This window comes from Triturus cristatus, chromosome 6 (genome assembly GCF_964204655.1).
Source record: "Triturus cristatus chromosome 6, aTriCri1.1, whole genome shotgun sequence".
Lineage (NCBI taxonomy): Eukaryota > Metazoa > Chordata > Amphibia > Caudata > Salamandridae > Triturus > Triturus cristatus.
This window is the reverse complement of record NC_140589.1, coordinates 1,850,041,750-1,850,185,928: the sequence shown is the minus strand read 5'-3', so window position 1 is coordinate 1,850,185,928 and position 144,179 is coordinate 1,850,041,750. Positions and strand designations below refer to the sequence as shown.

The 144,179-nt window shown below is 46.4% G+C and overlaps 1 protein-coding gene across 1 annotated transcript; it reads right to left on the bottom strand.

The window, feature by feature from the left end:
• Positions 1–35,603: 35,603 nt before the first annotated feature.
• Positions 35,604–143,298, bottom strand: GPN1 (GPN-loop GTPase 1). Its single transcript, XM_085613327.1, has 14 exons — positions 143,083–143,298; positions 116,256–116,349; positions 111,283–111,322; positions 108,654–108,720; positions 108,080–108,114; positions 107,264–107,342; positions 106,855–106,949; positions 105,182–105,227; positions 87,367–87,513; positions 64,186–64,268; positions 53,160–53,199; positions 50,049–50,139; positions 36,936–37,043; positions 35,604–36,569 (listed from the first exon to the last, which is right to left on the bottom strand). Exons 1-14 carry the CDS (start codon positions 143,212–143,214, stop codon positions 36,460–36,462), a joined length of 1,167 nt encoding a protein of 388 aa, XP_085469453.1. The 5' UTR covers positions 143,215–143,298; the 3' UTR covers positions 35,604–36,459.
• Between the last annotated feature and the right edge of the window lie 881 nt (positions 143,299–144,179).

Below are 144,179 nucleotides of genomic sequence, written 5' to 3'. Positions count from 1 at the left end.
GTCTCTTGTGTTCAAGCCGTATACCCATCAGGACCCTCAGCCTCTCTCGTCCGAGGCCAAGTTCATCCTTACCAGACCACTGATTATGTTTTGTGTCACCCTATGTAGTCCGCCGCGGCTATGACAAAACCTTTACAAACGTCACCAATCCCAGAAAAACCTTTACACCACTTATTCATCGGCGGGGCACATAACACCGAAAACACACATTCACTCAGTTTTTCTGGATAAGTGATATGCTGTCGAGCTGCAAGACATACGGGGTACCTTAATACTATTTTTCGCTAAATAATAACTAAATACATTATATACATTTAACTCTAGAATTTTCTGGTTTAAACATCATGGTACTCCGTTAATTTTGGGTCGATGGGCCAACCAGTAGGAATCAGTTGATGGTGATTAAGTCCAGCTCAATCACAATTAAAACCTTTAACTTTTATGGGTCATAACTGTAATTTTAGAAACCACAGACTCAGTTTGAGTTAGCATGACATTTTATCTAGATTCATTGAATACATTGAATGGGTAAAGTTTTATTAGACAAAATTATAGACATTAATTTCATAAGCTTTCAAGTAAAGATTGAAATAGAAAACGGAAAATACTCATTACCCTTGCCTTAGGGCGATGACGAGAATGGTTCACCAGAACATGAACCGCAGATCACAGGATAGGTTCCCAAACTGACTGACTGTCCCTCTAACCTCCACAGACGTATTCCCTCGCAGGATAGAATCCCGCGACGGTCTCGTTCCTTTTCCCCATCAAAGTTTGAAATTCAAATTTGTCAAAGTCTTTTCAGCATCAGGAGACAAATCGTCTCAACAGACGTGTTGAATAGAAGAATAAGCAAGTGCCACAACTTCATCATAAGCACCACTTTTTATACCCTTTCACTAACTTGCTATACCCAAAATTTAAACTTTTTAGGGGCTGTATTCATTCTCATTGGTCCGTTGGTGGGGTGGTGATGGTCACCTCATCGTTCTCCTTGCCTAGACCGGTTCTGTAAATAATAAGTTTTTTGCACCACTCTCGTGACTTGTCAAGTCCCAATCTTTAACTTTGTTAAAGTATTTGCAACAAGTTCCATAAATGATGAATAGGATCATCTTCTGCAGTTCGAGTCTCTCATCCGTTCCCATGCACTTACACAGGGATTGTTGGCACAGCTCTTGTCCTAGGTCATAGGCCACACACTCATGATTGAAATTTCCATTCTGCTCATGCGCGGGGGCCATCTTTGTTACACGTAATCACATCTCTAGGCAGCGGTCATTTTCTCAGCGAGGCCTAGCAGGCCTGAACGGAACTAATATGAAAACAACATAGCAGAAATTAGACATAGAAAATAAGCCCTTCTGTTTACCACCCACCGTTCTAATGACCCGTGTTAGGTGTTACCTAGCATAAGCGACATTTAAAGCCATTTCACTTATCATCTGCATTCTTTTTGCCACAATATTTTTACTACAACGAAATACATGCAATTTTACTTCTGTTTTTCTACACAAATCACAAACCTATGTTCATTTAATTTCACATTGGTAAATAAATTAGATTTTTTTTTGCAAATGCCAGTTAGTTTTCCCGCGTGTAGTGTCTAATTAAAGGTGCATAGATTGATCAGTACATTCATTCAAACAGTTAGTATTTTTAAGTTTATGAGGTCATTAACGTCGAAGGGGGTACAACCTTTTTTGTATTTTTCCCTGCTCCATCACCATCTTGGCCATCACTTTCGGCAGCTGTTCCTCCTCTGTGTCGTGTACCGACACTGTGCGTTCTGGACTACTGTTCCCCTCCTCCGGAATGATGGACCTCCATTTATTTGTGTTAAGAACTGCTGTGTGCTGCTGAAGTTCCTTGATTGTTTGCTCTTGCGCCACCTTAATTTGAGCCTTTTGGGGGGGGGGGGGGGATTGTCCTATTTGGTCCCTCCTTTGCACCTTTCCTCTGTTGGACACACCAGTCCAGCCTTTCTCTCTGTCCCCCCAAAAGATATCGTCCCAAACACAGGCCTTTGTTTTTAAGCCACGACCATGCTTCCCATGCAGTGAGGAAAAAATGAACGCTCCCTTTATGCTCCAGTCTCAGTTTTGCTGGGTATATAAGTGATTACCTGAGATCATGTTGTCGTAATATCTTCTTGATAGGAATAAAGGTACCTCGTTCATTCTGTACCTGGGTTGTTTTGTCTGGGTAGAGGTGCACCTCATGTCCTTCTATTTGCCATAGGTCGTGTTTTCTCGCTGCCTGGAGGAGTACATCCCTATTGTGTAAGTTCATTAGCCTTGCTATGATTGGGTGAGGATTCGCCCCGGTCGTGGTGGGTACAACAGGACCCTGTGTGCTCTTTCCACTGAGAAGAATCTAGATGGTTTTCCCAGGAGCACCGTTTTATCCAGCCATTCCTCCACATCATCAAGGAGTTCGCCCAACCCACCAGCGAGTCCCCCGACATCCCTCCCTCACAAGACCTCTGCGACAAACTCAGCACCTTTTTCCATCACAAAATCAAGAGCATCTATGACAACTTCGATGAAGACAACCAACACACTGAACCCTCACCAACCACCCCCAACACCCTGAAGCAAGCGATAGACAACTGGACAGCCCTCACCACCGAAGACACACTGAAGACAATGAAGTCAATCCACTCCGGGGACCCCACGGACCCCTGCCACCACCACATTTTCAACAGAGCCTCTGACACCATAGCACCCATGCTCTGCCACACCATCAACCGCTCCCTAGAAACTGCCTTGTTCCCTGACGACTGGAAACACGCAGAGATCAACCCCTTCCTGAAGAAACCCTCGGCGGACCCCACCGACCTCAAAAACTACAGACCCATCTCCCTGCTCCTTTCCCAGCGAAAGTCATTGAGAAAGCCATCAACAGCCAACTCGCCACATCGAAGAGCACAACATCCTCGACTCCTCCCAATCCGGCTTCAGAAAAAAACACAGTACGGAAACCACCCTCTTCGCCGCAACAGATGACATCCGTATCTTACTGGACAAAGGAGAAACAGCAGCACTCATCCTCCTCGACCTCTCAGCGGCGTTCAACACAGTCTCTCACCGCACCCTAATACGCAGACTCCAAGACACAGGAATCCAAGACAAGGCCCTCGACTGGATCCGCTCCTCCCTTTCCTCTCGGACCCTACATCTACCACCTGCGGAGTCCCCCAGGGGTCCTCCCTCAGCCCTACACTCTTCAACGTCTACATGGTTCCACTCGCCCCCATCGTCAGAACCTATGGACTCAACATTGTGTCATACGCAGATGACACCCAACTCATCCTCTCCCTATCCAACAATAAAGGTACCTCGTTCATTCTGTACCTGGTTTGTTTTGTCCGGGTAGAGGTGCACCTCATGTCCTTCTATTTGCCATAGGCCGTGTTTTCTCGCTGCCTGGAGGAGTACATCCCTATTGTGTAGGTTCATTAGCTTTGCAATGATTAGGTGAGGATTCGCCCCCGGTCGTGGTGGATACAACAGGACCCTGTGTGCTCTTTCCACTGAGAAGAATCTAGATGGTTTTCCCAGGAGCACCGTTTCATCCAGCCATTCCTCCACATCATCAAGGAGTTCGCCCAACCCACCAGCGAGTCCACCGACATCCCTCCCTCACAAGACCTCTGCGACAAACTCAGCACCTTTTTCCACCACAAAATCAAGAGCATCTACGACAACTTTGTTGAAGACAACCAACACACTGAACCCTCACCAACCACCCCCAACACCCTGAAGTCAGAGATTGACAACTGGACAGCCCTCACCACCGAAGACACACTGAAGACAATGAAGTCAATCCACTCCGGGGCCCCCACGGACCCCTGCCACCACCACATTTTCAACGGTGCCTCCGACACCATAGCACCCATGCTCTGCTACACCATCAACCGCTCCCTAGCAACTGCCTTGTTCCCTGACGACTGGAAACACGCTGAGATCAACCCCCTCCTGAAGAAACCCTTGGCGGACCCCACCAACCTCAAAAACTACAGACCCATCTCCCTGCTCCCGTTCCCAGCAAAAGTCATCGAGAAATCCATCAACAGCCAACTCGCCACATTCATCGAAGAGCGCAACATCCTCGACTCCTCCCAATTCGGCTTCAGAAAAAAACAGGGTACGGAAACCACCCTCCTCGCCGCAACAGATGACATTCGTATCTTACTGGACAAAGGAGAAACAGTAGCCCTCATCCTCCTCGACCTCTCAGCGGCATTCAACACAGTCTCTCACCGCACCCTAATACGCATACTCCACAACGCAGGCATCCAAGACAAGGCCCTTGACTGGATCCACTCCTCCCTTTCCTCTTGGACCCTACACCTACCACCTGCGGAGTCCCCCAGGGGTCCTCCCTCAGCCCTACACTCTTCAACGTCTACATAGTTCCACTCCCCCCATCGTCAGAACCTATGGACTCAACATTGTGTCATACGCAGATGACACCCAACTCATCCTCTCCCTATCCAACAAACCCAACACCACCAGACACAACTTTCGAGAAGGCTTGGAAGCTGTCGCCAAATGGATGAAAAACAGCTGCCTACAACTAAACACCAACAAAACGGAAGTACTCATCATGGGCCCAGACCCAGACGCCTGTAATGACACCTGGTGGCCACCCGCCCTCGGAAGCCCGCCAACCCCCACGGACCACGCACGCAACCTGGGAATCATCCTGGACTCAGAGCTCAAAATGGACCGCCAGATCAACTACGTCTCGTCCTCCTGCTTCCACACCCTCCGCCTCCTACATAAGACCTTCAAATGGATCCCCCTCGAACGCAGAAAGACCGTCACTCATGCCCTGGTCACCAGCAGGCTCGACTATGGCAACGCACTCTATGCCGGAATAAACAAAAACCTCACCCGCAAGCTACAGAACATCCAAAACGCCGCCGCAAGACTGGTCCTCAACATGCCAATACACTGCCACATCTCCCAGCACCTGAGCACACTCCACTGGCTCCCCATCGAAGCTAGAGTCACCTTCAAGATGCTAACCCACGCTCACAAGGCCCTCGACTAAACCAGACCAGCATACCTGAATAGCCGACTCAAATTCCACGCACCCCAAAGGACCCTACGATCAGCCCTGCTCTCCTACACCCTGGTCCCCCGCACCAGAAAGACCAGATCGGGAGGCCGCTCCTTCTACTTCCACGTGGCCAGAGCCTGGAACGACCTTCCGCTCCACCTCAGACAGATAATATCGCTCCCCATCTTCGCAAGAAACCTCAAAACCTGGCTCTTCGACAGACCCCCTCCTTGATGGACTGGAACCTGCAAAGCCCCCCCCCCCCCCGCAGTGCCTTGAGACCCTTACGGGTGAGTAGTCGCGCTTAACAAACACCGGATTTGATTTGATTTGACATACAATTTGATGGTTGGTCCATCCGTATTTTCAGGTATTCCTATTATTCTGGCATTGTGGTGGCGAGACCTGCATTAAGTGTCCTCCATTCTACGTGCCAGTTGTCGCAGCTCCTGTTCACTCTCTGCGTATTTCTTCATGAGGTTGCTCACCGCCGGCAAGGTGTTGCCTATTTGGTTTACTCTTTCCTTGACACGATCCAACAGTATCTTATGGTCGTTTCCTAGGAGCCCCACAACAGTCACTGCGGCTGCAATTTGCGTCTCATGGGACATTTTGGTGCCTTTAATTTTCCCCATGTGCTTAGCCAGATTCTTGCCCTCTTTCCCACTCTCATTGTTACCTGTTGCAGAGCCATTGTTCCCCCCTACGTGAGGAGTTTTCCTTCGATGATTTGGGGTGCCCCTTTGTTTTGTGGGGTACTCCTTCACAGTGCACTTTTCACCCCTCTGAGCTGGGCCAGGAGGGGGTCTCAATTTATGTGCTCTACCCTTCTTCAGGGACACTGCGCACCTCTGTATGGAATTTGGACAACAACGTTCATATTCAATATGTATCAGAAGCATAAAATTCCCGGGCTCCAATCCTTGTTTCTTCGATCAGGCACTATGACATCAGCACCACATTACCTTCCTATTATGCTTCAGACAACACCTCCTAAGTTTTCCCAGGCCATCTCTCTTTAGAGAGGCCTGATACTTTATTGTCATGTGACCTCTTACACTGCAGTGACTAGGTTGTCCACATTACATTACATGGGACAGCCGCGTTCCGTCACCGCTGTCCCAGTAGTAGACCGTACATGTAGTTCGACCCTGGCCCCAGAGAGGACCAACAGCAGCCAGAGAGAAGCGTGTGCTGCATGCTGCATGCGGGGGGGGGGGGGATTCCCTTTGCCCCCAAGGTTTTGCCCCGTCTGCAACTTGTCCTGCACAGCGGTGCGGCTGCGACCCTCCACCTCCTTCTCATCAACTGCTTTGTTGCCCACAGACCCCCAACTTGTGGGCTTTAAATGAAATATCAGGTGGCTCCCTCACAGCGTCCTGACCAGGGGGTCTCACAGTCACTTGCTATCGGTTCTGATAAGCGGGGCCCACAGAGAGTGGCCAGCCCCACTGCTGCATCCTCGCCCCTCCGCCGCTGATATCTCATGTCTACCCCTCCAGCTGATGGACTTCTTGCGCTCCCTGACAGCGCTTGCCCCTCACCTCGAGACCAGCTGGTCCATCCAATGCCGCTCGCTTGGGGACGCTGCAGCATCATAGTTACGAGCCCTCTCTTGCTGGTTCTGCACAGCTGCTCCTCTCCACACCCTTGAGGTGCTACAGACGGATGAGTGAGGCGGGAAGAGGACTGTTGTGTCGTCTATTCCAGCGGGCACATTCCCCATCTTCACTGGGTCATCGCTTCTGTCACTCGGCCCTCCAGAGCTCCGGATCTGATGCGGTGTCAGCGACGGGTACCAACTTGTCCTCCCAGGTGATCACCGAACATGGGCAGCTCTCCACCACCAAAGGCCTCGGGACGGGGCAGAGTGACCCACGACCCACTAACAGGCTCCGGGTGTAGTACCTGCTGCCTGCGAGGTCTGACTCCAGCACAGCAAACAGGATTATTAAGGCCTCAGAGCCCGACGGTCAGGGAGCTCCGAGTTTTGGGTCCTATTACATGGACGTCCAGCCGAATTGGCATCTTTGACTAATGGTAAGATTTCTGAGATTTTCAAAAAGGTAAATTTATCCACAACTATGTACTTATTCTAATGACGAAGGTCAATTCACAACCTAATTCCAATTTGCTACAACTACTGGAGGAATCCACTCAGAGGATTTGATAAGTTCTATGATGTCTGCAATTAACCAAATTTTTAATTCCTTTTCCACCTCCCCTCTGAGCAATATCGGAATGTTTCTCACTTTATGTACTTTAGGACAAGCATCAGATTTCAAAACAATATTATGATCAAAATCATTCAGTTTTCAAACTCCACCACTGAACACCCTATGGAATCGTATAAGCATTTTCGTTCCCATGGTATCAGTTTCATTTACAATCATTACCGGTTCAGGAATGTTAGGATTCAAAATTAAATCCAAATCACCCTGATCTCTCAAACCTAGGACTGGGGGACCTTTCACTGCAATGTTCAGCATTCCACAGGATTCCCTATTCTTAAATCTCAATACCAACAGCCTATCCTACCATATACATTTTGTCTCCTGAAAATCTTTCCAGATGTATGTTTGGCTCTAATAATTTGTACCCAAGTCTCCTTGCAAATTTGCTTTTCCATACTTCCTTAGAATTAACAATAGTATGAGGAGATCCAGCATCAACATACATTTGTACTGTTAAACCCCCAATAGTTATTAAACACAAGGGTTTCTTTGTGTCCCCATTATTTTTTCATTAATTTTTAAAACAAATAATTCCTTGGAATCAAAATCCTGATGCACATTCCCACAGTCATCATCGGAGATTTTCTTAATATTACTCTTGTCATCAAAGGAGCTTCCCTCATCTATACATTTCACCTTAAACTACTTTTTTTCTTTCACAAACATTTGCAAAATGTCCAATCCATGTAGGGTGCTGGGCCTTTGTTGCAGTTGTCCCGCCCCCTTGTGTCCCCTTATTTGCTACCAGATGCAGATTTATGACTCTGACAATGCACTGAGGCCTGCTAACCAGACCTCAGCGCCTTTGCGTCTTCCATAAACGAGGTAAAGTCTGATTGTGCTACAATTGGCTAAGGACTTTAGCACGCCTATCATTGGCTAAGGACTTTAGCACCCCTATAAGTCCCTAATAAACGGTACACCAGGTACCCAGGGCAGAGGTACTAAAGAGGGTCCCTAAGGGTTGCAGCATGTCTTATGCCACCCTAATGGACACACATACCAATTCCACACAGACTGCCAGTGCAGGCTGTGTGACATGGTGCAAACCATGAGTGGAAACACAACATGACACACTCCCGTGTTTCATGCCAAAGTCACTGCCTCTAATATATGCAAGTCACCCCTACAGCAAGCCTGTGAGCACTAAGGCAGGGTGCATTATATTTTAAGTGATGACATATCTGCATGAGCAGATGTGCCCTGTGATGTCTAGTTCTATTATAGGATATTGGAAGTGAACATGGAAGCAATCTTAGGGCATGCACCGGATACGAGTTCCACAGCTACATAATGGCTTCACTGAAACATACAGTGTTAGGTATCAAACACCTCGTGCTAATACACCCACACTGATTCCAGTGATGGATTTATTAACACATGCATCAAGAGGATACCTTAGAAGCACCCCTAAAACCTACCAGCCCATTAGTGTGCTGGCTGACTGGTCCAGCCACCACAGATGAGTTTCTGGCCCCCTAGGGGATGAGAGCCTTGCTCTCAGAGAGCAGAAACAATGCCTGCTCTGGAGATAGATGTTATCACCTCCTCTCTCAGGAAGATAGGTAAATTAGCATTCAAAAGCAGGGAGCTTCAAAGATCCTACTGCCTTTTCGTATGCAAATCTGGCTTCCCTTAGAGGTGAGGGCTGCCAAACCCACCTGTCCAGGACTCAGTTGGCCCCAACACAGGTGGGAAAACTAGCTATGCAGAAGGCGTGTTGCACTGCCAGGCTGGACACACCACTAGGGTGACCAAGCCTGAAGTGAAAACCAAATTTAGGATTCCACCTTCTTGTGTGTGCTGGAATTGGGAATTCTGGGACAGGGTGATGCCCACTCCACAAAGGAAGTGGTCATTTAGGGGGTGTAGTGCCCCCGGCATCAAGTAGCTCAATCGCTACTACCTCTCACTCCCCTTAATTTGAGTATTTAGTGGACTCCCTGATTCCGAGACTTCAGATTTAGAAGTAGTGGACAAAGTAGAGTTCTGTCAAGAGAACCGAGGAGCAACTACTGACTTGGCGCCAACCCTGCCAGCCTGACTGCTGCCACCAACAATCGTGGAAGAAGCAGACTCTTCCTGCCACTATGCAAACTCCAAAAAACCTGGAGGGCTGTTAGTGCTTCGCCAATTGCTTGAGAAAGTCGCTTGGAGTACAGGAGCTACTCCCCTGCAGCTGCAGGCACCAAAGATGTAAGGCGCGGTCCACTGAGTGGCTGTTCCCTGGCCAGCCGGATGCAGAAGCTCCCTAGGAAGTGGGCCCCGTACTCCTGAAGGTCTGCTCTGTCCTCCCACCGAGTGAGAGGACACCAGGACCAACTGGAGCCACACAGGACCAATACTCGGGGTACTGACCCTTTGCAGCAGCAAAGGCTGAATGTGTACAGTCCAGACATCAATGACGAGGAAGAACAACTTGCATGTTGAAGGACTCCAGGGACAATGAGATGCACACAGAGAGTGGTCCAGCTGTCCTGTTTGCCCCTCTTTCAGAAACAAAAGACAAACAGTGAGTCTTCAACAGCTGCCACCTGATGCCTCAAAGCACCCCAACACATGCACTCCTGAACCGGAGTCCGAGAGAGGTGATGGTGCCAACGGGGTCTCCAGACCCACAAGAGCGAAGCTTATCCTTGGGTTTGCCCGACTCGACTTCCAGTCACCACCTGTAGCCTCTTTCTGCAGGCCCACTCAAACCTTCGAGTGACTCCAGCACTGGTTCCAACGCGGAAAGACACCACTGCACCCAAGTGCCCCAGCCCAAAGAGAAGTGGACCAACAGTGTCTCTGCTTGCCTGAGGATGTCAAGGGTCAAGCCCTGCTGTGGGTTCCCCTGGACTGGTTTCACAGTACCAGCTTGCAGCCTCTTTCCAATCGGACCGTTCCCCTTAAAAGTGAATGGGGCAACCGACTCCTTAACACACCTCTCCACCCATATGCCCCAGAGCCTCATGGGGTGACTTGTTGGTGTGGTCTTGGACCTTGCCCCATTCTCACCTTAATTCCTGAAGAATAGTCCCGTAAGTGTCCACCTGAACAACCCCAGAGACACCAACTCCACCGACCTCCAGGGAAAGGATGAGCAACACCGGACTCAAGCAACTTGTAACAACCACACCCACATCACAGGACACACACTGAACCCCATCTTCACAAGCAATGACACCTAAAGCAACAGAGATACATCCACACCACACCAATCACCTGGTATGACCACCACAGCATACACTTCACCATCACAGGACCCAACTACACCAGCACCTGCCCCCTCAGATCCACAAGCAGAGACTGGAAAAAAGGTATCAGAAGACCAGTGGAATGACATGCTCCGCTCCTGCCTCCCAGACCCTACACATGACCCTGAACAATCAGCAAAGAACTTCGCCCAGTGGATCACTAAATGCACCAATGCCATCACCCCCACCAAGACAACCATGGCTCAAGAACAAAGTTAAAGAGTAAGCTGGTTCACCGAGGAACTGCACTCCACCAAATGCAATTGCCAACACTCAAGAGGAAGTGGCGCACCAGAAAAAAACCCAGAAGACTGCACCACATACATGACCACTCTCAACCACTACCACCACCTCCTCAAAGAAACCAAGAACACCCTAGCAGACTGCATCAAAGCCAGTGCAAGCCACAGCAAAGAACTCTTCACCATTGTGAAGGAGTTCACCAATCCCGCACTCCCTCCCAGGAAGTATGTGACAACCTCACAGACTTCTTCCACAACAAGATCTCGACTATCTATGCAGACTTCAAATGTCAACCCTCCACCACAGGTAGCATTGGCTCACATCCATGAACCCAAACGTTGAGCATCCGCTCACTCACTGGGAACCCCTCACCAAGCAAGACACTATCTCCATCATGAACTCCGTTCACTCTGAGGCACCTGTCAACCCATGCCTCTGCCACGTCTTCTACCTCGGAAGCAAGACAATGGTGACAAACTCAGGAAGGTCCTGAACACATCCATCACTGCAGCCTCCTTCTCCGAGGACTGGAAACACACTGATTTGAGTCCCCTCCTGAAAAAACATTCCCCGACCCTGCCGATCCGAAGAACTACCGGCCCATCTCACTACTCCCCTACCCAGCAAAAGTCCTCCAAAAAGCAATCAACCAGCAACTCACCCAGCAACTAGAATACCAAAACCTCCTGGACCCCTCCCAATCCATATTTATTTTATACTTACCACAGCAACAAGGCAGCCCTGATTGCAGCCACCAACGACATCAGAGCCCTCATGGACCACAGGAAAACAGCAGCCCTCATCCTCCTTGACCAATCTGCAGCGTTTGAAACCGTCTCCCACCACATTAGGATTAAAGGAAACGCCCTCAAATGGATTGCCTAGTACCTCACCAACAGAACCTAAAAGATCTGTCTCCTGCCGTTCACCTCAGAGCCAAAGAAGATCATCTGTTGGGTCCCCCAGGAGTCATCCATCAGCCCGACCTTATTCAACACCTACATGCCCCCCCTCGCCAACACTGTCAGATCTCACGGACTCAAAATCATCTCCTACACTGACACACAGCTCATCCTCTCTGTCCGCAGACCCTTACACCACAAAAGCTAACTTGCACAGATGCATGATGAACATTGGAGACTGGCTGAAGGATAACTGTCTTAAACTTAATTCAGAAAAAACAGAAGTCCTTATCTTTAGGAACAACAACTCGCCATGAAACGGCTCACGGTGGCCCTTTGAGCTCACCACTCCCTCGACCCATCAGACCACACCCGCAACCTTCAGAAGGGTCCAGGTAAACACCAGAAGAACTGTCACACAGGTCATCATCACCAGCAGAGTGGGCTACGGAAACACTCCCTTCGTAGGAACCAATGCATGCCTTCTGAAGAGACTCCAAACAATACAGATCTCGGCTGCAAGACTCATACTGTACCTCCTTAGAAAGACATCCATCACACCCCACCTCAAGAAACTGCACTGGCTCCTGATCCAGAAGAGATGCCAGTTCAAGATGCTGACCAACGCCTACAAGGCCCAGCACAACGAAGGACCAGCATACCCCAACAACCGCCTACCCTTCCACCAACCTTCCAGACACCTCAGTTCAGCCTCCCTCTCAGTTTAAATATGCTCTGAACCAGTCACCCGTATAAACAGCATGACTTTGCTCTGAACTTCTAACTTGTGAATAATATATCCATCAACTCCAAACACTGCGTTCGGCAATATCCACATGCCGCATTTATTCCTCCATGAATGCTTCTTCAATGTATTCCCCAAAATGGCAGCACATTATTAACGTTGTGTTAGCTTTAACAGGGCAGAATATGCTGCATTCCAATCACATTTCAGGAAGAAGATAGTCACTATACAACACCTCCCAGTACTTGTTACGTAGTCTGGACCTTACAAAAGCAGCATGTGAAAACGTGTGCCAACGTCAAGTTTCAAAGTTGTAGGTTGCCTGGAGACAAGATGTCAATGACACAAAGGAGCGCACAGTAGACTCCCGAGGCAGAAGTGCAGCGTAGAATTCTATGGCAGGACGGGAGGCTACCATAATGCTCTCAATCTTTACTACTCATAAAAAACAGCAGCCAATCAAACAAGCATTTGCAATACAAATTTGTCTCGCATTTGTGAGAGTTGGAGTTATTGGCTTTGTAAATGACAATGTCTTTTACCTACCAAAGGAGTGAAAGAGGAAAGAAAATGGCAACAGAAAGGATGCTAGAGAAAGTAGGAAAATGAAACGGAGATGGAACGAATCTGAGAAAAGGGGACAACTGGGATGAAAAGAAAATGTACGGGAAATGGAAACAGCAAAATAAAGATAGACTGATCAAAAAGAGACATAACGGGCCAGCTCTCTAAAATGTGGAAATACAGAGGTAATTAACTGTTGTACTTAAATAAAAGAAGAAATAGTTGAAATGAGTTATGGGATAACATCAAGGCTGGATAGATGCAACCACAAGACAACTGTGGTAAGACGTACATTTGTACATTTGATACTTGTATAGCGCACTACTCACCCGCAAGGGTCTCAAGGCGCTTGTACGAATACCGCTGTGGAACCCATCCTGGCTTTCCCTGTGAGGCGTCCACTCCTGGGCACCCCCAAGGTGGAGGCCAGGCATCCTTAGCGTTGTGGGGGCCGTTGTGGAGATTAAGCAAGCTATTGCCCAGAGTTGCAGAGTGGGACTCCATGATTGGAATAGGCACCGAGGCGAGAATTATCAGGTCCATGGAATTTTTGAGCCCAAGACCCGCCGAGGCGGGGAATTGAAACCTGGTCCCGGGCTAGACCTCTGCATCAGGGTCTGCCGCTCTAATCATTGAGCCACACTTTTCCACAAGATGGCAGTCTCCATCTTCTTTGCTTAAGTGCTTCTGAATAGTAACTTTGCAAACCATTTCTACGGGTGACACATTAATAACAATTCCCATCTTGACACTGCTGTCATCTATTGAGTAGCACTGGAAGTTTAAAGGAGCATTCATGTTCATTTGATTGGCAGCCGCTGAACAGTGGTTGGACGCCATATAGAAATACTTTAAGATATTTCACTAAATGCTGCACCTACTACATAGGGATGATAACCAGATACAATATAATATTAAACAGGAAAAGCTTTTGTATGCATTCAGTACTTTACTATAGTAATATGACATGTTTAAAGTATACAATTATAAAAGTCTCAGCCTAAATATTTAGGAAGAGATCAGGGCTGCATTAGTCCTCATTTTGAAACATTGTCAGCACAGCATTGCACCTTACACTTGCAGTTGAAAGTTGAAGAAAACATGGGCTTTGGCCACAGCCACCTCCAGTGCATTGCCAGGCAGCAGCAGGCACAGAACTCTCTCAGAGAAGATTGCGCCCACTGCTGGAGTCTTTTATTCACCCATGCCACTTCCCTGTCCCTGGAGGTTGTCTGAATAACTTTAACACTTGTGGCAAGGACCCATATGAAAATACAGCTGTGGATAAGGGAGCAGTTTTTCTCTACATAAAATAATATGGAAATAGTTGGCATATAACAACATTTGACATTTCAGTCTCATTGCTAAATCCATTGAAGGAAAACTGAGAAGTTTCTGAATGCTAACAAAAGCGCTCTGAAGCAAACCATGCCATACATGTAAACAGAGCAATAGGATTTGGCAACATCTGGTGCCAACACGGATGTTCCAGCTTCCATTTATGTTTTAGAACTGACATGTGATAATGTTGCAAGAGTCAAATGTAACAGCAGACATTCACTGTCAGAAAGAAAAGCTCGTATTTGCATGAAGGCTAATAGGCTACGACATAAACGTACTTTGAGAGACAGGATTTTTATAGCTATTTTTACAGAAACATGAAGCGGTGAATCGTGCTCTTCTGTGATGGTGCGTTCTCAGACTGTCCCGTATTGGAAAATGCCCTTATGCAAATTGTCGAATTATGGTACTGCCTTTTGTAAAGATGACACTTTCTTCACTACCAGAACTGTTCACAGTTATTTCCTGGGAGATGTTGTGGTAGGAGCTGCAGACAGGCACCTGTGAGCGGAGCGAGTGTTACCTCGACTTGGGCTTCCCTTCGGCCAGCCTGCCCCCTCAAAGCCCCCCCCCCCCCACCCGCTCCCCTGTCTTGATTTTTAGGTCTCGCCTGAGCCAGCGCGCATGTGCTGCTCTGGCAGAGGCTTCTAGTAAGGACATTTAACTCAGAGCACATGCTCATGCGTGTGCTTTTTTTTGTTGCTCACACCCTATTGGCCTTTGCGTGCGTCTTTCTAAGAAAGACAGCACGCAATTGGCCAAAGGCGGGTGCATGTCCCGCCTCTTCTCTCCCCTGGCCTAGGGTGCTCGGGAGCAAGCAGCAGCATCGCCGGGTGCCAGCTGCATACTTCACATCTGTTTGAATTGCGTACACCTGGCTTCACACGGCCTCTCGGGCCAGAAGGTTCTGCTTGAAAAGGCTGCAGCTCAGTTTAATGTGCAATAAAAGGCCTCTTGAAGCAGCGTCACTCGACCCACGACCTCTCTCTTCAGAGATGCGTTTATTGGGTGGCCCCATCGGCATGGAGTGGTCTCTCTGGGTGGTCTGCACCCTCTGCTGGCTTCCATATCACTGAGCTTGTTACACAATCTTTGAGACACAACATATGAGCACGTCGCTGTTTTCATGAACTCGGTAGGTTATTATTAGAATTGAAGGTCTTTCCGACAAAACTTAAAATGCTACAATGCTCATAAAATGTAATTTTCATGTGATTTTGCTTCGAGGCGCTATGGGTTCCCCTGTAACTCTTCATCATAGCGGTGACCTGACGTGTAAAGATGTGACTTACATTAAGACTGTCTGAAAACTGCGCCTCTTCACTGAAAGCAGTTTTATTTTAAGGATTTAAAGCGTCTTAACATGTTCTTAGACTATGTAGAAGTATTCTGAGACTGGGTCGTTTGTTGTGGCTAGGCCGCCTTACAGCCAGGAATCAGCTCGGCCCGTTGCACTGGGGTGTGGTCACAAGCAGTGGTGACTCTGCTCACCTGCCTCGCGCTGCCCTGTTGCTGGTGCACAAACCCTGCCTGCTGCCTCATTAACAGGCAGGATCACCTCCAAGAGAGGCCCAGGACCCACAGATTGCACTGACCGGCCTGTGATGGACAACAGGTCTCTGACTCTGCCTCCATGCTTGCTGAATGACAAGATAACCGTCGTCCTTCTGTTAATGGCACTAGGGGCTGGGTGGAGAAAATACTAGGCCTAAGTTATGGACCTGACAGACCTACGGCTGGCCAGAGGGCCTTTATCAAGGGGTATAAGGGCTTTAATGAGGCAGAAGGGCTATAATGCAATTAGAACATTGCACCCACAGAGGGCAGACGCTTCTAAATTAACAAGCATTGGCCTAGCCAATAGATCTCGCCTTTAGAACCTTATAAGTATTTAGTTATGCAGCACAATATCTTTGGTGCAACAACATCAACTGTTGCATGGCTAACCACTTATAAGGTTCCAAAGGCGAGACCTATTGGCTATGCCAATGCTTGTTACTGAGAGGCCAGCGGGCAAAGGAATTTACACTCGCAGGCCAAGAGCTCATATCCTTTAGAGATTATTAAAAGAAACAAACACTTTGTGTGGTAAGCAATTATCTGGCACAGTAAGGACTCCGGTTTGTGTGACACAGTCAGAGTCCCTGTGACTTTTGAGGTGTACTGCTTGCTTTACAGAATTACAGTGAATTCAGCATGCCAGTGCGTGGATACTTGATAAGCTTTTTTTTGCTTACTGAGTCGCTTGGTGCCGTGGTTGGCGGCTGCATCAAGGAGCCATCAGGACTGTCACTGATCCTCAGCGCCTGGTGGCCAGTGCAGGCCCAGTGAAACGCAGACACTGCTGGGCCCATAGGCAGGATGATTAGGAAACTGATTGCATCGGTGTCGCTTATTGGCAGCGTGTCATGAGTTAATCACAGCAAAAACAAACCGCCACATCCCCAAGAAAGATGTGCAGGCAGTGTGCAATTCTTTTTTAAAGACAGGATAAACAGTTTGTTTTTCAACTTTCGCAATGGTTGTTCTTGGAGTGGCTGTGAAAGCAAAGGGGGCGGAGCCCCGACGCCCTGGCACAGACGCTGGGGCTGTAAACAGATCCTCTATAAACAATATGCAAATGACACGTTCCTGATACTATTTCCCCTAAGGAAAAGAAAATGGTTTTAAGCATTGATTTGTGTAATTACCTGCATGGAGAATTTGCTCGGGTTCACCATATAAGGTGACCAATCGCCTGTTAATTACATGGGCCGTCCGTGAAGGCTTCATTTATCGTGCTGCGGGAAAAATGCACATCGACGACCATCAGCACTCATAGGATTTGACAATGTCATGTGACCGTGAGAATGTCCAGTGGGAGAGCGAGTAGGAGGGACAGGGGCATCACACAATCGCCTGTTACTTACATGGACCATTCGTAAATGCTGCATTTACCGTGCCGGGGGGGGGGGGGCACTTCAACGACCATCAGCACTCATAGGATTCGACAATGTCATGTGACCGTGAGGACTTCCAATGGGAGAGCGAGGGGCCATCACACCCTGTACAATGTGATGGCCAACAATAATGCTCTCTGAGTGAAATCGCCAGAAAGAGAGCTAAGCATACAAAGGAGGGACATTTACAGAAATGCACCAATAACAAGCCAGCATTTCTGAATGCCACATGAAACAACCAATGGCAATTGGTGGGTGTGCCAAACCCCACAGAACAGAGATAACAGGTCGATCAAAGCTCGACCTAAAACAGAAAAGCATATGCATACTACATTTTCCATGAGGCTTTAACCCATGCCTCTAATAAACCCAACAATCGTCTGGTAACATCCAATACAAAATAGAGAGGCACCATCTTCCTGCCTCTTTCTTTGCTGCTCCGCAGTCAAGCTAAGTGCCTCTGTATTTTGTCGATTTCATGCTTAATGCTATGACTTTCATATTATTGTATTTTATATGTGTGCCTGCGGCTTGTGATCCGCCTGCAAAACCCTTGTTAGCTGGTCCCGCCGGCGCTCTGCGTCTACTTGCATGGTAAGACATTGAATTTTCCTGTTTGGCGTTTCTACCTACGCCGCTCGATTCCTCCTTTCCTCTCTTACACAAGTGAATCGTGCAGACGCACTACAAGAGGAAGCCCCTCCCCATGCCAAGGTTGCGTGTGTAGTCCAACTGGGCTACACAAACGCACCTCTCTGGAAGCCTGCCTGAACTCTCCACATGCTCAGCAGCTTCCGACCGCATCGCAGGAGCCACCTCTCCCCAGGTTGAAATAACAGGGGATCCCTACAGCTCTCTGTTACTAGGGAATTAATTCCACAAATAAATGAAGTTTCAGGTACCTGGAGACTTCCAGTTCCCAGTACAAGTCCTGTTGAACACACAGTTGGTAACTTTGACAGTCTGCAGCCAGCTGAGAGCTCCCACTTGACACCCGGAATCGGAGCTGAGCAGGGCTGTAAAAATGTTACTTGTGGTCTTCAACTCCTATTGAAAGTATATATAGATATACAGATGTGTATACTTTTGATTCCCTCTGGGGATTTTGAGTGGGGTGTTGCTTCCCCTTGCGAGGATGTCGGATTATGAGGCCCATGACCAAGGTCTCGCAGCTTATAGCCCTGATGAGGACGAGGACTATTGTTATGACGACGGCATGGAGGCCATTATAGACAAGTCAGTTCAGAAATCTCTGGCTAAGGCCCTCTGCTCTGCACTCTTACCAATTTCTTAATGCTTAGATGAGCTGACAGAGTGCTCCTCCACCCCTCCCCTTCTTCACCATCTGCCCCCTCTTAGCCACATCTGAATGTGATTGGTAGAGTAAATGAAGGGATTTTACCCGATCACGCATACAGTGCAACCACACCTAACAACTTCACACAACCACTCCCTCTTTTCCTTCAGCTCCTCTTCCAGTCACTGACACTAATACTTCTTCCTCTCAGGGATCCCAAGTGCGCAAATGCTCAAAAAAAGCGCGAACACTCCATTTCTCCTTCCTTAGTTTCTCCCTTCACTTTAGACCCTTCTGACATTGTACACACCAGGTCCTCCGATTGGTCTGCTGCTCCTGTGGTGGCAGAATATATCTGCGCCAAAGTTTTGATAAGGAAGTGAGGTCCTGATTATGCTCTGAATGCCCTCGGCCAAATTTACCCCACAAAACTGCCCTTACTGTTGACATTGATACATCCATGCAGACCTTCCTTAAAAAGTACAATAAGGACCTCAAGAAGGGCATCAATCGAGCACTTTGTGCATACCAAGACAAACTCCTTGATGTTTCTGGCCCCTTGACCAAGATAATTAGCCCTCCAAGCTTGCGGGATGGAGTCAGAGAGCTATCTGCCTATTGGGCAATGCTAATTGTGTGCTTGCTTCAGAACGCCACAATCCTGTACTTCTTAGAATTGATCCTCAGCTAGTGGAGCTAGATACTGCAGAACCAGGTTCCCTGGCAGATGGCCAGTTGTTTGGTGACCACTTTGTTAAGGATATAGCCAAGTTCATCAACACATTCACCTCACTTGACAAACCCAAACCTTCATCAAATGGGTCTTCAACCCCCTTTGTGGCTGGGCCAGTCGTGGTAGAGGACGCACAAGCGGCCGCTTCAACCAGCAAGGTCCTCCTTGTGGATTCAACTACAGACATAGAGGTTACGCCCAAGACCCGGCCCAGGCAGGGTTCTACCCTACAACATCAAGAGGTTTCCGGGGCAGATTTAATTATGGAGTTAACAGAGGTTTCTGTAATTCCGACAACCAACCTACAGGTAATGGTCTCCACGACCTTTCCCCATTTTCCTCTAAGGGGCAGACTGAAATACTTTATTCACAACTGGGAAAATATTTCGTCTGATTCTTCTAGACACTGTCTAGGGTTATCAGATCCCTTTCAGGAATCCCCCCTCTCCTTTTTCGCCCCAACAAAACGAGTCTTTTAAAGATACAGAACTTCTGGAACTTTTGTCGAAACAGGCAATTGCATTAACGTCGCCTCCCGCCGAAGGTTTTTGCAGCAAAGTGTTTTTAGTACAAAAGAAAGGTGGGGGTCAAAGATTGGTTCTGAATCTCGGACTTTTCAATCCATTTGTGATTTATCATCACTTCAAGATGGAGGGCATCCATCTATTAAGGGATCTTCTGCGGGAAAGAGACTGGATGGTTCGTCTAGATCTCAAAGATGCTTATCTGCCAGTCCATATTTGCCCCTCATCATCATCGGTATCTACAATTCCGCTGGAAATACTTTTGGTACCTGTATAAATCTCTCCCATTCGGCCTCTCCTCCGCTCCCTGGGTGTTCACCAAACTTTTAAAGCCAGTGGTGGTTTGTTCAAGAGAGATGGGGGTTTGAATGATCATCAATCTAGATGAAATTCTCCTCTGGCACAAGATCGCTCCCTTCGGTTGACTCGCTTGACTTGGACTAGGTCTCTGGGGTTTTTGATAAACACCAAAAAGTCCATGATTGTCACTTCGCAACAAGTCGAGTTCCTGGGCTACCAAGTAAATTTAATCATGGCGCAATTATTTCTTCCACCGTTGAAAGTGAAGTTCATCAAGAGGGAATTGAGATCGACTGTCGAAACAGATGGTGTCTTTGAGATCCCTGGCCCGGATTGTGGGGTTGCTAGCGTCTTCAATACAAGCAATTTACCAGGGTCCGTTGCACTGCAGTGCTCTTCAACATCTGAAGTCACTACTTGCAGCATGGTTCCAGTCAGTTATGACCATCTGATCCAGTTAGCAGCCCCAGCCCAAGAAGAACTTCAGGGATGGCTCCTTCACATGGAGGCATGGAACGGCAAAGCCATTTTCGGTATCACCAGACGTAGCTGTCGGGGCAGACGCCAGTCATTGGGGCTGGGGTGCTCGAAGCAGACAATTTTCTACAGGCGGTCCGTGATCAGCCAAAGAATTATGACTTCATATCAATTGCCTGGAACTTCCGGAAGGCTCGTTTGCCATTCAATCACTCCCTTCAAAAGCAACTGCTGCATTCTATTGCGGATTGAAAATGTCTTGGCAGTCCAATACATCAACCCCTTGGGGGGAGGGGGGGCATCAGATTGCATTTGCTGGCCACATAGCCCGAGACTTCTGGCACTTCCACCTTTCTCAGAAGATTACAGTCCTCGCAGAGTACCGTCTGAGCAATGACAACCTGGTAGTGAATTGGAATTCCAGATTCCTGAGGGACTACAGCGACTGGAAACTCCATCCTCACATTTTCCAAGAGATTATGTTAGCGCAGGGTCCATGTCGGGTGGACCTGTTTGATTCCCGGCTCAACACCAAATTGAAATGGTTCTACAGTTGGAGACCGGCTCGGATGAACTTAGGGACGGATTCCTTCCTCCAGTCATACAGAGAGCCGGTGAATTACGCGTTCCCACCTTTTGCCATGATCCTGAGAGTGGCAGCACAAATCTGACACCAATTAGCGACTCTGGTTCTAGTTACCCCTCTGTGGAAGACACAGTCATGGTTTCTGACTCTGTTGGAATTAACTGTAGCTCTTCCCATTCTCCTTCCGGTTGTCTCTCATCTACTCCCGAATCCACTGGATGTGCCTCATCCTCTAAGACCAACTGACTCTCATGGTTTGGACAGTATCAGGCTACATGAGCAGATTGAAGGACTTTCAGATGCAGACTGTATACATTAAGCGTGGGCTCCTTCTAACCGCAAACTATATTCTTCGGCATGTAAACAATGGGTGGGTTGGTGTCGCCAATAGGAAGTGGATCCAGTCGGATCCGAATTGAAAGACATCCTGAATTTCCTTTCTAAATGTGCTGAATCGGGATTATGTTACAGGTCAGTAAATAATTTTCGGTAGGCACTGTCGGCTGGACATAATCCTATTGATGGTAAGCCCGTGGGTGTCCATCCTATGGTATGCAAACTACTGAAGGGCATTAGGGTGGCTTGTCCCTCAACACCGAAGTACACTCAGTTATGAGATGTTATGAATGTTTTGTCTTTATTGGAGTCATGGCCTGATCATAATTTTACCTTGAAACATATTTCTGCCATATTGACTATGCTTTTATGCTTGATTTTGTGCCGACGGGTGTCAGATGTAAGTGTTCTGGACCTGGCAGGTAGGTTGTTTTCTCCTGCTGGTGTTTCTTTTCTTATCTCAAAAAGGACAACGACCATGTTACGATTTATTGATTACCCTGCATTTTTGCACAATGCTAAATTATGTGTAGTAAAATGTTTAAAGGTTTATGAGGAATGTACTTTGGCTCATAAAATTGATCCCCTTGGTCCCTTGTAACTAGCTATAAAAAAGCCATTCCATCCAGTGACAGCCGCAACATTGGCCCGATGGGTTAGTTGGGTCATGTCGGAAGCTGGAATTGATGTTTTTGTGTATGGTGCTCATTTAGCGAGAGGGGCTATGGCTTCTAAATATTTTGCTTTAGGTTCATAAACTGTGAAGACTAGCGATCCGGCGGCTTCCAAGACACCAACATCTTTGTATTCTGAGGGGGTAGGTGGTCAGTATGGTTGCAAAGCTGAAACTTAAAAGAATTGACGGAAAGGCACCAACAGAAGTGGAGCCTGCAGTTTAATTTGACTCAGCATAGGAAACCTCATCCAGCCCGGACACAGAAAGGATTGATAGACTGGTAGCTCTTTCTCGATTCTGTGGGTGGTGGTGAATGGCTGTTCTTAGTTGGTGGAGTGATGTGTCTGGGAAATTCCAAAAATAGTGAATGAGATACCTCCATGCTAACTAGTTACAGGACCCCCACAGCCAGCATTCAACTTATTAAACGGACAAGTGGCATTCAGCTACACCAGTTTGTGCAATAAAAGGTCTGTGATGCCCTTGAATATGCCAGGCTGCACACGTTACACTGAACAGATGAGGCCATCCTTTGTCAACAGGTGCAGGTAACCTGTTGAACCTTGTTCATTGATAGGGATTGTGGAGAGCAATTATTTCCCATAGACAAAGAATTCCCAGTAGAGGGCCATAAACTTGCGTTGTTTAAGTCGCTGACCATTGTACACACAGCCCAATGCAACTGCCAATCGGATGGTTTAGTAAGGTCTTCGGATCAGCCCCACCAGGCTCAGCAATGGCCCTGGTGGAACACCGAGAAGACTATAAAAGTTGGCTATTTAGGGGAAGTAAAAGTTGTAACAAGGTTTCCGTAGGTGAACCTGCTAAAGGATCATTAACAGAGAAGCGGCCCAAGTTAACAGATGGTGCAAGCCAGAAACCACGCACATCACAAACAGAACACAAGGCACAGGGCAAGACCCTCTCCTTGTGTGCCGTGGCCGGCGGCGGAGTCCGCAGCCAGAGGGCGCTTAGGCGCGGACCATATATGAAGCAGGCTCTTCCACCTAGGAGGACCCAACTAATACACTAGGGACCAGGGCATTTGATGCCTATGGCCCCTCAGGGAGGGGCACAATGCAAGACACAGCCCTTCCAAGATGCAACCCATGCTCACTTAGCAGGGACCTTGGGGGAGAGTGGGCGAGGGAGGACCTCAGAGGGGTTCTGGCAGCTTGCAGTGCCTCCCCAGGCTGGGACCCACCCCCAAAGGCCTTGGCCCTCCCGAACCTGATCCTGTTCCGCTCAGGTTTCGAGTGAACGAGGAGTGGCCTGTTTTGGATGGCAGGGCAGCCTGGGTGAGAAGGAGCTGGGATCACAAGGGATCCATTTTGATGAAGATGCTATAATCCTCAAAGCCAGTGTGAACTGCTTCAAGGGGTGGGAGAAGAAGCTCACCCCAGCCCCTCAAGCTTCTACATGGGTACTGGAAGTGGGTAAGTCGCTTTGACAGTGTGGGGGAACTTGGATCGTCTCCTCTCTGTACCTTCCACAACTGTAAAGGAGGCCTTAGCCCGCTGGCTTAGCTGGGAGTTGCAGCCAAAGCTGGAGACACTTGATGCGCAGGAGTCGAGCCCTGGCTCACACTAGCTCCAGTGGATGTCAGATGGCTGATATGCAAGTGGGACAACCATCTCTTTTAGCCAGGTACCTGGTGGACCGGTCCCGTGTAGCAAAGCTGGGGTTGCAAGACTCATATGATATTGAGAAAAATAGAAAGAGCTTTACATTTGTTTTAAATGGTCTTATTGAACATATCACAGCTTCAGCCTTTGCAGATGACATAGCAGTACTCACTAATACATTAGAAGGCATGAGTACCAACTTGAAGATCACTGAAATATTCAGTAAAACAGCAGGCCTAAAGCCATATGTGAAAAAGAGACAGGGATTTTTCATAAATTTTCACAAAGACAAATCTGGCGAATAACTGCAAACCATGGCAATTTGAAAAACAATAACATACGTCCAGGTGAGAGGTACCTCAGACTGAACTCTGATCCCCCACAGGGCATACTGAAAACAGCAAAATAAATCAAGTACTAAGAGTGTGGGCTAAAAACCTGACAGTTTACTACTTAATCCCGACCAGAAGGTTGAAATAATATGTCAATACCTGGTTTTTAAGCGGTAATTAAAACTGGAAGTGGCAGGCACAGACTTTCAATAAAGAAATATGTCAAGAACGATCCCACACATGTGTTGGCCGTTGTACTCCAAAAAGTCAAATGGTGGCTTAGGTATACAAATCAGTATACATCCATAGGTATCAACAAAGTGAACAATCTGTTGTATCTCAGAGAAACACATCGCTCACTCTTACATGTATGCAGGAGATATAATAAACAATAACAGATCACATTATGAAAACTCACTATCTAAAACTATCAACTGTAAATTCCTAGACTACTCTTTGCAACCAGTAGCATCTTATAACTGATGAAAAAAAAAAGTAAATTGGAGAAAAATCTCCCCATGAAAAATAATTCAACCTCTTAGATTGCATAGCGCATGAAACTGAAGGAGAATCAATACATAGGGACACTTATGCTGAGAGCAAATGTCATGAACACTAGAGGAACAATATCCAGAGGAAGAAATTGATTATTCCATACTTGCAGATAATGCAAAGATGTATTTGAAACAATTGGGCACGTGCCCGATGCATGTCCTAAAACAAAGGACATAAGAATTAGAAGACTTAAGATTCTGGAGCTACTCCTTGATTGAGCTAAAAACTCGTAGTTGGCTGACATCTAGGGAACCGCATCAAAAGAATAGTCAAGGTGAACCAAGAAAACATGTTCACGAAAGATGGTACGGATGTGGTGATTGATGCTTCAATCTGTTACAAAAAAGTACAGAAATCCTTGAACAAGCACGTGAAAGTAAAATTATTACAGTGAACTATCTCAAGAAATCAAAACTTTCACAAACTGTTACACTGTGAAATGTCATGCTTTCATTCATAATGTTGATACTGCAGCAGAAAGCTACACTAAGTGGATTGACTCTGCAGTGTCATTGTTAGTTCCGGGAAAAAAACTATAATTACGCATAGTAAGAGTCTTGTCTGCCCCCTGGTATTCGCAGGATTTAAAAGAACTAAAACCGAAATGCAGATTTACAGAGCATAGGTGGAGGAAAGAATACCTCCCCAAAGAGAATACCAAGTATAAATTGATTCTCAATTAGTAGAAAATGTGCATCATTGAAGTAAAATCTAAATGCTTCACTGAAAAAAATCAGCTCAGCTAAAGTATCTACCAGAGAGTTATTTAAAACAGTTAACTCATTGTCTATCAATCAATCAGGGGTATGTAAGCGCACTACTCACTTGTGAGGATCTCAAGGGGCGGGGGGTGCGCAGATCTGCTTAGCCGAAGAGCCAGATCTTGAGGGTCTTTCTGAAGGTGCTCAGGGAGGGAGCGCATCCGATGTCTGCCGGGAGCTCGTTCCAGGTCTTGGCCGCAATGTGAGAGAAGGGTCTGCCCTGGCCCTGGCTCTGTGGATGCAAGGGGTTTCGGCTAGTGCGAGGTTGGAGGATCAGTGTTTTTTTTTTGGGTACATGAAAGTTGATTCTGCAGTTGAGGTATATGGGTCCGATGTTGTGTAAGCATTTGTAGGCGTGGGTGAGGATTGTGAAGGTGACTCTTTTCTCCACGGGGAGCCAGTGGAGCCTTCGTAAGTGTTTGCTGATGTGTTCGTACCGGGGGATGCCGAGGACGAGTCTGGCGGCAGTGTTTTGTATCATCTGGAGATTGCCGAGTAGAGATATGCTTATGCCGGCATGGAGTGCGTTTCCATAGTCCAGTCTGCTGGTGATTAGAGCGTGGGTGACCGTCTTTCTTGACTCTGGGGGTGGGGGGGCGATTTGAAGGTCTTGCGGAGGATGCTGAAGCAGCTGGATGTGACTGGGTTGACCTGTCACTTCATGGTGAGGGAGGAGTCTAGTACAATGCCGAGGTTTCTAAGGTGGTCCGAGGGGATCGGTGAGCTTCCGAGGGCGTTCGGCTACCAGATGATGTTAAATGCTGAAGGGTTGGTTCCGAGAACTAATGTCTTCTCGACCTTGAGCTTTAGGCAGCTGTTGGTCATCCAGACTGCGACGTCATCAGCGTAGGATACGAGGTCGAGGCCGTGTTGTCGGACGATGGCAACGAGGGGAGATACATAGATGTTGAAAAGGGACGGGATAAGTGATGACCCCTGTGGGACTCCGCAGGCGATTTCCATGGGATCAGAGATGAAGGGTGGCAGTCTGATTCTTTGGCTTCTTCCGGTGAGGAATGATCGGACCCAGTCTAGGGCTGTCCCTTGTATGCCGGCGTCAAGTAGTCTGGCGACGAGTGTGTGGTGGGACACTGTGTTGAAGGCTGCTGATAGGTTGAGTAGGATAAGGGCTGCGGAGTGGCCTTGGTCCAGGAGGGTGCAGATGATGTCTGTGGCGGCGAGCAAGGCGGTCTCGGTGCTGTGGCTGCTTCGGAATCCAGACTGGGACGGGTCTAGGACGGCATTATCTTCAATGAATCGTGTCAGTTCCCTGTTGACTGTTTTCTCTACGACTTTGGCTGCGAAGGGGTGGAGCAAGATGGGCCAGTAGTTCTTGAGGTCAGTAGGGTCAGCTGTGGGTTTCTTGAGCAGGGGCCTGTGAGAAAGTGGGTTTCTGTTGCAGTAACCCCCCCCTTTTTTGCCTAATAGCTGATGCACTTTTCCTTGTTGAGCCCTGGGCTCCTGCCAATCAGGTGCCCAGGGCCTGTGTTCCTTCCCTAAAATACAAACTCCAAATTGACAAACCCTGGCCACATGTCAGCCCCTAGTAAATGGTACCCTAGGTACCCAGGGCCTTGTGACCAGGGAAGGCCTCTAAGGGCTGCAGCACTCATTGTGCCACACTTAGAGGCCCTGTACCCTTACACACACACACTGCCTTTGCAGGCTGAGTGTCTGGGCACAGGACAAAACAAAGAGTCGACATGGCACACATCTCTGTGTGCCATGCCCATCACCTACACTGCCAAGGCATATGTCAGCCACCCCTCTGGCTGGGTGCCTTATGCCTATGGTGTGGGCACAGGAGCAGGAGCCCTGTGCCCCTACAGTACCCAGGTCCATTCCTGGGCACTGTAAGTACAGTGCTGCCATTTACAAGTACATGGTGCTGAGAGCTCGTCAAACACGAGCTCCACAGCACCATAATGGCAACCCTGAAGACTGGGAAGTTTGGTATCAAACTTCTCAGCACATTAAACCCACACTGATGCCAGTGTGGGATTTAATGTACTAAGCACCCCAGAGGGCATCTTAGAGATGCCCCCTTACAGCTAACATGCAATCCACGTCTGCTCTGAGGCTGCCCAGGCTGCCACACAGCAGACACGTTGCTGGACCCCTGGGTGGGAGAGCCCCTGCTCTCCCGGGCCTGCAACAATGCACGTCCTGGGTGAGGTGATAAATCTCCTCCCCCAGGATGAGCCAAGGGAAGCTTCAAAGGCATGCCGCCTCTTGGAGATTCCCCAGGCCTCTGCAACCCCCCACTCTGGAGGGAAGCTTGGCCGGAAACCCCATACAAGGACAGGGAATGTGCCAGCCTGCCCACCCCACCCCTCAGGTGGGGGAGGCGAGGTGAAGCACATCTCCGGGCTATCGCCATCTTGAGGATGGGGGGCCCTACCCTATCAGGATTAGGCTACTGCCCCCCTCCCACAGGAGAGAGGCAGGATAGGGGGTGTACCCACCCCAGGACAAGGACCCATTGGTCCCTGGCCTTCACCTACCTGTAACGCCCCTAAATCTAGTATTTAGGGGCACCCTGAACCTTCCTTCGACAGATTCCAGATAGAAAACTACAAGAAGAGCAAGAAGAACAAGGACCTGCCCTGCAGCTGCTAAAAAGAGAAGAAGACACCAACTGCTTTGGCCCCAGCCCTACCGGCCTGTCGACTCTCGAACCTGCACCAGCGCGGCATCTCTCGTGGCCAGCAACCTCACCAACCCCGGAGGACCTGGCTACCTGTTGGCTCTAAGCCCCTGGGTCTCCCATGAGTAGAGGCTCTACTGAAGAAACCTATTTTTAACCCTGGGCAGCAGCCCGGAACCGCGGACCCAACACACTCTGCACCAGCCAAGCCTGGCCAGTGCCGGAGTGGACAAAGACCCTGAGGACGACCCCACGGCGACTGTGACCCCGAGTCCGGCACCCAAGGACCCCCCTCGACATTCCGGAAGAAGCCTGCAGCCTCAGAGCAGAGTGCCACCCCAACCGCGATCAACCAGAGGGTAAGATTTCCGACATCAAAAGGCACCCCTGCACCCGGCGCCCTGCGGCCCCCTGTGCCCAATCCCGGGGTACCCACCTAACCTACAACTACCCAACTTACCTCTCGAAGTAGTGGTGGCACCTGAAGCATCCTCGTCCCCGAGCCTGCAGCCTTTTTCCAAACCGGAACATTCCCATTGATTTCCATTGAGCGCCCGAAGGCTCAAAAGCACCCTGCACCCAGCCGCCCGAGTGGCCCTGGCAGTGCCCTCTCTACACTAACCTACTTCCCCACTTGCCCTGAGTAAGTGACCAGGAGCCCAGCTCCCACAGCCGCGTGGCTTGCCAGACAGCAGCCACCAACCAAGGCCCCCCTATCCCTCATAGGATAACATTGGGCCTAACTCTCTCTGCACCCGGCCGTCCTGAAACCGCTGAGGGTGAACCAACTGTACCTACCCGACACCGGGGGACCCCTGAGTCCATGCCCGGAATTTCAACTCTGCCAGTCAAGTACTTACCCTTAAACCGCTAACTTCATTTTCCTCATAGGGTAACATTGACTGGCTTTTTCTTCAAAAATCTTCGAAGTGTGAACTTTTCAAAACTGCAAAAATTCACCAAAAATCAGCCAAGTGACAAAAACGAATTTACTCACCTGCTCCTAGGTGAGCCTCCAGTGCTGGATCTTGGTGCCCAGACCTGACCCTGAAAAGTGTTCACAACTATACTTACCTCTAACTCATTTTTCTCCCATAGGAAACCATTGTCTGCTTTTCTGTGAAATTTCTTCTAAGTGTCTATTTTTGCAAATTTGAAATATTCTTTTAAAATCGTACCATTTCTGCAAACGAAATTACTTACCTGTTTTTGATAAGGACCCCAGTCCTGGGTCTAGGCACCCAGTCCTGGATTACTAAAGTAACGATAAAGTACTCTACCTGCAATTTGAATTTCTTGCCATAGAGATCCATTGAATGTTTTCTTTGAAATATTTTCTAAGTGCTAACTTTTGAAATAGCTAAATATTATTTAAAAATCATTACAGTTATTAAGTCGACTTTCATCACTTGATTCTGAATACTGACCCAAGGCTGGATCTAGGAGCCAGACCTGGAATTCCAAAAGTAATCTGAAAAGTAATTAATTACAAATAACCTGAATTTACCATTGAGCTCAATGCATTGTTATGTTTAGGAAATAGGATTGTTTATTGCAACCAACTTTGACTGTTTATATAAATTTATTGCTTAAGACAAAAGTATTGATATTCAACCTCTCATTCTGAGAAAGTATATTTTTATCCCCTTTGTGGTTCTAAAAATAAAACAAGCATATATTTTATATATATAAACCATTGGCCTAGAGTTCAGTTATTGAGTGTGTGAAACCATTTGCTGACTGAGTGTGTACAATAAATGCTTTACACTGTCCTCTGGTACTGCCTTACTGCTCGACCAAGCTACCACTTTTGAGAGTAAGGTCATACCTGACTTTGACCTCTATCAGCCTCTGGGGGACTGTGGACTCTGTACACCCTGTACCTATTAGGGAACAGTATATACAGAGCCACTTTCTCACAGGGCCTGACTTCTGCGAGTATCCATTCGGCTAGGAAGGTGCCCGTTTCGAAGGTGGTGTTGATGATGCGATGTAGTTCGGGTGCGAATGCGGTGGCAGCTCTGTGGTAGATGTGTGGAGGGCAGAGGTCGGTGGGGGCCCCTGAGTGGATGCCTTTCATGGTCGAGGCGGTGTCCTTGGTTGCGACAGGCGTCCAGGAGGAGATGGTAGGCTGGCTGGTGTCTGGGCCAGCTGTGGCGTCCGGTGCATGGTCGAAGTTGTCATAGATATTTTTGATCTTGAGCTGGAAGTAGGTTGCGATCTTATCCCAGAAGTCTTGGGACGGGGTGATGTCTGTGGCTTGGCTGCGGGGGTTGGTGAAGTCCTGGATGATGCCGAAGAGTTCCTTGGAGTTGGCGAAGATTTTGTTGAGGATGAAAGTCCTCTTTGTGGTTCTGATTCGGTTGTGGAAGTCTGTCATGGCATCCTTGTAGGTGGCGTAGTTTTCGGGTGTCTTGGTGTTTCTCCAGTTCTTCTCCAGGCACCTGCAGGTGCGTCTGGCTTCTTGGAGATCGGTGGTGAACCAAGCGGCTTTCTTGGGGCATTGTTTGTCGGGGTTGCGTAGCAGGGCGAGCTCGTCTGCACAGTTGGAGATCCAGGTGTGTAGTTCCCTGGCTGCGAAGTTGGCGTCTGATGCCGAGGTGTGGTTGTCGCGGGTGAGGGATCTTGCTCCAGTTCCTTCGTGGTGACCGTGGGGCTGGTTTGTGTGCCTTGGGTTTGTAGACGGTGAAGTTACGCAGCAGTGGTCGGTTCACTGGGTTGCATTGTGTGGCTGGAGTGAATGCTGTTTCCTGCTGCGAAGACGGTTTCGAGGGTGTGTCTTGCTCTGTGGGGCGGCGTGGGGACTAGTTGTATGAGTCCGGTTGGCAAGGTTGTCGCGAAGTGTTGTGGATTTTGGGTCGCTGTGGTTGTTGAGGTGGAAGTTCAGGTCTCCGATGAGAATGTAATTCATTGAGGCGATGGCGTGGGGAGCAATGAGTTCAATGATGATGGCGGCGAAGGGGGCCCAGAGTTCTGTAGACGAGGGTTCCGCGGAGTGTGGAGTTGGGGCTGGTCTGTATCTGGAAGTGCAGGTGTTCGGCAGAGGGGAAGGTTTCGCTGGAGGTGGTGAGGCGGAGGGTGTTTTTATGGGCAATGGCAAGGCCCCCTCCCGGGTGGTTGGGGCAGTCCTTCCTCTGGATCTTGTATCTGTCCGGGGTGGCGGTGTTGATGTTGGGGGCGGAGGAGGCGTTGGTCCAGGTCTCCGTGAAGAAGGCGATGTCGGACAAGAGAGAGTCGAGTAGGTTCCAAATCTCTACAGCGTGTTTGTGCACAGAGCGCACACTGACGGATGCATCTAAGGGTGTCGCTGGTGTTTGCGGCAGTGGTGCTGGGGTGGTGGTGAAGGTCTGGCGGCATTGGAGGCAAGAGAACTGTCCATGGGTTGTGTTCGGCGTGGCCTGTTGGCAGTCTCTGAGTCTCCAGGGTTGAGTGTGTGGAGGGCGGCTGTGCTGTAGTGGTGGGGGTTCGAGATGCAGGGTCTCTGGCGCTGGTCGCGGTCGGGCACAGACGGGCTTGCCTTTGGCTCGTCCGCTGCACAACCACGCAGTGGCCGCCATTAAGTAGGGGAGGTGGGTGGGACGCGAGGCTGGGAGGCGGGAGAGGGGGCAGAGGCTGCAGGAGCTGCAGCGGCAGGAACAGGCAAGTAAGCTTAATAAGCTTACAAATAACTAATTTTAATTTTTATATTAAATGAGGCGGGAGAAGGGATGAAAAAGATGTAATTAAGCGAGGGCTGAGGGCTGTGGCGCGGGCAGGACGCCAGGCAGGCAGGATCAGCAGCGGAGCAGGCACCAGGCGTGAACCTCAACAGGAGGAGGTGGAGAGACAGCGGCAACAGCACAGCGGGGCTGCTGGGGAGAGAGTTTGACGCAGAGCAGTGGTTTGGGTCCAAGTTGAGTAATGGCAGTACTTAAACCCTGATCAACTTTTTTTGTACTAAATTGGCAGAGCATTTTCAAGAGAAGGTAAACCTCATTTTTCAGGAGTTCACCTCTAATCAGAAGTCCTTTGACACTGATAGCCATAATAATTTCACTCTTCTCTCCATGGAAAACGTAGCTAAGCTCATTATGTCTACCAAGTCCGATGCTCCTTGGGACCCCTGCCCCCCTCATGGTCTGCATGAGGTTTCTGGGACAGTGTCGATTTATTTAACTGATCTACTCAATAAAATTGATGGAAAAAAGCATCAATACTTCGGTTGGTTAAAAATCCTACATTAGATTTCCAGGATGTGAAAAACTATAGGCCTATTTCTTACCTCCTCTTGCCAGCCAAGATGCTGGAAAGGGCTATGAGTGAAGATATTCTTTCCTTTCTGGATTCTAATCATTTTCTGGACTCCTCACAGCTAATCACTGCACCGCGTCAGCCCTACTAGCATCCACTGAGGAAATGAGAATGATGGTTGACAAGGGTGGGAAGGCAGCGTTGATATTTTTTGATCTTTCCACCGCCTTCGAGACACTGTCAACCACTCTTCTTATTAATCAGCCTGAGAGGATTGGCATTAAGCACTCAGCATTAGCTTTGCTTAGTTCTTTCTTGTGAAATAGGGAGCAGAGGGTGGCCTATGGAGACTATCTCTCTGATTCTTTCTCCCTTCCATGTGGGGTGCCTCAAGGGCCCTGCCTAAGCCCCACGCCACGCTCTTCAACATCTATGTCACCCCCTCGGCCAATCTGATCAGTAGCTTTGGTTTTGCGATTATTTCCTATGGCGACGACACACAAATTGTGGTGTTGATTTCATCTGAGGTGGAAGAGTTGGCTAAAATGTTTGCAACAGAAATTGTCTGAAGTTGAACTCCGAAAAAGCGTAGTTACTCTGTTTTGGCAATGATTCCACTATTTGGGATGCTTCATGGTGGCCATGTGATCCTAGCTATGCTATGTCCACAATTCAAAAGCAAAAAAATCTGGGAGTGGTCTTTGGCACTCGGTTGTGTTTTTCCAGATTAGATTAATCAGATCACCTCCTCCGGCTTCTTGCTTAAAACTCTAAAGAAGATTTTTCCATTTAGTCCTATGGAACTACGTAAGATGGTCATTAAAGGTCTAGTCATCACTAGGATTGATTAGTTTAGAGCTTCATATCTGGGTGCTCAGAAGCATCTGGTAAAAAAACTTCAGTTTCTTCAGAAAGCAACCAATAGGCTGATTTAGAAAATTCCAAATTCGCCTCCATCTCTCAGTCCTAGCTGGACGTTCATTGGTTACCAGCAAAAGAGATGGTTAATTTCCAAGCACTGCGAGTGGTGCATAAAGCTCTTCACCTAACTGGACCTGAATTCTTTAAAAAAATCTTTCATGGGCACTCTCCTGGTCATGTGCTCACATTCAGCTCGGCCAGATTGGTGATGGTTTCCAACGTAAAGAAGGCAAGATGGTGCGGCAGAGATTGCTTCTTCTGTGCCAGCAAGCTTTGGAACTATGTCGTTAAATTTAAGACCTCAATCAAACCTACAGTTGTTTAGGAAAATGCTAAAAACTTGATTTTTCTCTCGATAGGTTGAATGATCCGGGCAATTTGTTAAGCTCTGTGGTTTTCTTCTGGAAAGTGAGCACCAAGACAACCTCTGGGTAATTGTGAGCTATACAAGTGTTTTTTACTTACTTAGTTCATCCTAAATTGGCAGAGAAGGTGGAATCAATGTAACAATGCAGCTCTAACTGATCTAGGGCGGCAAGTGTCATTCCCCTTCAATAAAAAACTTATGCCTAACTACCATGATGTGTGTGATTTCACCCAGATCTCTTGACTGGGGGGAATGTTTGATTCATTCAACATTCCGCCAGTCATTTGTTGTTGCAGCACTTTACTACCATGATGAACACTTTAAAAATGTTCTAATTTTTCATGGACAACCAATAGATTAGTAAAGCTTAATAATAGTTTACTGAATGATGTGCTTTGTTTCAACTGAAATTTAAAGTTAGAAATGTTGAAACATGTTTAGTATAACAAGTTAGTGTAAATTTAGATGTTCTATAGTATTAGGGGCACTTATGTATTATAGAAAGAGAAGTAGATGATTGTGCAACCCCTTCTGTAATAGCAGCGGCACTCTATTAAGAGGGCATTCCCTCATTTGCATTGTGGATGCAGCCACTCCACCTTTCACTAATGCGCAGCCCCCAAAGATGCACAAGTTTGCAGCCTGCCATGGGGGCATCGCATACAGTAATAAGTACTGTACTTGTTTGCACCAGCACCCCAATTTGAAAGAGCGCCATAGCACAAACAGGGACTGTGTGCCCTATTTGTAATATGCTTAATGGTTCATAACAATGGACATTAATAACCCACCATTACTAATGTCAATGAATTTTTTTGTCTGGTGGATCTCCAGCTATACTCCATAAGACTGAACACAATGGTGAGGAGTATAAACAAAGACAATGGTATTAGGCGCAAGATACTGCATGTGAAAGGAAAGCTGCTTTACAGACCAGAATGTGGTTGATGCCCAAAATAAAAATAAACTATAACAAACTTTAGATCCACCAGCTTCAAGAGGAAAAAAAAAGTCTTCTCCAAAGTCTCTCTCTACCTATACACTAGTTTATTACTCCTCATTTAACCATAAAGACGGTCAGTCTGCCACAATTTAGAGCCATGTCATTACCAGATAAAAATGTATAAAACACAAGCAGGTGTTATGAAGCTGGTGGATTTTAACACACCCACAATTAATTACCAAACTTGGGGCTGGAGAAATTAGGCTTGAAACCAGACATCTAAATGAATGAAGCCCCAGACCCTCCCACCAAGAACTTGAACAATCTCCTGATTTAAAGGTGTGGAATCAGTTCTGATGCCCGAGATGGTGGGCTCTGTGACCACAATGAAATAGTTTGAATGGTGTCCTAAGACGGATGAGCCATCTGCCTAAAAGATTTCCCTGAACCTTCAAAGTGTGTCTGGAAAAAGCTATTCACCTTTAAAAAAAAATAGGTCTACTCATCTTGGTCTTCTTAAAGACAAACTACTCAAATTCACTAGGAGTTGAGACGCAATAGTCAGTTCTTCAGGACCCTCCCTATGTGTGGGTGGGACAGAAGTGTGGCCAGGATGACAGGAATCCAAGCACAGGAAACTCTGCTTGTGGGATGGTGAAAGGAGGTGGAGGTAAGGGATTCTAAGTATCAGGGTACGAAAACCTGAAAGAGTGGTGAAGCTGCCCAGTTGCCAAATATTTCCTTACTGATAAAATAATTCATTTGCGTTAAGCTGCACTGTGTATTTGTTTGAAATGAGAGGCGCCCACTGGAAGACAGCAGGAACTCAGATACCACTTCAGTATAATACTGGGCACATTACTCCTACAGAAAGTGGTTGCACAAGTGACCGATTCACAAAACCTGTGGAAGGATCAGGAGCTTACGTCCAATGATTTTGCTCTGCACCTCTTACTTTCTTTTACTCCTCTCCATGCACCTCCCCGTCACAAATATAAAAATCAAGGGAAACCACCTTAAAGTATTAAAAAAATATTTTACTATAAATTACACAAAGGAAATCCAATATGCAACAGAAACAATGAATTCCACACAGAGTATGTAGATGAGGAAAGCGAGCATGATCACTGGATGGGTTCAGTCTATACACGCACTGTAAAACTGGAATGTGGGTGATCCAAGCTCTCCAGGTTAAGACAGCCTATGATACTTCTGAATCACACTTCAGTTATTGCCTTGCAGCCCCACACATTTCCTTGCGTACAAAAAGACTGGTGAACAGTGTTTAAGTTACTTCCATTAATGAAGTCCCATATCATTTAGCTTCACAGCTTGCTGAGAATGGTTGTTCACAAACGGCTGAAAAGGTGTTTAGGATCAGGTCTTGACAAACCTAAAGTCCCAGGAGTAGTAATAGTGACCGCAATCACCTGGTATGGGGCAGGTCCAAGAGAAGTCTGGGCTGAAGGCATTAATGGCATTTTTGTGAGGCTCCCTGGCAAAAACAGGGAGGAGGAGCCAGCCACTATTGCTATTAAAGGCAATGGCAAGAGAAGAAGGTGAAACCAAGAAATGCACGGGAAAGTCCAAATGACAGTCCTCACAGTTCCAGTTCTAGCTGCTCAAGGTAACATGAACTGCAAATAGCTGAAGCGTAATCAATGCGGACAGAACTACACTCTGGAAGAAGGGATGAGCCTTGCACACCTCACTGCAAGCGTTGTGGGCGTAGAAGAGAATTGTAGGTGGGAGGCAGAGTCCAGCCGCTGCGTTGAGCGCGAGGCAGTGGTCGCATACAGTGGTCTGCCCTCAGAATCCTTTCATCCCCCATCAATGGCCTAGGAAGAGGAAAAACGAAATCTGCCAGCAGCCTTATCCTTCCCCAGAGTGCTCCTCTTGTTTGCTGCTCCTGCTCTGGTACTTAGTGCGGATGTCCTGGAGGAAGTTCTTGAAGGCTGGTTCCTCTTGGATCTCTTCAGCAGCTAAAAAAAAAAAAAAACACGAGTAAAAACTTGGGGTTAAAAAAACAATTATGAGAAGTAAGAATTTTAACCGCTATCCCAGATCTGTGTCTAGCATATTTCAGGGAGCTAGGTTGGGGAAGGACTTTAGAAAATTGTCCCATTCCATCAAGGGCAATAAAAAGCAGAAGAACATAGAAACTCTTGATTCTGACAATAAATAATCAGAAGGTGAAGTTGTAAAGAGGGTGTTCACCAGTAAGACTCTTTCGAGGCACCTATGGCTGAGTTGGAAAGGAAGCCTGCATGGTGCACAGGTTAAAAGCTGCGTTAATGAGGACCGTGTAATGACTGCATAAAACAGTGAAGTGGTTGAGCGCCACTTACTCTCATGATCTATGTCATCTGTGTCGCTGTCTATCTCCTCTTCTTCAACATCCACACTTCCGCGTGTGATGATCAGGTCGGAGGGGCCCAATACAGCTTCATTTGAGCCTGGGGAGGGAATAGAAGCAGATTATACAGAGCATAGCTATCTCAATCAAAGCTATTATGCAATCAAGGCAAGGATCCCTACAGCTCTGAAGGTGGGATCACTTCATTATGCATGCTTACTATATATTTAGTAATAAATAAAACAAGCATTGGCATAGCCAATAGGTCTCGCTTTTGGGACCTTATAAGTATTTAGGTATGCAGCCCAATATCCTTGGTGCAACAACATTAACTGTTGCATGGGTAAACACCAGGGCCGGACTGGCTACCGGGCGTTTTGGCATGGTGCCGAGCTGGTGGCTGATGTCAATGCGATGGGGGCTAATTTCGTTGATGGCGACCTGAGTGTGCTTCGAAATAAACAAAGCAAAACGAATTTCGTTCAGCACACGCAGGTCCCCATCAACAAAATCAGCCCCCAGCTCGGCAGCATGCCAAAACGCCCGGTAGCCAGTCCGGCTCTGGCAAACACTTATAAGCTCCAAAAGGCGAGACCTATTGGCTATGCCAATGCCTGCTATAATTTCTCTTAGTGATCCAATGTGAGATTTGAGAAGCCAATAGCACACTTCCTTAAGAATGTCCAGCAGACGGAGAGTATGTGCAAATCCAATTCGTTGCTCTTTCTTGGGAAAAAGGCAGGGCCACCAATACTAAATAATCTCATAGTTCAGACAGTAGTCCTTCGCAACAGGATTAAGAGTCAGTGCTCAAATATTTCAGCTATATGTTAGGGAACATATTGAAATAAGAGAAAAGTTGCTACCCACACAAGCGAAAAATAAAAACTAGGACAAGTCAGTGAAGGAGTCTTTTTCTTCCCGAAAAGGAAGTAGAACAAAACTTTTGCCCAGTGTGGAACTGGGAAAAGACAAAGCCCGCCGCTCTTCAGCAGTCAAACGTGCATGGCTCACTTCTTCACATGCTACATATGAAACAAAAAGCCAACCAAATGAGTAACGTCAAAACTCAAATGTGTTCCACAAAACTCTTTTTCGCCCTCACCCTTCTGCAGCACTGCGCAGAACATACACAAGACAAGATATTGGCAAAAAACAATGAACAAAATGAAAGTCATGGAAGTCAAAAAGAAAATGGATTTGGTCAAAAAAGAACTAGGTCCACCAATGTGTGCTGTCAAAGGAAGTATTAAAAAAAAAAAGGGGTGTCTTGCATCCCAATGATGAGGCCATCAAAGTGCCTGATTATGAGTGCCCAAGTAAACTGTGATGCCCAATCAAACGCCGATTTGTGCAGGGGTTGCAAGTGAAATATGTGCAAAAGTTTACTGCAACGGAGTGCGCCCTTTATTACATTTCAGCAGGTCAAACCTACCAGAATCGAAAGAGTGACAGACTGGGTTGTCTCCAAACATGGCCAATAACTATCGCATCTAATACATTTCGAACAACTCTAACTTAGAATTTATCAGCTACGATAAGCATCCCATGCACCCATGGTCCCCACAATGAGGCCCTATGTAGGGAAAGAAGATCTCCTGGCCATGCAAGAACCACTTGGATGCAGCTCATTGGACCTCAGATTTACTCCAGGGGACAGCACGCGCAATCACAGCACTAGTCATGCTCAGTGTTGCTGCTGGACTTAAGCAGGCCTTGTGAATACCTCTAAACAGGACAGTTGCCTCTATTACTACGCTTAACTTGCTAGCTGACAAGCGCATCTCTGGGAACAAAATGTAAAAGGCGGGATCAATATTTTCATTAAATGTGCTCTACATCCTACACTAAAGTCAGCAGGCACCTTAGACGAGCAGCTACCAGTAAAGTGTGAGATACCTGTAGGGGTGAGTGCATTCATTGAGCTGCAGAGATGAAATCAAGGGATGCGTCCATGCGTTCATTGAGAAGGAATGAGGGCCCTGCAGTCTTCTGCTGCCGGTCTGCATTTCAGCTCACACCATGAACCCAGGGAGGCATTATTTTTGGGTGAATGTTGTGTTCTGGCCAAGCAGTTGTGCAGTGCGCTACATTCCTCACAGAAGCCTCCTCTGTGCTAAAACTCCTGATGGCAACTTTGTCTCCAGACTGTGGGGGAGAAGCAATAGCGAAGTAGCCAAGTCGTTATAAATTCGGCAGAGCCTGTCATACATCACTCCCCTTCCGACTGAGGGACCAATTCCAAATCACTTTGCTATTTCTCTGGTTATAAAATGTTGGCCAATCCATCATGGTGGGCCATGGGGTTAGGCTGAGTCGGCTCCCTAATGTGGATATACCATCACTGATAACGTAGTCTACCTCTCAGAATTTCTGACAATGGTAGTGATGTGATTAGGGTTGGACTCCACATCGGTGCTAAAAAAAAGACCCCAAAAAATCAAGAGCTTGGCTACCGCAGGGCACAAGACGCAGTCAGAACCATTTCCTTGAGCGAGACTACTGGTGATGGGACAGTCGTCGTCACACACGGGCATAAAGAAGTTCCTCGCAGCCTACCACTGTGTGAGGGAAATATTCTCATGGAATTACTCGCTATGAATATGCCAGCAGTTATTCAGTAAAAACAAATGTTTATATGCATGTGTGTTCGTGGTATTTGCCTACCGCGAACATCGCCAGAAGGCAGCATGACAATTAGCAGAATAACTCGCGAAACTATTGCGGGATCTGCATAAACAGCGAGCCAGACTTTCGAGGAGATTTCTAAACAAGCAGCCGTGCGGCCGTGAAAGTGATCGCGATCGGGATCAAACATCAAAGCGGCTGGTAAAGTGAAAGTAATGCTCTGTAGCTCTAGGCTGGCCTGGTAGCACTTTTTGGAGCCCTCTCAATAAGTCTCGACAGACCAGCGCATGCGCTGGGTCAGGCGAGACCTAAAAATTGCTTGAAATGATATGCAATAAAAGTAATACCTGACAAAATTACAGGCAAGGAAAAAAATCTGATTTTTACTCAAACGGATATGAATCTGCACTAAGTAAGAAAGTGCAATAGGGGAGGTGGTTAGTGGTGTTTTGTGGGAGGGAAGGAGAGGGAAGAAAAGGATTTGTTGCTCTTTTTACTGCCTTTTTTTTTTTTTAAAGCACCCTACTGAGCGGTGTACTGCTTATGGTGAACAAGATTGAGCTTAAAAGATAAAAAAAATGTTTTAATAAACAATACGTCAATGTTTACATTTAAGCCTCTGAACAGAAAGAATGCTTAAATAAATGTATGAATTTAAATGTCGCTTAACACTTTTCTAACGTACCCCTTTTGTATTTTACACCCTAGTTCCAATTACAATTCCTTCTCTGTGTCTGTCAATGTTGGGCTGAATTACAATGCAACTAATGTTGCTCTCGCTCCTTCTGCTAGAAGGCAATGCACTGAATTTACTGATCTCAGCCGCTCGAGTCAGACTGATGAAGGCTGTTGAAAAGAAGAAATTTCACTGTTCAGGTGGTGAAGCTTCAGCGGATTTGACCCTTCTACAAGGACCTTCAGAAAGAACGTTGGCTGGAGGCCCTGGAGACACTGCGGGCCCGATGGCATTCCAGAGGTAGCCAGCAGCGTCCTAAAAACTTGCAGCATGACCTCTTTAAAGGCCTCGATCGGCTGAAGAGTCTAAGATGGCCTGGTGAACACTGGGCTTGCTGGGAGCGGGTCTGTGTCAAACCACGCAAGGGGCTCTTTGAATGCTGACCTCATGGCACCTCGCCTGACTTCGACTGGAGGGGGTACGGTTTGAACCCCACTTACTTTTCTTGCACTAATGGAGGGTTTTTGATGTTGAATTACCAGTGTTCACTTTCAAGTGGGATTGGCCAAGTGACTGGGAACACCATCAAATGTAGCCTCTTACGTCTAGCAATGTAAACCTTCACTTCCCACTCCCTGATGAACAAGTTACTTACCTTCTGTAACGATACATCTGTAAGAAACATTTTAGTTATAGATTCCTTACCTTAGAATTACCCCAGCCGTCATACTGGATCCGGAGAATTTTTTCACAACAGTACCCCTGCAAGTCACTAGGTGGCTCCGGTCGTCTCCGCGTTAGTCATCGGCATCGCGATCGCCGGGATGACGTTGCAGTATCTACTTAGACACCGCCCCTGCGCGCTGACATCAGTTCTTTTACAGAACATTTCACGCCAGAAGCGCAGAGCCATGAAAGACACTGACCACTGGTGCACAAAACTAGGGCCCTGAAAGGGAGTCCCTTACTCTAGAAGTCAGTTCGCAGAACGGGGAGGATGGGTGGGGCGGTAAGAAATCTATAACTAATATATGTCTCTTACAGATATATCGTTATGGAAGGTAAGTAACTTGTTCATCTGAAAATTCCTTACCTTAGAATAAATACCCCAGCAATACCAACCCTGGAGGTGGGTCTGCGAACCAAGTTCACACCAGAAAGTCCTGGAGAACTGAACGGCCAAAGAGGAGTTGGCCTAACGGCTGGGGCGGTCGACCTTGAATCAGGGGAACTGGGTTCGAGTCTCGGCAATGACGCTGAACTTCCTGTGATTCTGGGCAAATCACTTAATCTCCCCGTGCCTAACAAAAATGAATGTGTCCTCATGTAATGCAACTGGTGCTATGTAAAGCGCTCCGATACCCGATTCGGGTCAATTTCGCGCTATATAAAACTCTGTATACATTTTGTTTTTTAAAAAGCTGTCTCTCCGGACTGGACTATCCAGGCAGTAATACTTAGTAAATGTGTACAGTGATGCCCACGTGGCTACCTGGCAGATGTCACCGAGGGGGACTCCACGTCATAAAGCAGTAGTGGCTGCCGTCGCCCTGGTGGAATGGGCGCACAGTCCTACCGGAGGCTCCTTTTTCGCCAAGGAATAACAAATCTTAATGCAAAGTTCAATCGAGATGGTCTGTTTTTGCACTGCCTGACCTTTCTTGGTGCCTACATAGCCAACAAAGAGTTGATCGTCCACCCGGATTTGTTTTGTGCGATCTAGATAAAATGATAATGCACGTTTTGGATGCAGGCAGTGGAGTCTTTCCTCCTTCTTGGAAGGAAGCGGGGGTGGAAAGAAGGTGCATAAAATGATGGTCTGTCCTATGTGGAAAGAGGTAACCACTCTGGGTAGAAAAGAAGGCTGAGTTCGAAGGATAACCTTGTACGGATGGACAGCAAGAAAAGGAGGTTTAGAAGATAGGGCCTGAAGCTCACTCACCCTGCAAGTAGAGGTGATGGCAACCAGAAAAGCAGTTTTTAAAGTCAAGAGTCTGAGACGACAATTATGTAGTGGCTCGAAAGGAGCGCACATAAGGTAAGTTAAGACAAGATGCAAGTCCCACTGGGGCATTACGAAAGGAATAGGAGGAAAGAGGCGAGTGCCCTTAAGAAACCTATGTTCAATAGGGGACTTGAAAAGAGTGGGCTGATCAGGAAGGCGAAGGAAGGCCGCAATGGCAGAAAGATAGCCTTTAAGGGTGCCCTGAGCAGAGCCCTGCTGGGCCAAAGAAAGAATGAATGAAGAGGAGACCCTCAGAGAGAAGGGCAGAAAGGGGATCCACAGCCTTAGCCGCGCACCATGCCTTAAATTTGTTCCAGCTGTAGGAGTATACTGTTTTAGTAGAGGGACGCCTGGCTGCCAAGATGACATTACAGACTTCGGGAGGGAGGTCGAAAGCCGTTTACTGTCGCCGCTCAATCTCCACGCAAGGAGGTGGAGGCTGGACAGGTTCGGGTGAAGGACCGTCCCCTGCTGCTGAGACAGAAGATCCTCCCGAAGAGGCAGTCTGATCGTCGGATCAATGGCCATGTTCAAGAGCTTGGGATACCAGACTCTTCGTGCCCAGTCCGGGGCCACAAGAATGACTTGGGCCCGGTCGCGCTTGATCTTCTTCAGCACTCTGGGCATAAGTGGTATAGGTGAAAAGGCGTATAGAAGACCACAATTCCACTCGCGGTGAAAAGTGTCACCGAGCGAGTGCCGCCTTCGTAATTCCAACGTGCAGAACTGCTGACATTGCGCGTTTACTTTGGTGACGAACAGATCTAACCAAGGCTCTCCCCACTGCTGAAAGAGACCTTGCATCACCTCTGAGTGAAGACGCCATTCGTGATCCATCATGCACCGGCGGCTGAGTTCGTAGGCCCTGGTTTTCAGGGAACCTGCCAGGTGTTGAACCACCAGGGACATGCCCCGATGTTCCAACCATGTCCAAAGATGGTCAGCCTCCTGACAGAGTCCACAACCCCACCCCGCCCTGTTTGTTGCAGTACCACATGGCGGTGGTGTTGTCCTTTAACACCTGCACTACTCTTCCTCTGACAGAAGGAAGGAATGCCTTCAGTGCAAGACGAATCATCCATAGCTCCAGAAGGTTGATGTGGAACCTAGACTCTGCCGGAGACCAAAGGACTCTGATCTCCGCCTCTTCCATGTGGCTGCCCCATCCCAGGAGTACGCATCTGTCACCACTGTGAACTCTGGTTTCGGAAAGGAGAGGGATCTGTTGTTGATCCAATCCTGGTCCATTAGCCACCAATGCAATTTGTGTGTAGTGCCCTCCGAGGTCTGGATGTAATTTGAAAGATACCCCTGATGCTGCACCCACTGGAACTTCAGTTCCCACTGCATAGCCCGCATATACCACCTGGCATGATCCACCAGTATGATGCAGGAGACTATGAGGCCCAGCAGCCTTGGGGTCATTCTCACCAAAATTCAGGATAGAGGCTGAAACATCGGTATCATAGCCCGAATATCCCCGACTCGCGGCTCGGGAGAATAGGCCTGAAACTGCGCTGTGTCCAGAACTGCTACAATGAAAAGGAGTTTCTGAGAGGGTATCGGGTGTGACTTCGGCAGGATGAGTGTGAACCCCAGCGAATGCAGGAGGTCCGCTATAGTCTGGAGGTGGGAGACTACAGCCTGGTGCGAGCCTGCCTTTAACAAGCAGTCGTGGAGATAGGAGAAGACTGGAACCCCTGATCTGCGCAAATGAGCCGCGACCACCGCCATCACTTTCGTGAACTCCAGAGGGGTACTGGTAACGCAAAAGGGGAGCATGGTAAACTGAAAATGCTCATGGCCTACTGTGAACCCTAGGTAGTGCCGGTGGGCAGACAAGACGTGAAAATAAGTGTCCTGCAAGTCCAATGCTACCATCCAGTCTCCAGGGTCAAGGGTAGACAGGACCTGAGCCAATGTCATCATTTTGAACTTCTCCTTCCAGAGGAAGCAGTTGACGTCCCTGAGATCCAAGATAGGGCGCAGGCCTTTGTCCTTCTTGGGTACAAGGAAGTAGTGGGAATAACAACCACGACCTACTTCTGGCACAGGGACTCGCTCGATAGGTCTCTTGGGCAAGAGAGACGTAACTTCCTGACGGAGAAGGGACAAGTGATCCTCCGACATGTGATGGAGTGTTTGTGGCATGGAGGGACGGGTAGTCTAGAAGGGGAGGGAGTAGCCCCTACGGACTATCTGAAAAGCCCACCTGTCCAACGTGATGTTGTGTCAGTGGGGAAGGTGATAGCGGATCCTGTTGCCCACTGGCAACTGGTGGCCCTAAAAAGTCTGACTAGGAAGGTTTGGAGGCAGAGGCACGGGGGGGCATTGGTGGACTGACCCGTTCTCTGGACCCCGGACCCACAACGCTTGGTCCCACGTCCCTGGCCACGCAGAGGCTGGGTGGCTTGTGCGGACCTGTGGCTCTGGGTGGAACGTGGTGGGGCACCCCTTCCGTGGTCACGAAAGGTGCGAAAGGTAGACTGAATGCGGCAAGAAGTTGCTGGAAGGCCTAAGCAACAGGCCGTAGCCCTGGAGTCCTTGAAGCGCTAGAGCGCATTGCCCGCCTTGTCACCAAACAGTCGACGGCCATCAAAGGGCATGTCCAAATGGGTAGATTGACATCCCCCGAGCCTGGGCCTCCTCGAGGCACTGTGGCAGCACTTGCACAACTGTGTCCCACACCGAATGTGTGTAACGACCCAAGAGACATGCGGTGTTCACCGACCGGAGACCTAAGCTGGCGGAAGAAAACTTCTTCTTCCCAAGATGGATCAGCTTCTTGGATTCCCTATCTCGAGGAGCTGCTGGGAAAGCGCTTCCTTTCGAGGATGAGGCTTGGACCACCAAGCGCCCGGGGGTAGGGTGCAGGGAGAGGAAAAGTGAATCACACAGGGCCGGGTGTGGTGTCGGGCAATCATCCTATCCTATCATCCCCTGTGCTGGGCTTGGACCAGGAGCCCAGAAGGACGTCCGTGAGGGCCTTATTGAAAGGCAGGAAGGGCTCCGTAGAGGCTGCTGCCGGCTGAAACACCGCAGTCAGGAGGTTAGTCCTGACTGTCACCGTAGGAAGCTCAAGGCCCAAGGCCACAGCCGCCCTACGCAACACCACAGCATAGGAAGCTCCCTCTTCCATATCCACGGTAGGGGAAGAAAGCATACCAAGGTCCTGGGCGGTATCCAGACCACTGGCATCACCTAACTCCGCTCTCCAGTTAAGCTCTTCAAGCTGGTCTGCCAGACGGTCAACAGACCCCTCCCAGTCCTCCTCACCCTCCTCTGGCTGCCACGCAGGGCGATATGGAACGCCAGGGAAGAACAGTGGTAAAAAAGTGACTGTCGCCGCCAGTCCACCTTCGTGTCCAAGTCGAGAGGAAGGCTGGGGTCGATGCCGGCCGGGGGCGCAACCGGCGCCGGAGGCGCCGTCAGAGAAATCGGTGCCGGGAAAAGTACCGTGAGGTCGACCAACGCCGATCCGGATCCAGTCCTTGATCCGTGGGGGCACTGCGGCACCGAGGCTTTAGTCGCCAGCATCGAAGGCCTAGAACCCATAGCAGAGTCTGCGGGCCCCAAAGGCGCAGCAGCAGAGTCAGGCTGCCCAAAGATGAAGTGGAGGGCTTCGTAAAATGCACAAAGCTGGGCTGGGGACGCTCAGGCTCCTGGGAAAGGGAGGGATGCGCGGAGCCCTCCCAGCAGGCTCTGATGGCAGAACAACAACCCTCCGTGTCCCGCGTCAGCTGACTGACGGGGAGAAGGAGAAGAGCGAAGATGCTTCTTCGCCTTGTTCTTGTGCTTCGACTTACCAGATGACGAAGACTTCGATGACGAATGTTGGTGGTGGTGGTGGCTCCACGACCGGTTCCGCGAGCTTCCCCTCAACCAGGACCTAGAACAGCACAGAGCCGACTGCCGGGCCTCCAAAAGCTTTCGGGACCGCTCCCGCAAAGACTTCGGGTTCAGGGCCCGGCAGTCAGAGCACGACTTCAGGTCGTGGTCACGCTCCAGGCACCATAGGCACAAGAGATGCGGATCGTTGACTGACATCAGCTTGTGACAGGAGTCACAAGGCTTGAAATCGGGTCGACAACTTGACATCCTTCATGCACCAGGAGCCGTAAGACTTCAAAAAAGATTGACAAGAGGGAGGAGCCAAGATGGCGACCGGAGCAGACGCTTGAGCGCCCGGCTCCGTCGGTCCGTGGCCTCGGACTACTATCCTGATGCCCATCCTCGCCGATTTTCGAGGTGAAACGTGTGCGAAGACGCGCTGACCGTGCTGCCGCTTCCCCGGAGTCTCAGCCCGCCCGGATGCCCGAGTTCTGGGTGCTTTTGTCTTCGGCACTGAAATCCTGCGCCATTACGGCCTTTGCTGGCCCCCTGGAAGCTCCGCAGTTACCGGACCAGCGAGCGCTAACTTGAGCCCCGCGGTCCCGATCTCCCCTCGCACCACGGATCGCTGCCGGATGAGCCCGGAGAGGGACGGCCGGACACCTTCTGCACCCTGTGCCGGCTGGGCTGGAGCTGTGGGGTGGGCCCCGGTGCGGCGTGTCTCCTGTCCCGCTCTGATGACCGCGCTGTGGGATGCTGCTGCCCCCTTCACCTATTGCCTAGCCATCGGCGAAGGGAACCTGCGAGAAGAGAAGCGACTGTCGGCCGTTCCCGTTGCGGCGTAGACCTGAGGGGAATTGACTCCTTGCCACGACTCCCCCCCCCCCCCTCGGCCATTGCAACGTATAGCGGCAAAACATGGCGCTGAGTGCCTGCTCGAGGCTGGGGGGTGCTACTCCGGTCTCGCCCGCTGCCCACTTCGCCCTCCCTCTTACGGACACCAGCTCCACGGTGCCGTCCCGGATTGCTGCCGCTGTGGGGGCCCAGCCTCCGCCGACATGCGGCTCCGTTCTGGCTGCCCTGCGGGACTTCCAACTACAGATGTGCGCTGGCCTGCAAGCGCTGAGTGAGCGGCTTGACCCCATACTGTCGGCTGCGGGTCGTGAGCGCACTGTTTGTCATCTACAGGGCGTGGATCTCCCGGTGCTTTTGTCCACTTGCGGGGACGCAACGGCGATGTATGACTGTACTACACTGATGCCTTCACCTGGCGCTCCCGGCGCTCAGGGTACACCGCTCTACACCTCAACTGCGGACACTTTGTCCCCCTGGTCATGGCTGCCTGCCTCATTGTTGCCTGCCTCGCCGCGTCCGCTGGACTATCCTGTTGAGCGATACCTAACGGCGTCGTGGAACCGTCCGCGGTGGTCCACGGCTTACTTTTTGTGGAACTCCTGTACCTTAATTGCCAGGTTTGGATTTTATGTGGTGCAAAGAGGGACCTCAACCGATGGTTGGCGGCCATTTCGTGATCCTACTTCACCATCCTTTCACGAGCGGCCATCTTGTCTTTGTCTGCTCGGGACACGGGGCCTTCATGCAGGGGCTGGTTTAATCCCACGCCCGCGATCGGGCCAGGGCTAGACTGACTTCTATTGCCAGGGTTTATGGACGGGCTGGCCTGGGACTGGAACTGTATGTCTGTTTTGCGCGCACTCATCGCGACTTGTATCCATTCGCTTACACTGTGGTGCCATGGTATCTTCGCATGCCGTTTTTTGGAGTAGTGGGCTCTCAGTGTGTGGGGGCCATGACTGGCTGATGGTTCGGGGCGCTCTGGTGTCCCGTGGGCTCCTCCTCACCTTCTTTTCTGTTTTCTTATTTTCTTTACTCTATTCCCACTTTCTCTCTTCTCTATATTTCGGGTTCATTGGGCGACAGGCACTATGTCGGGGGGGGGGTAGGCCGTAGCCTCCGCATTGGTGTAGGGTGGGGGGATAATACTCTGTTCTTAATTAGTTCTATGGGCCTTTTTTCTTCTATGTCTCTGCGCTCTACTTTCTTCGATTCGGGGTCCGGGTGTGGGGTGGATCAAGTGGGGGCGGCTCCGGAGGGGTGCGTACCTGCTCATGTGACTATCCTGTTATATTTCGGCACCGCCTCACTGTTTGAGTTTTTTACTTCCATTGTTGTTCTTACTGATGTTGCTGCTCTCCCGTGTGATGAGGCTATCTTGCGGACTCGAATCTCCTTTGTTCTTATCCTTCATTGACCTTTTTTTTTTTTCTTTGATAAAATAATCTAAAAACTTAAAATTAACCTTCACTTCTCCTTCCCCGGGTGTCAAAGATATCTCCAGTATGTGACTCATAACTCGTTGTTAATCCTGACCATTGACGCACGGGGGATGTAATGTGGGTATCAGTGCTTCATTGTATCGTGGCCGGCCTGACGGTTGTAGGCCCGTATTTGTTCTTTTAAGATGCACAAATAAAGGTTTTTTAAAAAAAAAAAAAAAAAAAAAAGATTGACAAAAAGTCGAAAATGTTTAGTCAAAAAATAACTAAGGGTACCGCTCTCTTTGGGATCTGCGCTGGCTGGCGCGGGGAAAAAAAGAACCAACATCAGTGCACAGGGGCGGCGTCTAAGTTGATACCGCGACGTCATCCTGGTGATCATGACGCCGACGACTGACACGGAGTCGAGCGACACATTCTACCGACGCGCTGGGGTACTGCTGAGAACAAATTCATCTGATCCAGTCTGACGCCTGGGGGTAATCCTAAGGTAAGGAATCTATATCCGATAGTTTCTTTCAAATTGCCCTGGCGTGCATCATGATGCCTTCTTGCACAAACTGGAGTCATGGCAGTAGCCCAGAGGTGGTGCTTATATGCGGATCTACTGTGTCACTTCTGGAACAGTGCAAGGTTGTCACAGAGCCACAAGGCGCCATGTGGCAATGCGCGGGAGTCACTGGTGAAAAAGTATCTGAATTCAGTCTGATACTTTGGTATGATCTATAGGTGGGGAACTGTCAGTTGAGATCATATTTGGGAACCTAGACGCAGATTGGAGGCATTTGCCTTCGATACACAAAGACGAGTTTTTCATGGACAATGGGCTTATAATGATCAACTCTATACATAATGCTACTGCTTTCGCTGGTAAGGAGGTGCAGAAGCAAAGGAATGACTCCCTATCAGGATACAGGTAGAACAGCATAGAGGAGATCCACTGATCTACAACAGGACATCGCTCATACAGCTCTCATTCCAGGTCATCTATGAGATTGAGCGAAGGCATATTCTGCTTAGTTGAAGATCTGAGAAACAATGTGAAGGACTGACCTGTCCACTTGTACGGTTTTACATGACAAGGATAAGGCGTATAAAGCTCTAACCAGTAGCAACATGAATGGACAAACAACATATTTAAAGTCATCAAAAGACAAATCTCAAGGTTCTGATAGGACATTTGGTGTTAAGAAAATTAAGTTAGTGACTTACAGCTATTAAAAAAAAGATACAGCATATTAAATGTTTGAGAGAATGAAGAACAGAGAGGACAATCAGAAAGAAATTGGACGGAGTGCTGGGGTTGTTTATGGCGGTCCAAATTTATTAGCTCCCATACATTAGGGGTATGACAATGAGAAATCCACTTGTTGGTCTGGATATTTTTAGTCATCAAAGTGTGGGTTATGACCCAAAGGAGGCCTTCAGAAGTGTGATGCACCAGATTATTATAAAACAAAAGAACCACTGTAACAGAATGTTACATTGCCACAGAACAAGGATGCAAGATGGCGCATCCAGTTATTTAAGAACCCAATTTCGTTCAGGTTTTCAAGCAGAGCACCCCAGAAGGAAAAAGGGATGCCACCTTACCATCTTTCTCCTTCCTTCATCAAACATGTAGGTTTAATGTCACATGGGGTAGTTTCGTTGAGGCAACGCCCATACCTGGCATAACATTTGGGTCCAGATCGACAGCACCCATGTCTTTCTGCAAACGTTCCAGCTGCTCCTTCTGTTGTTTACTCTGCTCTTCAGCCTACAGAAGGAAAGTAAGGAGAATGTTACCTACCCTGTACCCATCTGTTTGTAGCAAGCAGTGCTGTAGATTCACATGCTTTGCACACTCCTGTCATCTAGGATGGGTGTGGATGATGCAAGTTAGTTTCATTCAAAGAAGCTTTCGGGCTCAAGAAAGCCAGACTTCTCTCGAACCCCACAATGCACAAGAGCAAAGACTCCACTGCTAATTGTTTAACTCAGCGGCTGAGTAGTGTGGTGAAATAAGACAGGAAATGTGTATTGTGCATTGTGACTAACAATAGAAAATACGTGAATCATTATTCCCTTTCCGGAGAGGTGGAAGGACATATGGGAATCCACAGCACTACAAGCTACAGACTGTTAACGAGTAAGTAACATTCTCTGTATGTAGCATGTGTTATTGTATATGCAGCTGCTTTGCATAGACTATAAAGCATTGCCTCCCATACACGTGGCTAGCGCGCGAATGATGCAGATGTTTGAGACATGGTTCTCAACACTGTTTAGCAAACCAAAGCCTTTTGACACACATGACTATCCATACAGCATTGCTTAGTGATCATGTGTGGTATTAACCATGTAGTATGCTTACAGAAGTGTGTTATAGGAATGTTTTGATAAGAAGGGTGTAGTAGCTCCCTTATTCTGAGTGGAATGTGCTCTAGGCAGTGCATGTGGAATATGCTTTGCTTTACCAAACCACGCTTGTATATACATCCATCTGACAACGCTACCTTTGTTAATGGAGCTTCCTAAAGGAGGTTTTCCAAGAGCAACAAACAGTTGCATGGTCTTAAGCATGGATTTTGTTCTAGCAACATTATACATTAGTGCGCTTTTGGCACCTATATGTGTAATGCGCTTTATGCTACTGACTGTGGCTTAGGGGAAAAATGGGCAACTTAATATGTCTGGTTTACATGGAAAGTACAAACAACCTTTGGCAAAAAAAAGTGGAGGTGGCTTGTAAAACCACTTTATCTTTGAATATCTGGATAAAAGGTTCCCACTGTTAATGCTTGCACCGTACTGGCTCTTTGCAATGCGGTAACTGGCCACCCCACAAGGCACAAATTGCATTTGTGAAAGGTGTAGTGGCTCAAACAGAGGCCCCTGTAGTCTTCTCTATACTACATTAAGATCCCAGGCTGGGGGATGGTTGGGAGGTTTTGAGAAATTACCCTCTTGAGGCCCTCCCCGAAGGCCTTGGCCACAGGTATCTTGAACAAGGAAAAATGCTGTGTTTTGTTGGTAAGATGAGACAGCATCTTAATGTAAACCAGGGCTGTATGCCAATCCTGATTTTTGGAGATGCACGTAATGGCATATGTCATCTTGACCTGATGGTGTAAGTGGCTCTATATATTCCTCTAAGCAGTTAATAGGCCAATGTTTTCTACTTGGTTGCATAACAACCTTGGGTAGTGGGTTAGCGTGCCTCCCATCGACTTTGGATACATTTCTCTGGGATTTTAAAGGTAACCAAACTCTGAGACCTCAGGTGCCAAATTGCTAGGTTCCTTTCCCTGAGATACAGAGGTCTCAGCTGCCCCGGGTACGGTGTGAGGAGGTCTGGTCTCAGTGACATCTTTTTGTGAGGAAGAATTGACATTTCCAGAAGCAATGAATACCTTGGCTGGCTTGTCCAAGTTGGAGCGACTAGAATGGGAGTCACGGATGTTTGTGTCTTTCCTCACCTCGTAAGGGATCAGGAGGTGAGAACTGGAGGAAAATCTTAAGCAAAGAACCCTGGCCAGTTCCATCCATAGAGCGTTGCTCATGGATTGTGGGTATGGGCACCTGGAGCCACAGCGTTTGCATTTTAGACAATGACAAAACGATTAATTGCAGGTGTGCCCCCCTTTCGAAAGTACTTTTGAATTACCTGGGGTTTCACCTGCCATTCGTTTACTTATTGATGCATCCTATTGAGCAAGTCCGCAAGGTCTTTGTCCTCTTCAGGTGCATGCTACACTAGCAACTGCATTGGACTGTGAACAGCCCAATGCCTTCTCATTTGAGTGAGCGCCAACAGCAGGCGTGAATAATTTCCCCTTTATTTCTGGATGTAATAACAGGCGTCATGTCAGTCATTACATTTAAAAATGGGGGTGTAAAAGGCTCAGGGTGCAATTGGATTGCTGCCAATTTCAGGTAGCTGATATGGCAACCCTGTTGTTTTTGTGTGCAAGTAGCCTGACTAGGCATGTGGTTGAGGTGTCTCCCCCAAGCCATGGAAGAGTTGTAAGTGGTGTCTTTGAGCAGGTGGATTTTCTACTGATTTCTGCCCTCATACTCAGTTCTCTCCACGTCCATGGAGCCAAACGGCATTGCATGCTAGATGTGTCTTGATGCTGCATTTGATAATGAGCCCAATGGCGTTCCGGGTGGTGTCTGATCGATTTTGTGATCTCGAAAGGCCTGAAGGTTGAGCAGATTGACTTCACGTGCTCTGGGTATAGGCATAGTTTACACACACTACGGTTATCCAACCACAGATGATATTGTAACAGTTTGGGCAAAATTAGAATAAGGCATTCAACGCAATACCCTCCCCCAACGCTTCTGAAAATAGAACCAAGTTCAGGGACCAAAAAAAACCACTGTGGTGTGGTTCGGAGTCAAAATGAAACTAATCAGTGATGGCTGGTCACTGATGCAGTAGATGCTTTGTGGTGATTGATGAAGTCTCCCAACAACTGAAACTGAAACAAGCGGACAGGTAGACAACTGTCCCAGAGCTCGAGCTGAAAATGCCCAAACCAGATGGTGGGGGAAAAAAATGAGTTGGCGACTTTGTGCACTGTGAACTGAGGGAGGATCGAGACTTCTTCAAACAAACGAGTAACATCCGCCAAGCATCAGATGGCAGGAGTATGAAAAGCACGTCTGTCTACATCAACACATGCTAGAAAGATATCCTTAGCACACATAAGCATCCATTACATCTTAACAAGTAGCCTGCATTGAAAATCCCATCTCAGAACATATACTGAAAAGCAGACGCTGCCTTACCAGCTTCTTATGCAGGCGCTCATACTCAGGACGGTAATCACTACAGAGAGAAACAGCAAGAGTTAGAATAGGATGTAAGACACTAGGTGTACAAATACAGTATTTTTATAGTATTTTTCTTTTGCAGTGGGCAAAGTCTGTCTAGGACGACTGCTAAGACTGGTCTACTAGCAAAATACACATTAACTATGGACTAAAAGCATGGCCTTGTCTGATCTTTGTAATCACAGATGTAGATCTGCTTTCAAGGGAAATGGGTCTGTAATATACAGCTATATGGTTGAAAGATCAATGTAACAGAAAGGTTAGTCCTTTTGTAAAGAGAACAATGTTAATACAAAACACGTTTTTAAGACAAGTATCAGTAAAGGCAACAAGAACAAGTTACTTACCTTCGATAACGATGTATCTGTAAGAAACATTAGTTAGTTAGATTCCTCACCTTAGAATATCCCCAGGCGTCAGGCTGGATCCGGAAAGATTGTTCATCAGCAATACCCCTACCGCGTCGCTAGGTGTCGTCTGTGGCTCCGTGCGCCGGAATGACGTCGGAGTACTTAGACGCCACCCTCGCGCACTGACGTCAGTTCTTGTACATAGCTTTCCGCGCCAGGAACGCAGAGCCATGCAAGAGACCGACACTGGTGCCAAAAAATCTAGGGCCCTGAAAAGGATAACCTTAACCCTAGATGTCAGTTCGCAGAACGGGGAGGATGGGTGGGTCGGTGAGGAATCTAACTAACTAATGTTTCTTACAGATACATCGTTACCGAAGGTAAGTAACTTGTTCATCTGAAAGAAACACGTTAGTTAGATTCCTCACCTTAGAATAGATACCCCAGCAATACCAACCCCGGTGGTGGGTCTGCGAACCAAGATCACACCAGAAAGTCCTGGAGAACAGAACGGCCAAAGAAGCCGTCTCTCCGGACTTGGCTGTCCAGGCAATAGTGCTTGGCAAACGTGTGCAGTGAAGCCCACGTCGCCGCCTGACAGATGTCCGGCAAGGGAACTCCCCGGCCCAGGGCAGTAGTAGCCGCTGTGGCCCGGGTGGAATGGGCCCTCAACCCAACAGGAGGGTCCTTTTTTGCCAAGGAGTAACAAAGTTTAATACACAACACGACCCACCGCGAGATGGTCCGTTTGTGTACCGCTTTCCCCTTCTTAGCTCCTACGTATCCAACAAAAAGTTGGTCGTCCACCCGGAATTGTTTGGTGTGGTCCAAATAAAAGGACAGCGCCCGTTTTGGGTCCAGATGGTGGAGCCTCTTTTGAAGGATGCAGAGGCGGAAAGAAGGTGGGCAACGTGACAGATTGCCCGAGGTGAAAGGGGGTCACCACTTTCGGTAGAAAAGAAGGACCTGGCCGGAGGACAACCTTGTCCGGATGAACAGAAAGAAAGGAAGGCTTAGATGACAGAGCCTGGAGCTCACTCACCCGTCTAACCGAGGTGATAGCTACCAGGAAAGCAGTTTTCAGGGTCAGAAGACGAATGGGACAATTGTGAAGAGGCTCAAAAGGAGCGCACATCAGAAAAGTCAGGACAAGATTCAAGTCCCACTGAGGCATTACGAAGGGGACAGGACGGAACATGTGAGTAATGCCTTTGAGAAAACGGGAAACAACAGGGGACTTGAAAAGAGAAGGTCGATCAGGAAGCCGTAAGAAGGCAGAGATTGCAGCAAGATAACCTTTCAAGGTGCCCAGAGCAGAGCCCTGCTGGGCCAAAGAAAGAAGAAAGAGGAGAACCTCAGAAAGAGGGGCGGAAAGGGGATCCACAGCCTTTGCTGTGCACCATGCCACAAATTTGTTCCACCGGCAGGCGTATACAGTCTTTGTGGAGGGACGCCTGGCTGCCAGAATGACATCACAGACTTCAGGAGGCAAGTCAAATGGCATCAACTGCTGCCGCTCAATCTCCACGCGTGGAGGCTGGACAGGTTCGGGTGGAGGACCGTCCCCTGCTGCTGCGACAGAAGGTCCTCCTGAAGAGGCAGTCGTATCGGGGGATCGATTGACATGCTGAGTAGCTCGGGATACCAGAACCTTCGTGCCCAATCCGGAGCCACTAAGATAACTTGGGCCCAGTCGCGCCTGATCTTCTTCAGCACTCTGGGCAGAAGTGGTATAGGCGGAAAGGCGTACAACAGACCGCAACTCCACTCGCGACGAAAAGCGTCTCCGAGCGAGTGCTGCCTTGGAAATTCCAACCCGCAGAACTGCAGACATTGCGCGTTCTCTTCGGTGGCGAATAGATCTAACCAAGGCTCTCCCCACTGCAGAAAGAGACCTTGCGCCACGTCCGAGTTCAGACGCCATTCGTGATCCATCATGCACCGGCGGCTGAGTTCGTCTGCTCTGGCGTTCAGAGAGCCCGCCAGATGTTGAACCACCAGGGTGATGCCCTGGTGTTCCAGCCATGTCCAGAGGCGCAGAGCCTCCTGACAAAGGGTCCACGACCCCACCCCGCCCTGTTTGTTGCAATACCACATGGCGGTGGTGTTGTCCGTGAACACCTGCACGACACTTCCCCCGGACAGAGGGAAGGAAGGCTTTCAGTGCAAGCCGGATCGCTCTCAGCTCCAAAAGGTTGATATGGAGTTGAGCCTCCGCCGGAGACCAGAGTCCTCTGATCTCCGCCTCTCCCATGTGGCCCCCCCATCCCAGGAGGGACGCATCAGTCACTACTACGTGCTCCGGTTGGGGTAGGGAGAGGCATCTGCCGCTGACCCAATCGCGGTCCGTGAGCCACCACTGCAACTGTTTCGCAGTGTCCTCCGAGATCAAGACATGGTCGGACAGGTTGCCTCGATGCTGGGCCCACTGAAACTTCAGGTCCCACTGCAGAGCCCGCATTCGCCACCTGGCGTAATGCACCAACAGGATGCAGGAGGCCATCACCCCCAGAAGCCGCAGCACCAACCTGACCGAAACCCAGGATAGAGGCCGAAAGATGGGAATCAGGGCCTGAATATCCCAGACCCGCTGTTCCAGACGATAAGCCCGGGAGTGCGCCGAATCGAGAACCGCTCCGATGAAGAGGAGCTTCTGGGAGGGACTCCGGTGCGACTTCGGCACGTTGATGGAGAACCCCAGCAAATGCAGGAGGTCGGCCGTAGTCTGGAGGTGGGAAACTACTTGCTGGGGCGAGCCCGCCTTCAACAGCCAGTCGTCGAGATAGGGGAAGACTGGAACCCCCGATCTGCGCAGATGAGCTGCGACCACCGCCATCACTTTCGTGAACACCAGAGGGGCACTGGTGAGGCCGAAGGGGAGCACGGTGAACTGAAAGTGCTCCTGACCCACCGTGAACCGCAGGTAACGCCGGTGGGCCGGCAGGACAGGGATGTGAAAATAGGCGTCCTGCAAGTCCAACGCTACCATCCAGTCTCCAGGGTCGAGGGCATCCAGAACCTGAGCTAAAGTTAGCATCTTGAACCGTTCCTTCCTGAGGAAGGTGTTGACGCTCCTGAGGTCCAAGATAGGGCGTAGGCCCCCTTTGCCCTTCTTGGGAACCAGAAAGTAGTGGGAACAGCAATCACGGCCTACTTCTGGACCAGGAACGCGCTCGACGGCCTCTTTGGCCAAGAGGGCCGTAACTTCCTCTCGCAGAAGATTCAAGTGATCCTCCGATATACGGTGGCACTGCGGTGGCATGGCTGGAGGGGTCGTCTCGAAGGGGAGGGAGTAGCCCCTTCGGACGATTTGCAGCACCCACCTGTCCGAAGTGATGGAGCGCCAGTGGAGCAGGTGATGAGGAACTCTGCCGCCCACTGGCGTGGAATGGGTCTGAAAGCTCGGACTAGGAAGGCTTTGAGGCGGATGCTGCCGGGGTGGATGTGGACTGACCGGCACGTTGTCCTCTAGAACCGCCACGGCGGAACCCACGTCCACGTGCAGGTTGGTTCTGCGGCCGGTAGCTAGGCGGACGTGAGGAGGAGCCCCTTCCTTGGCCACGAAAGGGGCGAAAGGTGGAAATGTGCGGCCGTGGGGCCGAGAGACCCAAGGACGTGGCCGTAGCCCGGGAGTCCTTAAAACGAGCCAGGGCACTATCCGCCTTCTCACCAAAAAGGCGAGCGCCATCAAAGGGCATATCCATGAGGGTACTCTGGACATCCCCCGAAAAAGACGTGGACCTCAGCCAGGCGTGGCGCCAGAGCGCCACCGTGGTGGAAATCGCCCTACCCAGCGAGTCCGTGGTGTCAAGTCCACACCGTATGGCATGTCGCGCTGCATCTTGCCCGTTAGCAAGTGCCTGGGAGAGACGTGTCCGGGCCTCCTCCGGACACAGTGGCAGCACGTCCTCCACCGCATCCCACAGAGAGTGGGAGAAACGGTCCAAGAGTCAAGCGGTGTTCAAAGACCGCAGGTCCAAACTCAGGGAAGAGAACAGTTTCTTCCCGAACTTTTCCAGCCTCTTGGATTCCCGATCCGGAGGAGCTGACGGGAAGGAGGATTGGGAAGTGGAGGCCTGGATAACCAGGCTCTCGGGGGTGGGGTCGCCCGGAGCAGGGCGGTGGCGCCGGGCCATGTTCCGATCCACAGGAGGAACTGTGGAGGGCTTGGACCAAGTGCCCTGCAGAACGTCGACGAGGGCCTCATTGAACTGCAGCAGAGGCTCTGTGGAGCTTGCTGACGGTTGAAGCACCTCTGTGAGGATATTAGTCCTCACGGCCACAGCAGGCAACTCGAGCCCCAGGGCTTCGGCCGCCTTGCGCAGCACCACTGAAAAAGCTGCACCTTCCTCCGAAGCCACAGTCGGAGGAGAGATGAAGCCAGCGTCCGGCGAAGTGTCCAGACCACTGGCATCCCCCAGTTCGTCTGCCCAGTCCTGTGAAAGTTGACCCTGGAGGGCCATAGGGTCCTCCGACCCCTCCCAGTCGCCCCCGTCATCCGATTCCTGATAAACAGGAGGAACGATCGGAGCCGGACGGTAGATGAAACGGTCATCCATCGGTGTCGGGTGTGGCGCCAGGTGGCGCCGTGCCGGCGTCGGGTCCGGACAGGGGCTAAACCGTGGAACGGCGTCTTCCGGAGACGGCGCCGGAGGTGGAACCGGTGTCGGCGCCGGCGGAGGAGGCGTCGTGAGGTCGGCACTACACTCCCCTTACAACCCTAAATTCAGTATTTAGGGGAGCCACTGGCACCAGAGAAACAGATCCTGCAGTACTAAGAAGAAGAAGGACATCGAAGAGGTGCAAGGAGAAGAGGGCATTTGACTGATCTGGCGCCAACGCTGCCGGCCTACCAGTTGTCTCAAAGTCCTACTTCAAAGACATCTAGTCCTGCACCTGTACTTCAGAAGGCCAGGAGGCTTGCCTGACTTTGACAAAGAACCAGGAACTCCCTTGGATTGGTGGAACCAGTCTCCTGCACGCCGCAGCCCAAGTCTGAAGCAACAACAAAGTGCTCACTGGTGTGTCCGTCGAGGTGGTGACCCACAGCGAAGTGGCAAGAGCACTCTAAGAGTGGTAGGTGGCTCTCACAGACGTTTCTAGACCCTACCTCACTTCCGACTACCTCCAGCAGGTGAGGTCCCTTTCAACTCAATTTGCCGCAGCCAAGGTTAGTTGGCAGCCAATCCAACCACCAACAACTTCAGTCTTCACTCCAGCAAGAGGGCACTACACAACACCTGCAACTTATTTTGAAAACGACCCCACTCCTGTGATTCTTCATCTCCAGTTTGGTGGCGTCAACGGTTTGTCAGAAACAATCTTGTCATGACCACTGTTCATCAACGGACCGACCGAGGTGCATCTTTGGCACACTTGTCCCCAGATACAGACATTTTTTAGTGTCCCTGCATCCAGAGTCCCTGGGCAAGGTAAACAAAAACTGCCTGTTCCACTCAGCTACTGGGACCACAAAGACCTCTGCTCTGAATGAGTAAAAACCATGTCCGACCCCCAAGAGCCTGTTACCAAAAGACTGACAAAAGCCGGTGTGCTTTTATCACAGACCACGGCGGTCTTTGACTGACGGTCCTGCCAGTCACCTGATTTCCACCATTACTAAATTGTTGACAGTGATGCAGGATACTGCCGTGTATCCTACATTGACCATCACAGTAAATACTGGACACTGTAAGCACTTCTGCTACTGTTTTCCACAGAATTTCTGAAACACACTTGAAGGATTATACTGCTTTTGGTGCATAAAACATATATAAGGATACTTGATATTTTTATAAATTGGTGTGGATCTCCTGGAGTCGTGTTGTCATTTACTAATTACTGTGTGTATCTGCAAAAGTCTAACACTCCTCTGTGTTAAGCCTAAGGCTGCTCAACCACACTACCCTCTAATAGAGCATTTTGGGATTGCATAGCAAGCCCTGTCCACTAGTAAGGGAACCCCTGGACTCTTTACACAGTATAATCAGATTATTGATATATCACATAAAGAGCCAGCTTCCTACAGTCCTCACATAAAATATAATGCACTTTGCCTTAGGGCTCAAAGGACTGCTGTAGGGGTGATTTACTTCTATTAAATGCAGTGACTTTGGCATGGCACACAGGAATGTGCCATGTCATGTTTTCACTCATGGTCTGCACCATGTCACACAGCCTGCACTGGCAGTCTGTGTGAAATATGTGTGTGGGTTTCCTGGGTGGCATAAGATATGCTGCAGCCCTTAGGGATCCGCTTTCATTACTTAGGCCCTAGGTACGAGGGGTACCATTTATTAGGGACTTTCAGGGGTTCTAAATTCCTGCACCAATTGTAAAACAATAAGATAGCACCCTGATTTAAGGAAAGAGCACTGGCACGGAGGTCTGGTTAGCAGGCCTCAGGGAACTGTCAGTTTTTAAACCATCATCTAGTAGCTAACAAGCATTTACAATGCAATGGTCTCAGCATTGGTAAAGTTAGAGCTATTGGCATTGCTCATGACATTATTTTTGTATATGTTTTTGTTTTTAAAACATTTAAAGAAACGGCATTGTCATGAGCAATGCCAATAGCTCTAACTTTAACAATGCCCACTTCCTGAAACCGACTAGTTATTTTCTCGACCCCATTTTCCAATGGGGGGAAATCTATTTTAAAAAAAATCCCCCGGCCTTCTGTGTGCATGCAAAATCTACACTTGTATCTCGGCTCGTGTGCTCGCTTTCTCCTTCCCTCCCGACTCACCGTCAGCTCAATAGACACAGGCCCGGAAACCGCGCCACAAACCGACCGGAAGTGACGGCTCTGAAAGTGGAAATAGCATAGAGCGAGGGCGCTCTGGCCTTCTAACAACCGGAAGTACCACAAGGCAAGGGTGTGCTGTAACTGTGGAGGACTCTATTGCCATAGAGTATAACGCTCTTTCGACTTGCTTGTGTCCGTGCCCGGTGTTTCGTGGAAGAGCGTGGTATCTAAAATAAACGACCTGGGCTATAGTCTGCAAATTACTTTTCCCACCGATTTTGTCAGTTTACCGGAGTACTACAGCTAATACGTGAACAAGCCTGTCTGACTGTATACACGACAAACAGTTTTCCGAACAATACTCTGTACAAGATCAGGTCCAACAAAAAACATAGCCGGTAATGTGTAGGCGCTTTTCTACAAATGTCAATATAGTTTAATAAAGCGCCCCTGGCGGACCTGATGCTGTGTGTTCACTCTTCAGGGGTTTTGTTGCTCCTCAAGTGGACCTGCTCAACAATATTATAACTCAAATTACAATGTAAATTGTTTTAGAGGGACTACTAAGGGGAACACTGGGTCGTATGGTCTTTATGGAAAATAATATATCCCTCTCCGAATGACAATAAGGGGTGAACAAGGACATTAGGATTTAAAGAGAAATGGGGCTTGGGGAAGGCGGGAGGCAGCAGTGTATGTGAAAGGGAGAAGACCTGGTAAAGTGCAGTGTACGGTCCTTGCAGCTCCGGTTAGTGGTTGTGGTTATCCGGCAACTCGTGTCCCAGGCTGCCTTCCAGCATGTATCCTCTAAGTGTGCTCTTCTTCCGAACGGCAGCCCACTGTCCACTCCCGCATTGCCGGGCACCACCTGGTTCCAGCTGTGGGTGGCTGATCCCCTCGTCCGCCCTCGCAGCTCCTCAACCAGAGGCTTCCTTCACTCTGCTGCTGCTTCTGCACAGGTCCAGCACACAAGGTAAAGTCCTCAAAAATGTCCGGAAGAGCCTCGTCCTAGGACTGTGTTGCCGGCGCTCCTCCCCCGACGAGAAACCCCATCAGCTGGTAGCCATTTCGGAAAGGAAATGTACCATTCCTCTGCAACGGCAAGGTTCGCATTGATACGGGCTAGCCCCTTCCAGTGTTTGAGGCCGTCCATGTTGGTATGGAAATCTTTCCTTTTAGTGTAAATCGATGTTTATTTTATTTAAAGCAATTTTATATAGCGGGAATTTTACCCGAAGGTGTCAGAAACAAAGTACCAGTTACATTACATCAGGAAGACACCACCGCCTCGGAGAAAGGCAGCGCGTCCTTTTCGGATTCGGGGGCGTGTTTTGGTGTTGTCTCCTCCTTGAGACTTCTCGCAAAAAACACGCCCCCCGATCCGAAAAGGACGGAGCCTAATCGGAGTGACTCACCTCTTCTCCAGTGGCTGGCCAGCATTTACGAGGCCAGCCAATGGAGAACAGGGGAGAAGAGGGGCGGGTTCAAGCCCCTCTTCTCCAAGTCATTAAATCTACGACTTCCGGTTCTGCCTTTCGGCAGACCGGTAGTCCTCGACCTAAAAAGGGGACAGAAAGTGTGTGTTTGTGTGAGGGGGGAGGGGGAGGGGCGGGGTCAGCAACCAGAACGAAAATCCAGTTTCGTACACATAGCTGAAACAAACATGTGATGAGTTTTCTTTGGAGATGCATTCCAACTAAAGTGGAAGAATACACCAAATCAGCCAATAGAAAGGAGTGTTCAAAAGTGACTCCTTTTTTGGGTCGTCTCTACAGTTTTTCTTTTTTTTTTGGTACTTACCTACCGGTAATCCTGAACTCACTGCTGTACAGTGGACTGTTTATGTGCTTTGACCTTTAAAATATGCTGATATTGGCTTAAAGCCTGGTTGACACATCTAACCTTTCTATCAAGGCCAGAGTAAATGGAGCAGTAATACACCCCAGGCAATGAAAGTAAAATGCCACTTGTGGACTGCAGTACATATTGTGCTATCCACTACAGCTGCAGTTAAACATAGCTGTAATACTACCCGGTGTTGGCTGGCCAACAACTTGAACCCTGCTGCACCAACCTGTCCAAATCACTCTTGACAAATTAAAAAACTGATTTCAAATACTAAATAAGTCACCGCTAAGCACAGCTTACAGCACACAAGTGCATCATTTTTAAGAGTGGATCAGAAATGGCGTGTTAATACATTGACTAGGCCCAAAACAACATAGTCCCTGGTCAGGCTGTAGTTGGCAAATATGGAAAACTCAAAGTACAAACTATACAGTTTAATCAAACTGTTTACCTGTACCACCTACAGACTCCATTCAAATACTTCCAGAAGCTGATGGAGGCTAATTGCATTAACTCTCCAGCAACTGCCCAGCCACTCCTTGACTGGAATTGGGTATGAAAGAGTTGAGTAGTTTGCCCTCAGAGCAGAGACAATGACCCACAAGAGGGGAGGTGTTTTCTTCCCCTGGCAGAACGATCGTTTTTTGGAGAGGCGGGTATCAGAAACGTAATTAAATTCAAAGGGGTCTGCCCCGTCAAAAGCCACTGTTAGGTGACACTTGGAAATACTCAGTTTTTGTCCCTACAGTCAGGCTGGCCCAAACCAAGTGGCAGGTTAGCCACCCCCAGAATAAGTTTTGAGTGGCCACCACAGAAGAAGACTGCTTATTACCCTGGCCACACCTCTAGATGGGCACACAGACTCTGCCCAAGGGTGGAACGGATTCCTCATTTTGAGAGTGAGGGGTACTGTGGGACTGTTTGCGGTAGGGCTAACAGGAACTGCTGTTAGTCTTACTGCACAAAATACCCCAACGGGTAGGGTTGCCTCCAGGAACTTTTACCTCATTGTTTTAAGAGCGCTCAGGAGACATTCCCAAGCACTAGCTGGTGCCAGGCATGAATCTGGCACCACAGAGCACCTCCTCAGAACAGTTACTGGAACTACAAAAGATTAAAAGAGGACTGAATCTGCTGTTGTGGCCACAGAATAGCCCTTAAGGGCTGGTCCTGTCCCCTATTGCACCCAGGACAAAGAAGTAGACTCACTGGGTCCGTTGACTAACCACTGTGTTTCTACACAACATGCTGCAAGAGGCCTTTTTGGGGGGGGGGGGGGGGGGGGGGGGAGGGAGGGGAGTACCCAGCTGACCACTGGCGAATAGAGTTTGCTGTTGGCCTCCGTCTGACACCTTCCCCATAGCTTCTGGGGCCTTAGAAGCATACTCCTGTGGTTGTTTGTCCACCAGAAAGTTTGTGAACTATGAAAAACATTCCCCCAGAGTTTCAGGTAGTCCTGCAGGACAAAATATACTACCAGCCGTTACACTGCATTGGATTGAATTTCAACTTTATCCCAGCACCTATGAAAAAGTGACTGCTCTCATTCTGAATCAGGTACCTTGCCTTTAGTTCCACAGCAGAGGCTACAATTTTAGCAACAGCCTGCTCAGAAAGCATTTCTCTTCTCAAAAAGTGACAAAGTCCCTTTCTACATCAGGACTTGGAAACTCTATTTGACCGTTTAGACGTAGGATAATCCAATAGCTGTATTAGACCAGGGCACCTCAAATCATACCAAAGTCCTGACCAACCGCTTTCATATGCGGTCATTGCAGCTTTGTGGGTTGTTAGGTGCTATTTTCACAAAAATCTTTAAACATTCACATCTCCAAGTCTCCCTATAAGATTTTATATTTTAAGATTTGTTTTATTTTATTCAACCTTAGGTCTGCAAAACAGCTGAAGCGGCCTCTAGGGCATACCTAAAATGCGAGGTAACATAATAAAACAACAAAAGAAATTAAAAAGTAAAAGATGCAGGAGTCTTCCTTCCTCGAATAGGAACAAGTGTCAAACAGACATTGCTTCTCACCTTTCGTATTCTTTTACAGCCAGTGACACCTGCGCAAAGAATTCATCCAGGCCGGTCCCAGTCACTGCAGACACCCCAACCACCTGCAAAACAAAAAAGGATGTTTAGACGGCTCCGGCGTATTTTTGACATAGAACAGGCATGGGGCATGGGAAGGAGGCTCTTACAATAAACAAAACTCCACATAGTTCTTATTTAGTAAGCTAAGCAGGATGTGTAAAGTGGAAATATTCCGTGTTCAGCTAAGAATGGAGGAAAAGCAAGAATAAGTTTAATGCAGGCATGTAGGAAAGTAGGATCTGCTTTCATGGTTATCCCCACTTTTTGCCTAGTGTCAGTGTGTTTTGACTATAGTCTGCTGGGATCCTGCTAATCAAGACCCCAGCAACTGTGCTCTCTCCCCTAAATTGGCTTTGGTAAGTACTTTGGCTTTCTACAATTGACAACTGGTGACCCCCTATAAGTCTCTAGTATATGGTCCTGAGGTACCCAGGGCATAGGTACACCAGGGGTCTCCCATGTGCTGCAGCATGTATTGTGCCACCCATGGGAGTCCACTTAAACTCAGACTACAGGCCTGCATTGCAGCCTGTGTGAGATGGTGCTTGCACCCCTCACTACAGATATAATTTGACCTATATCTAAGGTCACTGCACTTAAAACCTATAAGTCACCCCTAAGGTAAGGCCCTTCAGTCCTGAGGGCAGGGTGCTTGGTTACATGTGTGAGGGAGCCCCTGCATGAGCAGGACACCCTTAAAAATCCCAGAGTCTATTTTCCTGGATTAGTAAGTGTGGTCAGCCACTTAAAGATATATAGTGGATATCATCATTACGAGATGTCCAACTATAAAATGGCTGCACCGAACCTGGTCATGTTTGGCATCAAACATGTTGGAATTATGCCCCTACCAACAATTACGGTGCTGGAAGTATGATCCCATGTACTGGGGGGGCTCCTAAGGGGACCCCCTACACTCCCAGTAACAGCCTTTCAGGGTCTGCCAGCAAGCTAGTGCTGATGCAAACCACAGATACAATTCTGTCTTCCTGCTGATGAGCTGAGCTCGAGTAGGGGAAGGTAGAACAATATTTTTTCTGTCACAGAAGGTGTGACCACCTCCCAGACAGAATTTAGTGCATTGTGCTAGGGTGGGGGCGCTTTCAGGCACCACCGGACTGCTTTGAAGAGCACATTTAGTGCCCTCCTTGCATACTTCGGTTTGACTCAGTTCAGAATCCCGTGGGTCCCACTTTAGCACGAAACTGGACAAAGGACAGGGGAGTATCCTCCCCTCTGTCCATTTCCTCCTCTGGGAGGGACCCAGAGTTGTTCCAACCCTTTCCCTATGGTACTTAAGGGCTCCCCTGTGGGTGGGTGCTCAGATTAGTCATGGAACAAGACTCACCTCTGAAACCAAGACACTCTTCGACCGTCTGGACACTTGGACTTTCGTTGGACTTCAACTGGAACCAAGACTGAGTCAAGGAAGCCTCCTGTTGCTTCTGGTCTGGCTGTTCTTCAAGTCTTCTGCATCGTCTGTGTTTTATCCAGGTTCTCCAGAAGGCCTGTGGGCATCAACAACATCCAAAGTAATCTCCGTTGGCGTGAAGGAGTCCCTCCCCGGCATCTGAAAGCACAGCAACAAAGCTGACCAGTCTGCTGCTCCTGAGGTCCTACGGACTTTGAGGCCCAGCAACACAGGTGGAGGTTCTGCAGCTCCCTAGACGCCTGACTGGTCTTCTCTGGCAGTATCCCTCGTCGGAGCCGCTGGGACCAAACCCCTCTGCACCGCATTGACTTGCTGTTGCCAAGGCTTGTTGACTCTGCACTCCAGAGATCTTCAGGTTACATGAAGCTCCATCCTCCAGCACCTCATCCCCCCGAATAGCAGCATCCTCTGCACTGGTGGTCTCCATCTTTGGTGAGCTGCCTGAGGTCCTCTTGCGACTCCTGTGCAATCGGGATGTGGGTCCTCTCGAGGTTCTTCCTTTGCTTCATAGGCTCCCCTGTGTGCTCAGGCCTGCTCTGACTCTCCTGCACTTGGTGAGTTCTTTGGACATTGCTGGTCCCAACGTTTGCATATTTTCACTTTCTATTCCAGTTGCGGCTACCAAGGCTTGTTGGAGCTCCCTCCGGACACCAACCACCTATACACCAACATCCGATGTGGGACAGCTCGTGCACGGCTCCTGGTCTTCCTCAGTGTCACCTGGTCCTCATAGCTGCAGCAACATGGTCACCGTCTTGACTCCTGAACCTTCCGACATCAGTGGGCATTGTGCTTCTGTGCCACCTGGTCACCTCCGAGTGGCATAGACTCTGCCCCCTCTGCTTGCAGGTTTTCCTCTTCAAGAATCCACTCTTGGATTCCACGCGACTCCTTCACAGGCTTTTCCAGAGGCACCTTCATCAAAGTCTTCCACTGTCGTCTACGGCAGGTTCCAACGTCAATTCAGCTCTATGCACCCGGCCTCCCCGGTGCAGGTAATCTGGTTCCTGGGGCAGCCATGGGTAGGGTGGCTCTCCAACCTTTTGTCTTCCAAAGGTTTTATTCGGGGTCATCTGGGAAGGATCCTTCTTTAAAACTGCAACACAACTTTTCTATCGACTCCCATTGGCCATGCAGCTGTGTTTCCACTCAGCTTCCGTGGGGTTCCTTACCTTGGTTGGTGCCTTATGTCCCCAGCTCCTCTGACTTTTCTGGTCCAAGTATCGCTCTCCTTTCAAGTTCGCATTCCACTTTCTTAGCATATGGCTTGGTTTCCCCCTGGAGACCAGTGTATATTTGAGCTACTTATTCATTATTTTAAAGTATTCTTGTGTGCATTGTTGATATCTCCAGTTAGGAGATATACCAATGTGTTAGTGATTGTGTTACATAATAGATAGTCTTGTTTTTATGAACACTGTGTGGTTCTTTTTCATTAAATCTACACTATCGATTAAATGTGGTAAAACAAGCTGCTTTACACTCCTTCAAGATAAGCCTGAAGGCTGCTCTCCACCGCTACCACTTGGAGAGCTTTCTAACAACGACCATTAATTGCCTGGATTAGTGCAAGATGCATCACTCCCGAGATTGTGCACCATATATTAAGCCAGTCCCCTACACTGGTGTGCAGCAGTTGGAATTAAAGCCTGCACTGTTTTTCCACTTAATCAAACTGAAGCTTATATGCAGTAACAGTTGCTACCAGACGGGAGTAAGGGGGCGGGGGTAGGGGTGAAGGTGGGTGGGGTGGATGCAGAAAATGTAAAAACAAGCATTGGCATAGCCAATAGGTCTCACCTTTGGGACCTTTAGTGTTTAGTTATCCAGCACAATATCCTTGGTGCAACAACATCAACTGTTGCATGGCTAAACACTTATAAGGTCCCAAAGGCGAGACCTATTGGCTATGCCAATGCTTGTTGTACTCGAAGTAACTTTAAGCATTCTAAAAATATCACCTGGTCCCGCCCCCGTCCTGTGTAATGCAGTAATGGACAGGCCTGCATGCATCACTGACATGTTTGCCTCCAGCCTCACAGGGGATCCACAGAGTAAGCTGTAAAGCAATTGCATCTGGGATGGCAAAGCTGATGATTGGATTATAAAGTAAACTGAATTACAATTTATCAAAAGCGTGCGTAATACCAGCTCGCTGACAGCAGCTCTGATGTTTCTATAATGGTTGCCTTTCATCTGCGGCAAGGCATCCAGGAGAAGCGCACAAAATGTGGTATTTCCAAATGCCATCTCTGTCAACGGCCCTTCCATCACAAGTGCTCGAGTCGGGCGGCTGCCACTAAAACCTGTCGTGTACCTCTCTGCTCTTAAGAGTCTGGTTATTCGCTTGATGTCAGATCCCTATACTTAAATAATTTATCGTGGCACCAACTGGAAAATGCACTTCAATGTACACGGGGAGGAAAGTGCACTGTGTGGTAAACGTTCAGTGCGTCTCAGCCAGATTTTTTATTTTTTGAATTGTAGTACTTCACTTTCTTGAGATGGATGGGCTTTGATTTAATTTCATTTTGCCATTTTAGCAAGTGGGTAGGCAAATCCAAGTGGCATGCGCATCCGTGTCCCATCTGTAGTTAACTGAATTGACCACAGGTGACATTCACTGGAACCGAGTCTTGTTTCTGCATCTTCTGGGCATGAGGCTAGAGCGTTTGCGTGTGTAATCTGACCAGGAAATGCTCCAGACCCCTATGACGTCACGTAACGTGTTGTGTTGGAGTGATGTCTTTGTAAGCCTTCCAATGCAGTGCTTTTGGTTCCGCCTTCGTGGCTTTGAAATTAACCAAGCATCCAGTGGCCAACTGTTGAACATGTATTTTATATGACCATCAAGCAACCTGAAAGATCCCGCAGCTCTATGCATTTCAACAAATGGGGGTGGCGTTGCATGTGTGTGTCATACATGCTGAGGGCGGTGCAGCCTAATGCAGGGAAGGGTGCATTCCCTCGATGAAAGCAGAGACCATTCCACGTTCCAGACAGGAGACAGGCGCGTGAAGGGATGACCTAACCGCGTCAAGACGCTGATTGCACTTCCTAGGGAGACTGCAGGCGGCGGGTCGGCACGGCCTGGAAAGTGCTGCATCGTTTCACTGCACTTTACTGCTATTGTGATTATGTTCAGCACTTGAATGCCAAAGTAGTAAGGACAAGCATTGGCCGCGCGGCCGTGAAAGTGACACGGCCGCACGGCCCGTGAATGTGATCGCGATCAAAGACAGATGGCGGCTGCGCTCGTGCACGCTCGCGTGAACGCAAGCGCTAGGCCACCAAAGGCCTGTGGCAGCACTTTGAAAGACTCACACACTAAATTTCTCGCAGAGCAGAGCAGCGCATGCGCTGGCTCAGCGAGATCTAAAAAACACTTAACTGGGAGGCCGCCGTCTCTTTCCTCTGACCTCTCCTTCTATGGATCGGCACTCAGACGGGGAATGGGAGAAGTTGCATGTTCCTTACCAGGCTATGTAAAGCAAGCGTGGTGGGACAAGATGCCAAGTGTGCAGGACTGTTTGGCCAGCCCGAGGGCCGGCCAAGCAGTCTTGCGCACTTCAGGAGTGTAAACCACTCCTGTCCCTGATCTGGCCTGGCCAGTCCTGCCCTGTGAGCCACTGACTCAATAGGAAAAATAAAATGATAATGATACGTTATCATTTTATTTTTCCATTTGAACAGTGCGGAGACGCGCCTTAGCGGAGGAGCCGCTACTGGTTATATGAAAAATCACCACTAGCTAGGCACATATAAAATACTTTTATCTAGTAAGTTCTACTGAACTTTCTGGATTGGCTGTCAAGGGTCTTAGCCCAACCCTTTCTCCAATCTTTGAAAGTTTAGTTCAGTAGGGGCATTACACCACACTACACACCTAGTACAATGTCTCAGGTTGGTGAGTCCAGTGGGGCTCAATCAAGTACATTGGTCTTAAATTCCAGGAACACTGGACCCTTGCTGCCTCTAGGAAAGGAAGACAGCTAGCAACCCTAACAACGAGCAGCTCTCGGAAATGCTTCTGCAGGATGACCTTCAAACTCCTGATCGGTCAGAGGGGCAGGATAACTTGGATATGGGTGGTGATGCTTCAGAAAATTAGCAAGGGGTGTCCAACACCCATGACTCTGCTTCTGAGCATATCCAGAAGTCTGAAGATCCCTTACTGGAGAACTCTAATCCCCCTCGATATAATTCTAGTGACACAGAGGGAGGCCCTAGAGGTAGGACCCCCTTTACTCCTCCTGGGAGGGTACAAAGAGTTCAGGAGAGGTCCAGGTCCTACTCAGTTAATTCAACCTCCTCTGTCACTTCCATAAGGACCTCCATCTCTAGCAAGAGTGAGGATTCTTTAGAAAGGAAATAACACCTTCTCAAACGTGAGAAAGCCAAGCTCAGAATCAAGAAAGCTTGGCCCTAGATAAGGAAACCCTAGAAGTTTAGAGGGCTATGAAGAACTTGGGATTAGAATCCCATGGTGCCAGAAGTACTAACCTAGAGTTAGAGAACACTCTTTTGACACTAGGAACCTGAGCAGGATAGTCCCTCCTTTTCAGGAGGGTGATGACATCCATAAGTGGATTACTGGTGGTGTTCGCAGACAAGCACAGGGCACTATGTCTGCAAGGTCCGCGGGCCGCCAAGGAAGGCTTGCCGGGCCGCCAGCGGCCCGCGGGCCGTACTATGAGTACCCGTGTCTTAGAGGAATGTAAAGCAGCTTGTTTTACCACATAATCTCTTGAATCACCAAATGAAAGGACACCACACAGGTATATATATCAAATATATATGTATTTATTACTAACAACTCTCTACTAATCTCTTTATGAGATTAGAAGTCAGGAACATATGTACAAATCAACGTTTCACAATAAATTAAGCACAAATATGGTTGGGGCCCTAGGGGCGTACCAAACCATATACTAAAAAAGAGACTTAAGAACAACGACTTGCAAAGGGACAAGGCCTAGGGCCTTTAGAAGTGTTGGGGCCTCACGAAACCACCGAAGGCAGGTAAGTAAAGACCCACGGGGGACGCGTGCAGTGTGTGAACACAGGCGCGAATCGCCGTAGACTTCAATGGGGCAAGTCGCGGTTAGAAATTACGAGTTTAAGGGCACTTCGGTAGAGTCTACAAGCAAGTCACTTGCAGGGTAAGTAGTTCTAGGGCCAACACCCACAGGAGCACCGTAGTGCTTGAGTTACCTCACCCAGGGAAGCCGGGTGCATATGTGTCTATTGGTGTTGGGTCGCGGCGTCGTTTTCAATGGGAGCCAATGAAGACTTGCGGTTTGTGAAGAAAGAAGAAGTGTCCGGTGGAATCCAAGCCTGGATTCATAAGAAGGAAGACCTGAAAGCAGAGGGGACAATGTTCAAAGTCACTTGGCAGTGACCCAGGGCAAGGAAGATGGAAGCCCACAGTCGTCAGGTGTTTTCAGGTAGTTCACGGGTGTCTTGACTCTTCAGCCACGGGGTCCAGGAGGCGTAGACGACGACCAGGAACTGGATTCGGTGTGTCCCACGAAGTCTGCAGCTTACTGCGGTGTCGGTGACCAGATAGGAGCCAACAAGCCTTGATAACAGCAAGTCTCGTGGAACGGACAAAAAGTCAGCGGTGCAGACCAACAAGGTCTGGGGGACTCACCCAGCGAGGGTAAGTCAGGGCAGGCCTGGAGCAACCAGGGGAGCCCTTTGGAATTGTAGGAAAGTCTTCAGGGGACCCACAAGCCAGCCGGCAAGGGATCACGAAGACGCCTCGGGAGGATCCACTCAACAGGGGCCCGCCGTCACTAGGGACGGGGTAGGCCTCTGTCTTTGGAGGGATTCCTGCTAGAGGCTTGGACCACACGTGGCCCAAAGCACAGGTTTGTAGAACGTTGTGAAGGGGTTGCACTCGAAAATAGTGCACGGTACCCAGGGATTGCAGTTCCTCGTTACTCGTGGGGTCCACTTGCCTCTGCGTCGCTGGGGACTCAGGATGGCCTTAGAGAAGTTAGGAAATCCTCTTCCTGGGCTGCAGGGACTTTGGGCTCCGGCGGGAGCGGTGGAGTTTGCGACCGTTGTGTTGTAAATTAAGGCAGATCGTGATTAAGCATTCACTGAAAACATTAATGTTTCCCTTTATCGTGTTCTCTTCAGTATGTTGGCCGAAGTCTGGACTCCATTTTGTATTGACGTGCTGCCACGTGTTCGCCATGAGGAGAGTCCGACCTCTGTGTTAGTTGCTCTTGTAATCTGCCTAGCAACAGTTTATAAATAGTCCTCTTGTCCATTTGGCGCATGCCCAGAACTGACCACGTCTGTTATAATTAGTTCTGCTTGACCATGTGTTTTCGCGGGCTCAAGGAGTGTGTTAGCTCCGCCCATGTATTGATTTAGAATCGAGAATGACCCTAAATGGTAATGTTCTTTGACTTCATGTGCTATCCACCCACTCATGAGCCCCTCTGTTGTGTATATAAGGGGACTGTGTATGTAAGTTCTTTGTGCTACTCCTTGCAATACTGAAGAGTGTTGTGTGGACTGTAGGACCACCCTTAAGGGTTAATAAACATTGTCTTTGTATTTTGCAGTTTCCGTGCCAACTTCCTTGTAGATTGCGTTACAGAAGAGCGAACCTTTGTCTCTTGCGGGCCTAGCTGGGGCTTGTATTCAACAATTGGCGCCCGTCACGTGGGGCTCATCGGCGACTCGGATGCTCGAAGGACTGGTCGCGACGAAGGTGAGGAATTTGGCCGGGGACGTGATCACTGCCAGCGGCGTCTTAGCCCTGGCATCCCGAGGTTTTTCTTCCTTCCCTTCCGAGCTGACCGTCTGGGTGGCGCCGGTCATCGACTGAGACCTCTTCTGTCGGTCCTGCCGTGAGAGCCGTTTGGGCGATTGTGGAGCTTGGCAGTTGGAACCTGGACTCTTGATTGGTAAGAACCGTTGTACGGTACTTGCCCCGAGTTTTGAAGCCTGGGTTGGCTATTTGAGTTTGATTTGTGATGACTAGTCATATTTTGAATTTGTCTTTGTGAAATATATGCGTTGCAACACATATAGGCAGGTAATGTGGAGAAATTTCTCCGGAGCTGTGTAAACTTGGAACGGCGCAACGATTAAGTGCCATTTTATTTTGATAATATTGCATATTTTGCATTATTTTTAGCATGCCTGCTTTTAGCGCACTCCGTAAGTGGGGTTGCTGCTTTGGAAGCCGGTTGAACCTCGAGGAATCTGCTCCAGCCCCCCCAGAGGGGACTCCTAATAGGGATATGTATGTGAAACATGGTCTTTCTTCCATAATGTACAGCACATTGTGGAGGAAATATACTAGGAAGGATCCTGAGTTGCGATGGCCGTTGTATGGATCATTTGATATGCGTAAGATTGAGTATGTGGAACAGTGTCTGTGTAAGCGTCGTGCTCGTCAGGATATGTTTGAGTGTGTGCGGTTATGGGTGAAGCAAGTGCGTGAGCGAGAGAAACGTGAGAAAGCGCTGTTTGATAAAGAGCAACGAAAGAATGATCATGTGCGAGCAGAAGAAGCGAAGAGTCGGGAGGACAAAGAGCAGGCGGAGAAACACGAGAAAGAGCGTAGGCTCCAAGTTTCGGGTCAATATGTCGTTCGCCAGCCGCTTTATCCTGTCCTTAATAATCCTGATGATGATTTTTATCTACTAGATCGCTCTCCGCCCCCTTATGTTGGCGCATCTGCTCCACGGCCGCAAGATTCTGGCCCAGCCTCGGGTAAGGTAGACACGCGGTCCATGCTATCGGCCGAGAACATGGCTGACCTTCGGAAACTTTCCTTTCGTGCACTCAAGGGCAGGATGTCCATAGAGGACTTATTTCAAACTTGGGGGTCATGGCAAGATAGAGAGGGTGTATTTTTTGTCTCATTTTGCTGACGACGTAATTGCTGCTTTCCGAAAATATTCCGGTGTTTTTGAGCCTGCAGAGGTGACCTCGGAGGTTAAAGCATTACATGACGGTGTTTTTTCTCCCCCTAAGGCTCCAGAGGCGGCTCGACGACTGTTCGCCTTACGGGACGAAGTGCTGGCGCTTAGAGAGAAAGCACGTCACCGAGCTGAGGAGGAGCAGCAGGATTCGGTTGCAGCAGGGGGCCATTCATCCACCTCCCAGTCAGATAAGGATGACATAGTGCATGTTAAACCAATGCGAGAGGCGGCACCTTTGTATGTCCCTCCGAAAGGAGCAGGGACTAGCTCGGACATTAACTCTGCCGATGCTAGGGGATATTTTGTGTATAATTGGGTTTATACTCCATGGCATAGAGCCGATGTTATGGCGTTAAAAAATGCATTACCTGACCCCCGCAAGAATCCAGCGGCCTTCTATGAAGAAGTTGAGGGGGCCTTGAATTCCTGCATTATGACCCTAGCGGATATAGACTTGTTCTTTGGCCTTATTCTACCACCAGACACGTGGCGATCTGTCCGAAAGGTGGATGATATAGTTGCTTTTAAGGCCCGGTGGTCTGACCTTGAGGATGAGGATAGGGAGCGGAAGCCCGCACAGAAACCACCTCAGAGTATTTTAGATCTTCCTGCTGCTATTGTCGCTAAATTAAAAACAATAATCCCTCCTAAAAAGATTGATTGGAATATGTTGGCGGCATGTAAGCAGAAGGTTGATGAGTCAGTGGCAGATTTCTTCACGCGCTTTGAAGAAACGTTCCATGACTTTAGTGGTCAGTCGCTTACCGACGACACAGGCCGCCACCTTTTTGCGGACAAATATGTGGCTAATCTGCTGCCGGCAGTTGCGGCCCGGTTAAAAGCGAGTGAGAGTTCTTGGTCCTCCGCGACACCGACGGCCCTTCTGACCATCGCCCAGTATTATGAGCGTCAGGAGCAAGAGGCGAAGGGCCAGGAGGAGAAGAAATCGAAAGATCTCAAAACAAAAGTAATGTTAGCACAAGTATATGGCCCGCCCCGCCGGGGTAATACTAATAATAGGGGCAGGGGCGGATCTTATGGTCCCCCTTCGGGCCGATCTGATTTGAATAGAAACCAATGTGCGTACTGTAAGCAGTTGGGCCATTGGGCCAGGGAGTGCCCAGCGTTGCATGCTTCGCGGCAGGGGCACACCCCGGGTGGCCAGAGAGGTAGAGGGGGTTTCTCAAACTTTAGAGGAAATTCTAATGATAATGTCCGTTTCGACACTGCGGGGCAGCACCGGGATAGCTCAAATGTGTTCGATCGTCAGCACCAGTATCATGTATCAGACGCCGATCATTCGGGGTATCATGATTCTCAGCATGCATAGGAATGCGTTGGATGGGGGTCTGAAGCAGTTGAGGTGCCGGTCGATCAGACGGGTCCTTATGTATCGGCTGAGGTTTTAGGTTCTACTGATCAGTTCCTAGTGGATACAGGAGCGACACGTAGTGCATTATCTAGGTACCTGGCTCCAGGGGCTCCCCCATCCGGCTCAATGGTTACATCGGTAGGGTTTGACGGTGCGCTCTCCCGCAGCCCTCTTTCGCAGCCCCTTGCATTTCAGGTTGATTGTTTCTCTGCACCCTGTTCGTTTTTGCTTGCCCCGTATACACCGGATAACATTATGGGCCTTGACATGTTAAAACACTTTAGGGCTACGATTCGCTGTTCCCCCGAGGGTGTGAGAGTGATTCTAAATGACAATTACCCCCGATCCGAGCGGATGTGTACGATCTCAGAGGAGGCTTTGTTGGCTACCCTCCCCCGCGCTTTATGGGCGACTTCGGACACGGATGTGGGACAAATGGTGATTCCTCCGGTCCACATTAGTGTTCAGGAGGGGGCGGTGTTACCACGCCTCCCGCAGTATCGCATTTCCCAGGAGGGCGAGGAAGCTCTCATACAGATTGTGCAAGATTTGATCGCAGTAGGAGTAGTGGAAGAGGTTCCCTACAATATCTGTAACAGTCCGATTCTCCCTATTCTGAAAAAGGACACGGATGCCAAGGTCTATCGGTTCATTATTGATTTGAGAGAGGTTAACAAGATCGTGATACCTCAGTACCCGGTGGTTTCTGATATCACGACGTTGCTCACCCTGGTCCCGCCTACGGCGACCGTGTTCTCAGTGATTGATTTGAAAAATGCCTTCTTTTCTATTCCCATCCACCCTGATAGCCGATTTCTCTTTGGGTTCACATTAAACAATAGATCTTATCGCTTTTGTAGAATTCCCCAGGGCTACACAGAAAGCCCTAGTATTTACAGTCAGGCTTTGAAGCGACAGTTGGATTCCTTTGCTTTACTCGAGGGGGTCGCCCTCATTCAATATGTTGATGACATCCTGTTGGCGGCTGACACCCTGGAGTTGTGTGAGAAAAGTACGATAGCCTTACTTTCTTTTTTAGCGTCCCACAATCATAAGGTCTCTAGGAAGAAATTGCAATTCTGTAGACCAAAGGTGACTTATCTGGGTCACCTTTTGTCTAAGGAGGGGCGTGCACTCACACCAGATCGTATCCAAGTAATTTTGGACACACCGAGACCATCCACGCAGAAGGATGTGCGTGCATTTTTGGGTCTTGTTTCTTTTTGTAGACAGTGGATATTGGGGTTTTCACACATAGCTAAGCCATTACTAGCGCTCTTGACAAAAGACACGCCCATCCCGATCCCCTGGTCAGATGAGTGTGACGCTGCTTTCCAGCAACTAAGACAGGCCCTTTGTTCAGCACCAGTGTTAGGGACCCCTGATTATGCAAAACCCTTTTCATTGTATGTGCATGAGAAAGATGGATGTGCATTATCAGTTTTAGTGCAGATGCACGGCGACAAGCAGCGCCCGTGTGCATACTTTTCGGCTGTGCTTGATCCTGTCGCCCGAGCATTACCAGGGTGTTTTCGCTCGGTTGCGGCGACAGCTGTGTCAATACGGCAGAGTGAAGGAATTGTGTTATCCCATAAACTGTTGGTGTTAGTTCCCCATGCTGTTGATGCCCTGCTTAACCAAACAAAGACGCAGCATTTGACCAGTGCCCGTTTAACGGGATATGAGTTGACGCTTTTGGCTCCTCATATTACGTTGAAAAGGTGCGTGACATTAAACCCGGCCACATTGTTGCCATACCCCGAGACCCAGCCGGAGGCGCAGAAAGCGCATGATTGTATTCTTGTGACTGAGGAACAGACAAAGGGTCGTATCGATCTCCAGGATACGCCCTTTTCAGAGGTAGATGGAGAACTATGGGTAGATGGGTCATGTCTGAAGCTACCAGATGGTACGACTTCAGCAGCGTATGCAATTACCACGTTACAAACGATAGTGGAGACAGCACGCATACCACAGAAGTCAGCTCAAGCAGCAGAACTAATAGCGTTAACACGAGCATGTGAGCTCAGTACAGGATTGTGTGTGAATGTTTACACAGACAGCCGCTATGCCTTCGGAGTAGCGCACGATTTCGGCATACTCTGGAAGGAGAGAGGGTTTCTAACGTCACATGGGGTACAGATAATGCATGGGGAGTTAGTTCATAATCTTTTAACTGCATTGACGTACCCGAAGAAAATTGCTATTGTTAAATGTAGCGCCCATAGGAAAGTAGTTGATAAAGTTGGAGAAGGGAATGCGTTAGCAGACCGAGTGGCACGGGAGACTGCGATGCAGCCTGGTGCTACTGCCATGTATGTAGTGAAATCACAGATGGAGAGATGGCGTGATGCAAAGGAAGAAGTGCGAGAAATACAAAGGACCGCTTCTGAAAAGGAGCGGGAGCAATGGGCTAGCGAGGGAGAGTTGGATGACGAGGGTCGTTGGAGAAATAAACAGATGGATAGATGGAAGTTACCCACGGCTTTCGTACAACCTATGGTTCAAATGGCACATGGGCTAGCACATGTTGGAGCTTCCGCAATTGTGAAATTGCTTACCCAAGTCTGGGAGCATCCAGAGATTGCTAGCACAGCAAAGAGGGTGGTACAGACCTGTATGATCTGTCTGAAGTATAACCCAGGGAAAGGCACGCGAACTCCAGCAGGAGGATTTGCGACGCCCACTGCACCCTTTGAGGTTCTGCAGATGGATTACATCCAGCTTGAGCGCTGTAATAATTTGAAGTATGTTCTAGTAGTGGTGTGCGCCTTTAGTAAATGGGTTGAGGCGTACCCTGCGAAAGACAATACTGCGATGACTACAGCGAAGCTATTACTGAAAGAGTTTTTCCCTCGATATGGCGTCTGTAGGCTTCTGTGGAGTGATAATGGCCCTCACTTTGTAGCGGATGTTATAAAGTATGTCTTGAAGGGCCTAGGCATCACTCAGAAGTTCCATGCCGTGTTCCACCCTCAGTCTGCAGGACTGGTCGAGAAGTATAATGGTACACTGAAGCTTAAGATTGCCAAAATTCAAGCTTCAACATCTTTGACTTGGCCAGACGCCTTACCACTGGCATTATTGTCAATTAGGTCGGTGCCACACTCTCGAACCGGCCTTACGCCCTACGAGGTTGTATTTGGACGACCAATGAACATTTGGGGTCCACCAAGGCCTAAGGCTGTGTATGATGTACCTTGTGTGATGATGAGTGATTATCTGGCACAGTTAACGGATAACTTGGTTTCTATTCATCAACAGGTCCGAGAGGCGCTCCCTGATCGCTCTACTGGCGAAGGACATGGTCTGCGGCCCGGAGACCAGGTGATGATCAAGGTCTTCGACAGGTCGAATAGTCTGGAGCCCCGATGGACCGGACCTGAGCAAGTTCTTCTTGCGACGAGGACGGCAGTACGAGTCTCGAACAAGAAGAACTGGATCCATTCCCTGCACTGTCGGAAGGTGCCGCCCGGATTGGTGGAGACTGCCGTGCTGACCGATCAACGAGAAGTCCTGGCAGCAGAGACAGGCCGTGCTGCAAAGCCAAACGAAACTGAGGAGCTCTTTTCGGACCACACGACTTCTGGAGGAAGACGATATCATCTGCGACCAAGGAAGTGAGATCTTTAGTACCGGGACATACTGTCAGAACGGCCCTTGGGTTAGTGAAACGGAGAGCCGCTGTGGCAAGGGGGGGGGATCAGCCCTGCATTAGTGTAGCGACACCCGTCTTGGCCCGTTGGTGAAGAAATCAACCGCTGCCCAAGGGGAAGAGTTCTGACAGACTTTTAGTTTCAGGAAGTTAGTAGGGTATTGTTTCCTTTGACATGGAGAAGAAGAAAATACTTTGTGCGTTGGGGTTCATGCTAACAATAGCTATTGTTGGCATAACAACATGGTTTGTGGAGGAGGCCACTCCAGCCCGAGAGACACTTGTGTTGACGACTCCAGTGCCTGCGGAGCACTACTTTTACACATTGCCATATCAGGAGTTGAAGCATCGACAGTCCTATTTGAACAACACTTTTATCCAGATGCTGCATCATACCCACGTTGCTACGAACGCTACGAACTGTTGGATATGTGGGATGATGCCAGCTCATCAGAAGAAAGGAGGTACGCCATTCATACCACTTCCTTTCTCTCACAATGGCTCTTGTAGAGCATGGTACACTTTGCTGTTTGCAACTCGGAAACCAACAGTGGGACGATTGCTGTTCAGACTTAATAAAGAATGTCATCAGGACGGAAGTGGATACCCACAAGCGAATGGAACAATTTGGGAATGGGAAGAGTACCGACCGGACAATGAATCCATTCCCTATATCTTCACAAACACTAGAGACACTATGGGGAAGGATAAGTTTGTAATCCAAGTGGCACAAGCCCAAGCGGACCTATGTGTCCAGAGTGTGGGTTTTATTCCTGTTGGTGTCAGTGATTGTATAAAGGTATTAAATATTGACGGGCTAAACAACAGCACCTTCCTAGCATCCCATAATACCTATTTTGTATGTGGAAATAAAGGTTATTACCGTTTGCCAGCTGGGTGGTCTGGGGTATGCTATGTATCATTCCTATTACCCCCTGTATTCCTAGCACCTGCATCGTATCACAAAGATCTGAAATTGCTGAATAATGTGACTGTAAACAGATATAAACGTACTTTATCAATTAATGAAGTAGATCAGACGGACACTAGCTTGCAACAGTATATTGATTTCAACTTGGGACTGTTCTTCTTTGTCGGAGCTGCTTTGAATAGTAGAAAGATCCGAAGATTAACGAGAGTGGTGGAAGCTGTGACTAATCAGACCGCTGCTGCTCTTGGGAATCTTACGGAAGAACTACAAATCACCAGAATAGTTGCATTGCAGAATCGTATGGTATTAGATGTGATGTTAGCTGATCGAGGAGGAGCTTGTAAAATTATAGGAAGTAGTTGTTGTGTGTTTATCCCTGATCATACGCCATCCGTTTATAACGCCATCAATAAGTTGCATAAAATAGCCGCCGAAATCCACACGGAAAACGGCACATGGTCCTTTTCTGGATGGTTTTGGGCGTTGGTTACTGCCTGGGGTTGGAAGGTTCTAACTGGCCTCTGTATTATCATAGCAATTCTGTTTTTTCTCTGTATGTGTATTCAATGTGGACCATTATGCTGTTCTGTATGCATTTCATTCTGCATTCCAGATAAGAAAGCTATTGCCGAAGTTGCTCGCCAGAAGGGTCTAGCTAAAGAGGTTAAAGGAATGATGATAATTGATATATACGATGATTATTCCTGGAAGCCGGATGTCTTCAGTAAATGCTGAAAGGGTCGTCTGTTGTAAATTAAGGCAGATCGTGATTAAGCATTCACTGAAAACATTAATGTTTCCCTTTATCGTGTTCTCTTCAGTATGTTGGCCGAAGTCTGGACTCCATTTTGTATTGACGTGCTGCCACGTGTTCGCCATGAGGAGAGTCCGACCTCTGTGTTAGTTGCTCTTGTAATCTGCCTAGCAACAGTTTATAAATAGTCCTCTTGTCCATTTGGCGCATGCCCAGAACTGACCACGTCTGTTATAATTAGTTCTGCTTGACCATGTGTTTTCGCGGGCTCAAGGAGTGTGTTAGCTCCGCCCATGTATTGATTTAGAATCGAGAATGACCCTAAATGGTAATGTTCTTTGACTTCATGTGCTATCCACCCACTCATGAGCCCCTCTGTTGTGTATATAAGGGGACTGTGTATGTAAGTTCTTTGTGCTACTCCTTGCAATACTGAAGAGTGTTGTGTGGACTGTAGGACCACCCTTAAGGGTTAATAAACATTGTCTTTGTATTTTGCAGTTTCCGTGCCAACTTCCTTGTAGATTGCGTTACAGAAGAGCGAACCTTTGTCTCTTGCGGGCCTAGCTGGGGCTTGTATTCAACAGTTGTTGCAAGTTTTTGGTGCCTGCCAAGCAAGGGAGTCACTCCTTGACTCCAAGGGAGATTCTTCAGTCTTCCAGAGGTAGTGGAACGTCGAAGGTCTGGGATTCTTCTTCAGAGCGTCGTCCAGAGGTATCTAGTTTGCAATGGCAAGGGTTCCCTAACTTATGCTAGAAGGAAGGGAGGGAATAGCTCTATGACCCCACCTATGGGAGGGTCAGGGGAGTGGGTGGCTACACCCACTTCCCTTTGTCCAGTTTCGCGCCAGAGCAGGGGCAGGTAGCCCCAGAGCCGGTTTGAACTGGTGTATGCACAAATGAGCCTACTGCTCCCCCAGTGCAGGACTTCAAAGCACTCTAGGAGTGCACCTACCCAGCCCCAATACACTAAACCCTGTCTGGGAGGTGGTCACACCTCCCTCTGACAGGATACCTATTGTTGGGCTTTCTCCACTGCGAGTTTCGGTCATCAGCAGGAGGGCAGCCCAGTGTCTGTGACTGGTGGCATCCATTTTGTGATGCCAGGGCTCTTCAGGATTCTACAGTGTATCCACAGTGGGTATATGTCTATCCCGCTAGAAGGGTGGAACCATACTCCCACACCAGTTACTGGTGTGGGGGTATGATTCCAAAGCGTTTGACACCAAACATGACATGTTTTGATGCAGCCATTCCAAAGTTAGCATTTACCGCGAGGTTATAATGCACTTAAGAGTATATGGTTTGACCGCATTCACAAACAGCCCCAGAGAATGGACTCTGAGGGCTGCAGATGGGCCCTCCTCAGGCAGAGGCACCCCCTCACATGGAAACCAAGCACCCTGCCCTCAGGATTGATGGGGCCTGCCTTGGGGGTGACTGATAGGTTTAAATGTGTGTGCAGGAGAGATATAGTGAACCTATATCTCAGTGAGGAGTGCTAGCACCACCTCACTCAGGCTGCAGTAGCAGGCCTGTGGTGTCAGATTTAGTCTGCTTCCCAGGGGTGGCATAATACATGCTTCAGCCCCTGGTATGCCTGTGAAGTACCTGTGCCCTAGGTACCTAAGGTACCATATACTAGGGACTCATAAGGCACCACAGTATCCAATCACTAGTACACCTAATATGCACTCCACGTCGTTTAGAGAGAACAGAGAGGCTGGGGCCCTGATTAGCAGGGTCCCAGCCAGAAACCAGTGTAAACATCAGACAAAAAGTGGGGGCAACATAAGAGGCAGATCCTACTCTCCTACAGTGTGAAAATGTAAATCTTGCCTGAATCATTTACACATAGTCCATGTAATAATGTGTTAGCAGTCACATACATACCCCAGTATGTTGTCAACCGTTTTACTCCAATATGAATATCTTTCTTGACTGTCTAAACCTTCTTGTGGCCCGGAAACCAAAGAACTTAGGGTTGTACTTTTGAACATTTCCTAAAAGTGCAGCGTCGTTTTCAAACTTGGTAAAGAAAAGTGGGATTTTAGGAGAATAATTAAAGATGTATTGTGTACATGAATATCTTCTCAAGGATGCCCTGTGCTTCCTCTGCGAGAATATCCTGCCACCTGCTAATTAGATGTTTCTGTAATAATTAAGCTAAATTGACTTGTTATTTTCCAGTGAAAGCCCAGGTCAGTTGAAAAGACAATTGTCTTTGATGTTTTCCAATGCTGCCTGCTATTTTGCATTAAACGTTAACTATACTTTAGGTTTCCCCGAGATGGTGATTTTTATTTTTAGCAGTGGTTTATGTCATTGAAAATAAGTTACTTACCTGTAACTGCAGTTATCCAGTACTGGTCTTTCATAGATTCACATGCTTGAATAATTCCCCTTCGTCGAAGTGGGAGTCCCACTGTAGCATAGTCAAGCAGTATGTAAAACCATCATAGGTTATATTGGCACTAGGCCTTCAATTTAATAGCCTGTCATTTTTTTTTAATGTCCAAACTTGAAACTATGTCCAATCAGGTGTCAGCACCCTCTAGAACAATCCCAAGAGAGGCAGAGTCCCTCAGATTTTCACACACAAGTGGGAAAAACCCTAGCTCTAAGGGGAGTCTCTCAGGGGAGGGGGGTGGGTCACATGTGAATCTATTAAAGATACTAATGCTGGATAACTGCAATCACTTATTTTCTTATCCAGTATTGGATATTTCATAGATTCACATGCTTGAATCAGAATAGCAAGCATTATTGTAGGTAATTGAAGTGCCCTTGTTCCTCAAAATCATAGAGCAAACAGTTGGACTGTTTAACACATATAGGGAGGTGTAATCTGTTTGCCACTCTTTCCATGAGGTTATGGAAACCTCCGAAGTCTTCTGGGGGTGAATCAACAGGCTGTTGAGGCGGTGGGGAGGGTGTGGGAATGACAGTCATCCCAGTCATCTAATGGAGGCTGAGGCTCAGGAATATCGCTTTCCTCTGTCGTTATCAGATGACGAAGGATCGTCTCTCCGAGGTGCTGCTATATGGGAAGCAGGTGTCATTCTAGGAGTGGCGGGCACAGGGAAAGGTGCTGGAATAGGAGGGTCACAGTTTGTGGTGATGGTGACCCTGGTTGCTCCGCAGCCCTGGCGTAACGAAACTTGAGGGCCCCCCTGAAAAGTGCAGGTAGGAGCTCCCTCCAGACAATCAAGACGTCTCAGACCACGGTACTGTGCTGGAGAGGGGGGGGGGGGGGCTGGAGCTCAGGGGCACCCCGCCCCGGAGTGGCTGTGGGGGCCTATGTTATGAAACTGCTCCTCAGGAGGGACTGGAAAACGTATCATATAGTCAATGAGCATAGCCTGAAGATCCTGAACTAAGGGTCTGGGCACTAGTACATTATCCTGCCTAGTTGGAGGATCAGGCTAATATCCATAGGGTTCATAATTTCTTAGAGGATGATAATGTTGATCATTATAGTCGGCATCCTGACCCTGGCATCTAACATGGAGCTCCGAAGGGCTGCGAGATGGTCCAAAGGAGCCGTCATTATCAGATTCCTCAAGGTAAGTGGCTGGGAAGCAAAGGTGAGACCTTACTAGGGAAAGTAACCTCAGGACGTATTGTCCTGGATATTTTTGCAATCTTAATCCTCGTTGACGGTGTCGTCGGAAAGTATGTTGTCTTGGCGTCGTAGTCGATGGGACCATCAATGGGGTTATCGTCGACAGTGATGGTGTCTTTGACAGGTATTTGACAGAGGATTTATGCCTCGTCGACAGGTTGGAGTAGGAGGCATGAGGGCGGTCTCCATCTCTTTTAGCAGGTGTAGATGGCACTGAAGAGGCGGTCTCGGAGGAGAATTGTTTTTGCTTCTCCTTTTTCTTAGAGTCCTTAGCCTAATAATGAGTCTTCAAAGATTTTCTGGTCTCCTCAGAAGTTCCTTCATGGGACCTAGCTCCCTTATGAGACCTAGACAATTTGTCACTGTCATCCTCAGAAAATGTTCTCGGAATTTTGGCTTTCTAAATCACAAGAGTAGCCTCCCCTCCTTGTCCTTCAAAGATTTTGAGGAGAAAGTGTGACAGATCTTGCATTCTTCTACCTCATGCTGGGGGATGCAGGCAGTAGAGGAAATCTTTGTGTGTGTAATTCCAAAGTACCCTTTCCTTTCCACAGCTCTTGTGACGGAAAAGGCCTTTTCTGCCAGACATTGTAGCAATAGTAAGGTCTAGAAGTTTTCCTTTCAAAGCAACATGCAGAGAAAATCTGAGGGACTCAGCCTGTCTTGGGAGTGTTCTAACACCTGATTGGTCCTAGTTTCAAGTTTCTTAAAAGGATATTCAATTGAAGGACTAGTGCCATTATAGCCTGTTATGGTTTTACATACTGCTGCAACGATGTGGAATGATTTAAGCATGTGAATCAATGAAAAATCCAATACTGGATAACTGGGGTGTTATAACTGTGTCTGAAAGTCAAATTCTCTTCTAAGACTGTTACTAGGTGCTGATGGTGGAGTTATTTGAAGTGTTCATTAAAATAACAAAACCGGTGTATCAGTAGACCGCATGTTTGCCCCCAAGGGAGTCTCTCTGTACTAGTCACAGATGAAGCATGCTTATTGTTAACCATTTCCATGATATTCATTTTATGGACCTTGGAAGGATGAAAAGCTGATTGGACCCACTGTGACAATGCAGTCAAAAACAGAACCAGGAATGGCTACATTAGTGCACTGAGCCACCATTCCTGGTATCAAAACATCCCATTAAAGTGTGCACAATTAAACATTTTCTTTTTTACTCTCACAAGCCAGAGGATAAGTGAGCAAAAAATATGCGAACCGCACTGGAAGATGCCAGTTCGTTTTCTGCAACTTCCACAAAAGGTGCTATGGGTGAGAATAATCCTGAATATTCTAGTCCATATCCAAAACAGCCTCCTGGACCTCTCGGCCACTTTCGACAGTCTGCCACCACACCCTGCGCACACGCCTCCAAGACGCAGGTATCCAAGACAAAGCCCTGGACTGGATCACCTCCTTCCTCACTTGCAGAACGCAGAGTTCGCCTCCCCCCCTTCAGGTCCAAAGCCACCACAATCACCTGCGGCATACCCCAAGGATCATCCCTCAGCCCGAACCTTTTTAACATGTACATGGCACCGCTCGCCAACATCGTCCGAGCGCACCACCTCAACATCGTCTCATATGACGACGACACTCAGCTGATCCTCTCCCTCACCAAGGACCCGGCCACTGCCAAATGCAACCTACATGAGGTAATGAAGGCCATCGCAGAGTGGATGAAGACTAGCCGGCTGAAACTGAACTCTGACAAGACGGAGGTCCTCATCCTTGGCTCCACCCCCTCCACATGGGACGACTCCTGGTGGCCGGCCACACCGGGAGCTGCCCCAACACCCACCAACCACGCACGCAATCTGGGAGTTATCCTGGACTCAACGCTCTCTATGACCCAGCAAGTCAACACGGTTACCCCCTCCTGCTTCAACACCCTCTGCATGCTCCGCAAGATCTACAGATAGTTCCACACCAAAACCAGAAGAACCGTCACACAAGCACTCATCAGCAGCGGGCTGGACTACGGCAATGCCCTCTACGCAGGAACCACGGCCACACTCCAGAAGAGACTCCAACGCATACAAAACGCCTCCGCACGCCTCATCCTCGGACTCCCTCGCCACAGCCACATCACCACCCGCCTGAGAGATCTGTAATGGCTCCCGGTCAACAAGAGGATCACCTTCAAGCTCCTCATGCACGCTCACAAAGCACTCCACAAAACCGGACCAGCATACCTCAACGAACAACTGTCCTTCTACACCCCGTACCGCCAGCTTTGCTCCGCCGACCTCGCACTCGGCACCGTCCCACGCATCTGCCGAACGACCACCGGCGGAGGATCATTCTCCCACCTTGCCACCAAGGCATGGAACACCCTCCCCATCCACCTGCATCAGACCCAGGACCTGCTGACCTGCAGGAGACGTCTCAAGACCTGGCTGTTCCACCAGTAGCTGCTCCCCCCTCCCACCCCCCCCCCCCCCCCAGCGCCTAGAGACCCTCACAGGTGAGTAGCGCACTCTACAAATGTTTTGATTGATTGAAACATTTGCCATTTGTGGGGTGAGCAATTCTTGGCCTCACTATCCTACAATACTTTTAAAAAAATGACAAGGACAACTGCTGAGAGACACCCACTACAAATATCCACTATTATGAGAGAAGCTCGAAATAAAATATGGGACACAAACAAATACAATAAAGTATTTTGAAAAAATGACTAATACTTGGCAGAAAATATAGAAATTATGACTTTCAACATAAACCAAGTGTAGGAACACTAGAAGGCACTAGATATTGTTGTTATTTAGCACTTGTATACCAAAGATCTGCTATATGTGTGGCATAGCAGTGCTTCTGGGAGTTGCTTGTTCACTTGCCATTTTTAGACATTATGGGCACAGACCTTCAACTTCTAAACTTGACCTATGTGAGTGAGTGCTGAACATTTACTGGGAAAAACCATTTGCTCAAGTTACACTTCATAATTATGTTTACGAAATGACATGTCACAGTCTACAATTCAGTTTACACTTTAAGAGTAGGGATTCATATTCAATACTGCTCAAATAAAAAGAGCTGTGGCTTATTGAAAAAAAAAGTATATCAAATTAAGCTAGGCACAAAATTGGCAGAGATCCAGCTACTAGTGTAACAAAGAGTTTGGCATACATTAAATTAGCTAATCGAAAACCATAAAACTTAAGAGTTTTAGAATGATTGTCCCATTAGCAGCGCTTTCATAATGAAACCTTAATATACGAATATGTTGCATGTTATTCCAGCATAAGACGGGTGTCTGGTCACATGAAGTTTGGCATATTCTACATTCCTTAGTATGATAAACTTAAAGAGATGCACACATTCAATATCCAAACCTTACCTAATCAAACTTTCACAGAGATCTCACAGACAGAATGGAAAGTGTAAAAACCTACCCTGAGCGAACTGTAAAACTCATCCAGGACCAAGCTCATCGAGCGAGTCAGGTTACTGACGTAACTGGTCTCCTCGTTCAGCGCATCTTGGAAGGTTTCAAAATCGGTCATCCACTCAACAGCAAAACTGTGATCAATTATATCAGTCTGTAGATAACAAAATAAAACATGAGGACAAACCATAACGAAACAGGTGTTAAAGCCTTGGCCCCTTGATGATCTAAGAGTGTGCCCCGTTTATCAGAATCTCAACAAATAAGGTGATGGTTTGAATGCTTGAATGGATCTCAGCCACTGATATCAGCCAGGCTACATTCCAGTCCATCGTTTGTCTTCCACCTTGCCAACATAGACAGAGGCTGTCTAATGCAAATAAGTACAAGCTCTGCTCAAGGGAACAGTCCATCTCAAACTGCTAGGGAAGGCCTCCCCTAGAAGGCAACACAAGCAACCCCAGACTACTTTCAGCCTACTTATTGGCCTTGTCGTTGGGGTGTTACTAGAATCCTGTGGCACAGTGAATAAGAGACCCAAGTTTAACCATATCTGTTGCACTTCGGACATTAATTGTGCAAATATGTATTGCATTGTATTCCTCTGCTTCCAAGAATAAAAATTCTCGTTAAGATACGGTTTACCACCCTCTAGGAGACAAGGAGCCTTCACTAAATAAATTAAAATTTTCTGGAACAATTTCTCTCAAGCATCAGTAACTCTTTAAATTCCCTGGAACCCCTCTATAATCTCGGGCAACCCAACTAAACTCTGCAGAAGGCCAACCCAGTTGAAAGAATTACCTCAACCTTTTACTTGCTTAAGAAGGGGTTTTTGCTGATTGACTCCATCCTACCTTTCGACTGGTCTGACCACTACTTCATCCTTTTCTACCTCTCCTCCAAAACATCTCTAACCAAGGTGTAAGTCAGAAAATATGGTTTGAAGACGCTAAACATATCAGTAACAATATGCTTGCTTCAGAAATAAGATCTCAACTACAACCCCTGACTGAGGTGCAATCAGCAACCTGCTTGATTAATTATTACAAGGAAAATTTTGGGTATTATAATGGATAAATTGGCATGCATTAAACTTGAAACAAAAAAATAAAATGTCCTTGCAGTGGTAAAAACAAGGACCTAATGAAGGGAGAAGATAGCTTAGATCACTTGGAAGAAAGAGGAGACAAAATCCCTCAACACAGATTTTGACTATATTTCACAAGGAAATGAGTTATGACAGGAGCAATTTTGAGGGAAAGATCTTTCTCCAGATCACAACTAGAGCAAGCAAGAACCCGCCCCAGAACATTCTTTGAAATTATCAAGAAACAAACCCGCTGTACAGCTAAAGAGGTCATCAACAACTGAAAAGAAAGATGCCATGGGATAACTTATTCACAGATGAGGTTAAAAGATCGAACATCAACGTCTAATACTTCAAATGACTGTCAAACTTTCTCTCCTAACCCAAAGAACAACCCATTCTAGAGCGAGTTCAAAGAAATCAATGATTGTTTACTTATCTAGACTATAGCTAACAAGAAACACTTTTTGGACACAATCACACCCTCCTTGATGAAAGAAATCACCACACGCATCTCCACTTATTGGGCCCAGTTGTTCAATAGAACTCCACTCCTGAGGCGGAAGCCGGGAGTTAGCACGTTTATATTTTAAAACTGTATGTTCACTGCTTTTAAAACTGCTAATCCCTCCTGTTTGCAGCGCACCTGACTAAGACCGTCCAGCCGATTCAGGGCTGACACGGCATCCGGTTGCTAGGGCAACGCCGCCTCACAGCAGCGGACACGCCCACCCACTCACGTGACCAATCACGCGACCACGCCCACCAGCTCTATATGAGCGCGCGCTGACTTAGATCGCGCGTTCAATAGAACTCCACTCCTGAGGCGGAAGCCGGGAGTTAGCACGTTTATATTTTAAAACTGTATGTTCACTGCTTTTAAAACTGCTAATCCCTCCTGTTTGCAGCGCACCTGACTAAGACCGTCCAGCCGATTCAGGGCTGACACGGCATCCGGTTGCTAGGGCAACGCCGCCTCACAGCAGCGGACACGCCCACCCACTCACGTGACCAATCACGCGACCACGCCCACCAGCTCTATATGAGCGCGCGCTGACTTAGATCGCGCGTTCAATAGAACTCCACTCCTGAGGCGGAAGCCGGGAGTTAGCACGTTTATATTTTAAAACTTATAATCACTGCTTTTAAAACTGCTAATCCCTCCTGTTTGCAGCGCACCTGACTAAGACCGTCCAGCCGATTCAGGGCTGACACGGCATCCGGTTGCTAGGGCAACGCCGCCTCACAGCAGCGGACACGCCCACCCACTCACGTGACCAATCACGCGACCAGGCCCACCAGCTCTATATGAGCGCGCGCTGACTTAGATCGCGCGTTCAATAGAACTCCACTCCTGAGGCGGAAGCCGGGAGTTAGCACGTTTATATTTTAAAACTTATGTTCACTGCTTTTAAAACTGCTAATCCCTCCTGTTTGCAGCGCACCTGACTAAGACCGTCCAGCCGATTCAGGGCTGACACGGCATCCGGTTGCTAGGGCAACGCCGCCTCACAGCAGCGGACACGCCCACCCACTCACGTGACCATTCACGCGACCACGCCCACCCCCTAGGCCAGCCTCACAATCATAAATATGTGCTGCAACCGGAAGCGCAGCGGACGAGCGCAGCGGGCGCGGCGAATGCGCGCCGAAGGCGCGCATAAGGCAAGCTCGTCTGCGCTCGTCCGCGCCGAGGCCGGGCCAACGGCCACCCCCCCTGCAACTCCAGCACCTCGGCCTCCTACACCTACGGTAAGATTCACGTACTCCACCGACGAACTACGACAACTGAGATACCTAGCGGATCAACCGCATAAACTCCCTCATGTAAGATACTCCAATCATATCGTAGGCCCACTATCTTGTCCAACTTGTACCAAATGTCCAGGCAAAACTTCATTAATCAATTTACCTTTAATACAAGCAGCACTAATAAACGCCAGATCCCTTCCCAAACATAAAATAGAAATCGCCGACCTGATCGATGCGCAAAAACTCGACCTACTGTTTATCACCGAGACATGGGGCGATGAGGCCTCAGGACCCGATTTTGTAGAAGCCACTCCCAGCAACTACAATGTTTGCAGACTTGACAGACCAATAAAAAGAGGTGGCGGCATTGCCATAATCTATAAAAGCCACCTCAAACTGACGACTAAACCACACATACGTTCAGAATATGAGTCTCTCACATTTACCCTAGGCTTATCGGCAAAATCATCCTTCAAGGGAATGTTGATTTACCGCCCGCCAGGTTCAAGAGCTAAGTTCCTAGCTAACATAGGGAATCTAATCGAAATAGTCGCTGATGCCCCTCATTTCACGCTACTAGGCGATTTCAATTTTCATCTCGAGACTTCAAATAATCATGACTCCACGCAACTTATTACAGACCTTGAAGCTGTAGGCCTAAGACAACTTATTAATTCTCCTACCCATCGAGCTGGTCACACATTAGATGGAATATTTACAAATAGCCCCCATATAAATATCACCCAGATAATCCCTTTGATCTGGACAGACCATTCTGCTATTTGTTTCACAGTACAAACAAATTATATTAAATCTAATTCCATTGTACCAGCTCGTTCAACATTCAGAGATTGGAAAAACACTGATTTATCACAATTAGCAGAGATGATACAGGATAAATTTGACCCCACTGAGCTTGATCCTATCAAAGCATCCTCTAATTACTTGACCAACATAAACATGGCCTGTAACAAATTAGCCCCACCTAAATCATCATATCGAAATAGACCTACACCTTCAGCCCCATGGTTCACTGAAGCTTTACGTATGCACAAACAATTTTGCAGGAACCTTGAAAGACAATGGCGTCGCAACTATAACCCGGTAGACAAATCCAACTACAAAAATGCCCTTACTATTTACAAAAGAGCGATAACCACCGAGAAAAGCCATCACTTCATCACTCAGATCAATCAGGCAAAAAACTCGTCAGGAGAACTATTCAGGGTAGTCACCACCCTATCCAACCCCCCGACGCCGCCCTTAGAGGCTTCTCAACCACTGACTGATGCCTTGGCCAGGTTCTTTGAGGAAAAAGTTAGTTCCATCTTCCAGACTTTTTCACGAACTACCCCCCTACCTTCTGCGATTCTTCCTACTACTAGCATTTCATCAACTCTATTGTCTTTTAACCCCGTAGATAAAGACTATATTCAATGTCTAGTAGCCAGTACTAAATCCGGCTCTCCCCTTGACCCATGTCCCCCTTCTATTCTTAACCGCATACCGGAAGCAATTTCCCCTTCACTATCCACCATATGCAACGCAATGTTCGCAACAGGAATATATCCTTCAGTCTGGAAAGAAGCGATCATAAGGCCACTACTGAAAAAACCAACGCTAGACCCTCTTCTCCCAGCAAGCTACAGACCGATCGCTTGTCTCCCATTTCCAGCAAAGATTTTTGAAAAGTCCATGAACTTGCAGCTGTCAAAATACATCAATGACAACAATTTGCTAGATGATACACAGTTCGGCTTTAGGCAGGGACATGGGACAGAGACGGCACTACTGAAAGCCGCGGACGAAATCAGAATAACCATGGACAAGGGAGGAGCAGCTGTCTTGATACTCCTAGATCTCTCCGCTGCATTCGACACGGTCGATCATATTACCTTGATCGACCGTGTCGCAGCTCTGGGAATAGGAGGAACAGCTAAAGACCTGATTGCTTCGTTCCTCGCCAATCGGCAGCAGACTGTCAAAATGGGCAATTTCACCTCCCGAACCTTCTCTCTCCCCTGTGGCGTTCCACAGGGCTCCTCGCTAAGTCCGACGCTTTTTAATATCTATGTATCGGACTTGGCGAGGGTGATAAAATCCTATGGCATTGCCCTGACAACATACGCCGATGACACGCAACTAGTGCTGTCGGTGTACAATAACGGAGCTAGCGTGTCAGCCAACTTCCAGGAGGGCATGAAGGCAATAGGCTCCTGGATGTCATCAAACTGCCTCAAGCTTAACTCCGACAAAACGGAGGTGATGACATTCGGGAGCTTGAAACCAGCATGGTCCCCAAAATGGTGGCCACCGGAGCTGGGACTCCCCCCCCCCCCCCAACCGGTGACTAAGGTCCGTAACCTGGGAGTCATATTTGACAACAAACTGACCTTCCACCATCACGCAAATGCCGTCTTATCATCTGCATTTCATACACTCAAAAAGATCAAGAAACTTCTTCCATATCTACCACAGTCAGCCGGCAAAACACTTATCAGTACTTTAGTGTTCTCAAAAACGGACTACTGTAACTCTTTGCTTCTTAATGCGCAAGAAGGAGTCCTCAATAAATTTCAAACTGTTCAAAATGCGGCCGCAAGAATTTTACTTTCTATCCCCAAATTCGCATCAGTATCCCATCACATCAAAGAGCTCCACTGGCTACCCATCAGGAGCCGAATAAAATTTAAGGCTCTTTGCATAGCCTACAAGACCCTGAACTATCCAGGGCCTAAGTTCCTAAAAATGGCTCTCCATCCACTGGAGCATAGCAGAACACTTCGATCCTCTACAACCTTTCTGCTGTCTGTCCCTCGGACAAAAAAAGCCACATGGGGAGATAGGTGTTTCACTACAGCCACTGCTAAATTATGGAACACCCTCCCTTTGCATATAAAAACTGCCCCCACCCTCATTAAGTTCCGAAAGAGCCTCAAGACGTGGCTCTTCTCCTCTGTTTAAATCCCCTTAAAGAGTAAGGAGTTCTCTGAACGCCAGCGCCGAGACACCTGCATAGGTATTTGCGCGCTTTAAAAATAGCAAAAAATAAATAAATAAAATAAAAATAATTCCTCCTTGATCAAAGGAAAAGTCCCAGACTGTCTGAAAGTTGGAAACGTTACTCCATCCTGAATAAAAACAACAGGCTGACCCAGATAAACTGAACAACTTCAAACCAGTAACCAAATTTCAGTTCTTTTAGCAAAAAAGTCTTAAATGTTGTGTCTCATCTCACTCAATATATTAATGATCACACCCAACTAGCCTAGGGATACTCCATGTATAGCCTGCCTGACCTTACATATGGCCCTCGAACAGCAGCTCTGGGCTGCTGTTTACTTGACTGAGCACTAAACAAACGTAAAAGATGCTAAACAAACGGAAAGGCATTTTTTACATTTTAACTGAAGCAAAGGAAACAAAGCATAACAGGTGTTTTGCACCACTTAGCTGCAGGAACACCTTCATGTTTAAAGACATCATGCAACAAGCATGTACGTAATATGATCAAGTCTCTTCAAAGTTCAAAAAGAACACGTTACTTACCATTGGTAACGCTCTTTCTGATGGACACTCAACTGCAGATTCCTCGACCTTTCTAATTTCCCCATGCACCAATCTGGATGTAGAAGGTTTTTGAGCCTAGCCCGTGTACATCAGTAGGGGAGATTGTGCAACTCTGCGTCGACCTGACTCTGCTCCGGACAGCTGGAACCGCATAATAACGTCACCCAAGTAGCATGTTAGTTTTGTTCTTGACACTATCCATGCCATGGGACGCAGAGGTCAAAAATCAATTTGTGCCAGTGCGCAAATCTTTAATTTGGGGCCTTTTGGATGAAAAACAGTCAATTTCACAGAACGGTAAGGTGGTGAGGAACCTGCAGGTAGAGTATCCACCAAAAAGAGCTACCAAAGGTAAGTAACTTGCTCTTCTGATGAATACTCGAAACTGCAGATTACTCACCTTTAGAATAGGTACCAAAGCAGTACTTTCCCCGGTGGTAGGTCTGTGGAATGACTTATCGCAAAAAGTTCCACAGTACTGTTGGACCTGTAAGCCTTAGGGTGGTATTCCAACGTTTTGCTTACTTGCCTCCAATTTTGCAGATTTCGTTTTTGGTGGCCATAGGACTCTGGGCACTTTACCACTGTTAACCTGTGCTAAAGTGGTTGTGCTGGCTCTCTTAAACATGGTTTGATTGATATATACCCAATTTGCATTTTTAATTTACCTATACGTCCCTAGTAATGAGCAATACATGTGCCCAGGGGCTGTAGATTAAATGCTACTAGTGGGCCTGAAGCACTGATTGAGCCACCTACTTAAGTAGCCCTTTACAACCTCTCTCAGGCCTGCTACGGTAGAGACTGTAAGTGCAGTTAGCACTGCCATGTCGACTTGTCATTTAAAATCCCTAGCCCAGTCTTTAACAACCGATTTATTAGATACAAGTCACCCATAAGGTAGGCCGTTGGTAGCCCCTATGACTAGGAAGCTGTTTAATCAAAAAGGTAGCACATGTACTTTTAAGTTTTAACATGTCCTTGTAGTGGAAAAAACGTAAATTCATTTTTCACTACTGTGAGGCTTACTCGTCCCATAGGTTAACACTGGGGATTCCTGGTTACATCCAATAAGCTGCAATTCCCAATTGTAATGGAGAAGATCTATCACGATTAATACCTATGAAATTGTAATGATGAATCCTCTTTAATGGTAAATACATCATTACAATTTAAAAAACAGCACTTTTAGAAAAATGCTATTTTTCTGCTCTTAGCTCTGTGTGCCTGTCTCCAATACACGTCTGGGGAGGGTGACAGCTGGGCTTTTTGCATTCTCTCGATAGCCACACAATGGGAGTTCAGGTGTGCTTTGATGGGCCTTGATGACTCATCCTGGCAGGATAAGCGGAAGGAGCTGGGCACAACCTCACACTTACACCTGAATAGGCTGTTTCATGTCTCCACACAAAGTGATGCACAACCTCCTGTGGTGGGTCTTGAATCAGGGCAGGAAGAGAGGACATCTGTGCATTTCAAAGCCCTTCTTTGAAATCTCTCCCAGTTCAAAGGCATTACTGGGTATAAGAACGGGACTTTAGATTCTACCAATGTAGTACACTTATGGACCTGGGGATACGCTGCAAAGAAGAAGGACTGTTGTGTTGCTGATTGACTTTTGCTCTGCTTGACTGCTGCTCTGGAAGAACTGCTGCCTCCATTCCTCTTGCCTGAAGAGGCGTAACTGGAACTGAACTAATCTTGAACCCAGGACCCCAGAATGGCATAAAGGGCTAGTGATCCTGGCCTCCTGATCTGAGCCTCAGGGACGTAACAGGCTCCCACAGCTCCTGGACCAGTTTCCAATGAGCTCCTGACTCCAAGAGGCACCGATCAGGTCTTGGGCTCTTGGAAGTGGTTTTTGGCACCTTAAGACAAGCTTTTGGGCTCTTCCAGAACGGCCCGTTCGCTCTGGAACATTGCTGCTCGAACAAAGGATCAGCGCAAACGGCTGCAAGTTCATCTCTTTGCACAGCAAGCATCTCCAACCAGCGTGCATCACCAAATGCGAAGCTCCAGCCAGCCCATCCCCAACCCCCAGCCTGCTCTTCGCACCACTGACCACCGCCAGTGACACTCCTTGCTCACGGCGACCTGCTTCCCTGCGAACGGTACTCTTGGCACAATTCTTGAGGCGGAAAAACTTCAGCAGAATTTACCTGGAACTGTATCCAACCCACGCTCCACTGAGGTAGGCTTGAACTTTTGGATTTTGACGCAGTCCAGCGCAACCCAATATCCCTGGTTGGCGCTTTATGCTTTTAAGTGCTGTTCTACTGTTTATGCTTCCAAAATTCATAACTCCGGTTTCAATAATTGGGTTTTTGTCGTTTTGGTATTGTTTTATTTATAAAAATGTTGCTCTATTTTTCTAACCTGGTAAGGAGTATTTTTGTGGTGTTTTCACTGTGTCCCTGTTTTAACTGTTTTCTGCCCATCAATTGTGTGTCTTTTACTGTTTGAGGTGTTGCACAAATACTTTACAGATTGCCTCTTAAGATAAGCCTGACTGCTCTGTGACCAGCTACAGGAGGGTGAGCACAGGTTCATTTAGGGTGTGTTGTGGCTTACACTGACTAGGATTGTGGTACCTGCTTGAACGGCGTGCAATCACTCACAATACGGGTTCCGGGAGGGGCATGGAATTGAGACAGCTCTGGTCATGGCAGCAGAAGAATTGAGCGCAATCTGGACACTGGGGGTAAGGCCGTCCTGATTTTGATAGATCTATCGGCGGCCTTTGACACAGGAAACCATGAAATATTAGCCAACAGGTTATCTGAGCTAGGGATCAGAGACACCGCTCTTATGCTGCTGACATTTCTCTCCAATAGGACTCTTTCAGTAGAGACCAGGACTTTTTCATCCAAGCACTTTAATCTCCCCTGTGGCGTGCCACAGGGCTTGTCCTTGAGCCCCACGCTTTTTAATCTACATGTCACCCCGCTGGCCGCAATCATTAGACAGTTCGGCTTCTCAGTGGTCTCATACGCTGACGACACCCAGTTAGTAGTGTCAGTTTCAAGTAACGTTGAAGAGACAGCCGATCGTTTCAATAGCTGCATGACACAGGTAAACTTGTGGTCTAACTGCCTAAAATTGAACGGCGGAAAGACAGAGGTTCTGTTGCTTGGTTCCGACGCATCCTTCTGGTCACCTAGATGGTGGCCCCCCCAGCTTGGGCGACTTCCCAGTTCCAGTGCAAAAGGTCAAAAACCTAAGGTTCATTCTTGATGACAAACTGACATTCAAAAATCAGATCAGCACCCTTACTTCAACCACATTTCAACCTTTTATCCCGCCAGATTCCCTAAAAAAAACTGGTTCCAGCATTAGCCTTGTCCAGACTGGATTATGGTAACGCTTTGTACATGGGTATCCAATCACAGCATCTACTAAGGTTGAAGCATCTTCAAAACACGGCGGCTAGATTACTGCTGGATATTCATAGGTCCCAACTGTCTAAGAGCCCTGCAGTGGCTCACAGTGGACAAGAGGATCAAGTTCAAATCCCAATGCCTAGCATTCAAAGCACTGCAGGGTGCTGATCCTCAATTCTTGATCTGCACATAGTAAACTTCTACAAACGCCTAGGTTTAAGAAAGTTTGTTGGGGCGGAAGAAGCTTTCCGTTAGGGACAGTCAAGACATGGATCTTGCTCCCGGTCGGCATAAAGAATAGCCCTACGCTGCTATCTTTCAGGAAAACGCTAAAAACTTGGCTCTTCGCTAACTAACATCTCATTTACAGTTACACCGGCACCGTACTTGTCTCTCTGGTATCAGCGCCTAGACGACCCCAGCATTCGCGCGCTTTATAAATACACAAATCAAATCTCTGCCAAACAGAAACCCAATTTCTAACAAGAACCGAAATGAGAAAATGCCCTTCTCTTTGGACCTCGCGGACAAGGCAATAATGTTATGTGCACCGATGCCCACGTCACAGTCTGACAAATTTCCAGGACAGGCACTTTGCATGCAAGTGTGGTGGTAGCAGCCTTAACCTTGGTGGAATGGTGTCTCAATCCTTCTGGAGACAGCTTTTTATGCCAACACATAGCAAATCATAATACAGAGGACTGTCAATCTGAATAAAGGCCTGTTATGCACTGCCTTGGCTCTCTTTGCCCTACAGAACCCCACAACGAGCTGATCATTCACCCAATGGTCTTTGGTACGATTGAGGTAGAGGCTCAGGGCTCTTCTGGGGTCCAGACGATGGAGTGTCTCTCTTCCTCTTTTGAAGGGTGAGGCAGAGCAAAGAACATCAGACAAGTAGTGGACAGTCCAACATGAATGTGAGTCACAACCTTTGGTAGAAATGCAGCTCTAGTCCTCAGAAACAGTTTGTCTGGTAAGAAGGTGGTGTAGGTGACTAGTTTAATTTATTGCAATGAGAAACACCATCTTTAGGGTCAGGAAACAAGGAAGACAGATGTGCAACAGCTCAAAAGGTATGCACATATGGGTGAAAAAAGGACCACAATGAGGTTCCACTGTGGCATCACGAAGGGTTTTTGAAAAAACAATGCATATTAAACCTTAGAGAAATTGCAATGCAACTGGTGATTTCAACAAGGATGGTTGGTCCGGTAAACGCAAAAGGGCAAAAGAGATGACAACCTACAATGGTGCCCACTTGATATGTCCTCTAGGTCCCCCTAGCGTCGCAGTGTTAATTTTCCTGGCACCAGGAACTCAGCCAATGTACCAACTCGAATCAGAAAATTAAGCTGGACTACAACCAATGCATAACAAACTGAGAAATGTTTACATAAAAGTGTTTCTGGCAATAATCAGTCCCGTGAGATGGGTCAAGGAAAATTAGTGGGCACCAAAATCCTCTTTCATTAAGAATTAAACTAAAAAAGCACTAAGAAACAAACCATGCATTTAAACTGCTTATTTTAAAATCCTAACATAGTGCATATAGTATGAATTGTAACCACACAGAAAACGAACAGCAATGCAGCAAAGAAATCTATAATTCTGGTCTGACTCCTATTAATGTCGACAACATTTTGACCCTATTAGGGGATGCAAGGGTCTCATCAAGGCAGAAAAATAATCTGAAGATTGTCGGTGGCACTGACGAGTGGTCTGTTTCATTACAGGTAGAACAGGTTGATAGGGCTCAGATTCAGTATGTGCTGACTTATGCAGGCAAAGCAGCCAATGATGGTGGGACAGATCGTCCTAACACATGCCCAACAATGTAATATCATGAGTTTGGTGTGCACTGTGTGTCATGGCCGAACAAGGAGAAACAAACAATGTTGATAAATAGGCCCGAGGAAACAATGAATCTTTGCAACACCAGGAATGTGGTCTCCCAGTCAAAGATCTGCTGCATGTCAATTAGAGCTGATACACACATCGCATACCCAACTAACTTGTGATATTACATTGATGGCCCCGTGTTAGGACAGTCTCTCCCAACACCATTTGCTGCTTGGCCTGCACAAGTCAGGACATACTGAATCAGTGCCCTATCAACCTGGTCTACCTGTAATGAAATAGACCATCAGTGACACAACCATTCCCCAGGTTATTCTTCCTTCCTGATGAGACTCTAGCATCCGCAAGTAGGGTTGAAACGTTGTCGACTAATAATAGTCAGACCAACACACTGTGTATTTACTTTTTGTGTTGTATATTGCAACAAAAAAACTGTCTCCTGAGAGAAACTGTTGCTTTTACATACTCACTCAAATGTTCACCCTTTTGCTCTCATTCTGTTTTTTTCCAACTTGGGGTACCTTTGAATTCCTCACTGCTCTTTATTAGAAGTACAAAGATATGTTGATGTTCTTTTGTGTGATTCTCAATAAAATTTTGTTTCCACCATTCACAATCCACAAGGCGTCACCAGAGGAGTTTCTCTGCACTGGTGTTTAAAGATTCCACCAGGTGGTTCACGATCAGGAAAATGCCAGACGATTCTGCCAGTTTTAGAGGAGCAAGACCTCCCTGCACATTGTACCCTGGTTGTTGCACTAGCATATGACAGAGATGATGTCCACGAGGACATTAACCAGCCTCCCCTAGATGGACAGCAAGAAGGCTTTCAACGGCAAGCATATGGTCCACAACTCCAAAAGGCTGATGTGGAGATGGGACTCTGACGGAGGCCAGAATCCTCTGATCTCCACCTCTCCCAGATGACTTTCTCAACCTAGCAACGATTCATTCATCCATCACCACTTTCCACTCGGAGGCGTGGGTAGTGAGAGGGATATGCTGAGAGTCAATGGCAGTTGAGTGCCACCACTACAGATCTTTTGTAGTCTCCTCCAAAAGCAGGATGGAATCTTATCAGTTCCCTTGGTGCTAGGCCCACTGAAACCTCAGAACCTGCATATGCCTTCTGGCATGGTCCACAAGTAGGATGCAGGTCAATAGGCCCATAAACCTTAGAGCCACCCATCACTGAGACCCAGTACAGCGGCTGAAACATTTGGATATCATCCCAAATGTCCTTGACTCGCTGATCTGGAAGGAAGGCCTAATAGCATACCGTATCGAGGATAGCTCTGATGAAAGGGAGCCACTGAGATGGAGTTCGGTGTGACTTCTGCACGTTGATGGCGAACCACAACGATGTTATGAGGCTCGCTGCCATCTGGAGGTGGTCCAGGACAGAGTATGGCAAGGCAGCATTTAACAGTTAGTCGTCGAGGAAGGGGAAGACTGGTACACCCATCTTCCAAAGGTATGATGCGACCACTGCAATCATGTTTGTGAACACCCGATGGGCATTGGTGAGGCCAAAAGGTAAGAAAGCAAACGGAAAATGCCCATAGCCCATGCCCTGAAGCCGGTCCCAGGATGCTTTTTTCCGGTACATGGGGGACCTGGCTTGGCAGTTCAGGCTAGACTGATCGTACGAGGAATAGGGTCAAGACCTATTTGCTTATGACTGGGTCTAAACTGGGGTGGCGTTGTGAGCAAAAGAACAATAGATTAAACCCAGATCACTGTGATTGGGAGTGAATGTGTGCATTGTTCACCATTCCATCCATCTTTTGTTCCTTTTGCTTTTATAGCCCACAGGTAGAGCCTACAAGACGAAAACATGAAAATAGGTGTCCTGCATGTCCAGCGCGACAATCCAGTCTACTGGATCCAGGGTAGATCGGACCTGGGCCAACATGAGCATGTTGAATATATCCTTCCCCTGGCACAAGGAAATAACGGGAGTAACTGCCAGTTCAGATTTTCACGTCCGGGGCTCTCTATAAGGCTCCTTTCGCAAACAGAGCCTGAACTTCCTTCAGCAAAACAGACAAGTGTGCATCGAAAAGACACATTGATGTAGGTAGAAGAGGCAGTGGGTTGGACAGGAATGGCAGGGTGCAGCCCCGTTTCTATCTACAAGATTCTGCTGTTGGACGTTATGTCCTAACACCCATGGAGCAAATGACTGATTCTGCCTTACAAATAGCCTGCTCGTGTGCAGCGGAGGGTGAATTAAAGCAGCTTAGAGGCTGGTATAGGGGAGAGAATGGATGGATCTGGGGATTCGCTGGCCCTGCAGGCATGGACACTTTCTGCCAGAACCTTGCCCCGACAGGACTGGTGTGCCTGTTGTTGAGGTGTTGGGCCTTGGCACTTACTGTTAGAGAAACCCCTGGCAATGCCTTGAAAGGTGCAAAACTGTTGGAGATACAGCCTTGCAGGTTTGGAGAGACTGAGGGAATTCAGGGTGGCCCTACTCTCTTTAAAGTGCTCAAGGGGGCGAAGTCGGCTTTCTTGCCATATAAGCGAGACCTATCAAAACGCATATCCATGAGTGATGCCTAAACATCACCGGAGAAGCCGCTGGACCTCATCCATGCATGGCGAAGGACCGCCATGCTAGTTCCGCTAGTGTCAAAGATTAGTGACAGTCTGTCGTGGCATTGCCGATGGCCTTTCAAATTAGGGATGCATCATGATCGGCTGTGGAATCAGCTCTTCAGTGAGATAGACCAAGGGCACTTAGACATCCTCACAGCTCCAGACGTCTCATTCGGGGTGGGCCGGGGAGTATGGGGGTCACGCGTAAGGTAGACATGGAGCGGCACAATGCCACCTACCAGCGAGCAGAGGCTATGGTAAAAAAAATCTTCCAGATCCAGTCTGGTGCCTGCGGATATTCTAATGGTGAAGAATTTGCCGTTAGAAATATCCATTAGAAAGTGCATTTCTCGAACATGTGGAAGTGTTACATCATATTATATCACTGCACTGAGTGGCATTTATTAGAAGTGATAGTGTTCAACCATTAATTTAGAAACATTCATGCACTCCTGCCAATCTCCGATGACAACATTGGTGAACGAAGTGACCAGTCAGCTGTCATGTGCACCCTCAATGTGGCCTAGGTGGTTGTTATACATGGAACAACAATGTAGTCATTTAAATCAAACACAAAACATTTTTGTTTAACGAATATCCTAAAATCCTGTAATTTAAGGTGCTTTCATATCGGATAATGAAGAAAAAGAACGCGAGGTGAAATAACAATTGCCTAAGAACGTCCTATATGGTCAAACGAAGAAACGGAGATTGATCCAGGTTTTCTAGTTTCACATTGTGAAATTCAGACACTAGATAGGTATATGTTTCTCCATCTCGTTTTACATGAAAAGCTAACACTTTCTCTTTCATTCTTAAAACCTGAGACTACTGCGTCGGTGGTAGACAGAAACCCTGTGAAGGTGTAGCTTGTTTTGCGCTTGAAGATCCAAAAGAACTCCAAGATGAGCTACTAGACCCAGGCATCTGGCTTCAAGTTAGCTCAACCTTCAGGGGCTCACCCTTCTCTAACACATAGAGGCAAATAGGGGATGCCAAGATATGATTGGACCATGACCAATTTGGTGAAGCAGGAGTACTAACTCCACACTGAAGGCCTTCTTGTTCCAAGGTCTATAACTTAGCTCACCCCGCCACATTTAAGTGAGTTGACTATGAGATCAATGTTCTCTCCCTCATTGGTTATATCCAGTCATGGTTGGGTTACAGTCTTGTTTTCTTATCATATACTTACTACCAGTGTTTAGTTTGATTTAAGTTCTCCCTATCTCTGTAAACAAAAGTACAGAATTATGTTCAAAAGTGATTGCCCAAGAGCACACAATTAGTTATAAGGGGAGGCAAGAAGTAATAGAAGCATGTCTTCTGGTTCCAAGTTTTCCAAGCTTTAGACAACTGGAGTGTGAGTGTTTCGGATGGTGAAACCTAGGGAGTATCCTCACCAAAGAAATGTTGTGGAAACTGTCCAGGCTTTTAATGCAGAGTTCAAAACCAGTATATTTTGGCAAAGTGATAAAGTCAGGATTAAACATCGAGTCTCCTAGTGTCATGGCTAAAACGTTCCCACTGTACCATTTCTAGAGATGGAGGTTGGGTGTTTAAATCTGTCCACCTCAGTAAGTTGCATATCTTGTTGGGGGCAGAGGGACCTTAACAGTGTGTGTTTTTTTTCAATGTTTGGCCATTAAACACAATGAGATACAGAGAAGTACACTTTTGGCCCAAAGAAAATACGATGTATCCTCAAGCAAAGCCACTCTGAATACCTGTGTAATAGCAAATGTACAGCAATTGCATTAAGTCACAGTTTTTGTACATTAAACCTTTAGATTAACACATTCTGCATTGCAACCACTTAGTCCTACTAGCATTAAAACACAGACTACATGAGACAGTATTGTAGAACCTGTTAGGACAATGAAGGTGAAAGGATTTTATAAAAGTCACTACATTAACGGAGCCGGTTTCTAAGGACTTTTCATGTTTATAGGTAAGAGACTAAAATTCCATTTTATTCTAACTCAATAATGATGTTACTTCTTTTATACACCTGACTCGCCAAAGGTAGCAATGGTAAGCAGAGAAGACTTACTGCAGGGCATGGGATGGCAACTCAGATACAGCATAACACACTATTGCCAAATCTAGGTTTCTTGCAGAGACCAGGGGCATACTTTAGAGGGCAGTATGCAATAAACCCTCAAAATAACTCTAGGACTCACAGTTTGCTCCTCTACATTAACATTACGACCCAAGCGGGCATCAGTGCGGCCCTCGGTCACACACAGAGCATACACTTTGGACCTTGAAAAAACGTTTGTAAGTCAAGTGTACTAGACAATCTTCAATCTGGTGTCAGAGCTGGTTGCAACACAGAAATAGCCATACCTCAGATCTTGAAAGACGAGGAAGACAACTAAAAATATCTGTTACCCTAAACTATAAGCAGCTTCTACTATCGGACAGTCTACCGAAGCCTGAGATGATAGGTAACATTTATCAATTGTGAGTGGAGGTGCACTTTGGCTGTGTCCCTTTGGAACACAGCAGAAACTCTGGTGCCGAATAGCTCTTGTTGAAATGTGGAGCGACTCTAGTGACCCATCAAGTGCCTTCTGAACTGAGACACAAATATAAGAGGTTCGGAAATGAACAGGCCTCGAGGCACAGCTTTTCCCAAGCCGTAATTGGAACTTATGAGGCACAGACAACCCTGCCTCGTGCAGTACAACTGAGCTACTGTGCCCAAATTAATTTCTTTCCAAGACCTTATATTGTGTGTTGCTACTATGAGCCTACAAGATGCTTTGGAGGTACTCCGGCGACCCCTCTCTAAACATAGCCAATCAGATGAAGCCACTTTATCTAGCCACTGCTTACGATTCAAATGATGATCGTAGGTCAGGGAAAAAAAGTTTAAATATGCTTTTTACTAGATCGCCAACGGGTATGTGACAGGGAATCGAATCACTGGAAAACGTTTCTTAGGAGTCTTGACACTCTTGTTTCAAAACAAAGCGCTCATAATCCCAGAGTGGCAGCAGGCACAGCACAGGTCAGCATTAGTCATAACACAGCATACTTGGGAGTCTTATCAAAGTTATTATTGTGCACTCAGCTGCAGATTAATTTGTTTCAGTAAACTTCCAGGCACACAAAGTGCAAGAGCCCTCTGAATGCTGCATTATTCATGTAGATCGGTAAATCATTCAAATAATATGCTCATCAGAATGGCTCATCTATTTGGCAGGTTGGTTGTATTTACGTCAAGGTAGATAAAACCCAACCACACCCCAAATGCTCTGAACAAACTATAGGGATGCATTGCTTTCTGTGAAGAAAGCGTCCAGAGTAGTTTCCACTGGACTCTTTACCAAATTATCCCCATGTGCCCTATCCATGATCCTGTGACCCTCTGGGTTGCCTCATTTTATGATGAATGCTCAAAGAGTCTGCAAAGAACTCAACGCTTCAATTTCTGTCAGACGAGGGGCGAAAGCAGTCATCGCAAACAGTGACTTAGCACTAAACCTCTTAAATCAATGTCACATCACAGTTTTGGATTTCACTAAAGCAGTATGACATTTTCGGAAGAATAGAACTCTTACCTTGTTCATGGCAACAATGAAAGGCAGCTTGGTTTTATACATGATGCTGAGAAGAGAAACAGGAAAGTTATGTAAGGAGTTAACCACAATAAAAACGAAAAGGCTGGATAACAGGTGCTGGTCAAGGATCTAATAAACAGATGATTGAGGAAAGCTAGTGCCTCATTCAAGACACTGATTCACAAAGCGAAGTAAGACTATCATTTATAATTAAGCACAAAACCAGGAGAACGGTCCAGGGAAAACCAATTCAACTGCCCCACATAACATGATATTACTCACAGAATACAGAGAACAAATTCTAAAGAAAATATCTACTCAACACAATCCCTATGCACACAGATACTTTTACTGTCTGAATTAATCAAGGAATTTGGTGAATCTACAGCATATTCTGCACTGCTTATGGCTCGTTAATGACATGCACTTAAGTTTGGGCTGAACTTTCCACACTAACAACTTTCCCCATACGTTCTTTACCATCTGGTTAACTACTTAGAATTACTCATTTTCAATAACTTGAGAGTTGTAGCATATTCCCATTACTCAATTCTCATTTCCTTCCAGTCTCATTACCTACAGGAGATCTGAAAATCTGGATTCTCCCTTCTTCACCAATCTGGCTTATTTCTCCAGTACCCATTCTCCAACTACGTTTCTTGTTGGGATTTTTTTCAAATCTCAATGGCAACCAGATAAGACCCTGTGGTTTATTTGAAAGTATCGGAGGTTGAGCACACCAGCATTCTAAAACAATGTACGCACACCACTTGATCTGAATTCTATTACTTTTTCTCTCCACTGGCACTCAGTTCAGCATAGTCACCTCTGGGTGACTGAGTGACTTTGTAACCACTTGAGAATCACTATGAAATAGTCAGACAAGATTTGAGAGACTTGTTGTTGTGCCTTTAATTTACAAATTACTCCAATCACACACACATTTCCGATTTAGTTGTTCTCAATTCTTTGTGACTACCTGAGAAAGTATCAGTGTTTACTTCTCGATCATGCCCTCCAAAAACCAGATTTCAAGGAACTTGGATCGTTTTACACCTCCAGAGGCGTCAGAGTCTGCTTTAGGAGGAAATAGGTGAGCGGTTTAAGCTCACTCTGGTGTTCAAGATGCTCCTGTTCTTAGGTTTTTGCACTCAAACATTGGCTGTCACAGTTGGCATCCAGCCAGCATATCTATAACTAATGCATGAACCAATATGTTAAATCTATAGTTTCAGATGCAGTACTTCACTATCTGTCCGATTCAGAAAAGACCACCTGAGAAGTATTACTGCATTCCATTATACTACATTTTCTAATTAAATAGTTCCACTTATTCTGGAGTCCTGTTTTTTTTTTATTTCACTTGCACTGAATCCTTATTGTGAATTACGGGAAAGAAACCATGCCATTCTTTGAATGACTCCTTGGGGTTTTCTAAATACAAGAACGTTTGCACCAGGCTTTTAGGAGGAAAACAGGGTTATTATCTTATTAGACCAAGACGGAATTGTGTGCAATTTAAGGAAGCGTCCCTAATAGGGAGGTCATTAATGATGGTGCACATCCTACAGTATGTATGAAAGGCTTACATGGTTAAGCTGCCAGTCTTGGGGATAGCCGGTTCCTTTGCGCTAGAAAAAAGAATCAACTAAGTAAAAAAGGACCTGGCTCACCTGCAAGCATACAGCATATTGGACATGAAGGTCACTGGGTTGGTGCTGCGAGATGTGTCCATCACATAAATCACGATTGTGGGAAAAGACGAAGCCTGAGGCAATGAAGAAAGTACATGGCAATCAACATTTAATTATGCAGTTACTTTTTTACAATGATTCCAAGAGTGGTCTCCTCTAAGCAAAAAGCAACCCCGCTGTTCCACCCCCCATCCTGTTAGCAGCACCTGCCACTAGGCTGTGCAGTGGAGAGCAAGCAAAAAGCCTAGCTTCTGTCCAAAGCCCTCTTGGTTTGTCGCCGCCTTTGAGCACTGCATCCCTCAGTTCTTTACTACAGGTGACTAATTCATTTCTCCAAAACAAACTATGGTTTAAGTGTTGCTGCATCTGGGCGTCGCCAAGTACTTACCAGCGCTTCAGTAATGATCGTCCCAGACGCTGACCAAGTGAAGACTTCAATTTGTCCAGGAGTATCAATCAAGACATACCTTGAAGAAATAAAGGCGAGTGTGGCTTAGAATCAATTTGCTTGTAGAAAAACGTAAATGAGTGCAATAAGCTGGCTTACTAATTAGAAAAAGAGGAGTCGCAGTGTCAGAATGAATATGCTAGAGTTCCTTTGCTTAAAATTGAACAATTAAAGGCACAACGCAATCGGACTCAGTTATGTCGTATATCAGAATCAACATGTATACTCTACCACAAGCATGACTGAATTCCAAAGGAGAGACTTTAATTACAGGGACATGGATGAAGTACACCCTCATAACTGTTCAATCCTTGCAAAGAAAATGCCTGCACCCATGGGAAACAAAGCAAGAGACACTAACTGCTTATAGATCTCATTCCTCTACAGTGTGGCTGCTCAGAATATTTCACAGGAATGCCAACCCAAAAGGCGTTGGGACAAAATTCAAGTTGCTCGAAGATACAATTCCCTGAATTACAGAAGAAGTTGGGTTGTGCAGCCTGGATACAGCACAGAAACATCCCAAATTTGGATGTAGCTGTGTTCGGAGCGTCTACAAAGCATTACAAGAATCACCACAGCAAAACTATGGTGTATATACATGTACACGGAGCTAGTAACAAGAAGGGGATACAGTCTTGTTGGTAAAACAGTTTCAATGTTTTGGGTACACCAGAAGATACTCACTGCCACATAGTTGGACAAAATGCAGGGATAACAAGCAAAAGCATTTATGAAATTACCCTGAATACTTACTTGCAGTTTTCTTGCTTCTCAATAAACTTCATTACCTAGTGAGAGAGAGAAGGGTGAGAAACAATTTATTTTACATTTCTCATTCTCGCTAACATAGCAGGGCAGGACTGTGAAAATCAGATGAAAAGTTAGCAGAGAACCCAAACGTGGAGAGCCCAAGGCGAAATAACTACAACCAACAGCAATCTAATCCCAGAGCATCACTATTTCTTGGTCTGTGGTAGCCTTGATATAAAAACTTTCAGTGCTTTAAATACCAAGTACCATTTCCATATCCTTTTCTCCAATGACCTCCTTACATCAATGTGCAAAACAGAGGATAGACTTTTGTTATCACTTTAATCAGCTGAGGATTGTTCCTGCTACAAGATGCATCTTTGCTGGTCTGTGCATGACTTTGCTTCTTCTATTGCTCAGCTAAATTTGTCGTACACAGTTCACGCTTACCAGACAACAACCAAACCTGATATCACGTCACCGTCCTCGCATATATGCTATCTAAGCAAGTATTTATTTCGATGGTGCAGCAAGTAAAAAAACAAGCCTGCATCAGCAGAAAAACACACCAACTTACCTGATCAAATCTGGTGGCAAAAAGATTCAAAGAGGTCACTATTCCACCATTAGGACCAAGACCATACCTGTGCACATGGTTAAAGAAAAGTGGTGCTCCACATGTGATCACAAGAACAAACATATCACCTGTATGGGTCCCAAGGGCATTGAATTAATAATGTAACCAATTATAAAAGCATTTACCAAGGTAATCCTACTCGGCCGAAGCATTTTGAAGAAAGACAGAGCATACCCTTCAATGTGTACTTGACAACCACCACAATGCATAAGTACACAACACAGTAGCCTATTTTCATACATATATGACCCCCCCTCCCCCCCCCCCATTACACAACACTTTGCGAATCATGTCTTCAATCAAACTGGGAATGTGTGACCAAAAAGCCCTCCAACTCAGGGCATGCTTTTAGCCCTTTTCTTGGCATCACAGTGCCCTGCAGAACACACTCCCTCTATACACATGGACACACACTAATCAGCATTAAATCAACTGGTTAGGTGTAAGGGCAATGCTCATGTGCTCCTCGTCACAGTCCATTATCTCCACTACAACACTCAAGCAAATCCAAATAAACACACATTTAGACTAGTTTGTGTGCAATCCCAGATGATGTCTGGCACAATGGAAGCAGAAGAGCTCTGTTCAAACAATCCTGGTAATCTTTAGCATTTCTGCATGTGTTAATCAAAGTAATAGCAACCTTTTGGAACCTCCAACCTCCTCACTGAAGGAGGCAGATTGAGTCAGATTTATCCCATGTAAAAGAGTTCCTGCCTTGAATCTAACATCTCAGCTTCAACAGCTCTAATCTGAAAAAATCTCAAATACAAGTATGAGTTTATGGTTTTTGTAAAGTGCTGAATATCACATTTCTGCCTTACTGCTTGGAATGGGTAGAGGCAACAATGATGGTTAAGGTACAATGTGCGGTGTTTAAGACGCAGTGGTTTTGCAGAGTCACGGCCGAGGTCACAGTACAAAATCATAATCCCTTAAAGCCTTCTTAGAGTTATAAATTTAAATGTAAAGTTTCAACCAGTGGAACAAAAATGTTAAGGGGGGAAACTTAGAAAAAAGGTGCAGACTGTATTTTGAGGAGATAATCAAGGCGGCTTTGCCTAGTTTAATGTGGCCAGTTTGTAGGAGAATGTGGGTTTTCAAAGCTCTGTGAACATTAAAATCTCTCAAGTGCGAATCAGAGGTGTTACAGATGGTAGATACCTACACGCAGACAGATTTTCCACCAGATGTCCAAGAGTTTCAGAAAGGCCAAATTAAAGTAGCTTGAAGGGTGGTACTGCTTTACGCCTTTTGTTAGGTAGCCTTGTGTGTCGCTGTGGAAGATCTAGGAACTATGCAAAGGGTCTTGAATTCAGCTCTCAGGGAGCTGGCAGTTTCCTGAGTGCAGCCGGGATATGGTCAATGAATTTTAGGCAAAGCTGGAGTTGGGTCTTAGTTAGTGGACCATTCAGAATTTGAAAAGTGCCTTCTTGAGGAGCCCAGAGTGCAAACTATTACAACTGTCTAGATGGATTCATAATACAGCAACAATCAAGTGAGCTCCTGGAAATAAACAAGGATGAACAGTGAAGAGCTCAAAGGGAAAGTGGCCCGTCCATGAATAGTCTCCAAATATAGCACACACAAGGAGATGATGGACGGAGTGCTGATACTTTTCAGACACTTACCCCCAGTCACAGCAGTCTGAGTTGAATTCATCATTGTTCTTTAGCTCACATCGCCACCTCAGTTCAGACCCAACTATATGCAAATTAGTCTTGACCCTGTGCCTCATGGGACCAGTACAGCAAGTACTGCCAAGCCAGGTCTTCCCTGAACCTGAAACAAGCATCCTGGGACCGGTTTCGAGGTAACACGCCTCATCAGCCAGGCTAGCTTGAATCCAGTGGCAAAGTGAGCTAGGGACCCACGTCTGGGGATACCCTGCCAACCTAGGGCAAACAAAGCAAAGACAAGAAAATGATGGACGGAGTGCTGAAACTTTTCAGACACTCACCCCCAGTCACAGATCTGGGCTGAATCCATCATCGTTCTTTAGCTCACTTCGCGACCTCAGATCAGACCCAGCTATATGCAAATCAGTCTTGACCCTGTGCCTCATGGGAACAGTACAGCTTATTCAGTAGAAACCACAGATACCAGTATGACCCGAGAGAGACTGGGCATTTTTAGTGTGGGGGAAAATGTACCTGTCACAATTCTATGGCGCCTCCTAATTTGTATTGTGATACAGAGGGGACAAAGCAGTGCCAGCTCACCATTACAGTTCTGAAAAGGTACAATAACTGAAAATGTAAACCAGACGTTGTCTCACCATTGTGAAAGCCAACGCTGTCTAACCATTGTGAAAGCACAGCTTATAAATGGACAGAAAAGACCAATGCAAAGCTTTGTACACAACTTCATAAACTGTTGCATGGTGAAAACTTAACAAAATAATATCAAGTGACATAAGTCAATACACATCAACATTAACAGGTTACACAAGCTCATCTATACTTGAAAAGAAAAACAAATATATTTCAAGTAGCTCTGCATCCCAAACTCTGTTCCCAGGTTCATCACAGTGGTGGTGAAATGATGGAAGTGTTTTGCAAAAGGATACTGTTTCATGACCTCCTTGTACTTGACAGTGTCTCTGATATCTAGAAAACAAAATGATAATGTTTTAAAAAAGTATATATATCTAAAGTTGATATTAAAAACTATCACTTTTAAGTACAATCTGTCTCTTTAAATGATCTATTTAAGTTTTGGGAAACCTATCGGATGAATTCCTCTGGTCTCTATCATATGTAGCTAAGGAATTTTATTTCAAATATGTCGCAACAATTTTAATGAAAAGTTTTAACCTTTTGCTTAAAGTTGATACTATGGATTTCATTTTAAATGTTTTAAAACTGTGTCTGTGTATTTGTTGACCTCAGTGGAGGTCTATATCAAATTTGAATAAACTTGAAACTATAAAACAAAATAGATGCATTTAATATTGTTTCTCGGACTACCTAAGATTATGACAAAAACATTGCTAATTTGCAGTAAAGAACAAGAGACAACTTGCATTTGAGAATTAATCGGTCAACCACATAAAGAAAATGCGCTTGAGCAGAAAGGTTATAGCTTAATCAACGCTTTTCCACAGTAATATGGTTATATTCTGTTGCACCTAGAAAATAAACCTAGCACAGAGGAACTTAATGACAGAAGATTACCCGAAACCAATAAAAGGAGTAGTGTTTTGTGAATGAGATGTTGGAAAGCGATTACCACACTTAAATCAAAGAGAGTAACTTAATACCCATAGACTGTTCAAGATATAGTCTGCGAAAGAGAAACTGTTCATATGGGACTGTGGCGATGAGGTCTCTTGCACTTAAAGAAGATGGTAACGGAATGCCATTTAATAAAGATACTCAAAGTGTTAGAAACTCCCTACCAAAAACTTAGCACATTTCTCAGTATATTTTCAGGCCCACACTGTGAAAACGAACATCTGTCCTAGTGTGTTGTCTTCATGCAGGTAACCACAATTGTATTGCCAGGGCTGGCGACACTGTGGATGAGTGCACCACTGCAGGAATATGCGTTTGACTCATCGTCTATCACAGGTTCAGATCCCTGTGGTTCATGCAGCGTTTTATCCTTCTGAGGGAAATTGAATTGGGTAACCAACATCTGTTTTCCAGAGCCAAGAAGCCCTTTGGGGTGAATGTGCACATTACATACATAAGTACGTGTTAAGTTATGTAAGAAACTGACATTATGCAAGTCGGTTAAGATGGCATCAGTTTATTGCGGAGTTAATACAAACTCACTTACTTCAAGTTAAAATCTACTAACTAAAAGCATTTTCACGTACACTGTCCTACCTCAGAGCGGTGCTTCCACTGATCAAAAACTATATTGGCAACAAAATGCATGTGAGAAGTCCACAGTCTTCCAGGTGTATTCTGAACATCATAGTTCAACAATTCAAATTCTCAAACCCGACTCGCACCTAATCCTCAATAGAACAATTTGCAATAAGTAGAAAGTAAAGGGCTTGGCAACTACAGCAAGCATGCTTATTGTGTAAGCTCTTACTCCAAGGTGGGAGGGAATAAGGAATGAAAGAGACCTGAATCAGGAAGAGGTAAGACCTACAGATTGGCTTTGTAGGGTGAGACAACAGTGGTTTTGCAATCGAAGAGAAAACAAAGGTTGTAGAGAGAGACAGTATCCAAAAAGTGGAATTATGCTGTTCCTCTAGAGACAGGGTTTGCAGAGTCAGAAAAGACTGGAACCAACCGTGCCCCAGCAGGGGTCAGTGTTGGTAATCCATATGTTGAATTATAATGCCCTCACATACCCTTTCAGGTGTCATGCTTCATCATTTGGGCTGCTCCTCGTCGGGTCGGCGCTGCAATACCCAACGGGCTCCCTATGGTAGGGGCACTTTATCGCAGATCTTTTATCCAACAGCCATGTGGTGAAGTGAGTGTGTGGGGGCAGAACAGTGTAGATGTAGTGAGGTGATTTAAAATAGAGTTGGTATTACCTAGAAGGACAGACTTTTATTCTGGGGGTCTCCTACCCTAATTAAAAACAAAAAACAAGGCACTCGCCCAAGTGTAATGTCTTGCGTCGTGGTGTCCTTGTTAGAAAGTGTAGGTCAACCTGTTTCTCGCTTATAGTTAATTATACTAGCGATTCTTCGGGACCGGAAAGATTAAACTATCTACACCTAGAGTAAGTGGTATTTTGGTTTACTCATGGTAATAGTGTCTATTACTTAATGTACCAGTTACAACCTGGATCTACCCAATTCAGTATAGTACCCAGGCATCAACAGTACCCGGTGGATCACACATAAGGCTTTGCTCCTATGTGTGTTGGAGGTTTTGCACTTTATGCTTCGTCCATGACCCGTCCGGACCCAGTGGAGTGGGCAGTTCATGGACAGGGGTTGGGGGACCAGGGTCCCTGGCACTGGTCGCGGATGGGCGAAAATGAGCTTGCCTTTGGCGCACCTTCACTCAGCGCAGAGGCCACCATTTATAAGGGTTTGGATGAGCAGCTGGGAGGCGGGAGCATGGTGGGGGGGGGAGGAGCCGCGGGGGCAGCAGCGGTGGCAAAAAAGGCAAGAAAAAAAGGAGGCAAAAAGAGAAAAAGGTAAAGGGGGAAAAAAGCAGAAGGCAAAACAGACACAAGAGAAAAGGCAAAAACAGAAAAGACCGAAACGGCTGACACCCACAGAGCAGACCAGCAGAAGAGCAGGCTCTTCCACTCAACCACCAGGGATGAGGCGCAGGCAGGAGCTTGCGGGTGGAGGAGGGCCTCGAACACCTGCCTGGGTCACCAGAAGGAACTAGAGGGAAGTGCCTTTATGGTAGAGCTGCGCGAGGAAGGGCAGTTATTCTGACCAGGAGGTCGGAGGTCTTGCTCCTGTGTAATACTTGCACCACAAAACGTACTACCAGATTGGCACATCAGAATTTCAGAGCCTGTACATGGAATGGCCCTGGGTGAAATGAACGAGGCCAAGATCTTGGTGCAGATGATGGTGTCCATTAAACAGTGAGCAAAAATCCGGAATCAGAGAGTGTGTGAAAAATTCCGGAATCAGAGAGTTTGTAAGGGAAGGGAAGGGAAGGAGGTCTGAGTCATCAGCCAATAGCTTCCTGGAAAAAGATAAATGACAAGAAGGTGTAGCCGATGGTTTTTGTGGAGGAGGTGGACCATAGCAGACTCTTAATGGACGCCCACTGAAGTCAAAATAGATGTGGAACTGAAGGAGCTCTCTGCAAAGAGAAGGAACAGCTTGAAAGGTAAGGTAGGAAGAGTTTTATTAAATAGAGGTGCACCAATGTTGCGATATGCGATTGAAGAATGGGTAACCTCAGTGAGTTGAAAGTTAAGGCTCAGTGAGAAAAATTGCTGGGACGAAAGAAAAGAGAGCAATGGGATATCCCAATGCGAGCAATACTTGATGAGTAAGATTGGGGAAAGACAGGAACAAATATATAAGGTACAGTGAGGGGAGGGAAGAGGACGTTTAAAAGAGAAGCTATAGTTTTTAGGAAGGTGTTTTGGCACAAAAAAAGGTCAGTGGTAAGGATGAAGGAGGGTGTTTGAAGGCAAGCCAAAGATAAGTATCTTTGGATATTTCCAGAGACTGGAGTACATGCACGCAGGTCAGCACAAGCAAAGAAACTGAGTAGGGGAAGAAAAACCGGCAAGAGAAAATGGGTGGCACGAACTGAATAATTCGCCGGAAGGAATGCTTGTAGAGGTTGGAAAAGCAGAGACTGGTATAAAGACATGCTCAAGCATTATAACCCACAACAATGGATGAGCCCAAGTGTTCATTTTAAATGGAAAGATTTGAAGTTTTAAGTCGAAGACTACAAGACTGCGCATCGGTCTGGTGGCTAAAAACTTCTTGGGCCAATCTGCAAGCCGAACTAAGAATGCATTCTGCCCACTGCTGACCATTGGCTTTGTGGAATGCAACTCACATTTGATGCTTTTTACTGGCTTTATTTGTCTTAGACTGTCCAGTCTGTCTTTGTCCCACACGTAAAGCATAGCCTGTTTCTGTATTTTTCCATGAGTTGTTACTTTCTATAAACAAGCTTTACTTTTTGTTCTTGTCACATATTTGCTGTGCTTTCAAAGACAGAGGTCAAATGACGGGTTCTGTTTTCCGAGGTAGCTTGGTGTTTATTTTAAAGTGAATGGATTTATCTGACAATTTGGGGGTGTGAAAGGAAAGGCTTTTTTCTAGCAGACAATAAAATGTAAATGTCTGTAACTGAAGTGTGAAAAGATGTCAGAATATATCAGAATTGGGAAAGCACAAATGAAGCTCAAGTGTCCTGCAAACATATTTTAATACGATCACAAATAATTACAAACCGTGATCCGATTTTCACACATTTTCGTTAGTGCACTGTACAGTTTTATCAGTAAAAATGTATCTCTGTGCACATATATTGGTCATTTCAATTGAAAATATGTTGTCTGTAATGGCAGTGCACTACCACACCATGCATACTTTACTCCACGGCACCCCACTCTGTGACACCCCACTCGCGACACTCCACACCACTACCTTTTAGTGATGCTGAACAGCAGTCATGCTGTTGTAAAACATGGCTAAAACACATTAGCAAAGCCAATAGCTCTTGCATAGGTACCACCTACCGAGTTTGCCAATGTTTGTTTATTTATAGCCACTGGCTGGACTTGGGATAGACAGAAACAGGCTAAATGGTAATTCAGGGTTTGGTGGTCCAATGAAAAATAATTATTTTGTACTTGGACTGCTAAAACTGAGGGAAGTTGCGCGTGCTGATTCTGTAGAATTCACACCAGCTCTAATATGACTGTTTTAAACAAGGATTATGGAAAAGAAAGAATGTTGTGTGTTCATTCCATTCATGTTTCATTTATGACTGGCTTGTAGACTCCGCTACAATGAACAATTCCTGCACACTCATGTACAATTTACGCTTTCAGTCAATTCACAACTAATGCCCAGTTTCTCTAAAACTTTTTGCCAAGAGGGAGATGCCGACCACACCCATGGACACTTACCGATGTTCGCTGGAAATGGTATCTGATGCACAGCTGGATCCAGATTAATAACATATGGTGGTGACCCCTTGTTGTGCAGGTGTGCAGTAAGCCTCTGGCAAGAAAAGGGAGAGAGGCTGGTCAAACAATGTTTGGTTGCCAAACAATCACATACCACAGTATACTTCTTACAAAATATTTTACAAACTTTCTGTATAGCCTTTCATACTGGATTCCACCTTAAGTCTTTCCATTGCTAAAGGGTAAGCTTGGAAAAGAACACCGTAATATTTCTGCATCTTTTAAACTCATCTAGATTATTGTAATCATCAAAAGCATTTATTAATCGTTAACACCTGGACAGACAACTACGGGTTACTGTTGACATACAGGAATGATCGTCTGAAGGGGTGTGCTTTCAACACTTCTAAATTAGAACACTCTCCCAATCAATGGCAGTTGGTTAGGTAGGGAATTTAACAATGAGCAGAATAGATTATGCAAAGTCCACCCACTAACGTTCTTCCCAATACTTCTTAAAGGAGTCAGTAACTTTTATTTGGCTGATCATAAAATTGATTCAGGCAGACAAAGTTCAAGGTGTTTTAAATTGTGGGGATGTTTTCTATATAGTGCATTATGATCTAAAGTAATGGTCTTATACTGGCCCAGATCTGTGACTGGGAGCCAATGCATATTTCACAAAGTGTGGGGGGCGTGGGCTCTTTTTGGCAGTATCTGCCCCAGCTGCTGAGTTTTGGAGCACTTCACTTCAATGATTGTAGTAGATTTCCTCCACTTCCAATGATTGTAATAGCTTTCCACCAACATTTAATGAGATCTTAATAACTTCAGGTGGCAATTCAAGGGGATTACATTGTTCATATGGCAGTTGATGTACATGCAAGAATTCAGAACAGCCCAGGGAAATCAAGGGGGATTAACCACCGTCAGTGAACCATGGTGATCGGTAGACCTCTGTTGAGCCCAGGCCAATAGTAGGACACTAAACAAGGAGGAAGAGAAAAATAGAGGACTTCGGAAACGTGCAATAGCTTAAGATTGTGCAGAGTTTTGGGCGACCCCAGTGATAACATACTACTCTCTTGCGGGGATGAGGTGACACCTGATTTAAAATCTCTTTATGCATTATTCTAAATTTTTTCGTATCCATGGTGTTTGAGACAATGCGTACTTACTCTCCACGTGTCGTTCAGGAGAGCGTGTGATGCTCATCTGAGGCTACACATATAGTGGACTCTCCCCTGGAGCTGCTGGTTGGGATTGTTCTCCCCCCATGTGTTCTCCAATGATTCTGGAGTGGTGTCCCCCTGCCCTTTCCACCCCCCATAAATCTACTAGGTACAGGAAGAATTACTCCCCACTTCGTAGTCCCACTGCACCCTTATCAATATCACACTTTTAACTCAGCTGCGGCTGTCACTAGGAGACTTAGTAGGCTATTGTTGATGACTGCCTTAAATCTGCATTCCTAAGGTGACAGGGAAAAAAGCACGTTGAAAAGCCTGCTATTTGCTCCCTAATACTTCTACCATCCTATGATTCAATAAGATATGCCAGGTTGCAATTTGAATGCAAACACCTTTTTTTGCCAAAGATTCAATCCCCAATAAAAATGAGTTAAAAATGGGGGATTCACATGGTCCTTTAACCTCAATTTCCTTTTCTCCTACCCGAAGGATCCATGGAAGTCACACGCTTCACTCACTCTGATGCAGTTCTTATCGACACACAAGTGAAATTTAGGAAGAAAAGAAACACTTGCCACACTTCTCTGGTTCCAAGTAAGGTCTCGTAACCAATGGAAAACTATATAGGGGCCATCTGCACAACTTTGAAAGTCCAACATATGCTCTCAAAGGAGTGAAGTAGTTGAACATACATAATAAACAGGAAGGTGGCATTCTTTCCAAATTACTGTAACAAGGACCAAACATCATTAAAATAATAGCCTCCATTGCAGATAACCACCCGAAAAAAATATCACTACATTACACCTACTGCTATCACAATGGCAGGGTAAACACTGTGCAGCGTCTCTACTACTAAATCACAACATTTACAATAACCACACCCCAATTTTGTACACATTTGCACTTTTCTGTAAAACAATCTACATAAAAATGACTTTCAAACACAAATATTCTCACAATGTAGTTTCATTCCTCAAACCCCTATTCTTTGCCTTGTTAAGTGTTACACCTACTACCACCTATAATGCAGTACAACAGAACTTGAACCACCAAATCTATAAGGAATGAGAGTTAAAGCTATGGTATTCCCTCTTTTTTGTTTCTTAATGTGGTGTGGTTACTCTGGGTTTTTTGTTTTTTATTGAGTAGGTACACAGACAAAAAAGGCATGGATATAATTCATATCACAGCATTACAATACTTGCACAATAGATATGTCTTTGAAAACCAAAATAAGCACAAAAAGGCTAGTGCTTAACAGTGCAATTGATCAACAACTACCAAAACAGTGCTAGGGCATAAAAGTGCATGTGCCTAGAATCCAAAAGACCCACATGCAAACATTCATAGAACTACGATTACTTAGCTAGCGCTACAATATTGGAACACACACCCCCTTTCCATTTTGCTCTAATTACATGAATATGGGGGAAAGGTGATGATTTACTCATAGCATATGATCCATTGTATCCTCATCACCCAGCTAAAAGAATTCACAAAAGTACTGCCAAATGGCTGTGTATTTCATGAGACTTCCTACTCTCTTCGCATATCCTTCTTCAAATTGTTTACTTCTTAACATTTTAGTCCACCAATTCTGAAGTGATGGAATCAGCCGTGTCCTCCAATTTTGTAACATTAACGAACGAGCTATTGTGATTGAGATAAAATACTGTTCATATTTACTTAGTTTCCAATCCTTTTTGGAAGTCCCAAATAACACCAAACTTCATTTTCAGACTTCTATTTAAAATCAAAAATAACTTTCCATAATTTTACTAATTTCGGACACTCAAAGAAGCCAATTCTCCTCTCCCTCCCAAATGGCAGTAAAAACATTGATCTGTTACTGAGGGAAACATTTTTGTGGGGCTTGAGGTGTGTAGTATGCCACAAAAGTGCTTGTGCTTTAAGCATCGGTACATAATTTAATTGAAAAGGCTGATCATAGGCTTTCACCACATATATGCCCAAATATCGAATAGGATGCTGTAAACTAGCCTGGTGTCGTACACTAGCAGGCAGATTCTCTACTATAGTATTAAATAAAAGGATTTCTTTCAAGCTCTCATTGATGATATACCCCCACTATATTAGCAAATGCTTTGATCAAGTCAAACACTGTTTATTGGCTTCATCTGCTTTTAAAGAACAGAATAATATCAGCAAATAGCTTTATTTCGGGCATACCTGCTATAGGTGGAAGAATTTCCTTCGTGCTCCAAAACTTATCGGCCAATGGTACAATAAAAAGAGCAAATAATAATAGGAAAGAGGGGGCATCCTTGCCAAGTCCCTTTCCTAATTGTAAGAAAACCCATTAACTTTAGAATTAATCACTATTCTCCCCAGTGCACCTTGATAAAGTTCCCTAATCATACTTCTAAACTGCAATTAGAATCCAAATTGACGCGGACTATACAGCAGATCATCCCAATTCACTAAATCAAACGCCTTTTCGGCATCCAGCATTATTATTGCTGCCAGCGTCTTGATGACACAAGAAAAAGTCAACTGCCTGAATTAGAAAGTTAGTATTCAAAGTCATTAGTCTACTGGCTACAAATCCACTCTGGTCCTTGTGTATTAATAACTTAGCCGCAGGGATAACCCTAGCTACCCAGACCTTAGTCAATAATGTTTCATTGGCATCTAACAGACTTAATGGCCGATGTGGGCTGGCTTGTTTTGCACATTAATCCTTTTTTTTTTATAAAGCGGACTGTTGTGGATTCTTTAAAAGTTAAGGGGATCTCTTCTCCTTCTAATATCCCATTTAATAACTCCACTAAAAAAGGTGCTAAATCCTTTGCAAAAGTCTAATAAAATTCTGACGGAAAACCATTATTCCCACAGGCCTTTGCATGTGACATTTTTTAAAGTGCTTCTTCTACCTCAGCGCCCGTTAAATTAGAAACTACTGTGTCCTGATGGGTTCTTGACAAACTAGGTTTGTGCATGAAACTATAATATTGCTCAAATGTCAAAGGCTGTAGCCGCATAATTATTCTCATACATCTTACTATAATGCTGCAACAATACCTTGGCCACAGCCTCTTCCTGAATTTGTTTCAGGATCCTCTATTTGCCTTATTACCTGTTTAATTTGAGTGGCCCAGGCAAAGAGTTTACCAATTTGCTGATTAATTTGCTAGGTTTGTTGCCCGATATGCCCTTGAGCTATTTATTTCCTGCAGCACGAAAAAATCCTTAAGATTTTGTTTAGCCCTTTCTAATTCTTACTTGGCCACATCCAGAACCCCTACATTAATACAGGCCTCTGTGGCTACACTCACTGACAATGCCTTCAAGTCTAATACCCATTCCTGACTAGAAAGCAGAGACCGGTCAAGCTGCCATTTGGGCCACTCCTTTATAACTACATCTAACTCAGAGATCGAGATTACAGAGTGATCTGAAAAAACATTAGCCCAGATATCAGAATCCCCCCTCTTTAGTGCTTGACACACCAAATGAAATCCAAACATGATGCAGTTTTAAAATGCTGGAAATATGGACTATACTGGCCTACCCCAGGGTGATCCTCCCGCCATGGATCAGTTAATTGAAAGTCAGATTCCATCATAATAAATATTTTTATATTTTTTGCACGATTAGATGTATCCATGGATGAATTCTGAAAATAATTAAAATCCCCCCCAAAAGATAAAGGACCCTATAGTGCCCACCTCAATATTATGCAGCCGTTTTAGCGAATCAATCTCATCACTAATAGGTCCATAATAATTTACCAAATTCACTGGAACACCCCGAGCCAAAGCATTTACTCAGAGCCATCTGTCTTTGGAGTCTCTGATCACATCTTTTATGTCCCAGTCGACTTTTACTCAAATATATTGCAAATCCCCTCATTGCCAATCCCGAAGATGCAAATAATGCTTGGGAATACTGCATCAGAATATACATTTTTGGGCTATAATTTTTCTAGTGGGTCCCTTGAAGAAAGATCACTTCCGGGCTAAATGATATCAGCCATCTTATCAAACCGCCCTCCCTCATATTTACGATGATTTATAATTCCATTGGCATTACAAGATATCACCTTTGAATTACCATTTTATAAGGCTTACTCCTCTCCCCTCTCAGCCCAGCTCTGGCAACAACAAACTACTATGGTTGAGCTAACAGCACGACACTTCACAATATATCTGCTCTTTTTTAGGTCTCGCGCCTAGCAATGCAGGGCGCAGCCCTGCTCGCGCAAGCGAGAGTCCTTTTGTAGAGGGTTCCGAAACGGACCCTGGAAGCGCACACACTCGTGTGTGTCCTTTTGAGGTCCCCCATTGGCCTTTGCGTGCGTCCTATTGTAAAAGTCTGCACGCAATTGGCCCGAGGCGCACACATAGCTCCTCCCTTTGCCTATTGGTGTCTATTACACGCACTAAGTGCGTAATAGACACCAATAGGCCGTGGGAGGAGCAATGATCGTGCCCAGACACAGACGTGACTCGTGCGCCACTTGTTTTTCTTTACTTTTGGTATAATCGCGGCACCCGCACTTTACTTATAACATTTAAAGTAAAGCGGGGGTGCCGCGATTATACCAAAGGTAAAGAAATAGATTTTTTTTTCTATTTCTTGACTTTTGGTATAATCGCGGCCCCCGCACTTTACTTTTAATGTTGGGAGTGTAATGTTACTGGTTTTTTTTTGTAAAGCCTGTCTAATTACGATGAAGCAAAGTTTCGAGCGTGCTTTGCTTGTGTTTGCATTTGACACACCTAGGACATGTTAAGGTAGTGTCAGAGAGGATGCGGATAGAATTAACCTAGTTACGTTCATCCTACATGGTGATTTCGTCCTTGTGAGCTGCCATCACAGTATTTTGTCTCTTGTAAAAGAGAAGGTCGATGCGCTCACTTGCCTTTCACACTGGACGACACAGATAATACATTTTAGGGTGCCACATATGGTTCATTGGGGATAAAAGGCAGCTCCAGCCTTTCCATGGTGTTTTTACTTGATGGATTGTCTATCCTTTTATCCGCGAGTAGTCCAGATATGACACTGTATGAGGGTCGAATTAGTGGGTGGTACTAGTAGTAGTAGTGGTGATGATGATGGCACCCAACTTCACCTTTGTGATATAGATGTTCAGCAGCAAGATATCTGAATATTCCACGTGTGTAATCTCTGGGTATTTTAATAAAGACACTCAAATACCTGAGGCATGCTATGATATTCTCTGGGGTGCTATGGAAGGGGAGCATATAGTTTGCTTAGTCAATTTATGTTCTGTTTTGCCAGCATTTTTAGCTATCTTAGTAGCTTCGAAGAATATTGAAACAAACGGTATGGAAGATGAAGTACCTGTTGCTGGCTACTGATGGGTATTTGTTGTAGCTGTTGAGCATCAATTCATCTGTAAGGTAATGAGGGTTTTATTCTGATACGTTCCTTTAGCTCTCATATAGACTGCCTGGCTTTCCATCTTTACCAAAGGCACTTACCCAGGTATCACATTAAAAACATATGGTACTTCAAAAATCCATCAGTTCAATACAGAATATTTATTAATCGCATGCCAGTTCTTAGGAAAGTAAAATTCAGAAGTTTGGGTGTGGGAAAATGAAAGAACGTTTTACAGCAAACCTCTAAAAGTAATCGCTCACAAATGATTTAGCTTTACTGGTGAAAGGTCGGTCACTAAGTGAACTTCAGTAAGTGCAAAACGCCGTGATGTCTGAACAAAAACTTGTCAACACATTTGACGATAATAAAGTCATTTTTACATTCTTGTTTTTCTTAGCTGTTGTGTTTCTGTGCGTTTGGGGTCCTGGTGGGGTGGCTGTTTGGACAGGTAACGGATTTGTAGGTGTTGCCGTCCATCAATTGTTCATTTTCTTGTGGGTGTAGGTTTTCTCCTGGGCCTCAGTCTGCAGGCGCCTCTATTCAGTCTGTAACGAGTTAAGGTTTGTAACCCTTGCACTCATTGGGCTGTGTTCATCCAGATACTGTACTTCAGTCGTCCACGAGAAAGGAATGTTAGAAAATTACATTGGAAAAAAACATAAGGTGTTCACTAGATGATGTATCGATGGTCATGCATGCGTGTCTGTGCGTATGAAGCATTTTGCGGGCCATATAATTCGAAAGCGGAAAACAGAAAGGCTACTGAAGTCTAGTGTCACCTGGGTGACACTGGTCATTGTCAAGCCTACTGTTTCTTCATTTTAAACCGTAAACCGTCACATTATATCAGACCGTGGCATTGCCTGTGTGGCGTGGGCCTCATGGCCTCTGTATGAAGTGTGCAGTACAGCAATGACCATCAGTGAGCCCCGGTGCCACTTCTCCTGCTGCACCAGCGGAAACCACGGCTCTGGCACCACCACTTGCAATGCAATCTGAGATGACCACCCTTCACCTCGTATTTGCTGGTTTTAATACAAGCAGCGTCATTTGTGTCCCATTGGTGTGTACCTGTGTTCATGTGCACAGCCTGCGTCGCCCCTATAGCAGAGTATTTTTGTATTTTCGTTCCCCCAGACCCCCTTGGATCAGGCGGCAGAGTTTAGGTCTGAGCAGACATCAGTTTCCCCCATACTCCTTGCCGTGTGACGTGTCGAAAAAAGCCTCTCCCAAGCCTACATCAGAGGCACAGCTTTTCACACACATCTTTCTGCCTTTCAAAGCCCACTGACTCAGATTGCAGTTTGCATTTTTGTTTTTCAGTGCCATTGTTAAAACGGACACTTCCGATGCAGGGTTGCGCGGGCCACATTCCTATGGCTAAACACAGGACCAAACAAGTTCTGCAAAACGTGTTCTTGGCAAAGCAAATCATTTTTAGCAAAAAAACTATTTGTTTAGGTGGCTTTAGTATTGGCAGCAGCAAATCACATCAACAACAACATATTGAAGGACAGGCAGTGGCGTAGTAAACAAGCCTTTGCAATGCAATAGGTCTCGTTTTGACCTATTGGTATTGTAAATGACAATGCCTTTTAGTATTGCAGGTGTTTTTTAAACGCATAAATAAATGGCATTGTCATTTACAATGCCAACTGGTCAAAATCTAGCAAATGCGAGACCTATTGCATTACAAATGCTTGTTTAATGCTAGTACCCCACCAACCCACCTTTACTCAACACACCTAATGCAACCCCCCTTATCCGGCATCCCCTCCACAACTCCATCAGAGGAAGAGGAAGGCCCATGTCCCTCTCCTCCAGCCCACCCTTGTGAATGTGGTGCCCTAACATGGCACCTATACGCTCTCTCATGGCTCCAACCCCTCTGGTTTTTCGAGGAGAATTGGCTGACACAGAAGACATCTTAAATAAATGTACATAGAAAGAGAGATTGAAAAAGAAAAAAAAAATCTATGAAAAAGAAAAAAAAAATCTATGGGGAAAAAAAACAAATTAATCGCTGAAAATGATGGATTGAAGGTTGACTAGAAACTACTAGAGCAGTGCCTTGTAATGCCTCCTGCATCAATGATGAAGTTGGATGATTTTTAGACTGTGATGCTTCACCGTTAGTAGATGGTTCCTGACTAGCCTTACAAGGAATCAAGCTGTCTGTGGTTTGAGACAATAATATAACAGAATCCAGAACATCTAGGGTTTTATCACCAAGGATTGATTCACCATCTGATGTTGATAAGAAACCTTCTGTAATGGATGAAATGTCAACGAAGAACTTGCATTGCCCAAACCTGTGCATGCACTCATTTTTCTCCAATTCCACTTTTAGATTTTTTTTTTAACTAGAGGATAGTCCTTAAACTCTGTCAGCCTCTTTTGTATTTTCACCACTGGCCCTAGTTGTGATGAGTTGACATTCCGCCCCCAATCCCCTACTATCCTGTTGCAGACAGTTGAGAACAGAATTCACATTATCAAAAATTGAAACAGGAGCAGCATCACAAATGAGAGGTATCACAGGGGCGGCAGATACAGTTGTTATCGCTAGACACACTGGAGATACCAACTTCATAGCGCTACCTAACGAATTACCTCTATTTAAGGATTTTTTACCTTCATGCTGCAAGAATGCGAGTTTGCGCTGCCTTCCTTTCTTGCCTTTTGATTCAGAGGTGTAGTATTCGAAACAGGAGCAGCTGCTCCCCTCAAGTTCATCTGCTGCATACCCTTCGCGCTGAGATTAAAAGGAATACCCCCCCCCCTTTTTTTAATGGCAACAGCTGGACTCTTGTGGCAGTTAGTGCAGCTAAAAAAGTAAAAGTGGCATCAAATCAAGGAGCAGCGAGGGAGAGCAGAGCCTGTATAGGGACCCTCTATTGGGAAGGCTTAGCCTGCCGCACTGACTCCTCAATGCAGAAAACCTCCATTACCTTAGCAAGGCACCTGCTTGCCCCCATCTCATCCCCTCTGGCATTCTGAACGCCTTTAATAGGAAAACTCCATCCCAGACACCACGGCTCCGCTGCTGCCCTCGCCACATCACAATGCGAGGGAAGAGATTAGGACCTCCTGGATTCCTCTTTTCCCCCCACTCATGCCACTACTGCTGCAGCCGCGAGAAGGGCTCCAGCTATGGCAATCCTAGACCATGTGTCACATACCCATGCTGCTCTGGCACTTCTAACCTAGAAGCCGAATCTGACGCACACCCTGCTGGCCTCCACTGGAATGAGTTCCTAATCCCAAGAGGTGCCTCACCAGGTCCTGGAACCTTGCCTGGCATCAGCAGATCTCCACCTATGAAATCCTGAAGTTAGAACTCGGCGCACCAGACTTTGAAACTGTAACTTTTTCAGCTGGACTAACCTGGTCCCTGTGTCCGGCCAGCACTCCATCTCAGTCGGTCTGAACTTATGACTTTGTACCAGTCTAGCATAACCTAATTTCCACAGTTGTCGCTTTCTGTTTCTTGGTGCTATTTTGCTTAAACCTTTTTAAATTGCATATCTCCGGTTCTGATTGGATTTTTGTTGTTTTTGTCTCTTTGTATTTATTAAAATGTATGCTGTTTTTAGGTCTCGAGTAGGCAGTGCTTGAGCTGCCTCTAAGAGACATGCTGTATTCGGGATCCGCCCATGTTTTTAATAGGCTCCTTTGACTGTCTTTTCCAAATGCCTTATTTTCTTTGGTTAATCTGTTTACTAGTCCCTCCTTTGTACCGCCTTCTCTCCTGTTGTACACTCCCATAGGACTGCCCCGCTACAGGTGTTGTTACTCAGGATCTGTTATTTACCGTTTGTGAGCACTATTTTGCCAATTACTTAATCCGAGCATAGCCGCGGGTCACGTCGCGCTTCACCTTGAACAATGGCAGCTGTGCTTTTTTTTGTTTTCCCTTGCGCGGCTCGCCAAACTTCTTGAAGCAGACTGGCATATCCTGTTTGTGCCTGAACAATGGCGGCCGAGCGCCTTTCTCAAGAAGCTGGCTGCACGTTGCGAGAATGACCTCCTCCGCCCCCAAATCTCTCAAAGGTCAACGACCTTACAGAACACTACAACTCGACTATGTCTGACATAATTGATGATCTTGCCCCACTAAAGCTAAAAAGATCCAGAGTCAAAGACAAAAACCCTTGGTTCAACGGATCCTTCAACAATGAAAGGAGAACATTCTGGCTAACAGAAAGAACCAGGAGACAGCACCCATCAGCCTCCCAACTAAAACTTCTTCGACAGACCAGAAATGCTTACAACAGGAACATCCTTAGATCTAAACAAGCATTTGCAATGCACCGGTCTCGCATTTGTCAGAGTTAGAGCTATTGGCATTGTAAATGACAATGCCTTTTACCAATGTGTTTTGCTTTGGAGTGGAGTGGATGCATGTGGTTTAGAGTGGATTTTTGTGGGTTGGACAGGAATTGTTAGCTGTGCAATTGTGTGGTGTGTTGAGTATTTGTGTAGTGGAATTATGTGGTATGGTGAACAGATAGGAGTGAGAGCTGTACATAATAGACAAAAATGAAGATATAGAGGTAGTTTGCGCAGGAAGTGGTGAATGAACTCCAGGCAGAGGAGCAGAAAGAGTGTGTGAGAAAGAAGGGGAGAGCAGGCCACAGATGCATAAAGGAGCCCCTGTGTACGCAGAAGACACCCGTAGAAGAGGAGGAGAGCGTGAGTTTGAGGGAGGGAAATTTTTAAAAGGGTACGGAAAAGAAACTGTGCTTGAAGACCTGAAGTAAACCAATATGATAGAGGCTGGCAGAGAGCATGAAAGAGCAAAAGAGAGACTGAAAAATTCCTTCGTTTAGAGGACTGGTACATGTAGGGCAGAAACAGCGCAAGCTTTCTTTCTATAGAGGACCGGTACAGGTAGGTCAAAAACTGTGAAAGCTTCCTTTCTTTAGGAGGACAGGTACAGGTAAGGCACAAAAAGTGCAAGCTTCTTTTTTTTTTTTAGAGAACCGATGCAGGTAGGGCAGAAACAGTGCAAGCCTCGTTTTTATAGAAGACTGTTAAAGGTAGGACAGCACAGTACACTTTTCTTCACCACAGAAAATGAACATGGAGCTCTGAATATCCTTGCACAGGAGGAGATTGCACCATCTGTAGTGTTGCTTCCTCCTCTCAGTAAATGAATCCTCCCCTTTGCACTAATGTGTGTGTTTGTTCACGGTGTAGACGACTGTGCACAAGATGTCCCTGCCATTGCAGTATTGCTCCATTTGTACACTAGCGGGTACCACCTGCTTTCTAGGGAAAAGGTCGTTGCCACCGTTTGCCATCTTCGTATGTCAGTAGAGGGTGCCAGACATCAATGCATGGGTTAGAACATGGCTTTGCAGCCCCCAGGGAGGATTAATACATTTCTGTAAGTGATTTTAAGAATATATACGTTTAATAACAAGCATTGCCAAAGCCAATAGGTCTGGAATAAGCCCCACAGCCTTCTGGCAATTCCTGTTTTGTTTGTTTGTGGTTTTTGCAAACCTTTATTGTTTTTCTGCACACCGGACACTCATCAATGTAAAAAAAGAAAGATTATTCGCTAAAGACAATATCTTATTTAGGTGTCAAAATAACACACATTACAATAGTACTCTTTGGCACTGAAGGGAACTATTTCGTGTGTGGATGTGTTCTTAGTGAAATGGTGTAAATGTAGTATCTCAATTTAAAGTGCTGTTGGCTCTTAAGTCTACGGATGGCTGAAGTGAGCTGATACATTGCCCCGTAGTGCATGCTTGAGTAGGTGGAAGAAAAATGTGAATGACGCCAGCTACAGAATAAGGGTTGAAGTCTGGCTGAAACCCCTATAGGCAACTACGTTCCACTCATAATTTTAGTTAAATAAAAAGGTCTTGTCTAACACAGACGTAAAAAAGGCATTGGCTGCAAACATTTTGCCTTAAAGAAATAAAGACAGGAAACAAATAAAGAAGACCGGAACGAAAGAAGGCCAGAAAGAAAAAGAGTAGAAAGGAAGGAAGGAAAAAGAGAAGGAATGAGAAAGAAAGACAAAAGAAAGACAAAAGAAAGAATGAATGAATAGGATGGAGAAAAGTAAGAATGAGAAAAGAGAAAAAAAATGAGATGAAAAAAGAGGGAAAGAGAAAAGCGTAGGAAAGTGTGAAGGAAATGAGGAAAGGGAGAAAGAATAAAAGAAGGCAATAGAAGAAGGAAAGAGAAAGAACAGGAGAAGGAAAAAATAGAGACACGGGGAAGAAAAAAGAAAGAGTGAAGGAAAGATGTATTAAAACATGAATGAAAGAAGGCAAAAAGGAAAGAAAGAAATTCGGGAAGAAAGAAAAAAGGGGGGAAAAAAAAGTAAAAAGAGGACAGGTCACTTGCAATGAGGTGTTGCTGTGTTTTAATTTCTCCTACAGCGATCAGAGCAAGTTTTAAATGGGATTATTAACTTCAAAAGAAAACATTAACAGCTAAGGAGTTAAGTCTTTTTAGTCTTGGTTTTATTTTATTATTTTCACAATTATACTGCTAAAAATTAATAGAATAGCTAAACAAAGCACAAGGAGATTCACATTCCTAACACGGGACAACTTGTAATGTTTTGAGGCTTGAGTTGGACAAATTTGTTTTTTTCCCCATGGTGCATGAATGTCGATGACCCAAACAGTTTACACACTGACAACAGCTATGCATTATTTTTAAACCAACTGTGTTTTAATCCGTGCATAAATCAGTGGTCTCTTGGGGGAACGCTAGACATTACATCATGAGTAGTTAATGTTACCTACACTTGACTCATCCCTATTACGAGTCAGACCAACACATAATTTGCTGCAGCAGTTCGGAAAACCAGGAGCGAGCGAGGGACACTAAAAGAGTTTTAGTCCCACCTATGTACAGCAAACATCTTGGCGAGTCGTGTCACTGTTCTTATCATACATAGAGTGGGCACATGACTTCATGGCACTTGGAAAAAATTCTTTCAATCCTGTATTCCAATAAAAAAATGACAACGCATTCTGGGAGTTGTAGTCCAAGTTCTTTGCAACGGACCTGATTGGACAATCACGATTTACATTTTGTTTTAACAATAGCCCACGAAAAAAGGTGAACTGTGAGCAGAGAGTAATATAACCACCCCAGAAGAACCCTAAAACACAACGATTTCCTTACAGAGTATGCTGTCGTTAACTGAAGATTAAAGTAGTCTGTACTTTGAGGCTGCTATACAGTCCCATGATTGCTACAATCAAGTCCACCCACACTGAAGAGTCTACTCACCAGCATGGATCCCAGTCCCGGGTGAAGACATCGGTTTATTTGCCCCTGGTTTCCTCATATTACTATCGATGAGCGAGGAGTCAGCATCTCCGCACTCCCACAGTTAGAATCCGTCACTGATAAAGGCGGGCGTGTGCAGCCAGTGGACACAGTAGACAGTACCAGGAATACATGCAGTTAACCACAGCCAAGCAATCCTCAGCCATGTTGCAAGATCAGGAACCTCAGAGCAGATAAAGCATTACGCTGCACCCCACTAGCCTAATGCTGATGGAGGCATGCGCGCTTTAGCTACATCTGAAGCTATAGCGCGAGTGCCGGGATTGCTTCAAAAGTAAGGAAAAAGAAAATGTGCATTTTTTTCTATTTCTTTACTTTTGAAGTAAATCCCTGCACTCGCGCTTCAGCTTCAGATGTTTCAAGCAAAAGCGCGGGTACAGCAATTGAATCGAAAGTAAACAAATAGGGAAAAAATGGCACAGACATTTTTTTCCTTTTATTTATTTACTTTTGTTGTAATGGCGGCACACGCGCGGGTGCCCTATTGTAACAAAAGTAAGTAAACCGAGAAGGGAAAAAAAAAAAAAAGCATGTAATTAGTTGTCTCATTTTTAATGTGTTATACTCAGATGGAGAAGCTGTGGTTTAGCGGTTAGAGCTGCGCACTTGAGAGCTGGGGGCCTGTTCGAGCTTCGGCATCCGCTCAACGTTTGATAATTATTTGCAAATTACGAGCTTGCAATTACACAGCCGGTGCCGTGGACAGCACTGTTTGCAGGTCCCCCCAGCACCCACTGTGTTTGGTTTGATTACCTACATAAATTACACAGTATTGTGAGCAACACTCTACTGGTGCACAGTTGCTTGATTCCCTCTCAGATCTGTCAGCTAGTTTTGTTGACGTCTTCCATGCAATCGTAATTAAAATGATTTGCCATTATCATTTCTGACATTGAAAGATTATAAGGTACGCTATTTCAGCGAGTTATTTCCCCTTTCTCAAACGGCGGACATAGCAAGGAGGAGTGTTTGGCAACTCCATACAATACAGAACTCTTCGTAAGTGTTTCTTCACACTAATTCCTGGGCTATTCGTGCATTTCTTGAGAAAAGGAGCAGAGCAGGCATGCTGAAGTGGATGCCTGCTTGAGCCCCGGGGTGACCGCAGAGTGCCTTCTGATAGAGAAGCACTCTAGTAGGTCCCTGCTTGTGCCCAAGGGGCACTGTAAAGTGCACGCAATGGAAACAAAGATAAACTCCTTTAAGGGGCTTGTCTTGAAGCAAGGAGAGGTTGCTTAACATATAAAGCTTCCGACTTGGGAGCTGGAGAGCAGGGTTCGATCCTCGGCTTGGGCTGTATTAACTTTAAATAATTAAACGGAGGTCCGAGCCTCACCGTAGGCTGTATTAATCATAAAAAATTAAAGCGAAGCTTGGGCTGTATTAATCATAAATAATTAAACGGAGAGATCTCACATGAGAGTGGGGAGAGACAACAAGCATTGGCAATGAAATAGTATGGGGTGTGTGGCAATGCAATAGAATGGGGGTGTGAGAAGGCATCGGAAGAAAGTAGTCTGTGCAGTAAAGGGGCCAATAGCCGTAGAAGGACACAAATGAAGCCATGTCCATCACAAGGAGGGACTAGCAAGCCTACAACCAATCGAAAGGCACCATTTAAGACACAAACCAATGAAAATGATGGGTGGAGCTTCCATGCTATAGTGTATACTGCATGTCTCAACGAGACAGCGCAAGCGCTGCCTAGGCGAGACCTTAAAAAAAAAGTTCTGTAGATCAGAACTGGAAAACGCTAAGAACAGACGTCGTAAGCTCTTTGAACTGGTCAAACACCAATCTAACAAACTGCCTAGAACTATCAAAGAAACCTCAAAATCAATAATAACCTGTGAGGAGTTCTCCTCCTTTAGAGCCAAAATTACCTCCCTAGGAAACTAACCTAATTCCGCCACCAGCATCCGACCTCTTCCTACCAGGTCCCATCTGTCCTCTCTTACCTCCGAAACACCCAAGAACGAAGCGCACTGGTCCAACTTCAAGTTATACGGCGACAATTCCATCTAAAAAATTCTATCCTCCTTAAATCCGAACAACCACGTTAATTACCCACTCCCCTCCAGCTGCATGGCCGCGACCTCCCAATTTATCATTCCCATTTGGACTATAATAATCAAAGCTTCCCTACTACAAGGGTCCATATCTGCCTCTCTAAAAGCCAGTCAAGTCGTCCCCATCTTAAAAACACACCTTGAATCCTGCTACTCCAGACAATTTCAGACTAACATCCAATATCCCATTTCTATCGAAAGCTCTGGAAAAATGTGTGCAACCACAACTGAGCCAACATATCACCAACTTCAATCTGCTAGACGAATTCCAATCTGGGTTCAGGCCTGGGCACAGCACGGAAACTACTATTCTCAATATTGTGGATGATGCTCTTCAAGCCCTTGACAAAGGCAAAACATGTCTCCTAATTCTATTCGACACATTCAACCACGAGAAACTACTTGAAAATCTCGAATTCAGGATGGGAGTAAGGGGAACTGTTCTTGAATGGTTTAGATCCTTCCTCCGGAAACGCTCCCAGAGATTTTTAGTCAACAGTAATCCATCTGCTCCTTCCCCGATAACGATCGAAGTACCCCAAGGATCAACTTTTTCCCAACCCTCTTCAATCTCTACCATGAACTGTTAACTGAATGACTACCTACCGCCAACATCTCCTTCCATATGTATGCCGATGATACCCATATCTACATCAAAATCTTATCTCTAGAGATGTACTCTTTGAATGAGGCCCTAAAGCTGACTGTTCAATGGCTCGCCTGCAACCAGCTCAAACTAAATGCACAAAAAACGGAGTTCCTTCTAATCCCCCCCCCCCTAAAAGTAACACTGACATCCGGGAATGGACCAAGTCTATCACAGCACTAAACTGCACACTGACCATAGTGGAATCTGCCAAATCTCTCGGAATAATCCTAGACAGCAAACTGAATATGCGAGACCACATCAACTCTATGGCTAAAACTGCCAGGTTTCACCTGAGCTATATAAGGAAACTAAAACCTTTTCCTGATGCCTCGGACCTAAAAATGGCAGTCCAGGCAGTAGTTATCGCCAGATTCTAATACAGATGCTCAACCTTTTCTGGCCTGCCCAAGATCTCCACAGCCCCCCTAAAAGCTTGTCTCAATGCCGCCGCCAGACTCTTAACAAGCTCAAAAGAATTTGACCACATTTCACTGCATCTGAAGGCCCTGAACTGGCTTCCTCTTGAAGCCAGAATCCAACTCAAACTGGCATGTATCACCCACAAAGTGCTACACACGATATCCCCTGCATATCTCGCCCAGAAAATCATGGTTTCTGGAGGAAATCATGGTTTCTGGAGGAGCCAAAAACTCGCGGTCCACCAGAGATTTTGTGCTCCGGCCACCCCGCTTCCAAAAGGAAAAAAACTTACAATCGTGCTTTCTCTGGGGCCGCACCAAGAATCTGGAACTTGCTGTTGTCTTTCATCAGAAGAATTACCTCTTTGTCAATATTTAAAAAGGAAGTCAAAACGTTTCTAATGGGCAATTTTCTCCCATAAATCATGCATTGCACACACCGCTTTGCGTATTATTGTTGCCGCTAGAGTTTGGACTGACTGGCTGCTATCCATCTTGTACTGACCTTGTACTCCCAACAAATGTATTTGCTGGATTTCTCTGCATTATGATCTGAACATTGTATACACCCTGTTATTCCCCAAATGTTTCACTTTCATCAACTCATGCTTTTTTTTTTGCTTTTTTTTTTTTTTTTACTATTTCATACTTGTATACAACGTGTTATCCCTGTAAAGCGCTCGGATACCCTCACGGGTCACGTTCAACCTCCATAAAACACTAAACAAGCATAAATGTAACTGTAATATTTAAAATATATAGTTAACAGTCCTTAAAAAAATATTTTGAGCATTCAATCTATATAAAATTAAATGTTTTCAACTTTAAAATCAATTTAAGAAAAATATTAATATATTAAAACAGTATCAGCATTTTAAGAAAGGTATGCTTTTGCAATAATACATTTTCAATGTAATTTTACATAAACTACAATAGCTTTCATAAGATCAAAAAGTAGGAAACAAATTATAGCTTGCTTTAATTACATTTATAAATTTAAGAAATATGGATTCATGTTATTTAAAAAATAAACGGTCCTAAAAAAAATACTTTTCTAAAAGAATTTAAATTATTCCTTTTAAAAAAAGGGAAATCATTTTAAAATTGAATGTTAATTTAATATATCATCTCGATTTCACCAATAAAAATGTGAACACTGATCACTCAATTTCATAAACACATACACAATTATTTTTAATAACTATTTTTAGATAATATTTCTTAAACTATACCCCAATCCTCACATTCATTTATTACATTATATATAAAGAAAATTGCTAAAATGTACTATAATAATTCCCCTCCATCAAAGATTGGGAAAATACATTTCTTTGGGTGGGGACGGTGGCAGGGGAGTGGCAGCAGATTCATTATTTTAACTCCAGTGACAAACACTGGGAACAAGGAGTATATTGCTTGGGAGTAGATTTATTATTTTAGCTCCAGTCCCACGTACACTGGGAAAAGTTCTTACATTTGAGTGGGGAGAGGGGGGGGGGGGTTCAGGTTACTATTCTAACTTCAGTACAATAAACATATCAGCAAGTACAGATACTGTACAAGAAGATACAATGTATTATCCTACCTCAACACATGCTACTTTTTGTTCAATTAAAAAAAGCATTCCATAAATGAAAGTCAATATTTTATTTAAATGTTTACTTTTTTTTTTAATAGTTGTTTAAGAAAAATAAATATATTAAAATAAAAATTTTAATTACTTTAAATAAATTTAAGAAGCCATTTTTGGAGATCATATGTAAAACTGTTTTAAATACAAAAGAGCAATATTTGATATTCAAAAAATAATGTTCCCTGATATACATCTGTATTTAAACCTGTTTTATTTAGTTAGTTAACTTGCTAAAAAGTTAAACCCACTTTTGCTTCATACAATTTTTTAAATAATATTCTTTGCTAAGGAAACAGATTATATAATTATGATCCACTGTTTATCTAAGTTATTCTTCCCTATAATAAACTACCTTCCAAGATAATTCACGATAGCCAATCGCTCAATAAGAAAATAACAAATGTGCAACAATGAATCACAATATTCCATTAAATTATTTTTAATGAGCCTCCCCTGTGCTGGTGCAGTTTTGGTTCTCAACTGACCCTTGGCCCTTGCTGACTTTTGGTCCCTTAGACTGGAATTGTAAGTGCATTACTTACCTGTTTAACCGTGATATTGTTTTCCGTGATATTGTTTTCCTCATAGGGTAACATTGAACTATTCTGAAAAGTTTTAAAGTGTCGCTTTTTCAAACTGAAAAGTAGTTCAATTTAAAAACGCTCTTACCGTATTGCGAAGACCTTGGTCTTAAAATAAAATATAAACAAAGTATAATTTTCTAAAATTGGTCTGGATCTCCTTCTTGAGTTGTGTGTTCATTACTAGTCAGTGTTGTGCAATACATGTCTTGTACTCCTCTGTGTTAGGCTGCTCGCCCACACTACCACTAATAGAGCACTTTGGGTTTTACATTGAGCCCTGTAAACGGTAAAACCAACTAGTGGTAATAATACCACATACAGAGCCAGCTTCCAACAAATACAACAACTAGTATGTCAAGGGAATCTCCAAGAACGCAGATTAACTGATATCACAGAGATTTAGGGCACTGGCAGTACGGTGGTAAAGTTGGCCCATGTTTTGATGGAACAATTGCTTAGTTCAGGCTGAATCCTCATGGACCTTATAGGGGATGTGATGCATTTGAAAAAACAATATTTGTTAGCGGATGTGATTTTCTTATAGGACAAGTGTGATTCAATAAATCCATTGCGGTGAGGGCGGCCATTTGGTGTCACCTGTTGAAATAAATTTCACTCGCCTCACACAATTTACGTACAGGTAGTGTACAGCAATGGTTTTGCAGTAGGGTCCAGGTGAAAAAATTGTTGGGCTCCGGCCAAAATCCTCCTCGGCCTTTGTAGGTGGGTGTTATGTGTTTAAAAAGAAAACAAATATTTGTGAGCCTGAATAATTTTCTTTTAGGACAAGTATGATTACTTATTCGAAGATAACTGCAAAGGAATGCACTGAAGTGAGGGCGAGAACTTTGGTGTCACCTGTTGCATACATGTCAACAGACCCGATTCGGGGGGGGGGGGGGGGGGGTCGGGGAATCACAACTTTCTAAGCCAAAAAAACCTTGACTCAGCTGTCTCCTACCTCAAATTGTATCTGCATCAATTTAAGTCAATGGTGGAAATACATTCCCCCCGATTTATTTTTCAAAATCTCCCTCTTAATTGTTCTGAAATATTGGCACGTATGCTGTTGTGACAAAATGAGATCACCTCAGACAATGTAGGGCAGAGGTCTTCAATCTGTGGGGCGCAACCCCCAGGGGGGCCCTAGAGTCCTGGCAAGGGAGTCGCGCAGTACCTAGCTTCACTTGTCCCTGCAATTCAAAACGTTTACTTTCCTTTTGAAAAAAGACAGCCCTCGTGGGACGGCTAATTTAGATTATCAGCTGCTTCTCTGGCTGAAAAGCAAAGGTAAAAGTGTAGGGGATGCTTGGGAGCAGTTCTGGCTTTAATTAATCAAATCACTCCAAGCTTTGTGATGACAATGATTTGTTTTTTTGAGTGGAAGTGCAAAGGGTCAACAACTTTGCTGGGAAGTGCTTGCTTTTAATTTTAACTGCATTTACACAGCCCTTAGTACCGCTAAAGAGGTGTTGAAGGGACAGCAATGGAAAAAAAAGTTTGCATTACATACACTCTGGTATTACTAAAATCTACGTTTTGGAAGCACCATTTTATCGTTAAACTATTTCCACCTTTTGCAGCATTCTAGCTTACACTGTGTGTAATGTAAGTATAAAATAATGACTTGCATATTCGCAGTGCTTTCTGTCACAGGCTGTGAACTCATAGCACTAAAAATACACATCAATATTCTCCACTGACCCAGCCAAGATGTAATTCTGAGGCTCTCTGGTTACACGCAGACCTCTGCAGTGCATTCACTTATAAAGGTTTCTTAATGTACTAAGTAACAACTTTTTAATGTATTTTTCATTTACACTGCCCATTCTTTTTTATGTAGATACCTGATGGTGAAAGACCTCAAAAACGTACAGAGGGCCTCATTTATGAAAATTGTTGCATCGCTGCGACAAAACAACGATGCAACAGTTTTCACTGCGCCCTCCTTGTGACAATGGATGTGCCGCATTTAATGTATGGCACACCATATTAGAAGGAATTACAGATACATCAGTATTTCTAACGTATGTAGGGGTAAAAGTGACACATTGCTGGGGTGTGTCTGAAAACAGACTCAACTTCAGTAAGGTGTCCTTTCACATGGGGCGAAAACAGACGCACCTCCAGCACTGTGTCCTTTCACATGTGAAAGGGCCTGAGTCAGTCTCACGCCTGCTGTGAGCCAGGTGTAAGATATTGGCACAGTAGCGTCCTAGAAGTGTCGCAGTGAAATCTCAGATTTCACTGCGTCACTTCTACAACCCTTTATTGCGGGGGAACGCCCACCCTACAAACATTATACCCGACACAGGTATAATGTAGCGCAGGCCTTTACAGAGTGGCACATCTGCTTAAATGCTTCACTTTGTAAATATGGAGCAACCTGGCGCATTCTTTACGCCACCACAGCGTCACAAAAAGTGACGCAATGGTTGGCGTAAAAGTGTGGCAAGCCTTCATAAGTAAGGCCCAGAATATTCTGGGGCTTATTTATGAGAGGCTTGCATTGCCAGAGCATCACTTTTTTTGACCCTCCAGTGGCGCAAGCCTCTCAACCATACCTCTGAGGCGGTGCAGCGTCACCCTGCATGGCTCTGCATGGCCTCATAGATATGGAGTAAGACATAGCAGCACAAGTTACTGCTTTGAAATACTCTGCTTCAAGGAGGTGTTCCATGGCGTTTGTGTGGGGTTCCCACACAAAACCCATGGATTTTGATGCTGCCCCCTATTTACAAAATCATGTAAACCTGGGGAGCTTCAAAAACAGACGCCTCCCCAGTGGAGGACTACCGAGGCGAGATGGTTTCATTTCTCCTAGTTGTTTCCTCTTTCCATGTGTGCTGCATTCTGCAGCTCACATAGAAAGAGAACAAGCATTTACAATGCAATGGTCTCAGCAATATTATCGGTAGAGCTATTGGTATTGCTCATTATTTTTTTATCATTATTGTATCCCTAAATAAATGGCATTGTCATTTCTATTGGCATTAGCTTTTTTTTTTTTTTGCATATGTGATACCTATTGCATTAGCAGAGAGAGAGTGAGGTAGTGAGATAGAGAGAGTGAGGTAGTGAAAGAGTGAGGTAGTGAGGGAGAGGGATGTTGTGAGGTAGTGATATATAAGCATAGGGTGATGTTGTGATGTAGTGAGAGAGAGAGAGGTATTGAAAGAGAGAGTGAAAGTGAGTTAGTGAGATAGAAAGAGTGAGGTAGTGAGATAGAGTGATTGAGGTAGTGTGTGAGAGAGTGAAGTTGTGAGCTAGAGAGTGAGGTAGTGATGTTTTGAGAGAGAGAAGTTGTGAGATAGTGAGATAGAGTGGAGTAGTGAAGTAGAGAGAGTTATGTAGTGAGAGAGAGTGAGGTAGTGAAACAGTGATGTAGTGAGGGAGAGGGATGTTGTGAGGTAGTGAGATGTAAGCAGAGTGGTGTTGTGATGTACTGAGATAGAGAGAGGTAGTGAAAGACAGTGAAAGTGAGTTAATGAGATAGAAAGAGTGAGGTAGAGAGATAGAGAGTGAGCGATGTAGTGAGTTAGAGAGAGAGTGAAGTTGTGATATAGAGAGTGAGGTAGTGAGAGTGAGGTAGTGATCTTTTTAGAGAGAGAAGTAGTGAGATGGTGAGGTAGTGATATAGAGGGGAGTAGTGATGTATAGAGAGTTATGTAGTGAGAGAGAGTGAGGTAGATAGAGAGTGAGGTAGTGAAAGAGTGCGTTAGTGAGTGAGAGGTATTTTCTGACGTAGTGAGATAGAAACAGTGAGTGATGTTGTGAGATAGAGAAAGATTGAGGTAGTGAGGGATGTTGTGAGGTATTAAGATAGAAACAGAGTGATGTAGTGAAGTAGTGAGATAGAGTGAGGTAGTGAAAGAGTGAGTGTAAGTGACAGTGTATTTGAGAGAGAGAGAGTGAGGTAGTGAGATAGAGAGTGAATTAGTGAGTTAGAAAGAGAGAGTGAAGTTGTGAGGTAGTGAGAGAGTGATGTAGTGAAGTTTTGAGAGAGCGTGTTGCGATATAGTGAAGTAGTGATAGTGAGGTAGTGAGAGTGAGATAGAAATAGATAGTGATGTAGTGATAGAGAGTGAGGTAGTGAGATAGAGAGTGAAATTTTTAAGTAGTGTATTAGAGTGAGAGATAGTTACTGTGGTAGTGATATTGTGTTGCTGTGAGAAAGAGAGTTGAGTAGTGAGTTAGAGAGTGAGGTAAAGAGTTAGTGAGAGAGAGTGTAATATAGTGAGAGATAGTGAGGTAGTGAGAGATAGTGAGGTAGTGAGAGATAGTGAGGTAGTGAGAGATAGTGAGGTAGTGAGAGATAGTGAGGTAGTGAGAGATAGTGAGGTAGTGAGAGATAGTGAGGTAGTGAGAGATAGTGAGGTAGTGAGAGATAGTGAGGTAGTGAGAGAGAGTTAGGGAGAGAGAGTGACGTAGTGAGAGAGCCAACCCCACACACATACAGAACCAGCCTCCTACCCCGCAGGGCCCGCCCTCTAATTACCACCCCGAGCCGGCCAGTCTCTTAAACCCTCTCTGCACTTCCCAGAGACTCGTAAAAGAGGGGGTGGGGAGGGCGCGGGACTCGGCCTTCACGGGCCTGGCAACGGAGCGCTATCACTGGGGTGAGAGAGAGAGCCAGGCTTGTGACAGAGACAGGAGAGGTGACGGGACAGGTACAGAGGGAAGTGCGCGAGAGAAAGAGCTGGACACACAGGCCTCCCAAGAGAAAAAGAGATAGTGATGGACGAGAGAAGCATTAGAGTGGAGGCAGGGAGTTACACATACACAAGAGAGATAGGCGCACTGGACTAGAGATATTAGAGATGAGATGCAGAAATGCGAACAAAAATGTAAGAAACGAGAGAGAACAAGAGTGTTAGATATTGGGGGTGGGGGGGGAGGAAAGGGCTGACAGAAATGCGAGAGGAGAGACAGAACAAGCCATATTACAGAGGAGAGAGTAGGAAATATCAGAGAGGAGTGGGAGACTTACCAGGGGAAATAACGGAGAAATGGAACAAAAATATTAGTGAAGAAAAAAAGATAAAGTATTAAATATGAGCGATGGGAGAAATATTACAACGGAGAGAGAGAAAAACGGACACCTTAGGATCCTATGCGCTCTCCTCGCCGCCACCCCTCCCTCCCTCCTCCCCCGCAGGGCCCGCCCTCGAATTACCACCCCGAGCCGGCCAGTCTCTTAAACCCTCTCTGCACTTCCCCGAGACTCGTAAAAGAGGGGGTGGGGAGGGCGCGGGACTCGGCCTTCACAGGCCTGGCACGGAGCGCTATCACTGGGGTGAGAGAGAGCCAGGCTCGTGACAGGAGAGGTGACGGGACAGGTACAGAGGGAAGTGCGCGAGAGAAAGAGCTGGACCCACAGGCCTCCCAAGAGAAAAAGTGACAGTGATGGACGAGAGAAGCATTAGAGTGGAGGCAGGGAGTTACACATACACGAGAGAGATAGGCGCACTGGACTAGAGATATTAGAGATGAGATGCAGAAATGCGAACAAAAATGTAAGAAACGAGAGAGAACAAGAGTGTTAGATATTGGGGGGGGGGAAGGGCTGACAGAAATGCGAGAGGAGACAGAATGCGCGAGAGAAAGAGCTGGACCCACAGGCCTCCCAAGAGAAAAAGAGAGTGATGGACGAGAGAAGCATTAGAGTGGAGGCAGGGAGTTACACATACACGAGAGAGATAGGCGTACTGGACTAGAGATGAGATGCAGAAATGCGAACAAAAATGTAAGAAAAGAGAGAGAACAAGAGTGTTAGATATTGGGGGGGGGGGGGGGGGGGGAAGGGCTGACAGAAATGTGAGAGGAGAGACAGAACAAGCCATATTACAGAGGAGAGAGTAGGAAATATCAGAGAGGAGTGGGAGACTTGCCAGGGGAAATAACGGAGAAATTAAATATTAGTGGGGGAAAAAGAGATAAAGTATTAAATATGAGCGATGGGAGAAATATTACAACGTAGAGAGAGAAAAACGGACACCTTAGGATCCTATGCGGCTCAGTCAGGGGGGACGAGACCAGAGCAGCAGCCAACACAGGAGCCAAGAGCAGGGGGAGAGGACGCCATGAACACCGCCGCCTTTCTCCGAGGCGAAGCAGAAATGCCTCGGAGAAACGCAGCGGCGGTTTCAGATTCGGGGGCGTGGCTAAAAAGTGGAAAGAACAGCACGGAACACGCCCCCAAATCTGAAAAAGACGGAGCCTATTTGGAGGGACGGCTCTCTCCTCCAATGAATGGCCTCCGTTTAGGAAGCCAGCCAATGGAGGAGAGGCAAAAAGAGAGGCGGGCTAAAGAGCCACTCTCAGAAACATTAAATCTCCGACTTCCGGTTCTGCCTTCGGCAGACCGGACGGTCCTCGACCTAAAAAGGCCTCTCTTGATTGTTTTTGTGAAGGAAGGTGCCCCTTCCTGTACAAAAGCAATTCTGCCTGTGTTGGTGCTAGGCAGCAATTTGTGCTCCAATGCAAGGGGAAAGGACAGGAATGCACCATATTTCATAAATACGCCAATTCCTCGTAAATGAGGCCCTTTGTTTTTAGCTACACCTTTGACTACACCCCCATTCTCACTGACCTTTGGTTTGCTAAACACAGTTTAATATTATTTCCCCACCGGAAAAATTATTTGCTGTAGGGATTGGGGGTGTTTATAGTTGTCGATCATGAGGAGTACAAAGTTATAGACATTTCTGTCAGAAGGGGGTCCTTATGCCTAAAAAGGTAACACAAGGGGGTCTCAGCATCGAAAAGTTTGAAGACCTCTGATGTAGGGGGATGCTCCATGTATTAAGATCAACGTGACTTTTGAAGGTGGCAGAGATGTCCCATGTTATGGTAGAAAGAGGTCTTCGTTCAGACTAGATTCCAATAGACGTATTAGTACTATGTGTTGTGATTGAAAAACCACATACTCATACTGCAGCAATGCAAAGTCTATTAAATTGAGTTGGGTTAATTATTTAAGGTCCATTTACGTAAAATTTAGCATGTAAAGATGTTGGCTAATAAAATAACATCTGCCTGCGAATAAGATGGTGTCCAAAAAAGACACTAACACCAGCATCATAGAAAACCGTGACAAAAAGAGAAAATTAGGTTGGAAAAGAGCCCACAAGAGAGAGTTAAAAGCCAGGACGTATAGTGTGATGGAAGAATGAAGCACGGGGTGGCATCGAATCAGCTTTGGTTTTCTAGCAGACAGTTTCGTGCACGATGCATTCAAAACGTGTATCCTCACAACAAACAATCAGCAAACCTCAAAGATCCGATACCGATTGCTGATTGACCGAAATGCCAAGACTCTGTGATACTATCTTTGCAACTGCCCTCTGAGCTCACTTTTCTTCTTGTGGCTTTTCTCACCTATGTTAGTTAGACTGCCCATTTCCAGGCTGTGCACGACATCTAGCTGCCACTACCCTCCTCCCCAGCACCTACTCTCTCGCCTCTACCCAGAGGCTATACCCGACAGCTATCTGCCTCCACTCTCTCGCCTCTACCCAGAGATGCGCCACTGTCTGGTCTCCACCACCCTGCTGGTTGTCTTGCTCTGCTCACCTGTACCAGACAAGTCTTGCCAGAGCCCGCCATGCCCAGCACTATCAGGCAGATTGGGGCCCCCTCTGCGGCTGCCCCCGCGGCTTCGGCCGCCCCTCCTGCCGGCTCCGTGCTGGCAGCTGCCTCCGCCATGCTCTCCGTAGATTCACGCCGCTTCCAGTACTACACCGGGGAGACAGGTCAGTGAGGCTTAAAACTGGACGACGGACTACCCGATCAACTGCACTCGAGCGGCCATCTTGAAGTGCTGCGAATGATCGCACAGCACATCGCAGCCCCTGCGGGAAGATAAGGGTTCGTACTCGGTTGTATCATAATGGCACACATATTATCGTTGTATAGAATTCATCGATATGCCCTTCAAATATACCAACATACTTTACGACTTGAAATATATTTTAAATGGCTGTAGTTATATCTAATTAAGAAATGATTATAACCGCTCTGTAAATTCAAACCAAATACACTAAATATTTCTAGAATAATTTAACGGGTCTGGTGTTTTTGATTACGTGATATACGAACGTAACAAGAGGCCAGTGACAGTAACATCAAGCTCTCTGACGCATTTTAAATGCTTGCTTCCTTATGGAGTCGTGTCTATTTGCTCCTTGACTGAAAAGATAGCCCATCTGTCGGCCATCTTTAAATGCTTACTGTGTCTCGTATTTGGGCTCTGGGCTTTGTAAGTTTTCAGTTTGCATTTGTGTGGCATTTCTACATTTGAGATGTGTTTATGCGTGACATTTTCATACGTGTGACATGGCGAGTAACATTTTATGGTGGCAGTTACATGGGCCTAATTGTTTAATATATCTATGAATAATACATGACTGCACCCCACACTTATCATATTCCTCATTATCCCTCATAGCAACCTCTTTAATAGTCTATGTTTCAAGAATTTTAGAGCACCCCTGCTAGTAGCCCCCTTTCTGATAGAGCCCTTATTACCCACAGTACCATATTGCAGAGACCCCCATACCCCCTAGCACCCAATCAAGTTATTGGAGTGCTAGCACTAGCATCTTGCTGCAGGGCTGTATGTGGGATTCCTGGCTTTTTAAATACAGAAGATGCTGGCTTCCTATTGATGG

Bases quoted from the DNA above. Each gene is read 5' to 3' on its own strand.
- GPN1 (XM_085613327.1), bottom strand. From the start codon at position 143,214: ATGGCGGAGGCAGCTGCCAGCACGGAGCCGGCAGGAGGGGCGGCCGAA. The intron at 116,350-143,082 runs GTGAGCAGAGCA...TTTTCTTGCCAG, and splicing joins GCAAGACTTGTCTGGTACAG to AGGCTTACTGCACACCTGCA. The intron at 108,721-111,282 runs GTATCCTTTTGC...CCATGTGCACAG, and splicing joins TACAAGGAGGTCATGAAACA to GTATGGTCTTGGTCCTAATG.